Genomic DNA, 144,179 nt, shown 5'->3' on the forward strand with positions numbered 1-144,179 from the left:
CTCTGTTATGATATCAGAGCTCTTCCTTTGAAGAGCTCTGCTGCGCACTGTATTCCTCTTTCATCTTCTCTATCTTTATGAATCTTTTATGTGCTTACGACCTGTTTCTTGTTTTCTTTTAGTGAAATGGCAGGAGAGCGAACAACGAGAACAAATACACCTACGCTGGAACCCTCCACAAGCAGTTACCTTTATCTCCATCCTAGTGAGAATCCAACAACTTCATTGGTCTCGCCAGTGCTTGACTCAACGAATTACCATTCCTAGAGCAGTTCCATCATAACAGTGTTGAGTGCGCAGAATAAGGTGAAATTCGTTTTGGGTACTCACCCCTATACACCAACGAACGACTCTACACATTCAGCTTGGATCAGATGCAACAACATGGTTGTTTCATGGTTAGTGCATTCGGTATCTCTCCCAATTAGACAAAGTATTATTTGGATGGATGTAGCTGTCAATATCTAGAACGACTTGAAAACTAGATATTCGCAAGGTGATCTCTCTAGCTGATTTGCAATTTGAGGCATCTTCTTTGAGTCAAAACGACTTATCTATAACTGACTATTTTACAAAACTCAGAATTATTTGGGATGAGCTTGATAACTTCCAACCTAACCCTATATGTGTTTGTCAAATTAAGTGTACTTGCTCTGTAGCTTTTGATATCAGTAAAAGAAAACGCGAGGACCAAACTATGCAATTTCTACGTGGGCTTAATGATCAATTCAACAAAATTCGACCGCACGTACTTGATGAGCATATACTTATTCACACTCACTAGCCTTTTTCATGAATTATTGGACTATAAGAATAAATAAATCCATTGTTTTAATTTAGATTCATATAATTGAGTTTATTTGGGCCTTAACTATTATTATTGTTAATTTTGTGTTTTTAGAATAAATTATCAGGAGGAAGCATCTACCTTTTTGAATGGGCCAAATATGCAAAAGTCCAAGTTGCTTCTTGAACCAAAACAGAAAACAAATTCTGAGGAGAAGAAAGAGAAAATAAAATCTACAATATCTCCGAAACAGAATTGGAAGCAAATCTTCTGCAAAATATAAGAATTCTGGAAAGTTGGAAACTTGGAAATTGTTAACAAAATATAAACTACAATATTTTCCCAAGATCCTTGGAGAAGAAAAGCCTATAAAAGGACATAAGCATCAATGAGAAAAGAGGAAGCTTCATAGGGTTTTCTTAGTTTCTTTTCTTCTTTGTAATTCTTTAGTTTTGCCTTTGCATGGAAGGCTAAACCTTTTTGGTTGATTCTTTTGTAATCATTCTCATGGAGTATACGCATGGAACAAAGTGGGTATTGATTAAACCAGTAGACGCATATTTTACTGGTGACTTTCAGTTGAATTAGATTGGTGCATGTTAAATCTGGTTTAACTCTATTGGAGGATTGAGAAAAGATTAATCTTTAGAGAACCTGTGAAGAATTCAATGGTGGGAGAACTTGGGATCAACCGCTTTTTATTTGTTGTTTCAATTCTCTTTTATATTTCATGCATAACTATCTCAATCCCTTTTTTATTATTATTGTTATTGCTAACTTTTATTGTTTGCGGATAGGCCGTTGCCGGGGAATTCAATTTGATTTTGGTTATCAGGTTTTTCTTTTTATCTGCATAATTTTGTTTATTTTCCTAATTTTATTTTCTGCATATTTAACCTGTGTTTTCTTCCTATTAGTTTTTATTTATTTAGTATAGCAATAAAAAAAACGAAAAGAAATAAAATAATAAAAAATCTAATATTTAGGATATCTCTTATCTTTATTTTATTTTGATTTGTTTTTATTTTTTTCTTTATATCTTTTATCTTTATTTTGTTTTGATTTGTTTTATTTTCTTTCTTTATATCTTTTATCTTTATTTTGTTTTGATTTGTTTTATTTTCTTTCTTTATATCTCTTATCTTTATTTTGTTTTGATTTGTTTTTATTTTATTTTATCTCCTATATCTTTTATCTTTATTTTGTCTTGATTTGTTTTTATTTTATTTTATCACCTATATATCTTATCTTTGTTTTGTTTTGATTTATTTTTTTATTTTATTCCTTTATATCATCTTTATCTTATTTTGTTTTGTCTTTATTTTATATCTTTTTTGTTTTTAGTTATTTTTTATTTTCTTTTGTCATTCTTTATTTATTTATGTTTTTGTTTTATTGTTAATAATATTGATGTTTTTATTTTCTATATTTATTTATTTTTACATTTTTTTTTCTCATTTTTAAGCATTAAGTGTAGCAACGACGCCAAATTTGATAACTGTCGTTTTGCTGTCAAATTAATATGATTCTAGCGTAGACTTGTCTAACACTAGAGAGATGATAGTATAAGTGTGGTCAGATGACCCCAAGGTCGTCTCCCAACGAATCCAATAGTAAAATCAGTAGATCAGTGTTTATAATCTATCTGCAAACAATAAAAGTTAGCAATAACAATAATAATAAAAAGGGGTTGAAATAGTTATGCAAAAAAAAAAAAAAAAAAAACAAATAAAAAGCGGTTGACCCCAAGTTCTTCCACCATTGAATTCTTCACAGGTTCTCTAAAGATTAATCTTTTCTCAATCCTCCAACAGAGTTAAACCAAATTCAACATGCGTCAATCTAATTCAACTGAAACTCACCAGTAAAACATACGTCTACTGGTTTAATCAATACCCACTTTATTCCATGCGTATACTCCATGAGAATGTTTACCTCCTCTCTCTTGAATCATGCACCCAAGAAATTAATTAGAACAATGCGAACTAACTAAGAAACCAAAGTTTAAGACAAGGAAGACTCTCAATGATGCGTTCAAGTACAACCTCTCACAAAAACTAGTTTTCCAGAAGATTAGACAATAAAAACAACTGCTATAGAGAATTAAAAATCGAAACTTTTATTGAACAAAATCTCAGAACTCAATGGGAAATTACAAAAGAATCAACCAAAAAGGTTTAGCCTTCCATGCGGAGGCAAAACAAAAGAATTACAAAGAAGAAAAGAAACTAAGAAAACCCTATGAAGCTTCCTCTTTTCTGCTTGATGCTTATGTCCTTTTATAGGCTTTTCTGCTTCAAGGATCTTCATAGGGTTTTTTTTAGTTTATTTTCTTCTTTGTAATTCTTTTGTTTTGCCTCCCCATGGAAGGCTAAACCTTTTTGGTTGATTCTTTTGTAATTTCCCATTGAGTTATGAGGTTTTGTTCAATAAAAGTTTCGATTTTTAATTCTCTACAACAGTTGTTTTTATTGTCTAATCTCCTGGAAAACTAGTTTTTGTGAGAGGTTGTACTTGAACGCATCATTGAGAGTCTTCCTTGTCTTAAACTTTGGTTTCTTAGTTAGTTCGCATTGTTCTAATTAATTTTTTGGGCGTATGATTCAAGAGAGAGGAGGTAAAAATTCTCATGGAGTATACTCATGGAACAAAGTGGGTATTGATTAAACCAGTAGACACATGTTTTAGTGGTGAGTTTCAGTTGAATTAGATTGACGCATGTTCAATCTGGTTTAACTTTGTTGGATGATTGAGAAAATATTAATCTTTAGAGAACCTGTGAAGAATTCAATAGTGGAAGAACTTGGGGATCAACCGCTTTTTATTTGTTATTTTAATTTCTTTTATATTTACTGCACAACTATTTCAACCCCTTTTTATTATTATTGTTATTGCTAACTTTTATTGCTTGCAGATAGATTCTAAACATTGATCTACTGATTTTACTATTGGATTCGTTGGGAGACGACCTTGGGGTCATCTGACCACAATTATACTATCATCTCGCTAGTGTTAGACAAGTCTACGCTAGAATCATATTAATTTGATAGCAAAACGACAACTATCAAATTCTACGTGGGCTTAATGATCAATTCAACAATATTCGATCGCACGTACTCCTTATGGAACCGGTACCACCTATTTCTAAAAAAAAAATTCTTTAGTGGCTTAGCAAGAACGCCAATTAGCAAGTAACTTTCTGATTCTGAATATTAACCATACTAGTGCGAGTCATAATTATGCTCCTACTTGCTCTTTCTGTGGAAAATTTGGTGACACTGAGAATATTTGTTTCAAAAGGGTGGGGTTCCCCAATTAGGAAAATAAAAATTTTAGGTTTAGTGGCAAAAGGAAGATTTGTACCCATTGCGGAAAGAATGGTCATACCATTAATACTTGTTACCAGAAACATGGTTTCCCTCCAGGTTATAACCCACCTAATAGCAGGACCAGTCCTTTACTCAATGTTAATGTAACTGATGATGTTTCTTCTGAGTTTTTTCAACAAGAACAAGTAAATGGGGACATGCCCTCTGTATTCACAGCCCAACAATATCAAGTTTTATTAGCACTGATCAAGCAAAATTCCATCAATAGTGTTGCGAACCAGCCCCCTGTACAGTTGAATCAAGTGGGCTCTTTCGCTGTCAATAAAGATCAAAAGGATTCTTCAACGGGTAATGCCATCTTCTCTAATCTCTATTCTACTGTTAAAGGTTCTTAGATACTAGATTCAGGAGCAACTGATCATGTTTGCACTTGTTTATCTGACTTTACATCATATAAAATTATAAAACTTGTTCTTGTTAGTTTGTCGAATGGTCATCGGTTTTATACTAGTTGTTCTGGAACTGTGGCTTTTAGTAATAAACTTTACCTTACTGATGTTCTATATGTGCCTGAGTTTACCTTCAATCTTGTTTCTGCATCTAAACTTGCTTTAAATTGGAACTGTCATTTGATTTTCTCATCTAAGGATTGTGTGATACAAGACAATTTAACGAAAGAGAAGATCGGTATAGTTGAGGCCAAAAATGGCTTGTATATTTTTCATTCTTCTATCTTTCAAAGAAATGTCACAAACAAATACATTCCTTCTATCCATTGTGTTTATAAGGATGTTAATGTGTGGCACAACAGACTGGGACATCTTTCTAATGAAAGACTGCATGTTTTGAGATCTATATACCCCTGTATTTCTGTTCAAAAACCTTATCTGTGTGATACTTGCTATAGAGCAAAGCAAAGAAAACTCTCTTTCCCTTTAAGTCATTCCAATACTTCTAATATCTTTGATCTTTTACATATGGATATTTGGGGCCTTGTTCTATTATTTCTATGCATGGTTTTCGATATTTTTTAACTATTGTGGACGATTTTTCACGTTATACTTGTTGAAGATGGTTGATGCCCCTTCAAGATTGTGTTTGATGAAGACTTCTATGTACATTTCATTTGTATTTTGCTTTGCTTTAAGTGTGTCCTAGGTAGTGCTTAGAGGTTGTTTTAGAGTGGGCTTTTTGTTGAATAACTCACCTCATAACCACTGGCCATGTGATAAGAACAAGCATAAGTTTTCTTAAACTGTTTTTCACATGTTTTACAAAAAACACGTTTACTGCATAAAAATAAATCTGTTCTTTTCTAAATAAACAAATTCATTTTTACACTGATGCCTTGGCTAAGTCTTGTAAAAATTAGATTTTGTGCATCATGTATTTTGACTAAGTCTTCTATCTTTCAAAACGAATGAGTTTTAAATAGTTAAACTTTCTCTGTTTTCGTTTTGAAAAATAAATCTGTTCATCTGTAAATGAATAGATTCTTTTTGTCTCTGGTGCCATGTCAAGCTTAAACGATTTTCAGTTTTATCTCAGCACCAGAATGGTTGACTAAGTCTCCTCACTTAACAAACTCTCTAACTGCTTTTGAAAATAAATCTGTTCATTTTATTTTCAATCTGTTCATTTTATAACAGCTTTAACTGTTTTTCAAAAATCTGTTATAAGTTGGTTTTCTATAAAATGAAAACTTGTTTTCTGAGTTTAATAATCGTTCATACATTTGCAAAAACAAGTTTTGACAGCAGAGAATTAAGAGTTTACAAAGGATTAGCATTTGTTCTTCAAAGATTTAAAAAATCACAAAGTGCTTGTTCTTGGTTTGGTTCCAAAAGCTTGGTGTGAGGTGTAGCTACTGTTCTAGCAATCTTGCCTACTGTTTTAAGGCAGATCTTTGTATCCTCAATCAGGTGTAGTCGTTTCACTTCTCATTTCTTGTTATAGTTTGGTTGAACACTCTTCTTGATAGGTTTTCTTGAAGAGTGGGTGTGTGCTGAAATAGGTTTTTTCAGCAAGAGTACCTAAGTTCTTGTAGGGTTCAAGAACAGTGGGAATTGTACTTGGTTGTACTGTGTTTTAGTGATTTCCACCTGGTTTTGGTGAAGACTGGATGTAGCTCAGTTGAGTGAACCAGTATAACTGCTTGTGTTCATTCTCTCTCACTCTCTGCAATTTCGTTTCTGCATAATTGATAAAACAGCAAAGAAATAAATCTGTTCAATTGAAAATAAATCTGTTCTTTCTGGGCGCTGTGCATACTGTTCTTAATTTCTGGAAAACTGTCTGGCTTCAATAAGAACATTAATAATCTGTTAAAGGCTTATAAAACAGGTTGAGTGTGATAGATTGTCTCATTAATTGTCAAGCCCTTAACTGAACCTAAATCACATTAATTGGAATTAAGGTTTGTTGTTTTCTGTGTTTCACTGTTTTTCAGTCTGATATTTCTGTGTGTGCATCTGGAAAATCTATCTGCATAAATCTTGTGATTAACCTTGCTGTATAAACGCTTTTCAAACAAAAACAGTGCTGAAATAAATCTGTTCATTTTCACATAAATCGATTTATTTTCTGTAAAACTGTGTTAAACACGGTTTCTGCGAGAAAGTTTTAAAAGGTCAAATTCACCCCCCCTTTTGAACTTTGGCACTATTAAACCCAACAATACTTGGGTAATCCCTATGTGTACGAAATCGGAAGTTACAACCCACATAGTTAGTTTTTTTATCTTATGTTGAAAACCATTTTCACACCACTGTCAAAACTATATGTTCTGATAATGGTGCTGAGTTTGCCATGACTAATTTGGTTTCTTCTAAAGGCATCATTCATCAAAAAACCTGTGTTGAAACACCGGAACAAAACGGTATTGCATAACGTAAACACCAGCATATTCTTAATGTTACACGTGTTTTGCTTTTTCAAGCTAATCTACCCCCCATCTTTTGGCAATTTGCTGTTTTGCATGTTGTTTTACTCATTAATTGTATTCCAACCCCTTTATTGCAAAACATGACTCCTTATGAAAAGTTACATGGCTCTCTTTATGATATTTCTTCTTTGCGTGTTTTCGGTTGTCTTTGTTACTCTAGCATTATTACTTCTCACAGAAAGAAACTTGATGACATATCTGTATCTGGTATTTTTTTAGGTTTTCAACCTCATACTAAAGGTTACCTTTTTCTTAATCTTAGAAATCATAAAATTGAGATCTCAAGACATGGTGTCTTTTATGAAAATCTCTTTCCATATAATTTGAAAGTTGATAAAAATTATAGTCCCAACAACTTGTCTTTGCGTATTCCACAGTCTTATAATTCAAATTATGATCTTTTTTTCTGACAATTGCAATACTGCTACTGAGCTCATTATACCCACTGGAAATATGAATACTACTCCACCAAGGAGATCAACTAGGGCCAAGAGACCTCCAGCTTACCTTCAAAATTTTCTTACTGATTTGCCATCTACACACATTGTAAGTTCTAAGTATCCCATTAACAATTTTGTATCATATTCGGCTTTATCTTCTAATTTTAAAAGTCTTATTGCTTCCTTTTCTTCTTCTATTGAACCCAAAAACTATGAGGATGCTTCCAAACATGACTGCTGGAAAAAGGCTATGGTAGACGAACTGGAAGCTCTCTCGACTAATCATACATGGATTCTTGTGCCTCTGCCATCGGGAAAGAAAGCCATTGGATGTCGATGGATTTACAAACTCAAACACAAATCTGATGGCACGATTGATCGTTACAAAGCACGCCTCGTGGCCAAGGGTTACACACAACTTGAAGGACTCGACTTCCTTGACACGTTTGCCCATGTTGCAAAGCTGACCACCCTGCGCCTTTTACTTGCGCTAACTGCATCTCATAACTGGAATCTGAAACAGCTAGACGTTAACAACGCTTTTCTTCATGAAGATTTGCTTGAAGAGGTCTACATGAAGCCACCACCTGGAGTTGTTGTTCCTAATTCAAATTTTGTCTGCAAACTGCAACGCTCCCTCTATGGTCTCCGTCAGGCTGGCAGACAATGGTACGCCAAATTATCCAACTTTTTACTTAATAATGGTTATATTCTATTTGTTGCTGATCACTCATTATTTTTAAAAACTACAGATACTCACATAACTTCTCTTCTTGTGTATGTTGATGACATCGTTCTCACCGGGAATAATACTGAGGAAATCACCCACATCACCAATCAGTGTGAACAAGCTCAGTCAATTTGTTTATGCACCCACCATAGTTCATCATCAGGCTGTTTTTCGTATTCTTTGATACCTCAAGAATGCACCTGGTAGTGGTATTTTTCTTTTAGCAACAAGCACAACCCAACTCAAGGCATATAGTGATTCAGATTGGGCAGCTTGTACCGAGACAAGAAAATCAGTTATTGGTTTCTCTATTTATCTTGGTGACTCTCTCATTTTCTGGAAATCGAAAAAGCAACAGACTATATCCAGAAGTTCATCTGAAGTTGAGTATAGAGCTCTCACAACCACCACTTGCGAGATACAATGGTTATCCTATCTGCTCCATGATCTCCACATTCCTTTCATTCAACCAGCCACACTTTATTGTGATAATCAGTCAGCAATACAAATTGCTTCCAATCAAGTATTCCACAAACGAACCAAACATATAGAAATCGACTGTCATCTTGTTAGGGAAAAACTAAATGCTGGACTGATCAAACTACTCTCCATCCCTTCCTCCATGCAAACAACAAATATCTTCACCAAGCCTCTACCTCCTTCCATCTTCAATGTGCTTCAATCCTAGATGGGAATGAAGAACTTATACTCCCAGTTTGAAGGGGGGTGATAAAGTATATATGTTCTATTTTTATTGGGCCCCTGTATCTTTGGGCTTTTTCTGTTTTAAGGCTTTCTTTTTCTTTTTACTTTCTAGCACCATATATTCCCTCTTGTCCTGTTTTGAGATACATTAAATAATAATAGAATTGATATTCTTTCCTTTTCTTCCTCTATTGTTTTTCGTCGCTGCCTTTCCCTGTCTCTGTTCTTTTCAGTGCTACATTAGGGTTTTCTCTATCTCTGGCTTCTTGATTCTCTCTTGCTAAGCAAGGCTTCTTTCTTCGACTCCTTTCTAGCTTCCGCAGGTTTGCTCTACCAATCCCAAAGACTAGCGTCAACTCTGTTATCCACAATAGTGTGAGATTAGAAATCTTAATGATAGATTAAAGAAACATTGTATTACATTCTTGTTGGGTGAGATTAATTGTTATCCTCATCGAGTGAAAGAAACAAATATCGTAATCCTACTTTCATAGTAAAAATATTTTCTAGACTAGGTTTCGTGAATTTTTATTTCTCAAATTAAAATTATCAGTGTCATCATTTTTTTTATTTTATCTGCTTATTGTTTTTCTGCATTACCCATTTTATATCCACACAAAGATAAGTTAGTTCTGATTTTCTCCACTGTATGGATGAAGTGGAGGAGATCTCAACCTAAAAAATGAAAAAAAAAAAATCTTCCACCTTAACAAACTCTATTATGCAAAACCTTCTCAAACCTAAGGAATCAATATATAGATGAAGTTAGGAAGTCTTGGCTAAAAAAGAAAATTTTCTTTCATAAACGACTTTTAGTTTGTAAGAACCTTTCGAGCCTAAAAGACGATGTACTACTTCAATTTGAAATAATGTTACTATTATATTTAACATCACCTTGGATAACATAATCAATTCGTATTATGCAACTGATATCCTAAGTGCGAATTCAATATTAAGAGAAATTGAGTAGTTAATCTCGATTCATTAAGATAAAAAAGCTTGTTAAAGTAGTTTAAATATTGGAAGACCTAAGAAAATGATGAACACAAAACATCTGGGATAAAGAAAAATGAGTATGTGGGGGGTTTGCAGACTTGGGTGAAGTGTCTTGATCTCTATTTTAGCATTGGTTTAGATTAGAGTAAGTGAGAATTAGATTAGGTAAAGTGTCTTGAATGAATTAATCTTCAATACTTAGGGTAATCTATTCATGATTAATTAATTTTACAAGCCTTTAGTCTTTTTCTTTGTCTCAAATTCAACACTGTTTCGGAGGTTGGTCTTCTTTGTTTGTCAGCCAACTGAAATTCAGCAAATTCTTTCTTTTGTGAATTTGAAGCTTTGACCATTAAAAAGGAAACCAAATGAACTACAAACAAAGTTTGAGAGTGGACTGTGGCTAGAACATCAATCTCCAAAAATCAAATCAATAAGCTGAAATTGCATTTAGAAAAATAGTTGTTGTTGGAGGAGAACTAGTGGAGTTTTCTTGTAATATTCTTAGAAAAGCAAAATTAATAATGGAACACTCTCATTCACTCAATCATATAACTTGGTTTATGCCAAAAATGAAATGAAAATAAAAGAGCAGGAATAAAAGAATTAAGAGAATGGGAGTAAAAAATGTGGTGTTTGGTGAGATAAGAATGTGAAGAAAAAAAGTAAAACGATCATTTCCTTACTTATTTAGATGAATGAAAGGAAATATAGAAATAAATTGTATAAAAGTTTATCCAAATTAAAAAAAAAAAAAATATATATATATATATATTTAACTTAGAAAATGTTATTTTCAGATCCAATATTTTTTTAATATCAATTTATCATTATATTTTTTATGTTAAAAATTACTGTTTATTTTTTAAAACTTTGGGAGAAAAATTGTATCCCCTGTTTATATGCACTAGATGGGGAAATTGTTGAAATAATAAACACACCAAAGTTCATTCTTATTTTTGTCTCTTCTTTCATTTTCGCTTCCATTATCTTCCTAAGTTGGTCAGTGTCTGCTTTGAAAGATACCAAACCCTAAATTATTTTCTCCCGATTAAATGATACCCTTCAGGAAAATAAAATCCTCTAACTAGGAGATTTCATGTGAAACTAAAATTAAAAAGCATTGATAATAACATGAACTTGAAATTGAGCATTTTCCAACGTACCACATTTCATTTCATATATTTTTTTTCCTTTATTTGATTATTCTGTGAAAAAGACATACTCAAAATCTTACACTAATTAACTGAACTCTATATTGAAGGAATAAATATTACATGTTCTCGAACGGATGTTGGGACCTAGAGAACGATTGCTATGCTCCTCTTTCGGTCAGTCATTGTCACTTTTAGCGTTCTGTATCATCCCAGTCTGTGTAACCAGACAACCGAAAAGAGGAAGACGAAGCAATAAGTTAAGAGTGACAACAACCAAACAAAGGGAGGAGTAAAACAATCGTTCTCTAAACCAAAACACTCACTAGTTCCTAAACAATTCACAGTAAATTTTAACCAAACAACATATAAATATGCCAATTTGCATTACAAAGTTGTATTGTACTTTTTGTTTTGTTTTTATTAAGTAATAGCTTTATATGAATAGGAACACACATCATTCTTGCAAATTATAGGCACTTAGAGAACACTCCGCAGTCTACTCCTAAATTTTCGAGTAATAATATTCAAGCTCCATTTTCAAAGGAAAAGTATCAATTTCCACCTCATTTAAAAGAGAATAAATTTTTTTTTGAAAGGAAAATAGCAAATATGTCAAGTAATCTAATTAACAATTTTTTTCACGTGGAAAAGTCTAATTAACAAATTTTAGGTCTTGAACTTAAGGAAAGATTTAAAATTTAATCCTAGAATTTAAAATGCATTGATTTTATAAAAATAATAATAAATCAAATTTCAGAAATAAATCACTAAAATAAGTCTATTTTTAAAAAAAAAAATACTAAAATAAATTTAAGCAGTGAACAATTGACCGAAATAAGGTTTTAACTCATATTTACTTTCTAAACTTTAATGTATTGTTTAAATGATGTGATAGAAAGTAAAATATGAAATATAAAATAAATATACTGAAAAAAAATAGATTATTTGATAATTTAATCTATTATTAATAATTTTATTAATTATTATTAATACTTTTTATTTTTTTTATTATTATAATTTTAGTTATTACATAGCTGGTACCACCCAAAGGGCAATGACCACAACGTTTAACATGTGACTTGATGTTGAATGAAGATATTTCACATTTCAAAGCTTTCCACTTTTGACTGAAATTTAGTTTAATTGATAAATTTATTTTGAAAATAATTTACAACATCTAGTTTTACTATGCTAACAAATAAAAAAAGTACGTATATATATTAAAATATCTGTAAAAAAATGTACAAGTTTCTTTTGTTTGTATAATCAATTGAAAAGGTAACAAAAAGTAAAAAAGACGCACATTGCACACTAGTGGTGCGAGAAGGAATACTTATAAAAATTATCTTAAGTTTTAGAAAAAGATTCGAATTTATAAAACAGAAATAACCGTCAATCATTGTATTATAAGTTTGAAAAACCCCGAATATATAGAGAAATTTAATTTAATGTCAAATTATTTTTATGGTAGAATTCAATATTTTATTTTCATGGTTAGAAGAGGAGATCTTTCATATTTTTGTGTAGTTTACACAGTCTAGTTGAATAAGCATTTATGAAGGAAGATTTTAGAGACTTTCAATTCAACTAAAGAAAATCGAAATTATAGTTATAGTATCATACTCTTTTATTTATCTACAAATCACATTAATTATTATTTGTACTGTATGTTAAATAGACATCTTTTTTTTTTATTTGACCAAAAGACAAGGTTCCTTATAGATTGATAAAATTGTAAATATTTTATTTTTTATTAGGTATATTTTTTATTTATTTTAACAATTGTTTATTTGAACAATGTATTCATTGAGACTAATATGTAATCGAAAATTTTAAGAGAGACATTTTACCCGCTAATTTAGAATTTGTTTCCAACTAAATTGTGGGAATAATTCTTTTATTTCTTGTTGAGGGAGTTTTTCAACCAATGCTAAAAGGTTGTTAATGTTCATGCACTCGCCATAAGTGGAACTTTTGAAATTATGTTAAATTACTAATCAAGCACAAAAAGTGCACGAACCATATCAACAGACAAAATGGAAGGTTGGTTCCATATGAATATGATTAATCTATCTCAAGAAAATATATAAGAAAAACTTGAATCATTATTCTGTTGATCAATACAAAATTATTTCTAAGTCTATTTGTCTTGTTGAAAGAAAAGACACTAATCAATTCAATGCAACATCATTTTTGTTTATGATGCATAAGTGGAACCCCACATTCAACCTCAAACTGAAAATACCCTAAATATATAATAAATTGTACCTAAACAAGTGACCCATTGAGAATGATCCTTGACTTCTCATTTTATTTTCCTTGTTCTTTATTTATTTTTGAAAAGGTAGGAACTTAACCATAGGGTCTGTTTGATAATACCATAGGATAATAAAACACTAATATAATAGTATAAAATCTACCAAAATATTTTTATAGTGTTCTAATGTTCTTATCAAATTGATGAGGGTAGGATGTTAATTAATTTATGTTTCAGTTATTTTTCTTTTTCATTCTTTTTCTTTATATTTTCTTTAAGTTTGACTTCTTAATTAAGTTCACTATTCATTATTTTTATAAAAATTGAAATGATTTTTATGATTTCGGATTTAGGGTTTGGGTTGCATATTTTAATTGAGAAATATCCTTTACTATAGTGTCTTCTTCCTTTTAAAGTGGAATATAGGGGTATTTTTGAAGTTGTGTTGACATTCAAGTTAAATGAATGTACAATCTCCCAAGTCATTCTCCGAAATGTGATTTTCCATTAAAGTAGTATTTTTTTTTTAAATTATGATTTTAAGTAATTTTTTTTACAAAAATACCATAAATATAATTTTAGAGTAAAAGTCATATTTTATAAATACGATATCACACTCAAAAAGTTATATGCATTGTAACACCCCATAATTTACATATAACTATTACAATAAAAGTTCTATCAGTTTCTATACAAATTTGGAGTTTTTCAAAACATTCTTAATACATTATTAGGATTTATAGAAATACAAATATTTACATATTCATAACTCAAAATAAAACTCTGAAACCTCTAAGGCTCTCCAGTACTTGTATGGTCATCTGCTCATGTATATAATATAGTCATCGCAGTTCAAACACAGTAAGAAAAAGTAAGGGTAAGCTAGTGAAAATAGAATTTTATAATATACACGCTTAAATCCAAAGGGAAAACCAAATTACATGATCAATTTCTCAAATTATTCAATTTTCTTCAAATCTCAACAATAAAACGATCACATAGATCTCACATGGATCTACACATCCAAAATATTCAACAAACAACGTCTTCCGGAAGACCCGTATTAAGCAAGTCCTACCAGAGACTAACACTTGATCCAAAGATTACCAGCGAATCCAATAGAAAGGATCAAGGTAAGTTCAATACAACCCAAGTCGTGCATCTCATATGTCACGGTGTGCATGAACTTCCCCATCAGCTTCTCACCACTTGATATCTTACTCTATGTGACTTAGATCATCAGTGAAGCTCGAAGATCTCTGTTACCACATAGACATCAATACTTAATACATAGCAAACATCAGTCTATACATTATCCCAAATGTATGAATTCAATTTCATACCATTCCGCCATACAATATCATTCAAAAAGTGATCCACAATATTCAAAAGCTTAATTAACATAAAAAAAACAACACTTAAATATTAAACCATCAAAATCTAATATTTTATAAATTTTAAATAATATATAAACAAACAACACAATATATAAACACACAACATCCCTGCAAGAGAAATTGAATATTGGGATCACGTCCCTTCCGCATTCAAATCTTCTAGCCTAGGGTGCTATAAAAAATTAAATTTAGCTTCTCTTACATCAATTGTTTGCTTTCCAAACAACTTCTAGAATTTTATTTCCCACAGTCTCGATAAGCTTCAAGATTTACGGGCCTAATGCAAGTTATCCAAACATAACAAAAATTCAGTATATAATAGAATAAGTTGAGAGGATTAAACTTCTCAACTGATCCCACCAAGATTGATGACTAAATCCTAAGGAAAAACAAAGAGAAAAAATGATATTTAGAGTAAAAATGAACTTACTCTGTTTAAAAATCTGATCGGGTAGAAATGTTTCTTAACTTCTCAGCTACAGCGTTATATGATCATATTCTAAAATAGACGAGGTATGGAGTGAGAAATTAAAAGAAAAAATAGAATGAAGAGATAAAGAAATGGAAGAAAGAAAAGAAAGAAACCGTACCCGGGTCTCTGTGTTTTTTTTAAAACGCTCTTACATGCCTAAAGTATAATATTTATTTTAAAATTGTATTTATAAAGTACGGTTAACCATTTTCATAAAAAAAACTTTTTTTTTTCTAAAAACATAATTTTTGAAAAAAAACACTAGTTTAGTGAAAAATATCCAAATAACTCGGACTCTTTTCTTATATAAGAGGAATTTTTTTTTTCTTATATAAGAGGAATCTTTTGTTTAAATTTCTTTAACATTAACCTAAGATGCACCTAAGTTAAAAAAACAAGAGACGTTTTATCCATACTTATGATAGCTCTTTTCAGAACCTAATTAAATTTAATTATTTCTAATTATTAGAATCTAATCATGATTGCTAAAGGATTAAAAGGAAGATTGATTTTTGGGTCATATCATTTATACTCAGACTATTTATTTATTTATTTATTTCTTCATCATGCTAGTTACTAACTTATTTTGATAATTAATTATTACATCTTTATTAGTTTGGTACATGCTAATTTGAAGAAATTAGTCCAAATCAATAATCAATAAGTTAATGATACGAATCAATTGGGTTTTGTACAGTTAATTGAATTTGTATGCACTAATTTCTTTTGATAAATTGTTATAAAACCCAATCTATTTTTAAGTTAAAATATGTTTTCTAATTATCCTTTTTATATAATATTTTTTATAACGCTTTTTGTAATATCAATTTCTATTTCATGTTTTTTCCCTTCTCTCTTGAATTTACGGATACATAACACAAATACAATTTTTTTCTTGTTTATTTCATCAAAGAAAACAGATTGACCAAGATTTAAAGGCAAAGTTGTTCCTTCCAATTTACAGAAGTTTCATACATTATATGAAAGTTTGGTGTTATAGAAGCTAGTTAAGTAGCTTATTTAATAAGAATATTAAGCTACCTTGAGTTTGAATTGATTTTTTTTCTTTTAAAAAAATATTAGTTTACGAGTTTTTATTTAATAAGTTATTAGAAGTAAAATATGACTTATAAGTTGGAATTTTTAATTTATTCTATTATTTTTTAGAAATAACAATTTACCTTCGGATGATTATAATATCTTTATTTTCAACAAATTGCATGTGCATATTTTTTTTTTATGAAATATACTTTACATGATAATAATAATAAATTTTTTTTTTTTTTTTGACGGAAAGACGTATTTTTCAGTTTAGGTACACAATCATAGTTTGTAGCACAAAACTCAACAAATATTTAAATAAGTGGTTCAAAAACATTTCAGCATTAGCATATACTCCAAAACTTTGAACCAATTATTCATATGAAAAGCATTTTGGTCACACTTTACTTGTCATTCCAAAAAGAAAAATTGCAGAAAATTCGTCATATGAATCATGTACTTTCAAAATAAGTATGAATTTGATATGATGATCTCATCAGCATCCCAAAAGCTCAACCATTGTTGATTTCAAATTAGCAATTGAGTTTTTCTATTACAAATTAATTATACCTTTAGAATACTTTCAATCTGTGAAATAAGTCTTAAAATAATCTATATCTATGATACATGAAAAAAAAATACTAAAGCAATTTTAAATTTTGTCCAAAAATAAGCAAAGGTAAATTTAAAAGCAGAATGCATTTTTTTTTGTTCTACATATATTTTCTCTAATCATTGAGTTAAAAGACTAATTTTGCTTACCATATTATGATTATCATTGATGTGATAAGTTTTCATATAGGATTACACACAAATTCAATTACATGAACCATCTCGTTCCCCAACATGAGTGTAACATTCTACTACTTCATCGAGTTAAAAGAAAAGTATATAAATATACATATTGGAATATTAACAAAAATAGCATTTTACAGTTAAAAAGTATCATAAAATAAATTCCATTATATTTTTATGTGCAAAAATGTTATACTACTATTATATAAAAAATAATTTTTTAAAGAAAAATAAATAAGAAAAATATGATCGTAAAAATTATTTTAATTAGTCTTATTACTAAATTATGTAAGAAAATATTTTAAGGTTGTATAATTAAATTAGTCTTATTACTAAAAAATTTATACTACTATTACATAAAATTAATTTTTTAAAGAAAAATAAAATAAGAAAAAAAATATGATGGTGAAAATGATTTTAATTAGTCTTATTATTAAATTATGTAAGAAAATATTTTAAGGTTGTATAATTAAAATGGACTAACTCACTCCACTTGAGTTTACGTGAATTAATATTAAAAAGTACATGTTTTCGCTTGTTGACCTTGGTCGAACTTAGAAGTGGGCTCCGAGTTGAAGCAACTTTCTTTGGTGTTAATGAACCGAAATGAAGGTGCTTTGTGATAAAGGGGGCTCCATTTATTGGTCACACTCCGACGATCAAGTCAGTAAGAGCATTCAAACTATAAAATCATATCAGTGTAAAATTCTAAAAAAAAACTTACCTTTACTCAAGGTCTTAAACCCTTTTATAGACATTCCTTCGACAATTTTATCAACAAGAATATAATTTCAACAAGAATATAATCTCAACAAGAATATAATCTCAACGACAAGAATATTTCGTTAATGTGTATCTTTATTTTTCGGGTACAATGCAACATTATTCCTAACAACTTTTATTTACATCGAAAATATATATTCGCTTAGCTACTTCAGTTATTCATCATATGGTTTTGCTTTTAATTATCTTTTCAATATAGATCGTCAATTATCTAGGCCGACCTCATGATATGTCATTGGGCTCATATTCATCCATGCCGAACTAGGTATTTCCCAAATGGACCTGTCTAACTGAGCTACTACATTTGAGTGTTTGGGACGTCTGACCAGTATAGTACATAAGATCAAAAGATCCATATAAATATTCTATAAGATCTTTTAGGACAAAATTAAGTTTTGAATTTAAAAAGTTGACTTAGGTTAAAATTAAAGAAAGTGATTAGTTTAAGGATGTGATATAATTGTTCTAAATGAAATAAAAGTGATTTTTTTTTTTACTTAAAGTCAAGGTGGAATTAGTTTAACTAAGTTCAAGTTAAAATTATTATGATGAAAATTACTTCTTTGGATTTCAAATAAAAAAGGATATTTTATTCTAGATTAAGTTTAAAATATGATAATAGAGACTAAAGCAAAGATGTTCTAAATGAGTGACTAGAAGATGTCTTAATTAAGATTAATTTGAAAATTTATTAGTTGAAACTAAGGTAAAGATTTGTTTAACAATGATAAATCAAATTATGTTTATTCAAACAAGTTGATGATGTTTTAGGCAAGGTTGAATCAAAGATATCTTTGATAAGATTGGTTCAAAGATGATCTAGACGAGATTAAGTAAACGAGAATAAGATAAAGAAGTTTTAACCAAGATCAAGATAAGATTGAACTAAAAATGTGTTAAACAAAATGTTATTTCACTAAAGTTAGATAAAAATATGTTTGTTAAAAAATTGAGCTAAAAATATCCTAACAAAAACTTAAGTCAATGTAGAGTAAAAAATTATTTTTAACAAATATCACTTTGTCATTACTTGTTTAGATCAAGTTGAATATACTCTATTGAAACTACTCAACTAAGACTAAGTTAAATATTTGTAAAAAACTAAAATATACTTTTGAAAAAATTAACACTAATAAATTGTCCACGTAAATTCTAAATTATCCCTATATTAAATAGATTAAAAGATTTTAGATCAGCATAAAATGAGTAAAAAAATTATGATGATCAATTAGTTTTACTTTGAAGAACCTAAAATCAAAGAATTTACAAACTATTTTCCAAAATATTGAAATGATTTGTGTTGGATAAGAGATTTTGTTCATCACCTAATGAGATCTTAAACTACTCTAAATATACTAACTACTTAGTTTTGTTGAATATAAATGAGAATAAGATTTTTAGTTGAAAGTAAAATGGAAGGTGATAAATGTGACGAAAGTTTTGAAGAAAAGTTATAAATGCAAATATAACATATATGTTGGATTTGTGTTATTGTCCTTTAAAATTGTACAAGACCTATTTATTATGGTTGAAACTTAAACACTCTAATCTACTATGATTTTTCTTCCAAATAACAAACCCAAAATTTAGGATCTTTGCCAATTAATTTACACCAATTCAACGGATCCTTATACTTACATTCAACAAACTTATCCATTAATTAACCATATTCATTACTTTAATATCGAACCAGCCAAAAATTATTATGTCAACCAAATTAAGATTTAAATGATTTTTGTTGTTGTTTCATTCATTTGTGTACTTCGCATATACGATTCTCTGTAAAAAAAATATTTTAGTTTTCAATAACAATTTTAGTTTTACTTTGCATACAATTTGTTTAGACTTGACACATATTTTTTTATGTAAAGAAAAAATAATAATCAATATAATATAAGCAGTGTTTTTCTCTTCCATTAAGGTTTATATCCTTATTTTCTTTTGGCATTCTTTATTCTCTGTGAAATCTAAAGAAGATGAAAATTTTAACTTTTTGTATACACATTATCATTTTTAGGTTTCATTGTTGAAAACAACATTCATTAATTATATATTGATTAATTTTTTTTAAAACAAATTATTTTAAAAAAATACACATCCCATCCTACTCAACTATTAATATGATAATTTAATGCTCAACTTATCGTTTGAATCGTGTAAATAAACCAGAGAGACCAAAGCAGTTTTTTTTTTTATATATAAGAAACCAAAGGGTTTTTTTAAAAGTATGAAAATATAAAAATTATTAGAACCTAGAAATAAAAAAAAATTGATACATATTTTTGTCACACTCATTTGCTAACATATCACTTACACTTAACAAGTATAAATAGAGATTAGGAATTAAAACAGAAATAATATTTTATCTATATTTTTTTATTAAAAGGTATACAAAATCCATAAATTTACTTGGGAGAAAAAAGTTATGCAAGTCTTCCACTATTTTTTTTTCTTTTTTAATAAATTGACTTGTTTTTACTGTCTGTATTCATTTTTTAAAATCTTATTATAAATATAAAATATTTATCACTTATGATGACTAATTTCTACTTAAAAATTCAATAGGTAATTTTTCAAGGTTTTTAATTACGATTTTTATCAACAAAATTTAAACTTGAAGTCTTATGTAAGAAATTCAAATCTAATCGGATTTGCATTAACATAATATCAGAAGAAAAAAATGCTTTACTTTATGAAGTAAAAAAAATAATGAATAGACTTAATTATCATTCTTAGCTTATATAAAATTAAGTAATTTTTGTTATAATAGTACTCAACCTTAAAGGCTGTCAAAAAAACAAAGTTCAAACAAATTGGAAGCAAGAAGATAAAGAAACTTACAGACATCTCATGAATGCAGAATTAAAAGGGGTTTAAGGATTAAAACAAAAGAGATTAAAACAAAACTGTGATAAACACAATGGAACAAACAAAGACAAGGTGAGATTTTTATTTGTAGTTTTTTACTGTGCTGAGTTGATTCTATGGACTGCATTGATTAACATGGTAAGTGCTTGAGCCATAGGTGACAATGAATGGAGCTTCTCCTTAATTAGGATGTAACTGATACCGAATAAAGGTTGGGTCAAGAGCAGTGGGGCATAACATAGTGTCATTAGGTTCCTTCCCTCTGTGCAAAACATTTCACCACACACACTCTCACCGTCATTCACACTCTAGTTTATTTTCAACCCAAATCATCGCTGTTAACTAGGACTATATTTCAAAGAAGATAAACATGTGATTATCTTTCAAGTTCCTTGCCTTCTATGGGGTTGAACTGGGAGCACAGACATAACCATAACATTTCATCATTTCATGCGCAGCTGTTATTATCCTCTGCTCACCAGACCCTATATAAATCCCCAAATTACGGCAACTTAAAAACCCACCAAAGTTTCCTACCGCATTCCCATTGGGTTCAGTTTTGTTTTGCAACTCATTAAAGTTAAGGCCTTTCAAGCCATTCACACTGTTGTCAGTTAATAGAGAGATCTAGACATTTTAACCATTTGGGGTGTCAAGAACAACCAAAATAACTTGTGGGGTGTGAGGTTCAGCAATCTTCATCAAGTGTCACTGAATTGGTGACCCTTTGATCAAAGGGCCAAAAGGGTACCCGGGAACCTCCCCAATCGGTTGAATTTCGCCACCAAATAATGGTGTTTGGAAATAGCCTGTTTTATCCCATCCTGGGTTTTGCGTCGTTTGTGGTTTTTGTTTACATGTCTTTTGGGGGCATAAGGTTCAGCGTTTTGGAGGAAGGGCCAGAATTGAGCTTTGTGGAGAGAAACGGGACGCAGTTTGTGTTGGATGGAAAAGCGTTTTACGTAAACGGGTGGAACTCTTACTGGTTAATGGTTCAGTCGGTGGATGTTTATTCGAGATCCAAGGTTCGAGAAATGATGAAAACCGGTGCCAAGATGGGTCTCACTGTGTGTCGAACTTGGGCGTTCAACGATGGAGACTACAATGCCCTTCAAACTTCTCCTGGTCATTTCGATGAACAAGCTTTCCAGGTAATTTTTTTATGTTCCTCGTTGTTTTTCTAATTATGCAACTTATTGCTAAGACAATTTGGTAATTGTGTTTTAGTGTGCCTTTTTTAAGCTTCACTTCGGATACCGACACAATTTTTGTTTAGTTTTTGGGTGTGCGTGTGTAGAGTGTTGTTGGAAATTGCGTTTATGGTTTTCGGGGTTTTGTTTTCCCTTTTTCTTTGCGCCCTTCTATTTTTTGTTCTCTTTTCCTGAAAATTGGATTGAATGTTTATGGTTGTCTGTGTCGGTGTTTGCAAAACTGGGGATTGGCTTTGGTTCAAATTGTATCGTGGGAATTATCTTGGGTTGCGATAGTTCTAAAATATGAAACGAATCATGACATAGTTTTGTCTTTAGAGCTGAATATTATAGTTGTGCTAATGGAGATACCATTTTTATCCTTCTGCGTAGTGTTTCTGTGGTTAGTATCTAAAGCAGAATCAAATTAAATATGGTCTTTTTCGTTTATGCTGCTAAGATTGTGTTCATTGCGAAGACGACTCAATGTGAAATACGTGTTATTTTTCTTTGCCCTTTTGCCATCCTTAATCAACCAATCACATATGAAATTGTACCAAAAATGGTGTCCGTGGTGTTTCTGACTTTTGACATAAAATAATTTATTGGGACATGGCACAATTAAAAGGTTTCTGAAAGAAGCAATGCATGCTTATTTTTCAAATAGGCACAGTTCATACATCAAAACAGTCTCTTAAAGGGTTATGATGGTTGAATCTACCCTTTCTTTATGCCTGATGAAATAATACAAATGCTTTATGTTGCATCACTGATTGCAGTTCCTTATGCTCATGTGATGATAAGTAAGTTGTTTCTAATGTAGCTTTATTTGTGAATGAAAATCACGGTGACAGGCCTTGGATTATGTGATAGCAGAAGCAAGGCAACATGGAATTAGGCTCCTTCTTAGCTTAGTGAATAATTTGCAAGCATATGGTGGGAAGAGTCAGTATGTGAAATGGGCATGGCAAGAAGGGGTAGGCTTAAGCTCCTCCAATGATTCTTTCTTCTTTGATCCATCTATCCGTACTTATTTCAAGAATTACATCAAGGTATGACATGCCTATCTTTCTTTTCTTTTCCCCCTGCATCCTGCATTTTTAGAATAAACAAAGGAGAGTGACTATTGCCACTGTTTTTAAATTAAAATTTATAGAATTTCTCTAAGTCAGAAGTTTGATAAACAAAGAAGAAAAATAGTATTTTACTTGAAAATTATTAGAATAGCAGTTGCATTGTACAAGGCACTCCCTTAGACAAGTAATTCTTGTTAGAAACATAAATATAAACTTTGAAGTAATAAAATATGTCCTCATCTAATAGTTTAAGCTTTTGACTTGTTGCTTTATGACACGGCATCAAATCAACAGAGAGAAACAGAGTTTGCACGAGGGGGAGGAGATATAATATAAATAAAGTAATGAAACATTCACGTGTGCTCATATCATAGCTTAAGCTTTGGAATAATTGGTTTGTGACAAGATTGTTCTACCATTTTACTAATTAACTGTCTGATTTTTCCACCCTACAAAGGTTCTCCTTGGTAGAATTGGATTAAGATTCCCCTCAGTTCTGAAAAATAAAACTGCATGAGATCTGAACTCAACCATTTCTTTCTTTTAATATCCGATCTTTTTAATGTATTAAGTAAAGGAAAAGTAGCATGAATTGTGAGATTGTGCAGTTCTTTCTCAAATTGTTGGAGATCCATTTCCCACCAATACAGGGGTGCAGCCTTATTGGGAAGCAAGGAACAAAATTGCCAATCCATAAGTTTTATTTTGTAATATAAATAACACATAAATAATCTCATTTCTGAGGCTTCATCTATAGCCATGATTCATGACTTTATATGAAGCTTGTATCTCCTGCTTCCCTGGATGAAAATTATCTCCTCCTTTACCTTCTAAATTGTACAAGTAACATTTGTTTTTGTGCAATGGACATTATTTTCTGGTTGTCTGCAACTCTTGAACCTGTCTTAAATCAATTAATCGTTTCCTTTGATTTTTTTTGCAGACTGTCTTGACAAGGAAGAATAGCATCACCGGCATTGAATATAGAAATGACCCCACCATTTTTGGTTGGGAATTGATTAATGAACCTCGTTGCATGTCTGATCCTTCTGGTGACACTCTACAAGTAAGTTCTAACCTGTGCTTAAGCCCCTTGAAATACTTATTAAAAACTATTCTTGCACTATCCAATTTTTAGCCCTTTTTCTCTGTGGAGGGTTAGACCAATTATGGATCTATCATAAGAAGGCCTTACCTTCCTTTGCAAGAGGTTGATTCCACAACCTGAACCTGCAGTGACCCCTAGTCACATTGCAGCAACTCCAAATTATGGTAGAATTTATAGAAAAGGACAGTTTTATTTTGATTTTTAAGTATACACTTAACTGTGGTAGAATTGCAGGGATGGATAGACGAAATGTCAAGTTTTGTCAAATTGATAGACAAGAACCATCTGTTGACTGTGGGGCTGGAAGGTTTTTATGGTCCAAATGATCCAAAAAGTTCAACTGTCAACCCTGAGCTTTGGGCATCCAGACTTGGGTCTGATTTTATTCGGAACTCCAAAATATCAAATATTGATTTCGCCTCTGTTCATATCTATCCTGATCATTGGTAAGCATTTCCTGAAAACTATGTTCTTTAGTTTTGAGCTTGCATAATGTTCTAAGAAAAAGAAACTATCACAGATCACAACCTGCAGAAGGAAGGTTTCAAGGTGATCTAATGCGATTGTCATATATGGGTGATCAACTGTTGCAGCAAGTTCTATTCAAATTTTTAGTTACACCCTCTAAAAATACATATATCCAAACCTCAATTGTGGTGATTTCATGTTTTAATATAGATTGCCTTTATTCATTCATTTTTTTCACAGGTTTCATGAGCAAGTATTCGAAGACCAACTTAAATTTGTTTCCAAGTGGATGCTTTCCCACATTGAAGATGGTGACAAAGTTTTGAAAAAGCCAGTCTTATTCTCTGAATTTGGATTATCAGAAACAAATCAGAACTTCTCATTGTCAGACAGGGAAAAAATGCACAGAACTGTTCTAGACATAATTTATAAATCTGCCAAGAGAAACAGATCTGGAGGGGGGGCTTTGGTTTGGCAATTCCTAGTCGGTGGAATGAAGGAATTTTCTGATGAATATGGGATGGTGCCATGGGAAAGTTCGTCAACCCCTTCTATATTTATTGAACAGTCTTGCAGATTGGCCAATGCAAAGGGATCAACTCAACTGGATGTAAGTTTCAAAGAATATTGTTAACAAGAACAGAGGAAAACAATGTTCCCATTATGGAAACAGAAATTGGTACAAGATATTGTTATTTTCTTGGGTCATAGGTGGGTGAGGTCTTGTACAATATCATTCTGGTTTCAACTTTTCATCACCAAATACTGTAGAGGAGTGACTAGTTGAATACATGTTATAGCTTGAACAAAGTATCATTCAAATTGTGTCATACCAAAAAACCAAAATCTACAAGAAGATCCATGTAGATATCAAGGGAAAAAAAAGCTTTTTATGTAATTAAATCAAATTAAATTATCAAAATATCCGTGGATTGTATGCGGAGATTAGTGAAACCATTGCATCTAATTTCATTTTGTTTATGCTGCAAAACACCATTGTTGAACAAACCCTACACTTAGAAATTGCACAAAACCCATTCTTTTTTCTCGCAGAAAGAGACAGCATCATCCACAAAATATAATACGAAAGAGAAAAAAAAATAAAAAGCAATGTTCTTCTAATTACAACATGTATCTAACTAGAAACGCGCTTAGCCAATCTTGGTGAAGTTCTAACCCTAGGGCTCTTCTCAGCTTCACTGGCACTCTGCTTTCCATTAGGCTTTGATTTCTGCGCCGTTTCAACCACCGTCTTCTTTTCAGCACTCTTGACCAATCTCCTAGAACGAGTCAGAGTCTTCAAGGGCATTGTTTCGGGTTCATCCTTCTCCTGAGCAACCCTATCGAAATCATCGCCGAGCTTTTTGACTAAGCGGCTCTTCCGGACACGGGTTCTGGGAGGCTCAACCTCTTCTGGTTCTTCTTCTTCTTCTTCGTCCACAATGAGATCCATGTACCTTCGGCGTTTGGTCACCACCGGAGCCGGTGGAGGGGAAGGTGAGGAAGCTCTTTCGGATGGGGCAAGGACGGAATGGGCCGGGGCTGGGCTTAGGGACTGGGCCTTCTCGCGCTGGGAGCGGAGCTTATGGACGTTTCCTTCGATTTTACCCTGGAGGCGGAGGCGCTTGAAGCTAAGGCCGCCCATGGACCAGTGGGCCTCTTGGGCCCAAGACATGAATGGGTCGGTGACGGGGAGTGGGGGGTCAACGCGGTGGTCGTTGAACTTGACGTCGGTGTAGATGCGAGGACGAGGGAGGCTGGTGCCGTAGAACTTGCCGGGGCCGAGAGAAACAACCATTGTAGTCGGAGATAGAGGAAGATGAAGACGGTGGTGATGGCGCGAAAATGAGTGTAGGGTTAGGTTTGTTAAATAGGGAAGGCGAGAAGGAGGTGTTCATGGCGGGAACACAACCCTTGGCGGGACAAATTCGCGCTCCCAACGTTGAAATCTTTGGGCCTTTTCGATAGATGGGCTTGGGCTTTCTCCGAAGTAACAGTTTGGTTCGTTGCCGTTAAAACATATTTAAACAGATATTATTAATAATAATTTTTTACTTATTGAATACTGTTAATAACATATTATATTTATATCAATATTATTATTATTTAAATATATATATATATATATTATTACTAAGTGTATCTTATTACATCACATTCATTTTAGAAATAAATAATCCTGTTAAGATGTTTATTAACATAAAGATAAATTCAAAAAAAATCAAATGGATGCTGATAAAAATAATAATAATCAAGTAGATGTGTGAATTCACCATTTATTCTTTTCAAAACATTTATTTTATAATATTAATAAATATATTAGGAAAATTTCCTTTTAGATTATGCATGCTAATTCAATTGTTAAGTAAGCTAAGTAAGCTTTGATAACATTAGCAATTATATCTAGGGACTTCAACGAAGATAAAAAATGTTTCTCATCGTCCTTTTCTGTTTCATTGCCTCTTTCAACTATCTACTTTGAACACATCCCGAATAATAATTACAGAGTTGGATCAAGATATAATAGAATATTACAATGTTGGGTGAGATATTGAGGTAATTTTTAAAATTTAGGGTTGAAAGAGTAAGTTTTGCGAAGTGAAAATGAGCCAGAGATTTCTCAGTGCGATTTGGAGTTGCAGTCACATTTTGGTGACCACTGCAACCAGTGCTATTTGGATTGGGAGTGCGAGTGTGATTTGAATTTTCGGTCTGATTTTTTTAGGTTGTTTTGTTTGGATATTGTTTTTTTTTTTGACTTGGTATCTATTTCGTATCATTTTTCGTCAAGTTTTCATTGGTTTCGTTTTGCTTTTTAGGATTTATAGTTTTTTTTTTGTTGGATGTTGGGCTTTTTGAGTGTTGGACATTGAGGTTTGTTGGTGTTTTTGTTTACTATATGTTTATGGCTGCTTCTTCCTGCACTTCCATACCTTCTTGTGCCACCCCATATATTTTTTATATTCCAAAAATACCCTTTATTAATATTCTGGATTACATAATCCGGAAGTCTTTTTCTAGATCCAGAATTAGCTTCTGGATTATGTAATCCGAAAGCCTTTTGTGATTAGCTTCCGGATTACATAATCCGGAAGTTTTTTCTATACATAAAATTAGCTTCCGAATTATGTAATCCGGAAGCCTTTTTTTCAAAGGAGTGATTAGCTTCCGGATTACATAATCCGGAAGTCTTTTCTAAATAATGAGATTGACTTCCGAATTATGTAATCCAAAATATATCCGGATTACATAATCCATAGACTTATTTCAAATGCAAAAAAGAGTTCCGGATTTTATAAATTTCAATAACACTTCCGGATTCAAAAACAGCTTCCGGATTATGTATGAAAGTGGCACAAAAAAGGAGAAAACGGTATTTTTACATTTAGTATGGGGTGGCAAAAGAAGGTATGGAGGTGTAGGAAGAAAGAGTCTATGTTTATTGAAGTTTGTATTGGTTTGGATTTGGTTTTTTAGGGTTTAGTGTTTTTGATTTCGTTTGTTCTATTTAGGGGTTTACGAGGTTTGCATAGGTTTGCATTTATTTTTGTTTGCAGTTTTTGGGTTTTATGACTTGCGTGTTTTACTAACTGGGTTCTGATTTGCCTTTTCATTTACTGGTCATATATTAGAATTTGTTCCATAATGTCCAATTAAACACGAATGGTGATGTTAATTTGAGTAGCTTATCATTTCTTATTAAAATATGGTTTTGTCATTGCTTATTAAGATGGTAGTGTAAAAAATGTGCTTGGACCCAGATATAAGTTGTGATGCAGATTCATTAGCATATGGCCATGCAGTGGATTGACTAGTTTATATATGTAGTTTTTTTATTATTAAATTTTACTTTGTTTGTTTAGTCTCTTCAATGGTTTTCCGTAACTATTTTAAAGTGGCAATTCAAAGTTCATATAGATCTAAATTATTATAATTATGACTTTATAGGTTTGATGTGCGACCTGGAAAAAAACCTAAACATGGTGCTGGAGATAAAAAAGAGGCAGTAGTTGGTTTGTTGTCAAATCTTTCATTGGAAGCATTAAATCCTCATTGGATCATACCACTTCCACCAAGGCTGCCTATACTTGAAGGAGAGGTACTGCATATTTGTATCTTCTATATTTGATTCTTGAGTCTTAATGATTAAAACTATTTATACTTGGAACCTTTTTCAGCTAGTTTGGCTCAACCCTGATGACAATCATGAACTTATGTGGGACTATGGTATGTGTTGATATCAGCAGAGGGGTTGCAGTAAGGGACTTAATTGCAAAAGCTCTGAAGGGAGTTCTTGCACCGGCATAGCATGAGGCTATTATTATTATTTGCATAAACGAAATTTAAAGTATTTTCTTAAGGTGTTGGACGATCTGAATGAGTTGTTAGGTAAGATTGTGTTGAAAAAATTCTTAGACTTTTGTGATAGGTTGTTGGCCTGATTAGAACACTGATAAGGTCTAAATCCCTGTCTTTGGATGAGAATATTTGGTTGGCTTTAACTTAGTCATGTGTGGATCTTTGATAGTACATCAAAGTTGTCGAGTTCAATGCATGAAACTTAAAGTTTTAATATTGGGACCATTAGGTAATTGTAACTCCCTAGCAAGAGATGAAGTAAATATTCATAGTGATTGAACTAATTTTTAATGTACTGCATCATCTCAATTTTCTACATTGAACTTCTGCAAACTGCAGTAGATGAGATTGCATAGAAGATGGGTAGGAAACATTTGAGCATTTAGTGGTCGTTACACTGAAATTCTAACTAGTAGACATATGAAAGAAGGCTTTAAGACGAAGTGAAAGAATGGGCAATCCACACTTATTGACAATCATCACTTCATAGAACCACTTTCTTGAGATATATTTTGTTCACTTGAATATTTTATAGTTTGTGTCCTTGTGGCTATGCATTCTCCCTTGGCTAATCTGATATGTGATTGGCATGTTCTGGCAATGACTTGGACTACTAATGTGCCTCAGTGATAATGATTCATGAACTGACTTATGTTGGAGAACTATAGTCTAATTAATGCAGATATTGTTTTAAAAGAGTATAATATATTTTAATAATTTATGATTATCAACTACAAACTATTTTAGTACTAGAAAATCTTGATTTTTTTATTATTAAATACAAAAAGGGATTGATTAAATAACGAGGATATTATGTTTCAAATTAAATTGAGTTGTTTCTTAATTGTTGCATATTAGAATTTGTGATTAAAGTTGGAACAAGTGAGAACGGATTTTGGATGGTTTTGTTTTTGTCTCTTGGTCTTGGAGAACTGAGCACACAGTGCCAAAAGTGGAAATCAAGTCTCCACTAATTGCAAGTGTATATATTATTTCACAAATTTAAAATAAGTTTTATTAATCATTTTTTATTTTGATAATTGTTATAATAATTACCTTTTAATTATATTTTTAATTATCATAAAAATGTAGATGTTTTTGTTTCAACTAGTTATATACAAAGAAGATATTATGTTCATATCTCTATTGGTTGCTTCTCTTATTTTGTGTCTTAAAGTTTTGTGTTTTCTTTTCTAAAGTGTGTTATATGAATTTTTGATACTCTCCATGGTTTTCACCATTTTATGAATTTAGTTGTTGACAATAATGTAGAAGTGAATGACAATGAGAAAACTAACATAGGGATGATGATGAGTTTTTTTTTCATTTTCTTTTAAACATAAGTGGTCATGGTATTGCAGTTAGTAGATTATGATCTTTTATTTTAAATTAATAATTTTACTTCATTTATGCAAGTAATTAGAGGAAATAGTGTGGTCACTGTTGAGGCGTTTGAACCTATCAAGAGAATCTGATATATGTTTCTTGTGAACACTTATAAGTACATTTTTTAGTTTTAACAACTATGTATTTGAACAATATAGTTGTTGAGAGTAACTTGTAATTTGGGATGTTAAGATAATCATTTTAGTCACTAATTCAAAGTTTGTTTCTGGATAATTTGTGGCAGTGAGTGAACTCTATTGAATAAGTTCTATAACAACAATATCAACTTTTTTTTGGATGCTTCTATTACTTATTTTTTTTTATGTAAAATTAGTTTTCATATATATATATATATATTAAAATATGTTGATGTAAAATTGGTTATATATATATAACATCTATCAAATTTATATTTTTTTGGAAAAAAGAAATTTAAATTTGAAAAAAAAACATATTAGTGACCACTTAATGCGACTATAACTAACTACATTAATAGTCAGATTAGAGAACTTGACCTTTGTGTCATCCCCTATGATCACTTTACGCATATCTTATGCACTACCTCACACAAAAACAACATAGCTCAAAATTTCTAAAATTATTTAACTGTGTAGAAAATTGGTAGCAAACCATTATTTATTCTTACAAAGGTCACCACTTAAAGCGTTTGCGACTAACTAATTACATAAATAGCGAGATTATAAAACTTGACATTCATGTCCTTCATTGGAATGACTTTACACACACCTCGTGCATTGCACCACCCCACCCAAGAATAACACAAAGTTCAAAAGTTCTAAAATTACTTTATTGTAAAGAAAGTTGATATTAGGTCACCATTTATTTTTACATAGGTCACCACTTAGTCTAACTTACTACATTGAGATTAGATCATTGTACCATGGTGTCCTCCACTAAAGTCACTTTGCACGCACCTCATGCACCACCCCACACAAGAACAACACAAAACTTAAATTTTCTAAAATTACTTAATTGTGCATAAACTTGGTAGCAGGTCACCACTTGTTCCTACACAACTCACACTTAATGGGACTGCGACTAACTAACTACGTTAACAGTGAGATTATAGAACTTAACCATTATTTCCTCCATTGGGATGACTTTACACACACATCATGCATTGTACCACCCCACACAAGGACAACACATCTCAAAAATTCTAAAATTACTTAATTGTGCAGAAAGTTGGTAGCAGGTCACCACTTATTCCTACATAGGTCACCACTTAGTTTGACTAAACACATTGATACTGAGATTAGATAATTGTACCTTGTTGTCATCCACTGAGGTCACTTTACACACACCTCATGCACCACCCCACACAAGAACAACACAACTCCAAATTTCTAAAATTACTTAATTATGCATAAAGTTGGTAGCAAGTTGCCACTTATTTGTGCATAGGTCACCACTTATTCGTGCATAGGTCACCACTTATTGTGACTAACTATATTAACACTGAGATTAGAGAACTTTTCCTTAGTGTCGTCCACTAAAGGCACTTTACGGACACCTCATGCACCACCCCACCCAAGAATAACACTAAACTCAAAAATTCTAAAATTACTTAATTGTGAAGAAAGTTGGTAGCAGGTTGCCACTTATTCTTACACAGATCACCACTTAGTATGACATACTACATTGACATTGAGATTAGATAATTGGGCCTTGGTGTCCTCCACTAAAGTCAATTTGCACATACCTCATGTGATACAAACCATCTCGACAAGCATATGACTAAGGACACAACAAATACTTCATAATTAAGTCAGTCATCTCAGCATCCAAGACAAGGCCCTACGAAACTTCAGAAGAACCTCAATAGAAAAAGAACTGAACATAGGCCAGAGCATCATATTTTCTTTCTTATGTTCTTTTTAAAAGAGAAGTTTATGTAAATAAATTGGACTCACTTTAAGGGTCCAAATAGAAGAATAAGTTAGAGTAGGGTGTGCTTAGTAATTTGAGTAGGGTGCTTAGTAATTTGGGTTTGTGTCAAGCACACCTTTCATGACATGTGCACCTAGGTTTAGGGTTTCTTTGACCTACCTTCTAGAAGGTTTCTCACAAATGACACCCTTACCCCTCTATCTTGCTCTCCAAGACACTCTCCTATAAATAGAGTGTTTTGCCTCATGTATTACACATTGACTTTTAAATAGAAAAGAAACTTTGTCAGAGTGTTGAGTGGGTCTTGAGTGCTTTCTTTTTGTGGGTCTTATCTTGGGTGTTTGTGCACTTCAAGTGAAGGCTCTTCACCACTCATCTTGGAGTCTTCCACCACTCCAAGTGGCGTGACCACCATCATCATCCATAAGCTTCCTCTATCACTTCCTTCCTTGCACCATTTTCATTCCTCTTGTCCATCTTATTGCTTTCCATTATATGCTTTAATTATGAACCTCTTCATCATCATCACCTTATATTGTGTTTTTCTATTTGCCCTCTAGAAGTGAACCTTCACACTTACTTAACCACTTGGTTAAGTTCGTGTCCAGTGGGAATCTTCTTTGGGTTTCTCACCATATTCTGCTTAAAAATAAAAAAACCATAAACAAAGTGCAACCCATAAGATGTACAATCTTAAAGTCACAGTTAATGTAATTAGTTAGTCGCAGTCACATCATCATGATGTGTTGGTAGCAAATCACCACTTATTCCTATAAAGTTTACCACTTATTGTGACTAAGTATATTGACGCTAAGATTAGAAAACTTGACCTTGGTTTCCTCCATTGAGGTTACTTTACAAACACGTCATGCACCACCCAAGAACAAAACAAATCTCAATTCCTAGAATTACTTCATGGTGTTAAAACTTGGTAGAAGATCACCACTTATGCCTATATAGGTCACCACTTAATGTGATTGTGACTAAGTACATTAAGAATGACATTAAAGAACTTGACCATCATGTCCTCTACTTGGGTGACTATACGCACACCTCATGCACTGCACCACCCCCACCTAAGAACAAGACAACTCAAAATTTCTAAAATCAATTCAGTCTGCAGAAAGTTGGTAATAGATCACCAGTTATTCCTATACATGTCACCAATTATTCTGAGTAACTACATTGAAACTGAGATTAGATAATCTACCCTGGTATCCTCCATTGAAGTCACTTTACACACACCTCATGCACTACTCCACACAAGAACAACACAACTTGAAATTTCTAAAATTAATCAACTATGCAAAAACATGGTAGCAGGTCACCACCTATTCCCACAAAGGTCATCATTTAATGTGATTGTGACTAACTAGCTACATTGACATTAAGATTAGAAAACTTGACCTTTATGTCTTCCACTGGGGTAACTTTACACACACCTCATGCACTACACCACCCCGCACAAGAACAACACAACTCAATATTTCTAAAATTACTTAACTGTGCAGAAGGTTGGTTGGTAGTTGGTCAACATTTATGAACTGAGGAGGTGCACAACCATTATTCATAGAAGAATAAATCTTCCCACCAATTGAAGTAAAGGAAAACATACTGTTGTAAGTTCTAATATTATCTAAGAAATGCTTGCATCTAGGATCTTCATTGTTTAATAAATTGTTTAGCACTTCTGGAGGTCTTTGTAGGAAAGGTAGTTGTATTTTTCCCTTTTGGCAACATATAGAAAATTGAACTTGTGGTGGACGTTTTGATTTATCAGCTCATTCTTCATACCACAGAACAACTCCACAATGAACATATTCAATCGAAGGTTGACCAACATGAAGAACTTCTAAAAATTAAAAAAAAAAAATCATATAATTTTGGTTTCTATAATACACCTGCTAAAATGTTATACTGTAATCATGAGTTATATTATGATGTACTATGAATAAATTAATAATGTGTGTATCTTCATATTCTTCTGTAACTAAAATCAATTATTACAAATACTTTATTTTCTCACATAATTGCTAATATGCTCACTGTAATTATACAATATGAACAAATTGATAACGTGTTAACCTTGAAATTCAGATTTTGAATATAGTTCACTTCTAAAATTGTTGTATGCATCATCGGAGATAAATAATAATAATTATAGTTATACGTGGGAACAATTATGTATACAATATCATGAAGCACGTTAAAGATACTTGTCTGATTTATGATGTGAGTTGATTTTAGGATTGCACATTTTATTAGCTGCTCTTTGTTTATGATTTTTGATTTAGAAATTATGGTGAGAACCCTAAGAAGATTCTCACTGGACATGAACTTAACCAAGTGGACATGTATTATTTTTCTTCTTTTCTTGCTTTCCATTTTTGTAATGGCCAACATGAGTGGTTACTTTTTCCATTTAGAATTGGGAGTAATTTGTTCAAACTCTTATGTATTGAGCTAATATTTATTTATAATATTTTTTTCTTGATTGACGATTGATATTGTCATTTTATTATTAAAGTTTGAATATTTATTCATGATTTTGATCCTTAGATTTGATTGGAAATTACTTTTAAGCATCTGACCTAAATGATAATGCTTAACATATTTGAATGCTAGGAATAGTGTTGAAATGCTAATTGTTTTATAACATTTGTCCATAATGATAAGGAGTTTTTATAAATATGTGAGGAATCAATATTTAGGAGACTATCTTAATAATTTAGTATGTGAGGAATCCATATGAATGATATTTATATGTGCATCAATGTCAATTAAGATGAAATGTTATATGTTTTTGTTCATTGAAAATACAAACGAGTGAGAGTGAGAAGGATGAATCTCAATCACAATTTTCCCAATTGACTCATCCAAATCATTTACTTTGATTTTATTTAATTTCTTACAAATTCATTATACACACAACCTTTCAACAAAATTTTACATATTGTCTTATATTTAGTGAATGTTATACCCGATATTTTAGAATTGTTCCTTGTGGGTTCGATATTCGTCCTTAGGGACAATTTATTACTTCTGACTCGGTACACTTACCGTAAAAGAGTAATCAAAATGTAATTGAGAGGACTTTTGGTGTCATGAAAAAGTGTTTCTCGATTATAGCTAGTGAGACTTGTTGAATCAAGAGTGATCAAAGCTTTGAAGAATCCAAATCCTAACGTTTGATGGAAGGCTGGAGTTGCTTGAAGTTGCTGATGTGTTTTAGAGTAGGATTTGGGGTAGTTTATCTTTGTAATCCACTCTTTGTTGAATCTAAAGCTTAAGTGTTTTCAAATCTTTTAAGTTTAAAGTGTTTTTCAAACTAAGTGTAATTCTTGCTGTTGTTTTGTCGAAACAACCTGTTGTTTTGTCGAAACAACCTGTTGTTTTGTCGAAACAACCTGTTGTTTTGTCGAAACAACCGATTGTTTTATACTTAGGTGTTTTTGAGAAAGTTTGAAAACTGTTTTGGTTGGTTGACTTGCTGTCAAACCAAAACAACCGATTGATTCGCTCTTTCAATCGATTGTTTGTTTGAAATCTCTAACAGAAACAGTTTTGTTAGTTAAGTGAGCTTTAAATGATTTTATAACTGAATACGCTCCTGCTTTAAATGCTTTGACCAAGATTTGAATGCTATAAATAGTTTGTTAATGTTTTATAACAAACAACAAGAAAGAAAAACAGATTTGAGTTTTTCAAAGATTTGAGTTTTCACTTTGAGCTTTGGTTTACCAAGAGAGAAGTGGAATAGGATTACATTTGTATTGATTTCAGTTGATTCTGTAACAAGTGTAATTCATTCAGAAAACTTTGTACATTCTGGTGTTGTAAAGCCAAGAAGGGTTGTGTTCTCTTAAGGTTGTCAAGATCAACATTCTTGGTGTGTGTGCTGAGCCAAAGGAAGTGTGTTTATTAAGGGGATCAAGGTCACTTCTTTGGTGGTGTTTGTATGAAATCTGGTTTTGATTACCTAGTGGATTCCCCAGTGGTTTCTGGGAAACTGAATGTAGCTCTTGGTTTAAGAGTGAACCAGTATAAATTGTTTGTGCATCTCTTTCTTCCTTAAACTCTTTAAATTCAGTTGTTGTTATTTTTACTGGTATAAACAATCGATTTTTCTACGAAACAACTGATTGTTTTTTAGTTCTTTACTATTTTGAGCTTTGTTTCTTGGCTAACTGAATTCCTAATCTGGTTTCTTGCAAAGAATTTCATTCTAGCTTAAAAAGTTTGAGAAAACTCTCTTTAAACAATTCACCCCCCTCTAGTTTAAATCCATACATTCTAACAAGATTGAGCCACATTACGATGTCGATACTATAACAAACATCATTTTAGCTTGTTGTATACTCTACAACTTTCTTCGTGAGGTAGACACGAATCTAGACGAAGCCTTTTGTGAAACATGGGAGAGATTCAAAGTGATGCTGAGAAAATGCCAAAATCATGGGTTTGAAGATATTGCACAATTGAATATCTTTCATAATGGCCTCAAATCTGATACCAAAATGCTTATAGATGTTGCAACTGGTGGTACGATGATGGTTGTTGATGTAGAATAGGAAACATATATTATTGATGCATTGGCATCAACAAATTATCAAGTCCAACATGATAGATGTTCAGAAGAAAGGGTTGCTAGAGTTGAGTACTTCAAATGCAATTCTGCCTCATAATAAAGTTCTAACACAACTGCTTGAGGCAGTAACTGCACAAATATCTAAATTGCCACAGCAATTACAAGGTGTGCAATTTTTTCAGAGTCAGACTCAACCAATAAAGTGTGATTTTTGCAAAGGTGATTATCCTAATTCATCTGAAGCAGAAGTCAATTATATGAGTAATCAGGAAAGTAAAGGTGTTTTTTTCTAAAAACAATAATTATCAGAATAATATGTCTTAAGGTTGGATAAGCAACCATAACGAAGGTTTTGGGCGGAAACAAGATGTTGGTTCATCCAACAGGAAAGCCTATTTTCAACAACAATCATTTTATCCTTTAATTCATGAAAGACTATGCAAATTTGAGGACTCCTTGGAGAATCTCATGTAAGCTTCAAAATGAATAATGAAGCAATAATGAGAAATTTAGAAACTCAAGTGGGACAAATTACTAAAAAGTTGGTAGAGAGACAAAGTGGTCAGTTTTCAGTTAACACACAAACCAACCCTAAGGAGCATTGCAATTCAATTACTACTAGAAGTGGTATATTAGTTGGAGAGGGTATTTGTGATAATTTAGTTGTTGAGGAAGTGAGAAAAAATGAGATTGAGGAAGAGAATAATAAGAGTGGGGGGAAAAAGAAAAAGAAAAAAAAAAGAGTGAAAACAAATAGAGAGGTGTTCCTTTAAGAGATTTACCACATCCTCGTACTCCTTCAAGAAAAGATAAAGAGAGGCAATTTGCTAGAATTAAACAGATTTTTGAAATTTACATATTAATATTTCATTTACTGAAGCTTTAGAGCAAATGCCAACATATGCAAAATTCATCAAGGAGTTGCCGACAAAGAATAGAAGCTTCATAGATGAAAAGACAATAGAGCTGGAAGCCGGTTGTAGTGCTATCTTGCCTTCAAAATCCAAGGATCCAGGAAGTTTTAATATTCTAATAGCCATGGGTGCTTTATCTGTGGACAAAGCTTTACTGGATTTGGGGCAAGTATACATTTAATGTATTTTGGCTATGATTTGAAAAGAATAGGTAATTTGGAGGTTAAATCAATCAAGATGACACTACAATTAGCTGATATCGATCAAGTATCAGTATGGTGAGGTTGAAAATGTTCTTGTTTAGGTGGACAATCATATTTCCTGTGGATTTTATTGTGATGGACATAGAAAAAGACAAGGAGGTTCCCTTGATACTTGACAAACCCTTCATGAAAACCGCTAGTATTATTGATGTTGATGAGAGAAAGCTTAAAGTGAGAGCTCAAGATGGTGAGGTAACTTCTAATGTTTATGATGGTTTGAAACATTCTAATGTAGGGAAAGATTGCTTAAAAACAAATGCAGCAAAGGAAGCCTTTCCTGAAACCAAAGAGCAGTTGAACCTTTCAAATATTTTAGAGAAAGTTATACATCATTGTACTTCACAAGCATTTGAAACACAAGAAATAGTTTGTACCAGACTCTGTGGAAAAGCAACTCACAAATAAAGAGCCATCTACATCAGGTATAAAGGAGGAAACAAGGTTCAACAGGATGCAAGTGCAAGATGAATTTAATCCTAGTCAACCAATTATAATTAGTAGCTTTAAGCTAAAATTCCAACCTAGATGGTTGAAGACAAAAGGGTCAAGTTTGTGGGTTTGTCAAAGAACTCAGGACTGATGGAACTTGAAAGTCCATATTCTAGAAGAACTAAAGTTGTAACCAGTAAATTGTTGCAATAAAGGGGTTATCCCCCTTGATTGAAACAAGCGTCAAGTTATATGACGTTAAATAAGTACTTTTTGGGACTTAGGATATATTTTTTATTTTACTATTGATTGTTTATTTTTTATTTTTCGGTTTGATACTAATTGATAAACTCCATGTTGTTTTTCAAAAATTGGAATTGTTGTGCAGAGAACCTCGCATGAGCATCTCGCCCAAGTGAGTTGAGCATTTCAAAATTGTGTGCTCACAAAATCCAATCCATGTATGCCTTCGTATCAGTTTGAAGCTTATGTTGCATGGCCTGGGGGAAAAGTATTATTTTTCCAGAGGCCAGGTTCAACAGCAAATGAAGCAGGGCCATCTACATTTATAGATGAGGAGTTCAATATAGAGTTGGATGAATTGATAAGAAGAGAGGATTGATCACAAAGCAGAACAAAAACATGGGTTTAGCTTTCTAACTATTTCCTTTTAGTTTGTTTAATTTGATTATTATTTTTAGTTTTTTAATTTGCTTATATTTTTAGTTTTATTTTTGTTCAGTTATTTCTAGATTTATTTTATTTTTTGAGTTTTTTTCTAGTTTTATTTTATTCTTAAATGTTATTATAAGAACTGGAATATTAATTTGAACTGTGAGAAAAGTATTAATTAGACTTTATGTTTAAAGATTAGAACGATGAAATGATATAGACGTGGGTTGGAAAAGAAAATGTGTTGAATTCATATTCAAATGTGGTTTAGATTGTGAAACATGAAAATTTAATAGAATGATTAGTTGGAACAAAGAATGACAAACAATAAGAAATTAGACTAATGAAGCCAAGTAAGTGTGTGAATCCTAAACAATTTGAGAGTTTCACTGATGAATTGACAGTGATTGCTTAATTTTTATTTTGTTACATCGTAAAAGAGTAGGAAAATGATTAAGGCATTTGTGTTAATTAGAAACTTAGGGCCAAATAGCCAACATTTATGTAATTTGAGTATTTTTTTTTTAGATAACCCTTTTGAGCCAATAATTTTTTTTATTATTATTGCACCCTAAACCTTAACTGATATATTTTCCTACCTACAAGCATGTTTAATGAAGGAGAACATAAATGCAATTTATATATAAAAAAGGGAATAGTTGGTTTTAGTTATTTTAAAGTTTAAATAATTCAGTTGGTTGGAAATATGAATAGTCTATTTCTATTATCTTTGATGGAAAAGAAAATACAAGAAAAGAAAATTTTCATGTTGAAATCATGAATAAGAAAATGAGGAAAAATATTAAAGTCAAAGAAATTGATGATTAGATAGCACATATGTACTGTATTTAGATTGTATTTATGTTCTTCTCCTTTTAAGTGTGCATTTTGTTATTTGAAAAAACAATATTTTTTGGAAGCCTGCATAAGACCTTAAGATTCATGTTTCTAATGGAGTGTGATATGAAGATGAAATGAAAAACAACTATGATTTGTTAGGATTCGGTGGAAATGGATAAAAACACTTACCTGTGAGAATATGAGAATAAATTCCTTGATAAGTTGTCATTTCATTGTTTCAATTGTTATCTTGGAAGTTGATTGTATATATATCTTGCTATAGTTGAAGTTGGAAGTACCATAAATTTCTAATTTAATATGTTGTTTAGTAAATAAAGTTGTTTTGATATTTGAACTCAAATATGATTTATTTATATTTATTTACTTTGTTTGAGGACAAGCAAGATTCTTTATTGGGGGGAGTTGATAAGTGTCATAATTTAATAATATTTCATACAAAAAATGGGCACTTATCGATTTTAATTGATAAAATAGTTACAATTCAACCCCTAATTTAGGAATTTTAACCTTTTTACATATTTTTGGATTATAAGATGAATGTGAACAATTTATTTCCAAATTTGTGTTAATTTCAGGATTTTAGGAGAAAATTGAGATAAAATGGCTAAAGGAAAATGGACAAGTTAAAGCCAAAAAAAAGAGAGACAAAGTTAGAATATTGAAAACTTGCCCAAGCAAGATCACTTGTCCAAGACTCACTTAAGCGAGTTTCAACAAACTTTTACATATTGTCTTTATTTTGTGAATGTTATACTTGAGATTTTAAAACTCTTCCTTATGGGTTCGGATGTGAGTTGATTTTAGATTGTTCCATTTTAGAGGTGACATTTTACTTATGATTGAGATTTTTAACAAGTATATGGTGAGACCTAGGGAAGATCCCCACTAGACACGAACTTAACCAAGTGGTTAAGTAAGTGTGAATGTTCACTTCAAAAGGCAAAGAGGAAAATCACATAATAAGGTGAACATGATGTATGGTGCGGAATGTAAAAGACATGAAAGGAAACACAAGATATGGAAGGAAACCGAAATGGAAATGAAACAAAACAAGAATACCAACACAAAGATAAAAGTGTAATGGAAAATGGAAGAAAGGATGCAGAGAAGAAAGCTTATGGTGATGAAATGAGAGTGGACACGCCACTTGGAGTGTGGTTTCCTCCAAGATGAGTGTAGAGGGCCGCCACTTGAAAGCTCTCAACTCACTCAAGATAAGACCTAATGCTTAGAGCTAACAAGCCTCACACAATTTGTGCAGAGTTTTCTTTCTTCTATAAAATTCAACATGAAAATACATGGAGTAAGGCATCCTATTTATAGGAATGGATGCCTTGGAAAACAAGATGAGCAAGGGTATGATTGTAAATGTGTGAGACACTACCTTTAGGGTTTGACTAAGTCAAAAGCGCACCCTAAGCTTAATGTTCTAGAAGCTAGGTCAATTTTCCTTCCTAAAGGGCTAGAAACAAGCTAAAATGATAACTAAACCCTCATATTATGCTATAGGATCCTATTCTATCCTATCTTGTTATTTTGGACCTCCGAAGTGAGTCCAATTTCTTTACATAACTTTTCTCTTGTGGAAAAGACCAGAAGGAAGAACTTTTGATATTCTGATTTATAGTTTCTTCTTCTTTTGTTGATGCTTTCTCAAGGTTTGGTGGGGCCCGACTTTGTATACTGAAATGACTGACATTTTTGTGAAGTGCTTGATGTGTCCTTAGTCATCTGTTGGTTGCTTTGGTTTGTATCAGTTCGATATCGTCCTTAGGAACAATTTATTACTTTTAATTGGGGTACACTTGTTGTAAAAGAGTCATCAAAATGTAATTGAGAAGACTTTTGGTGTCATGAAAAAGCATTTCCCAATTAATGCTAGTGTGACCGAGCCACATTACGATGTTGATACTATGCCAAACATCGTTTTACCTTTTGTATACTCTACAACTTTCTAGCGAGGTGGACAACAATGAGTTAAGAGGTAGATCATGAATAACTATAACAAGATTTACAAATTTAAGCTTCTTAAGCTTGCAAGGATGATTATAAACTAGGTTCACACATTAAGAACACTATAGCGAACAAAATGTGACAACGTTATGTAACGAATTAATTTCATGTAATAAATTGTGTATTTTTATTTGATATTGTTTTTTGTTCCTAACTTGAAATAGTTTGTTTAGATGAATCGCAGTAAAAGTGTTGTTTTAAATTGATGTGCCGATTTTGGAGAGTTTATAAAGTGGACGACGAATATGAATTTAACTCTTCTTAATACAATGATGTAGGAGACATGACGAGATTCAAGAATTGATGATAGTTGGACGAGTAAAGACTATAACAATATTGTTATGACATTACAACATACTATTCTTATGAGATTAAGAATACCAAGTATTCTTTGTCACTTTTAACTACAATGAAAAGAATAATAAAATGAAACTACATAAATAACTCTCTTGAGGATGATAAGAGATATGCAATAAAAGACTTTTAAATGTGATTCTAATTTCACGTGAAAAAGATTAGAAGCTTTTCTTTCAACATTTCTGTTAGCTAAGCATAAACTTAAAGCTTGAGAGTTAGTGTGTTGTTGTGTCTTTTGCATTGTCACCTTCTATCTTTTATAGGCTCTGTAAAGATAAGAGAATGAGTGCTCATACAGAGAAGATTTAAGAAGATTATTATTGAAGAAAAGTATTTACAAAGAGGAGATAAAACCTAATATATACAAGAGAGAAAGACCCACTAAAACAACTAATAACTCTATTAACAAACTAACAGCTCTATTGCTTAATATCCCCCCTTAAACTTATGGTGGAAATAGGTTTTCGAGACAACCACGAAACCAGATTGCGACCAATATAAATACAGTAACCTGATGTTGACTTCCTGTCATCGAGATCAGAGCCCCAATCAGAGTCACTAAAGGCGATGATGGAGAAGTCAGTGATGGAACGAAGGAGAAGACCATGATGTAAGGTGCCCGCAAGATAGCGAAGAATCCTCTTGACAGCTTTCCAATGGTGGAGGCGAGGAGAGTGCATAAATTGACAGACTTTGTTAACTGAAAAAGAAAGTTCAGGACGAGTTAGAGTGATATACTGAAGAGCTCCGACAATGGAACGATACAGAGTTGGATTTTCAACCGCTACAGAGCCATCAATGGTTAACCGTGAAGTGGACACCATTGGTGTAGGTTGTGGGTTGGCGTCCAGCATTGCAGCACGTTGGAGAAGATCTCGTATGTATTTTGTTTGAGACAAATGGAGAGATCCATCAGCAAGCCAAGCTACCTCAATACCCAGAAAATAGTGAAGTTTGCCTAGATCTTTCAAAGCAAAGTTGTCACTTAACTGTGCAATGAAACAATCAATTAAATTAGATGAGGTGCCAGTAACTATGATATCATCAACATAAATAAGAATAATGAGAGTTCCATTAGGTGTAAAACGAAGAAAAAGAGAAGAATCACTTTTAGAGGAATGAAAACCCAAACTAATAAGAGTGTGTGAGAGTTTAAGAAACCAAGACCGTGGGGCTTGTTTTAAGCCATAAATCGCCTTATGAAGCTTGCAAACAAGAGTGGAGTCAGGGGAGGAGAAACCGGGAGGTTGTTGCATGTAGACATCTTCAGCAAGATCTCCATTCAAGAAAGCATTGTTTATATCAAGTTGATGTATAGGCCAGCGTGCAGACAAAGCCATAGTGAGAACAACTCTTATAGTAGTTGGCTTGACAACAGGACTGAATGTTTCAGTGAAATCAAAACCTTCAGTTTGATGAAAACCCTTGGCAACCAGTCTTGCTTTATGCCTTTGTAGGGTACCATCAGCATTAAACTTACGTTTAAAAACCCACTTACAACCAATAAGATTTGCTCCAGCAGGTAAGGGAGTAAGCGTCCAGGTTTTGTTGTCAAGAAGGGCTGCATACTCTACTTTCATGGCATGTAACCATGGAGGTTGTTGCATTGCTTGTTTGTATGTGGTTGGTTCTAGATCCGATTGAGTAGTTGAGGTGGAAAGAACTTTGGGTTTGTAGATGCCAGCCTTAGCACGAGTTGTCATCGGATGCATATTAGTACTAGTAGGAGGTGGTGTAGATGAAGAAGGGACAGTGCCTGCAGAAAAAGGTGAAGAACTAGCAGAAACAGGTGAAGTACTAGCAGAAACAGGTGAAGTACTAGCAGAAAGATTATCAAAAGTAGTACTAGTAACATTATCATGAGCAACAGATGAAATGTCAGTTACAAAAGGAGAAAGGGAAACAACAGTTAAAGGATTAGTGAAGGAAACATGAGGAGAAGAAGCAGGAGGAGAAATAGGAGGAAGAAACGGATTATCAGATAAAGAATAAGGAAACAAGTACTCATTAAAAAGCACATGACGAGATAAAATAAGTTTTCCAAAAGGTTGTAAACAAATATAGCCTTTGTTACGAGTACTATAACCTAAGAACAAACACAAAGAAGAGCGAAAATCAAACTTATGCTGATTATATGGTCTTAAAAGCGGATAGCAAGCACAACCAAAAACCTTTAAAAAAGTGTAATCTGGTTTATGTAAAAACGGCGTTTCATAAGGGCTTTTATTGAGTAAAACAGGTGTAGGTAAATTGTTAATAATGTGACCAGCAGAAGATAAAGATTCTCCCCAAAATTTGAGTGGCAAAGATGCACCAACAAGTAAAGAAAGACCCATGTCAACAATATGTCTGTGTTTGCGCTCAATTGAGCCATTCTGTTCATGTGTGTGTGGACAAATGAGACGATGATGAATACCATGAGATGCAAGGTAAGTTTTAAGAGATAAGAATTCTTTTGCATTATCAGTCTGAATTGATTTTAAAATGTGACCAATTTGAGTTTCAACATACAACTTAAATTGAATAAAGACATTCATAACTTGGGATTTTGAGTGCAAAAGATAAAGCCATGTATAACGTGAAAAAGCATCAAGAAAGGCAATATAATATTTGGATCCATTAGAAGAGGAAACAGGAGAAGGTCCCCAAATGTCAATAAAAACCAATTGAAGCGGTATAGTGTAAACAGTAAGAGAATCAGTAAAAGGAAGCTGATGAGATTTAGCTATAGCACATGTTTGACAAAAGAAATCACGTTTGTGGCCAGTAACATTACATAGTTTCATCACATTATGAACAATTCTAGAGGAAGCATGTCCTAGCCTAGAGTGCCACAACTGAAAAGTAGAAGATGCAGGATTGAAAGTGGTACTGGAAACAGAGGGTTTGAGAGAACATTGCATTGTGGGAAACACATATAAGCCATCTTTCACTTTTCCTTGGAGGATTATTTCCTTGGTGTCCTGATTTTTAACAAAACAGTGGTTAGGATAAAACTCAAAATAGACATTATTATCTTTTGCAAATTGAGAGACACTCATGAGATTCTTATTTATATAAGGTACATGCAGCAAATTATGTAAGCGTAATGTGGTCATAGTGGTAGGATTAGTAAATTTTGCAGAGCCAATGTGATTTATATGCATACCTGTGCCATTACCCAGTTGAACCATTTCAGATCCAGTGTAAGGAGTTTTGGAAGAGAAAATATTACTGTCATGGGTTATATGATGTGTAGCACCACTGTCCGGGTACCAAAGAGGGTCACTAAGGGTAGAGGGAGTACCCAACAAAGATGGCTCACCAGAGTCATTATCTGAAGAATAAAATTGAGAAGAATTAGCACTAATATGGGAAGAAAGATTAGTGTCAAACCGATGCCAACACTCCATAGCCGTATGGCCAAACTTCTGACATAGTTGGCACTGAACGCGAGCAGAGGAAGATGAATTGGGCACGGAAGTAGCCGTCCAAGAATTCTTGAGAGGAGGACGAGGGCCATTAAAACGTTTATTGTTGTTGTGTCTGAACGGTGGACGTGAACCACGATTCTGAGAAAAATGGAACCCATTCATGGGTCTAGAAATAGGGTTGGATGAAGACCGAGTAGTCACAAGATGAGCTTGAGGCAAAATGTGATCTTGAGTTTTATACCGTTCAAGGCGTTCTTCATGAGCCATCAACAAAGCTTCAATATCTTCCACCGTGTAGGGATCAAGACAAGAAGTGACCGCGGTGATGAAGGATTCATACTCCTCGGATAAACCGTAAAAAATGGCTTCAAGATGTTCTTCATTAGTGAGAGAGGAGCCAGTAGCAGCAAGGGTATCTACAATCTTCTTGATGTCAAGAAGATATGTAGAGATGGATCGGTCACGCTTGGGAGCCTTCAATTGCGTCTTTAATTTGACAATTTTAGCACGGGTCTAAGATGCATAATAAACCTGTAACTTCCCCCAAATTTCTGATGCGGAGCATAACCCTACCATTTTGGTCAGGATCGGTGTGGTCATGGAGCCAAGAAGCCACGCAACCAGAAGATGGTATTGTTGTTGATGAACCAGAAACGCGGGATTAACCTTTTTGGCGGTAGCATCGTCGGTGGTGAGAAAACGCGGTGGAGGAGGAGCAGATCCGTCAAGAAAATGAAAAAGCTGAAGACCACTTACATGAGCAAGAATTTGTTGTTTCCATATGAGATAGTTATCATCGTCGAGTTTTAAGAAGAGAGGAACCGGAAAGGTATGCAATTGTGTGGAGGAAGAAGAAGGAGACATGGTGGTTTGAGAAGAGGCAGCGGAAGGAGATGTTACGGACATGGTGATGAGGACAAAAACAGATGAAGTAAAAGAGGGGTAGAAGAAAAAAAAATCAATGCTCTTGATACCATGTAAAGATAAGAAAATGAGTGCTCATACCGAGAAGATTTAAGAAGATTATTATTGAAGAAAAGTATTTACTAAGAGGAGATAAAACCTAATATATACAAGAGAGAAAGACCCACTAAAACAACTAACAGTTCTATTAACAAAGTAACAGCTCTATTGCTTAATAAGCTCTTAAAATTTGGATGATTATAAAGTAATCTTTGACTTTAATATTATTTAGAAAATTTGTTCATAATCTTCTAACAGGATATCTATTACCTGGGCATGAGCTTTAGTTTGGAGCTTGTGATAATTAGTGTTATTGAGAAAATTTCATCTTATTCGTGATACAGTAGGAATGATTTTTTATCTTTCAAAATTAATGACCTTTAAATGGGTTAAATTTTTAAAGTAGATATACTTTTTTATATACTAATGAATCGACTCATTTAAAACTTTTAAAAAATAGGTAAGGAAAGAAAACCAACACCAGACTAAATAATAGAATTATGGAGTCACTAAATCATAATCGAAGCATTAATAAAATTATTAAATTATGTTTCTTGATTTATAAGTTATAAAGGAGTTAAAGGGTTATATTAACATTTCGATTTTACAAATATATATAAAACTATAAAACAATGGACTATTGAATTTTACAATAATTAGAGTAAAATTTTCTAAATAAGTACACGATGGATTATAATTTCTTCTGCATCTTCGTCCTCACAAAATACCTAATTAAAAACACGCTAATTGGACACGCGCTTAGTGAATCTGGGTGAAGTTCTAACCCTTCGAACCTTCTCACCTTCACTGCTACTCTTCTTTGCTTTGGGATTTGGTTTCTCCGCCGCTACAGCCACCGTCCTCTTTACAGTTTCACCACCATTAACCAATTTCCGATTCGGAGTCTTCAACAAGATCGTATCAGATCGCTCGTTCTCCAAAGACGCCACCCTATCAAAATCATCACCAAGCTTCTTCACCAACCGACTCTTCCGACCTTCACAGACTTCCACCTCGATCAGATCCACGCACCTTCGACGTTTCGTCGCAAACGGAGCCGGTGGTGGCGTAGGAGAAGCGTCCCTTTTTGATCCAGAGTGGGCCGAGGGAATTGGACTTGAGCTTGGGCTTTGCGATTGGGCCTTCTCGCGCTGGGAGCGGAGTTTTTGGACGTTGCCCTCGATTTTGCCCTGGAGGCGGAGGCGCTTGTAGTTGAGGCCCCCCATGGACCAGTGGGCTTCTTCGGCCCAAGACATTAACGGATCGCTGACGGGAGCGGGTGGATCGACACGGTGGTCGTTAAACATAAAGTCGGTGTAAATGCGGGGACGGGGGAGGCTGGTGCCGTAGAACTTGCTAGGGCCAAGAGATATCATTTTCTAAATGGGTTGAGAAATCGGAGATTGAGTTAACCTAATAGAACTAAAGAAAATTGAAATAGGAAAAAGGAGAAGATAGTGACTGTGAAATGCATCGAAATGGGTGTGTTTGTTAAATAGGGAATGAGAAAGAGAAGGTTGCGATGGCGGGAACACTCCTTCGCGGGAAAATTTTGGGGTAAAAATTTGTACACTTTTTTGTTACGGGCTACCCAAAAATGCTTTGACAATTGCTTTCTGCACCACTGCACCCAATTTCAATAAAAAGACGAAAATGTCCTTGATGTATTATTTTTTATATTATGGATTTTTTTATCCAGAATGGGTTTTCATTGTTATTTTCCGTCGGATTTTTATATCCTGAATACAAAAAAACTCTTCTGCATATATTTTTCTGGAATGTATTATTTTCTATTTTGGATTTTCATTTTTGGAATAGAGGTTATTTTTGAAATTTTTTAAATTGTGTTGGGTGCAGGTTGAAAAATGTTTGGTGTAGGAAGAATTTGGCAAATGCTTTTACTTCGTGGTCCGTTAGTTTTGGTAACTTTTTTTTTTTAATTTCATACCTTTCTTCTACATTCCATAAATATTAAAATCTCATTTGGTCATTAATCCACAACTTAAAAGATATACCAAATTATTCAATCCAGCGATTTGGAACTTCATATGAATTACACAATTTGAGAGTTCTTTTTTATTTAATGAAAAAGCAATTTTCAGATTATTTCATCTCTTACATAAATAAAGATTCTGAATTTCGAGATTGTACATTAAAAAAAATCGTTTGCATCAATAAATATTCTGAATTATGAATATAAGTGACACTTCGAATTGCACAATCAGAAAATTATTTTTTATGGTAAATTCCTAATTATGCAATCAGAACACTTCTTCCATAACTCTATGACACAACATATAGATAAGAAAGTGATGGACAACAAGGGAGTGATAGTGATAAGGGTGGCAGCAAAAAGAGTAATTTTGTCTTTTACATACTCCGTGGAGTTGGGAGGAAATTATGAGGTGCAAAATTAAATAGTCTTAATTTTGAGGCTATTTCTTCTTCTACTGCAGGTTTTATCATATTTTTAAATTACAAAATTTAGAAACATCTTCTAAATCAATTTAAAATATATTTTTTATACTTATAAATTTATAATCTAAAAATATATTTTAAATAATATAATATAAAATATATTTCCAAATTCAAAAATATATTTTAAAATTTTAATTACGATGTAAAATATATTTATGAATATATACACAATTTAAAATATATTTGTTTGTATTACACAGTCCAAAAACGAATTTCATATTATATCATCTATATCATTTTCAAATTGTATAATCTATAATATATTTAAGATTTAAAAATATATAATATAAAATATATTTTTAAATGGTATAATTTAAAATATATTTATGAATTACACAATTCAAAAATAAATTTTGATATCTGAAAATGGATTATGCATTATACGATTTGAAATATCTCTTTGAATTGTTAAACCAAAATATATTTATTTATTATGAATTGCATAGCCGAAAATGCATTTTTAAATTATGAGATGCTTTCAACCAATTAATAAAATAATTTGACTTTTTTTTTGCATTGTGAAGATATAAAGTTGTTGTGTGTTTTTAAAATATTTAGTTGTATCTAATTGGGCCAGTAATTTATACTTTCAAAATCATAACTTTTGAAATAATTATGCACTAAGCACAATTTTTTTATTTAATAAGAAGTCTTTAATATGATATTATTTAGCTTGAAATATTTTATAAAATATATCTTAATTGTAGTTTTATACTTCTTAGTTTAGTATAATTTATACATAATATTAAAGTTAATGGTTGCAAAGATGTAATTGAAATCAGTTTTTTATGTGCGAAAGAGGTAAGATCGAAGGATTGATTAGTATAAAAGTGAAATTTAAAGTATTCATTTATAAATGAAATAAAGTTTAAAATATGTTGAAATAAAATTGAAGTTTAAAACGTTCCTTTAAAAAAATAAATTTAAGGAATTAATTAATTTTCAACTTACAAATATGACTAAATTAAGAGTATTTATCAAGTAAATAAAATAATAAAATAGAGTAAAATGTAAATTTAAAATACTGGTTAAAACGTTAGAGGATTTTATTTTATGTATTTTGGGTTTTTATGTTATATCAAATTTAACCCCTCAATTTGGTTCATTAATTAAAGACAGACAATTGATTTCTGCACTCAATATATTTGAACCTACACTCATTATGTTATGTGAAATGATAAAAATGTATTTTTTTATTATTTTTAAATAAAAAGGACTGCAAATCAAAATATATTTTAAATTTAATATTCTGAAATATAGTTTTTAACTTGAATTTCTAGAATATTCCATTAAATATTATAGAAAAACTTAAACATTTCATTTTAATTTATTACAAATACATTTTTATTACATGAAACTTGAGATGAGGTTTGGCATGTAGCTCCATTCCAAATTGTCAGATTCCTAAGGTAAAGGAGTTTTAATTCCCAAACAACCATTTGAAGGCTCAAATCCTATGCTGCTTTTGTGTCGAGAGAACAAAGGGATTAACTTTTTCAAGTGCGAAAAAGCATGAAGTGATGAAAAAGGTAAAGAATGTCTGCAATTAATTTAATTAAAGTATTTTAAATTTCAACGAACATTTAAATCAACAAGCACTTTTTTCTTTCTCACTCTAAAAAGGTGAAATCCAATGCAAGCACACGCTGTTCTGTTTCCATGAACAGTTAAATACAAGTTTGCGATCCTACTAAACCTATTAATATTACAAATACAAAAATCACATTATGATTTAGTTCTATTCAGCACACAACACACTTCAGCAAACGCTTATCAACACCAAACAGGGAAAATTAAGTTCTACCTTACCTACAAATTACTGCACGTTTGCAATTCTTTCCATCTTGTTCCGCGCTTTCGGGTTCTATCGTACAGTATAGCAACACGTGATATAAAACACATGAAAGATCAGAAAGAGGTGCGCTTCTTCGTATATTCTGTATCAATAAATATCACATGAGTCCAAAGACCAAATTCACTTAAATATTTTAGTACCTAAAGTAAGAAAATAAAGATTACAGATTCACAAGCTACTGCTTAGGCACTGATCAACAAATTGAATTGATAGCAGGAGTCTGAAACAAAATCATAGGATTCTCCCCTTAAGATGAGAAACTATATGGACGTATAACTTGAGAGTAGTGTGTTGATTTTCATGTTATCACAACATTTTCCATGACCATGGTAGATGTTGTACATGCAGGACTAATTACTATATTTCATCAATAACCAAGGCGTGTTGTCTTGCAATCTTAAAGACATGTTTTTTCGATCTTTTTCTTTCCTTTATTTTACTCTGTCGTTTTATCCAACAATGAAGGACACCGTCAACATAAAAATCCGTAAACATAATCACACTCACAAACAGAACGCATGCAAGCCTTCTTGCTTCACCTAAAATCACACGTTTTGTAAACTCCATGCATGTTACAGTATAGTACTCCAGCAGTTCAGCTAGGAAAACATTTTAAAAGTATATTTTAATAAAAAAGAGAAACCAAGAGAGAAGTTACTATTACAGGGAGACAAAGTACAATATGAATGTGCATAGAAGAACCAGAACACATGAACTGAGATTGAGGAATCCTCCATAAAGAAACAAAATACGCACTGATCGCACTCTATTGCAGGATAATCTACCAGAGGCTAAGAATGAATTATATTCCTAGCAAATAAAATACTGAAATCTCAGAGTATTTTGTGAAGTTTAACTGTTTTACCAGTAAATGATTCTATCAAGTTTCTGTATTGGAAGGCTGATTTTGACACAACTCGGCACTCAACATATGATGAAGAAGAGTATCAACCCTCTGGCTTCGTGTTTTAGTGCTGCAGCAATAATGTTAAGAGTATAAGATCACCATCAACATGCCTTCAACTAACATCTGCTTCTAAGTTCAATTAGTCTTTCACAAGGTATTATAAGTGGCAAGAAATTCAATCATTATCATTCCATTCCTCAAAATTAATTAAATTTAAGCATAGGTATAATGAGCCTGTGCATTATATACACTTCAAACCAAAGGGATTTGTTTCAGGAAGCATCTTAGGGATATAGAACTATTCTCGTGCCTTCATCTTACAACTAAAAGCGTTTAGGATGAGTTGGTCTTTGTTCAATACATGTAAAGATCTAATTTAAAGGTCTAGGATTCCCACATTGGAACTATGGAATTCAAGGCAATGAGGTCTCAAACTACTGTAGGTAGCTTGTGTTGTAGTTCTCCCAAGGTTTTTATCAATTGGTATCAAAATCTTCCATCAAGTCTCTTAGCTAAAAACAAGTGGCACAGGTGGTGACATAGGCATTGCAAGGTTCACTCAGGACTAGTCAAAGGGCAAGTGCACAACTAACCTGCGTGGGCATCAGGGATGTGCAGTGTGGTGAGAAGTTAGGATCCAATTACAAGGTATGGGACTCAGAGTTCCATGGAATTATGGGATTCTAGTGTGGGGCTTTTATAAGACCTTGGACTCTCCAACTACAATAACTAGCTTTAGTGGTGTCGTTCTCCCAAAATTCTTATTAATATAAAAGAGTAGCTTATTTTGTGCTTTGAATCCTTAACAAATATTGAAAGCTATACATACCCAATAGACCGTTTTCGATACTTATCTCCTCCAACATCCTGTATATAGATGGAAAATATAGTACAATCAATAACTGATGAAACACCAATTAATAATTTGATAAAATATAATACTAAACACAGAAATCACACAATATAATAGTAGATTTGCTGTCTTAAAGACAAAAGTCTTCCGCCATGAGTGCTCTCCACCCACAAACAGAAAATAACAACATACTTTTATTAAAGATATAATCCTACTGAATAACTACCATCATTTAGTTTCTAAGAGAATACAGAATCACCAACACAAAATAAGTTATTTCATGTCATACTCAAAATAATAATTATATCAATCAATCAGTGGATCCTTCCAAAAGTACTTGGATCTCAGGCTACCGTCAGAAAGAGAACAAAATCATGTAAAAATCGAAAAGTTATTTTTACATTCAATAAGAGACTGTACAAAGTTGTCTATGGAGCAGTACAAATTTGTAATGTGGACATTTATTTCAGAATCAAGTAATAAGCAGCTTCCAGAATGAGGGTAAATAAAAATAAGAAAAAGATAGATAGATACCCAACATAGTTTCAACACCCATCTAACACTCCAATTTTATTATTTTTAAGTGACTATAAAAGCAAACAAAACAAAAAAACTGAAAAATAATAAATAAAAACACTTAAGTGAGTATTGTCGGGGTATTATCACTCATATTCAAGGATACCCATTACTCACTAAAATTAGTAAAACAGCTCCTACACACACCCATTGATAATATTAGGACAATGATTGCTGCATACAGTAGGGCGTGTGGATAATTACGGCTATTCAAAAAAAGTTGCAGTGAGACTAGGTTTGTTTTCATGTAGCTGACAGAGGAGTCTGTGAAGGAATACCATTACTCATAAGCATTGGATTTATTTATGGCCACAACTAACAATGTCAAATAAGTTTCTTAGCTATTTTCCAGGAGTAGTAACCAACCATTGATTTAAAATAACAGACTTGCAAATGTTGCATTATTTGTTTGCGTTATCATATTTAGTTTTTCTGTTTTAAGTTATTGGGCTTTTGACCCAACTTTCCTTTTCTGTTTCAGCTAGGTCTTAGTCTTTTTCTTATATATATACCATGTATTTTACTCTCCAATACACAAGTAGGTAAGTAAGAATTTCTTTTATATTTTTTTTCTCTGTTTTTCTCTTTTTTATACTTAAGTCATTGTCTCTTTTTCATTTGCAATTAAGGTTCATCAGAACCTCCCTTTTTCCATTGTGATTACGTGCGCTCCATTTGATGCACCACATCAAACAAGAAATATTCATCTTCATTAACTGTAATAGTTTGCAATCATTGCATTTGATATGAATCACTCCATAAAATTTGGTGCAGCTGTTTTCAATTATATTGTTTAATTGAAATACTTATCATTTATTAGTTAATACTTAAACACAGCTGCTTGAAAGGCTAAGCAATTTATAATTCCTTATTGGTAAGAGTTCACAGTTAAATACAAACCTTGTTCGTTCCTTCAGAACTTTCTGATGACTCAAGATCCATTTCAGCAAAGAATGCCTCCAAGACAAAAGCAATAATCTGAAAAGCAGGGAAGACAAAATCATTTCTAACTTATTAAGCATAAGCAATGTGTTAAGATGGTATAATTTGGGCAATGGTATTCCCTTTGATTAATCATAAAAATATTAACATTTTTTTTATTTAGACGTATACGATGCACATATCATGTGCACTTATTTTTAAAATAAGTGGATAAGATCGGTGACAGATACATATTTAAAAATCTATAAAATCTTCAAACATGAAGTATATAATTTCAATTGTGCAGATCCCATTTAAAATCACAATTCTTAGATATTGCCATAATAAAAAATTATAAATCTTTGTTAGAACAAAAATATTTGAGCTTCATAAGTATGGATACTTCATAAATACGTATCATTGAAGTATCCAGGAGTATCATCACATATATATCGGATTAGGATATGGATACACGACACAAATTGAAGTATCGGTGCATAAGTGCTTAAACCTTACTCAACTCTAAAAGTAAACTCTTGAGGTGAGGAGTGCCTAAATCAATATCAGGAAAGTCATGATTGATTTTTGTACTGGCCTAATGTAAGATCTATGATATGTCATCCTCAGCTAAATCAATTCTAAAGTCTAGCTCATACAATAAGGGTTGTCTAAAGTCTCTTTGGTCATATTTATAGTTGATATGTGATCCCAGCAAAAATGAGTCCTTGTTACTGCTTTCTGTTAAATAAACAATTGTAAAGAATTTCCATTGTGCATGTCCATATGAGAAACATTGTAACTTCTCAATGTTCTCATTCCTGAGATATAATTCGTATTCCACAAAATTGACAAGGTATCAGATAAGGACAAAGTAAACCATACCAAGTTCAGAAGCAGCAAAACAGTAATTAAGTAGAAGCTAATGAAGTACAAATAGGTCCAAGAAGTCCCAGTTAATTCCTTGTAACTCTGAAACAGAAAACCACAGAACCTATGCTGTAAGTGCATGTTAAAGTCATAATTTCACAATATCAAAGATGATGATATCATACAATAATTGATTACTAACAGATATGACATTACTCATGCTGCAAGTAATCTGTGCATATTTTAGATTACTGTTAATTTCAATAAGTGTTTTACAAACAACCCAGCATCGAACAACTATGCACAAAATGCTTGTTAGTTATAATATTATTCAATTTATCTTTACTTGATCATTAGGTTTCTTCAACAGAGATGGGATATGGCCATTGACTGAACTCTACAGAGAGACTTACCCTCTAACAAAAGGACAAGTCTAGAATTCCTAGACAACACTTTTCAATCCCATGTTAGCATGAAAGATAAATGAAAATCCATAAATTTGTAAAACAATCACAACTTCAAATACATCCAAGAGGGAACTGACACCATATACTCCGATACCAGATCATACTCTTTAGGAGTGGAAAAATGGATAAATCGGATAAATTTTAGTTCAGATTATAACAAATTGAATTTAAATAATCTATTTATCCATTTTGAAATATTAAAAATTCAATTGAAAAATTGAATCTATCCATAATCCATCTGATATAAATCTATACATTTAGAATTTGTTCATGGATGATATCCAATCAATCCACAAAAATAATACCATCTTAGGTTATATATAAGAAACAAATACCTAATTCATCATAATTAAAAAAGTAGTTAAATTAGTTGGTTTTATTTATAATTTCATAAATTTAAATTTTATTTCAAAATACACGTAGAATTAAATGGCTTAAGGGATGGTCTTATCTTATTTAATGATAATTCAATTAATTATTTTTCAATCAATAAGAATGACTTATTTCTTTAATGAAAAATAAATGCATCCACTTTAAAGATTAATGAATAGATATCTCATTCATATACTTCAATATAAGGTTAGGGTATAAAATGAAATTAACAAGTAATGCATTTGAAATTAGTCATGTTTTTTTAAATATATTTTGTAAAATATTTTTAAAAAAATAAAATATATTTCTTGGACATTTTACAAATAAATTAAGAAAGATTTAAATAAGAAAAAATTAGATTGAATTTATTTGATCCATAAACTATCTCAAATAATCAATTAGATTTTTGAAAATTAATGAATGAATCATTAACTATTCATAAACTTGAATAGATAGATTGGATTCAATCCATTTCTTTTATGGTAATGAATGAATTAAACGTATTTACCTATGGGTGAATTGGACAATTTATTTGGTCGAGTCACCCCTAATTCTCTCTCAAGTTATAAAGAGGTCTAAGACATGTCTATAAAGTGGTTTAAAGGATTAAAGGATAATACATTTCTGACTCAGCACAATACATTTAACCCGATAATGAGTAACTAATGCTCTTTACACAACCAAACAATCACATTATAGTCCTAACAACCCTTTTAATGTATATTCAACTGTCTAATAAGCAAAAGCCTATAGAAATAAATATTCTTCTAAAAGTACTTATTAAACTCTACATACTCATACAAATCTTTGGTATGTTCCTGACTTGGCCGATTTCTTGGTTGAATTACCAAAACTCAGTGAAAAACGTGATTGATGGTCACTTAGTGTTGATAGCTTGTTGAAAAAAAAGGTAGCCGGGATGGAATCATCTTGGAAGGACCCAATGACATAATTCTCAAGCAAGCTATTCATTTCACTTTCAAAACATCCAACAAGTGTTGATTGTTAGGCTTAAGCTTGCTAGAGAACTCAAGAAAAAACTCGACGATGCCAAAGGTCTATGGGCCAAAGAGATACTTGCATATTCTGGGGGCCTCATTGTACCCTTCAATCATCCACGGGAGAGACAGCTTTCTAACTAACATATGGGGCTAACACCATGATCCCTATAGAGCTCAGTGAATTGTCATGGGAAGACAAAATTTTGATGAAATGAAAGCCATAATAATGACAACCTTATAGTCGACTTAGACCTTGTCCATGAGATAAGAGAAGAAGCTCTGGTCAAAGAATAGGCCGCAAAGGGAAGAGTTGCATGACATTACAACACGTGTATCCTAGAACGTCTTTTCCATAAGGGTGACCTAATTTGTCACAAACTTGGAGAAGCTGAGAAGGACAAAATTGTTAATTTAGCACCCAACTGAGACGGTCCATACGGAGTACTTGATTCATTGCAAAATGGGACATATAAACTCGAGGAATTAAATGGAAAACTCATCGAGGACTTGGAATGCAAACCGCCTAAAAGTGTATTATGTTATGCTGAGTCAGAGATGTATCATCCTTTAATCCTAGGTAGGTACATGTCATAAACAAGAAACTTGTATTTATATATATATATATACATACATATATATATATATATACATATATATATATTATTATTATTTTTTTCTAATTCAGCTTATATCAGTTTAATTTGGTCATAAGAGAACAACCTTAGAACCATAGTACAAAACTCAATATGCCTTGTTTCCAAAGAGGGAGAGGTAGGTCACTTCAAACTTCCTCAAAAACATACTAGGACACTGAACAATCCCTTTACTTTGTCTTTATGCAAATAATTAATCCACTAAACATCAAATTATAACGTCCATTCATTATTAACTTTCAGTACAACTAGTCAAATATATTTTACCGAAACCACTTATTGGTCATGAATGTCAACCTAAATTAAAAGATAGATTGAAGACAACTTGAATGACGGATTCATATGGACTATTCTAAACTTGACCGAGTAGACAACCAAATGTAACTGGTTGATAACATAGGAAGATTGTATGTTGACTGAGTCTCAAAACACAATCAAAACATGCCAGTAGGCATCATGCTTCACAAGTACTTTTTAGTAAGCATATCAAGTTTTCCATATAGCCAGCTCACATTGGATAATACTATATTGATTTCCAATTGCTATCATTATAAACGCAATGCTGACTATAGGATTGCTTGAGTGACTTTTATCTATTACAAAAACACAAGTATTAAATTCAAATATTTGGCATAGATCTAAAACATGATTATCTTGTAGTATTTTCAATAAAATGCTTTACTGAGAAAAGAAAATAAAATTAGTTTTAATCCTATGAGGAGGAGAGTGAGGCCAAGAAGAGGATGTGGTCAAACAGGATCTCATTGTAAATAACATTGTTAAAACTTTGGTCTTCAACCGAACCAAATGACATGATGCGATCCATGTAACTAACCTCACCTAGTTGTAAGACTTAGTTCTTGTATTTTTAGTAAAATACTACTGGGACCAGAAATTTAATCAAGACAAATTGTTATGAAAACAAAGAAATATATGTCACATACCAATGGTGGCTAGCCTGCAACAACTATTAGCCTAATTACATTATCAAAAATCAACAGATCACAGTGTAAGTAAAAAAGAAAACGGGACAGCACACATACCGTCATCACTTCATCCCAGGTTGCCGTGACAAGAAAATTGAAAAGTGTCACTATTCCATTCGGGTAATCATTGAAATTGAAAACCAAATAGCTATTTTCTGTCAAGAATGACACTCCAAATAACATTTACCCCAATTATTCCATTTTCTTTACAGTAAGCAATTGTTCCGTTTAAGAAGCAACATAAATACCAGTATTAAATTCAGACCTAGATTGTTGACCAAATCCCACCTTCACCCCCAAGAAATGTCATGTTTAGTGAGAATAATGAAATTACACGAGCTTGAAATTTATGTTGGCGTGAAGGAAGATATAATTATTACCCGATCAGACAAACCATTACAAGCTAAAGGAGACAATTTTATAGATGATCAAAGGATACTCATTTTCGGCAAGAGCTGTTGATTCCAATTCAGGGTTTCCAGCATTAACAATTCCACCAAAAATCTGCAGATACAAAGATAGAACAGGAGTAATTTTATTAGAAAAAGAAATGGATCATTAGTATGAAAAGGTGAAATAAATCCTCAATTTAACTTGTAAATCTATTCAGAAAATGATCAACCACTACTAGCATTTCACTCACCTGTACACCAAGCGAACAATAAATGCATAAGACAGAAAATATGATCCCTAGGTATGGCATCAAACTTGGTATGAGAGTCAAGAAAGTTGCCACAAAGGCTCGGTATCGCTTGACATGCATTAGGATTCTTATTAATCTCAACATTCTTGCAAGAAGAAGGTAACGAATCCTGTAAGGAATCAGGCAAAGCAATGTGTAATAGCACCTTCAAATAAATGTTACAAAACCAAAGGACAAACAACTTCCCATCTTCAAATGAATATACTATTTTTCAGACACACTAGTAATGAAAATGGGTCCTGAAAATACACTCTACTGGGACTGAAGGGATGTTCGGTGAAATAAATCCCGAAATGTGCAACATTAAGCATTATGTTTCATGCAGTAATTAGGAATTATGAACCAGAAACAGAAATTTAAAACATTGGAATATTCATAGTAAAAGTTCATACCATTCTCCATTTGTGATAAAAGGAAGAGCGTCATCAGGTACAGCAAAAGTTACAGTTTCTCCAATGGCTGCAAAATTTAGAATTATCAGCCAGTGCAGCATAGCAAGGCCTTAAAAACTAGATTTCCCATAAAAAATACAAATCCAGAGCCTAAAATGAATGCAACGTATTATGAACTAGAATAGCAGATTCTAGACACCTAATATTACAACAACAACCAAACCTTTTCTCATTAGGTGAGGTCAGCTACATAGATCAAGTAACATCATAAATCATGTCTATAAAGAAACTATTGACCATAAATTCCTTCTATGTGGTTTTGCCCTATTTCTTTTTCCTCTCTCTTATCTACGACTTCCAATGTGTGTTCTCCCCACACACTCAAACCATCTAAGGCAAGTTTTACAGTTTTATTCTAAACTAGGTGCTACCCCAACTTACTCTAATGCATTCATTCCTAATATTTTATTTTTGTCTATCTTTTCTAATAACTCAACAAAGATTCTCATTTGTTTATTCGTCTGTTGACTTTTTCTTGCCCAACACAAAATATCATACAATATTAGAGGTCTTAAAATTCACCAAAAAGAATCAGAGGTCTTATAATTGAGTAATAAAACTTTCCCGTAAGCTTGTACATTACTTTTCTGTCACATATAACACTCAAACTACTATATTATTTATTAAGCCCGACTAAATCCTACTGTGTACATTTTCCTCTATTTTCATACACCCGAGACTACCACTACTATTTCAATGATCAGGCTTTCAAATCCAACTCAGACTATTCTAGAATGCTAAACCCAATCGAAGAATTACTAAACCAATTAAAGTGTTAACTAAAAAAATCTAAAACTAAAAACCTGCTTGTTTTTATTTGGTTTGGATCAGATTTTAAACACTATTTTTATAACCAAACCCAATAAAACGACCTCCCTTTTAATATTATTATACATTTCCTTTTTCACTAACACCCTAAACCAAGTAAACATCCCTTTTAGTTATTGAAAGTGACCATATGAATCACTATCATTACAATAATGCTAAGGATGCTAGAAACCTTTTAAGTTGTTTAGGTTCTAAAAGATCATTATCTCATTGTTACTCACAATAAGCAAACTCAAGTCCTTCAATTACTTTCATACATTTAAGTGGTATAGAAAACAAACTAGTCAATGAAGTAGCCAGTTCTTTGAGAAAAACATGCAAAAATAATTATACTAAAGGGAAAGGGAAAAAATACATGTAAAATGGTGCTATTCAGAAAGTGTTGATATAATAGTGTAGTATTTGAAATAACAATAAAATAATGAAAATAAATTCATAATTTTAAGAAACCAAATCATCTTATGGTTTGTTTGAACAAGTTTCTCTATAAGCCCTTCTAGGAGAGAAAAATAAGAAGAAAAAATATTAATTGACTACTCAAGAAGCTAAAATTAGTTTATGCATAAGTTAAAAATAAAAAAATACTAGAGAAGTTGTATGAGAGAGTTTCTACAAATTATTAACATTTTGCTCCACAAATAATATTATTATTAACATTTTTCTCTAGGAGGGAGTTTGAATACAAGTACATGAGCACACATAAAACTTTTAACCACTACACCAACTAAGTTGATTTTTATTTGTTGTTTAATCATAGACCCCTTAGACACCTAATTTTTTCTTTTAGAAGGAGCTTATGGATAAATTTGTTCAAACAGACCTTAATCTAATCCAAACTACTTCTAATCAGATTGGATTGGATTGAATTTGGTTTTGTATTCCAACTGACCTAAACTAAACTGTGAATATCCCCTTTTCATGGAAAAGCAAAAGAACAGATTCTATGCATTCAACCACATGTTGTTTAAAGAGAAAAAAGTATCAAGCAGCATAATGAGTTACCAATTATCACCGTGATAATAAAATCAAAGCGATTTTGACCATCCCGCCAATAGTTCTCAAATCCATATGCATAAATCCTTAAAAGCATTTCTACTACATATATCCACCCTGAAAAAAAGCAAGGAATGATCATATGAGAGAGTAAAAGCATAAGGTCTTGTGTATTAAAATAAAATAAAATGCACCAAAGCAAAATAAAGAATCCCCCAAGTACTCAACAGTATTTTAGAAACTAACAACAATAAAAGGGATAGCATATTTCCATCACTGATTTTATTTCTTGTGCGCTAAGAACGGATAAATATATAAAATCAACCTATAGCCTAAAATTCTGAGCTACAATTATTTGTTCATGCAAGCACAAAAACATGTCATGTAAAAATGAATAAAATAGAATATAAAAAAATCTCAGTGAAAGCTATGCATTCTCGTAGAAAGTATCTGACAAAATAAAATAAGTGAGATTCATTTAGTTTAGCCAATCCTTTTTTTCTTAAAAATGCGCTGCCTGAATTAAAAGTTTTAGTTTGGTTATAACCGAAAGATACAATACAAGAATTCTTAGTATATATTGTCAATTTGTCATAGAAAACAACTATAAAAAAGCTTATAACTTTACTTGATAAACAAAATAGAGATAAACTCATTTAGTTTTGCCGATTCTTTTCTCTCAAAAATATGCTGCCCGACTAAAAAGTTTTTAGTTTAGTCAGAACCCAAAGACACAAGAATTCTCAGTATTTAATGTCATAGAAAACAACCATTAAAAACTTATAACTTTAATTGATAAACAAAATAGAGACGAAGAGATTATGTACTCATGGTTTACTTTCATATCCAATATTTTTGTTGGTTAATCTCTTTAGATTATACTTGAAATATTGTCGTGATTTAGGTTAAATTAAGAAATTATTTTAATTTAGTTAGAGACATTTACTCTATGTAGTTTTCAGGGTAATTTTACCTTGGAATTCTCATTCTTCCGTTGAAGGATGTTTCACCTCTATATACATACAGAATTAATTAAATGGGGTTTAAAATAGTCTAAATTCTCAACCCTTCACACCACTTTACTTTTAACAGTTATTTCAACATACTGGTTACCCTTTTTTCAACCAGAACCTCAGAGACCCATATCTCCTTCAACCACCTTGACCTACTAATCCTAACTTTTTCTCTCACATTGTCTCATATTTAATTTAAATAAATAATATCAAAATGAATCATTCTATATCAGAAAACAGAATTGTTTGGCATGTCAAACCAATAAAAATTAGTCCACTGCTATCAGTCAAAGAAATTTGGAATTCTTTATTTTCTCTAGTCTGTTTTTAACTCTGCAATATCAAAAAAATTAATGTAAACTATACTGAATATCCTGGCTCTAAAACATCTCCTGGCCCTAATATATCAATCTTACTTAAATATTCAAAATAATATATTCTTTTACATTTAAAATTAAACCACCACTGCATATGAAAATAGTGAAGCAGAGGAAATTAGTCAGGGGAACTTAACTACTCAATTCAAGCTTTAGATATTTTACTTTAAAGAATCAGAAGCATTTTGTACAGTACAGAAAAGGACTTCACACTGCAAGGTCAAAGAAATGACAAGTAAAAACACAATCTAGATGTCCTTACCAAAAACGAACTCAACCATTTGCCACAGCTTTTGACCAGAATTGTTTTCTATATCAAGCTGCGATTGCGAATTAATACAAAATAATCAACATGAAGATACTTATATGCCTCCAAAAATTTGAATCAGTAACAGCACAATAAGCTAGGAATAACAAGATGAGGCCTTTACAGGCATGGCACATGTTCACATACACATCACAGAAGAAAACTCTGGAATAGAATATAGTATCATGGTTCAAAAACACAAAGAACATGGTGCATTTTTGTACACCTGTTATGATTGTAATTATCTTTGATAAACATACCCAGACAATATTTGCTAAGCTTACGGAAATCATCAATTATTTAGGTTGCAGAGTCCATATCAGCTACCACCACTAAATTTATCAAAAATAATCTACCTGGATGTCACAGTTAAATAATGGTGTAATCAGAAAAGAAGCAAGAGATAAAAAGTTGCAAAATATTATGTTAAAATTACAGATACAGTAGTGGTACACGAAAATGTTTTCTGAGACTAACTTTCCTCTCTTAAATGAATTACTTCTTTTATCCCGATTAAACTTTGTCTTGAATAAACACAACAGCTTGAACTTCTCATTCAAGATCTTGTTTTGTGGATGCTTACATTTGTGTGAGGAAGATTATCTAATAATATAGAATGGATACGATCAGCTCACTTTATACATTTTACTTTTACCAAAAGGATTGAGACTCATTTATTAAAAAATCATATGGCCTCCCCTTTTTGTGCTTGAAAGTACAGGGGAACCATGTTTTTGTCCTTCCAATATGACAACATTAACATTTAAATCACACATTTAATATGATGGTGTAGGATAATTTATAAAAGAACATAACATTCAGCCTGTTTTAGTATGAAAAGTTCGTGGAACTGTCTTATTGATCTTTGTAGAACCTCGAGTTCTTAATAATAATATAGCAAAATATCTAGTAACATCTTGATTATATCTAATAAAGTAACTTAGAATATCTTAAACTGTTGCTTATAATTTAGTTTTCATATTACCTAATATTAATTATGTATTTCCTTAATTAGTTAGGATTATGATCTAATATAAATAAAATAAGACTTAGTACTTTGCAACACATGTACCACATCAAGTTTTGATCAATTGCGGAGTATTTAATCTTTATTCTATCCTCTTCTGTATCTATAACTACTCTGAAGTCAAATTGAGTGTATTTTTTGAAATGTGGATGGCCTAAATTTTAGAAACTAACATCTCAAACTCCAAAACCCAAAATCCAGAGGAATGTAGTATTCTTTGTGAGTTGTTGCCAGATCACATATAAATAAAAAAATTATCTGACTTGTAGATACAAGTGCTCGACAGAAAAAATGAAAAATATGTTAATGTAAGTAGAGAACACAAAGTTCTTAATATTCTTATGACCACTAAAGCTGGAAAAGATGGGACCGATATCAGGCTGCCAGTAGAACAATCAGACATTTGAACTGTGGCTATATTTAAAGCATCAGTACATAATGAATTCATTAGACCTCATTCTTACATGATTTTTAATAAAAATAGCACCTATATACAACATTATTGAAAAATGCAAGTATATCCAGCATATAGTCACATCACAACAAATGATATTACAGATTGTGGTTAGCATGAATTAATAAATTACTTAGCATGGAAAACTGTTAATAAATATTTTCATTGAAAAACACGTCGTACCGTTGTCTCAATAATAACTGCAACCAGGTTTACTATGAGAATGAAGGACACTAAGTATCCAAACATAGGACTCTTTACAAATTCTTTTAATCTCTTTGAGCTGGGCCACTGGTAGAACGCTAAATACTCAAAGTAAGACATCTGCAACCAAATTGCAAAGTATTTCATGCGCTACAAATGTTTACCTTCCTAGTTACAGTTCACTTAAACTTCAAGATGTTTTAAATTTGGAGTCTTGGAACTTACAACATCTTCCTTTTGAAATTTTAAAGCAATTGCATTGCAAATATCAGCAAATTCATCCTTGTTGATCTGAAAGTACAAAATGCATTTACATTAAAGCATGCATCTACACACATAGGCATCAGTATGTGCATAGAAGATAACCAAACACAAAAGAACAGATTTTACCTTTATATCATGACTATCATCCAGCTCATCAAATATCAGCTCAAACTCTTCACTGGAGATTTTTGGCAAAGTCCTAAAGAAAACAAAATTTATGCTTCAACCTTCATAAAGCGAAAGGAAGACAATGGAAAACTTAGAATTTAACGAGTACTTCTTGTGTCAAAAAAATGTAGTGCCAGTTTACCGAGAAAACAAAACAGAAACAGTAGAGAAAATCTATGAGCAACAATAATATGAACAGTGGCTTACTTGGTAACTCCTAAAATTTCATGAGAAATATGTGAAGCTTCAAATGGAAGCAAACCAAGCAATACATCATTTAGGGAGAGCAGCCTCTTCTCTTAATCCTTAAAAACAATTTCTGTCTTCCAACATTTTTCTTTGATTGATATGAAGTGTTGTGTGTGCATGTTTCATTCAAGAGAAAGAAGAATGGGGGTAAAGGGAAATAAATACCACTATTAGGCAATAGGATTGGGTAAAACATAGGGAAGATCTCTATGAATGAGTCAATCTAGAAAAGTTAACTACATCCAACCCAAAACCTTAAAATATTAGGTATATGAATCTTCGCCACTAATGTGTTACTAAACATAATTCAATTAACCTTGTAGTTTATCCAGCCTTGGTCAATGTAAGATTTTCTTAATGCTTTGTTTGATAAAGATGAAAGAAATTGGTTGGATGGAAACAAGTGGGTAGAGTGTAAATAGTTGGGGAATCAAGTGGAGATTAAAGGTGTTTCATTGAAGAGAAATGGAGAAGAGATGAGGAGAGTGATGAGTAAAAATAGTACAATGGGTCCCATTATTTCTAACATTATTTCTCTCTTCCTTCTCTTCCACTGAAACCCCATACTAATTCTATCTCCACTCATCCTCTCCCATCTTCTCTACCAAACTCACCTTAAAACAAGGGTTCCATGTGCTATCTGACATCCTATTAATTTGCACGGGAAGCTAACAAAAATACTTAATGTTCCTTATTTCCTTCAAAGCCTTGATGTCCAATTTCCCCATCTTGGCAAACTTAGATGAACATATGCTAAATTCCGTTGACCTACGTATATCAACTACAGCTGTGTTATTATAGAAAACCCTCTATGCGTGTGCTTTCCAAGTTTAGAAGAAAGATGAACAGAGCTAATATATACGGATGAGACATGAAAGTCAGGCATCAGTCTCGTCAAGAAATACGTAATACATACAAATTTTCAAAAATATAAAAAACAACCTGATTTTTTCAATATCACTGAGTAAGCCGAGAACAAAGAATATGATAAATTGAAAGCATAATTAACACTGGGGAATAAAATAATACCTGTACTTGTTGAGCTCCTCAAAGAGCCTAATGCATTGATTTTTGTTGAGAGCTCCAATATTCTGCAACCACAAAACAATCTCAAATACCGTTAGAATCAATAAAAATAAGTAGCAAAGTCACAAAAGAAACCTATATCAAAGAACAAGAATCAATATAAAGACAACTTTATAATAAAAAAACAGCAGAACAAGGACAATTACACTACACACTTACACGGCACTAACACAGCAGAATGAATTGTTTACTCAAAACTCTTAGAAACTGAGTTTTATTCCTAACTCAACCTCACAAAACTAACTTGTAAGATAAAGATTCTATAAGTTATAATTTAATCATATATTTAATTGATGTGGGATCTCAAATACACTCTTTCACGATGTGAAAAAGAACTATGTCTGGTAGGTCATAGGGATTCGTCATAGGGATTCACCCTGTCACATGAATGGATACATTCTTATTATATAACTTTACTGTGTAATACAACTTAGTGAAGGTAGTGTGAAAGGTGCAGAGATCTTTGAGTCTAATTTAATATATGTGTCTTCCGAAAATAGAATCAAGTGTTTGCGATGTTAATGTCAGTGATTAATGACATGAGATGTAGCCAGTGGGTTGAGACTTAGATACTTGATTCTAATACATGTATATTGAACGAATTGAATATGTACCCATGAAAAGATATGAATTGATTGTGTGAATTGTGAAAATATGAGTTGAAAGAAATAAATGGAATGTATTTTTTATTTTATTTACAAATGTGATTATTGTCTCAATTTATAGACGGTTTACAACCTAATTAAGGAAGAAAATAATAGCTAATGAAAGCAAGAAATAATGGGTGATTAAAGTTGTACAAGTCAAATCACTAACAAATTTGTCCTAATAAATAGAGAATAAAATTTGCACTTAATTACAAAATAATTTTCCTGATTATGCAACACTCCCCCTCAAGTTGGTGAATGTATATCTATCATTCCTAACATGCAAGTAAGATCTTTGAACTGTTTTACGGAAAGTCCCTTAGTAAACATATCTATCTGCCAATTGGAGTCTTGAAGGGATGTACTCGGTGGCTATAAGACCATTATCCAACTTCTCCTTAATAAAATATCGGTCTATCTCTACATGCTTTGTTCGATCATGTTGAACTGGATTGTGTGCAATACTGATAGCGAACTTATTATCACACGCCAAACCCATAGGAGCTTCATATTTTATTTTGAGGTCATCAAGTATGATCTTCATCCATAATAGTTCACAAACCCCTTGAGCCATGACTCTAAATTATGCCTCTGCACTTGATCTTGAACTACATTTTGTTTCTTGCTTCTCCATGTCACCAGATTTCCACCCAAGAACATGCAATAGCCTGCGGTGGATCTCCTATCAACAATTGATCCTGCATAATCAGCATCAGTATATACTTTCATGGATAAGTTTTCTCCCTTTTTTAATAGCAATCCCTTCCCTGGAGAGGCTTTTAAGTACTGAATAATTCTATTTACTACCTACAAGTGTCTTTCTCTTGGATCATGTATAAATTAGCTAACCACACTAACTGCATAGGCTATGTCTGGCCTAGTGTGTGATAGATAAATGAGTTTTCCCACAAGTCTTTGATATTGTGTCTTCTCCACTTTTGGGTTTTCCTCATCATTTCCAATCCTATGATTTTGTTATTTTAGTACTCCAGTGATCTTACAACCCAACTTACCAGTCTCTTTGAAAAGATCAAGGATATATTTCCTTTGAAAAATGCCCTGTCTCGAGTAAGCAACCTCTAGGCCAGAGATGAACTATCAACGGAGTTGCCCCCCATCCAACATTACTGAGAAAGGAGTTTTTCCTTACCCAAGATTTGAATCCTAATTGGATCAAATTCAGAGTTCAATCCAGAAAGAAATATAAATATTTGCATCCTTTCAAGGAATTGTGCTAGTGCGATAGAGTCATGTGTGCACTTCATTTTCAATTTGATATTGATCTAATTCGACCCATAAACCATTCAACATACCATAGTAGCTTGTTATTGACAGGCTCCCTTGGCTGGTATGGAAGATCTTGTTTTCTATCTCATAACATGCTGCAGTATCTTTCTTCATAGAGTATGTTTGACAAAGGTTTTTCCAAATCTCCTTAGCAGCGGAGAAGAGCATACAATTTCGGCTAATCTCTAGTGTCATAGAATTCCATAACCAAGTCATGATAAGAGAGTCTTCATCGTCCCAATCTTCATATTTAGAATCGGTTTTGGCTGGAGGGTTCCCTTCTAGGTGATTCAATTTTTTCTTTCCTTTGAGAGTAGCACGAACCAACTGGGCCCATTGCAGGTAGTTGTTTCCATCGATACGGTAGTTGCTTTGCAACACCTACAAATCATTGGAGCTAAAGGGGTTGTATTTTTAGCCGACATTGGTAAGAGTTGACAGCAATAAGACAAAACCGATGGGCTTTGCAGGAAAAAAAAAAACTGGTGGTGGTTATGTTTGGAAAAAAAATGCCGGAAAATTTTTCTGACGGCTGCGGTCAGCGGCAGTCAGCAGTGGTCGGTGGCAGTCGACGGTGGTCGGCGGCTGGCAGTGGTAGTGACGATCAACAGCACAAAGTGGTAGTGGTCAACGGAGGAGAAAAAAAATTACAACAATGAAGGTTGTTTAGAAAAGTAATTGCAGCAATGAAGGCTACCCAGAAAAGTAATTGTAGCAATGAAGGCTGCCCAGAAAAGTAATTGCAGCAATGAAGACTGCTAAACAAAGATTGCAAAAGTAGAGTCTACCAGATCAGGAGTTATGATACCAAGTTGAAAGAAATGGATGGAATGTATTTCTGATGTTATTTACAAATGTGATTATAGTCTCAATTTATAGACTATTTACAACCTAATTAAGGAAAGAAATAATAGGTAATGAAAGCAAGAAATAATGGGTGATTAAAGCAGTACAAATCAAATCAAATCACTAACAAATTTGTCCTAATAATTAGATAATAAAATTTGCACTTAATTACATAATCATTCTCCTAATTATGCAACAATATGTAAATGGTTTTAATATATGCATGTGTGCAAAATTTTAAACACTAGCTTACCCTATCTTGTATGCTTGTGTGTTGTTTTCTTTCTAAACTGTGATGATCGTGTGTTACACTGGAGTAGATGTTATTTCGGGAGGAAAATGTATGGAGGGATAAGCTAAGGAAAGGGAAACAAAATTTATTTTGTTTTGTTAAATTTCATTTTTTGGGATATGTATATACGATAATTCCCTATGAGAAGGAAAGTTTATTTTGAAAAGACTTTAAACTGTAATGTGAATATTAGATATATATGTTTATTTTATCTTGTGATGATTACTAGCAATGAAACTATTAGTGGGATGTTACATTCCTTGTAACTATCAAAGATTAGAACATTATGTTGTTCTAAATAAAGATAAAGGTCAATCTTAATTTCTTAATAATTCTCTTTTAACATAAAGGAGTAAAAACAAATTTTATATTGAATATCAAAGGATATGAAAAGATAACCCACCAGAAATAAAAGAAGGGAAAGTATAGAATCTTTCATGAAGGGAAAGTAGAGAATCTTTCATGTTCATATAGCTAACCACATATCAAAATCGTTGTAAAATAAAACATAGTTATTTTGATATTAGCAGGCTAGCCTTGTTTGATAATGAAAAATTAAACAGAAACATGAAAATTACACTTACATGTGTATCTAAGAGATCAAAAGCTTTCTCCAGCATAGTTCTTCTCAGGAGATCCTTTTCAAAAACTTGTTTCACAAGCTACAACAAAAGAATATTTGATTATTGTTATTATTTGTATGAATATCCATCCTAGAGTACGTGATGAACATCAAAATTCTTATAATATACTCCAAGGTTGGGTAGCTAATAGGAACAGGGTCAACAGAGCTCCAATCCTTTCAAGTAACTTTATCGTTAAATCTACACAGAGAGAATAATTGTATGAACACATTTACCTCACTCTTGAAACTATCATAGACAACGGCAAGGATAAGGTTTGTAACAAAGTAAACCCCCACCAGCACAAACAGTACAAAGAACAGGGCATACCAACGAGAAGACCTTTAAAGCAAAAAATAAAAATTATGAGTGTTGATGATATCTCAAATTGAAAGGATAAAAGTCATCTAGCCAGACAAATTAAAACTATAAAATTCAAAACTCTTACTTGTATGCAGGAACCCAAACATCTGGATTATTGGAAGTGGTAAATAAAAGAAACATTTGATACAACGTAGTACCATAGGAAGTGAATACTGTTTTCCCCTGTATTGTATCCTCAAAAAACACATATGCCACCCAACTAGCAAAAAGAAGAAACAAAAGTCCCAATGCCTGCAATGCACGCAATTTGACAAAGCACTATCTGAGTAAGAGTGATGATTATAACAAATTGAAATAATCCAAAAGTAGCATTCATGCGAAATTGTTGTAAGAATTGCAACAGGAACATCAAAGAACAAGGCAAGGAGAAACATGAAAGTGAACTAACCAAGACATTTAAGTATGTGTCTAGCATCCCAACCAAGATAACGACGGTTTCTCGTAGCTCCCTAACATCAAATTCAAATGTAGAATTTGACTGTCAAAAATAGGTTATAAAGGATTTTGCCTTTTTACTGAATAATGAACAAACAAGAATTCACATTGTGAGGCATGTGAACTATGGCAAGTAACCTCGTGTCATAAATTACTAAATAACCTAAAGCTTAACTTGCCACCACACATGAAATAAAGAAACCCCCCTTAAAGACTGAAGCACGTACAGAGCACAAGACAAGCACAATTGGTCATAAAAGTGTAGTTTAAATGAAAGTGCTAACGATCAAACTGTTCTTGGCCTCCATAAAACAGAGATATCAGCTCCCGACTAAGTCTCTACGAAACAGCTTAAGTTTTTGTGTTGTTCATGTCAAAAATGTCCCTCCATTTAAGAAAATAAACTTTCAGGCACAGGAATCCTTTAAACATTGATATCAGAAAAAAAAAAAAAAAAAGGATGAGAGTACATGAGAGATGTTATATCCTACTCAGTTCTACTCTGTCCCTTCAATTATCTTCCCTTCCATTCTTGCGCATATAATAATAACCTTAGTTTCTAAATTTGAAATAGTAAAACAATGACTATTAAAAAATTCAAAGACGGGCCCAAAGTTATAATCTGCTGCAGTATATTTACTCCGAATGGAAACAAACAAGTTGAGATAGGTCAGGCAATACCTAATGTTCAGAACAAAAAGAACAACTCTGATATAAGGTGCAATTCTGAAAGGTAGAAAATCAAAAGCCAGGGGAGACAAGTAAAAGGCATAGAGCAGCGTATCAGCAACAAGAACTAATAGACAGAAAACCTGGAAATACCAACAAAAAATTTATCAGTAAACTAAAGAACCAGGTGCTTTAGATTAGATTTTATGAAGAAATTAGAGAGAGGGATATCAACCTTTTCAAAGGCCTACACCCATATCATCTATCTTCTTTTAACCAACCCCAATACATATTTCAACAGTACTCAAGGTTTTAAAGTTGTCTGAAACTTCCACCTAGGAACCTTAATGATAGAAAAAACTCTCAACTAAAATCTCTTTTATTTACGTTTGATTCAACTAGTTTGTCTTCCAAATCCAAACCAAATTTAGTTGGTGGATCAGGATTCCTTGACTCCGCTGGAATGCATCTGGTAAATTTAACACCAGCAATAGCCAACCCAGTCTTTAATTTGAGAAATAGAAATCTTCTTAAGAAAGAATTTGAGTTTTGGAGTCTGGACAATCAACTACAGTGTCATTGGCTGGGTTTGCACCAGGTTAATATTGGCCCAAAACAACTAGTGATCTGGTCAGGATAGGGCTGACCCAAGATATAAAATGTACAAATTTAGAAATTATGCATAGCTGTGTCAGAAAAATTTAGAAGGGAAACAAAGCTTGAGATGCTTTAAAATGTTTTTGTGTATGTAAACAAACAAACAAACATATACATAAAATATATGTACACGTATATACATATACATATCATATGTAAAAACACTATCATGTTATGCATAAAGTATTAATTTAAGGTAAGTTTTATAATTTATCCTTAATTTACAAAAGATATTATCTCAGGAAATAATATGTAACATTTGGTCGTGCCAAGTCAACCCAAAGTGTGACTTGATCCCGACAGAAAACTACATTAGGTCTAATTTTCAGATGGCAAAACTCGCCCTGATAGGTTTTGACTGGAACTGGTTAGGTCTTGAGCAACTCTACCTCCCAAAGGTGGAGTCCTTTGTTCAAAAGTTGGTCCTCTAAAGCAACATTAGAGCTGATAAAACTTTGTTGTCTCTTACCATATTATATTCTTTAATAGGATCTTGAAGCAACATACCTTCAATTGATTAATAGTACTTTTCCAATATATACGAAATCCTTCGTATGACAATGGGAAGAAAGTATGTATGATTAGCAAAAGAAGAGTTATTCCCTGCATTACACAAGAAAAGGCCATCGTAAGAAAAAAAACTGTACAGATAGTTGACAAATAAATACAAGGACACTTCAACAACTCCACAAATCAACCAATATCTCCATACCATTCCTTACGGTGAAAAACACTCCGTTTTTTAAAATAAAAGAAGAAAAAATTATTAGAAAGTAAAGATAGAATGTACTCCTGGAGGATAAGAAACTTTAAAAGGAAGGGAAAAATACTTATCAACCCAAATTGGATAAAAGATGTGAAAAAGCTTTTGCAAGTCACTGATACAAATCTTATTGAAATAAGCACTACCAAAGGAAAAGGAGACTCTCAGCAGATATGCATAAATAACAAAAGAAAAAAATAAAAGCAATAAAGTGATGTAGGTATGCAGTGGAAGGATAGTTAGGAGCCTGCACTTGCTTTATCACTCTAGAATGCCAGCTTAACAATAACACATTCCTAAAGATCTAAAATGAGACATTAAGGAAACAATATCACATATACAGGTAGTAGTAGCTGTTTCATTTTAATTTCAAAGTGTAGCTGAATAAATAACTTAACTTCAGCGTGGGATGACAAATATTACCTAAGGTACTCACCATTTTTAAAGTGACAACAACTAAAAGGTTCGCTGATAATTTACCGAATAAAAGTAACGGAGTCTGAAGTACTGAACTCTTACCTCATAAGTAAGACATTCTGCATCAGTTAGATACGGCAATTGACCCAAATAAAAATACTCTCTCTCATTGCAGGAATGTGTGACGAGTTTTTTACACCACAGAGGTTTCTGTACCAAGTAAAATACATTAGCAATATATTCTTTCTATCATATTTTCTTTAGCATGAAAGCCTCAAATACATAAAACTGGAACAAAAGTTCATAAGGAGCTTGCCACTACTTACCTCCAGGAAATTTAGGACTATCAAAGCAAAATAACCAAGAGACCATATGAGATTGAATTTAGTAAATATAAAATAAAATCTGGCATAATTTTGGAAGTTTGATGAATCAAGAATTTGCACAGGGAGACCAACACCATCTTCAGCCTGCATAAAGCATTTCCAACCAGAATAACAAGCAATTAAATGACCAGAAAGAAAGTCCATGAATAAATACATATCAATGTAAAGGGGAAGTTATTAGAATATATGTATATAAGTTAAATACTTCAGTAAATTTGTCCCAATCCACCAAAAAAAAGTCTACATTGTTTAAGAATTGATTAAAATGTAATTCATAATAACATTATCTTCCCTTAGATGCAACACCTTTTAAGAAAAAAAAAATTATTGGTCGTAGAAGGAGAGTCAAGGTCCTTCAGGTTAGAAAACTGGTCCTAGAAAGTCAAGGCTATCACACACATGGGTAGTAAGGCCCTTTTAGCCTTGACAGAAGACCACCGTTCTGGTATAGTAAAAAAATCTCAGTTCTTGTAGAAGATCAAGACAGAGTAGTTTATAAACATTTTCCTCCTTTAATTTATTAACATGAAACACCTAGCAGCCTTAACCTACTGACTGGACACACCGAGCAAACTTGAGTTTAGAGACCTAGAAAGAGAATTGGTGGTCCTGATTGTTTTATACTGAAATATATAATCAAAATCTGAATATAAGCACAAAAGAAAAGTCTAATCCAAAAGATTAGTCCGTTAGGTAAAAGAGTTTCAAGGTTTAAGTACCATATCAAGTAGCTCGTACTCATCGTGGGACTCTTAACATTACCTCTTTTAAGAGCCAACTCTCACAATGACTTTCACTCTATCGATATTGACCCTGTAGTAGTTCTTTTCTCTTTACGACAGTTCACTCATTTTTCAATATTCAATTTGCACCATAATCCATCTTATAGATAATCTTTTCCATAGCTCAACTCTTAATGAAAGAATCAATTAATAGAACTTAAACACAACAAAAGAGTTCAACCCAAAAGACAATTCTATTAGGAGGGAGAACTTCAAGGCTTAAGTACCACACAAAAACACTCTCTTTTTTTTAACTTTATCTGCTTTGCAATTTTTCATCATCCTCTCCATGTTTTTTGACATCTACAATTATTTATCTCTGCACTTTGCAATTTTGTAATTCTCGCTTTACCAAAACCGCAATATAAGTGACAACTTTCCCTACAACATACAGAACCACTTCCCTTACAATTGAAGACTTTCCAAATTTGAACGACGCTGACCAACTTAAGAGACGATGCAACTCAACTTCAAATATAATAATAAAATTCACATTGCCGCCAGAACAGATTCAATTGACTATTCTTAAGAAGCCTTCAATAACGAGTCCGTAACAAGCCATTGATGACAAGATCTACCTAAATATGATCAATACTTAACTCCAACACAATGCACGATAGAAACTCGCAGGCAATCACAAAGCACAAAAGTTAACGGCTGAATCAACGCATAAAAGTCAACAGTTCGCAATAAACGGAAAATAGAACCGAAAACGCGCAGCACTATGAGTTCACTGAAACAGATTCCAAACAACACATAAACGAAAGAAGAAAGAGTTAAACGAACCAGATCGATAAGCGCAGCGGCTTTCTCGTAGTTGGAACCGTAGGTTAAAGCATCCGAACGCCGGAACGGTCCTCGCCGCCGGTAGCTGAGGCCACTGCTTTCGCCTCTCAGCAGAGACTGTTCCATCTTCTGGAGAGAAGAGAACAACGAAGCGAGAGAAGAGAGAATAGAGAAGAGTGAAAGGATGAGTGATGCGCGCTGAAAATACTATTACAACTGTTTCATTTTTTATTACATATACAGTTGAAGAATGCTTTATGGATCACACATTTGGCACACGGAAAGTATGGCCCCAACAAAATAACGACCGAATTCAAGAGTAGACTTCGTTCTTATTGAGATAAGAAGTTTTATAAACTCTGTATCAATCTTATAAAATTGGTTTAAAATGAATATATTACTATATATTTATAAATAAATAACAAATAATTGATATGTCGAACAAACTTTTATTAAATAAACTCGAAATGGTTTATTAGAGTTAGCTTAACTGAATCAACCTTTAATAGAAGGAAGTAGTATCCATGTCCTTTGATAATTGTTTTTGAATAAGAAGATGTGATTGGGATGTTGATTCAGATCCAGGCTATTCTGTACGAATGAATCGCGTGTCCGCATCAACACTGGATAAGGTATCATTCAAAGTCAAAGAACTTCAATTTTTCACACCTTCCCTGTGTCCTTTTGTTTCTCCCATTTACTAGCATTTTGAATCTTTGTTATTTCTCATTCTTTTTTTATCATACAAATATAATTAAATTTCTGTAGTTGAATTTCGGATATTCCTTTTTTACTATTTAAGATCATTCTCTAATTTTAAAATAAATTTGTCACTGTCTTTCGCTATCATAATGTCGGAAGTCACTGCCATGGTGCTTTGTTGGGTGTATTTGCCGAATGGAGACACGTGTCCAAACTTTACACTTGGAAAATTAATTTACGAGTTCACCGACGATGAAATTCTTTGAACTAGAAATTGATTTAGTTAATGAATATCGGAATTGTAATTCAATATAAATAAAATTTATAATTAAAATTAATTTCACAAAATAGAGATTTTTAGATGCTGTATTAAAATTGTAGATTAGGATGAGATACATCATATATTATTAACTGTGACCACGATTTAAAGATGATATTATTTTATTTATTTATTTGAGAGAAAGACAAATTAAAATAAAATAAAAAATAGGTGCCACGACCTACATGCAGTCTCAACTTGTCTGCACCTGGCATGAGGTTTGTTGAAAGTGAAACCTTCCATTATTAAAGGAGAACTTTCTGCTTCCATTATATATATATATATATATATATATATATATATATATATAACAATTTTTTATTATCACTTAAAACTTTATTACTGACTATAAATAAAATCTGTTAAATAAATAATAGAACTCTCAAATTTTATTATTTTTAATATATTTATTTCACCTTTTTTATTTCATAAATAACTCTTAAAAATTAGCAACCTGCTATTGTCGGCAACTCATTTGGTCAGAAATTGCCGCTGCTATGATTAGATCTATTAAAGACAGTCTTCACAGAAAAATCAAACTTTTCAGAAAACATTTATTACGTCGTGCTAATTCTATTTGATGTCATTATACCTATTCAGGTTTGTTTATTTATTTATTTTCTCTTTATTCTGTATTTTTTTCCTATCTTTCTTCTTCGGACTTGTAGTTCAGACAAAATTTATATATGATTCTATACATAAAAGATTATTTGAGTTTTACCGATTAAAATTAAAGTTTTATTTCGGTAACTCGTATTGTATTAAAATATTATACACATTAATTCTGTCTGTATATATATACACATTTAAATTGTCAACAAAAATTATTAAAAAAAGTCAAATACTCAATTATAATTACTCTATGGTTGTATTCAATTTGCAATTCTTTTATAACTTAATCAAATTACATTTTGTGTATTAGTGTAAATTTTATTTTAGGGCACCCAACTACAATTGGGTTAGATAACTTCTTTATGGATTTTAAACTCTATAATCCTGCCAAACTATATAATAAAAATATAATATATGTATATATATATATAATAATTTTAATATAAATCATGTATTTTCTCATGTAAATAATATTTATATATATTTTAAATAATGTGTTACTTTATAATTATTAAAAAATATTGTAAATATTTATTTTGAAATATAAATAATTATTTTTAAAATTATTCAATTTAATGACTTAAATTAAGTTAAATCAATTATTAGATTAAATTGACTTAAATTAATGGGATTATATTAAATTGTTATATAAAAATATAAATCTAACCATTAAATTAAATTAGATAAAAAAATTAAATTAAGTGTAACCCACATTTAATAATGAAAAAAAATGCAAAACCAACAACGTGTAGTTAGGGACCTAAATTTCTTATCGGTTCACGTTGTGTTTGGACTAACCAATTTATTGTGTTTAAAAACGGATATGGAGGATGTGTTATGTTGGATCCATTTGCATTGATGTGTGGATGTGAAAAGGGGAAAATCTTTTGAGACGAATTGATTATACTTGAATTACGATTATACTTGAATTATAACTAGTTAATAATTCATTATGTTTATAAAAAAATAGAGATAATCGATTATACCTTTTGGTAATCGATTATGTGTTTTAATTTTTGTCTTTATGGTGGTATGCTTAGTTACTGTTGGGGTGTGGTTGGTAGTTACATGTGATGTACTTAATAGCTGTAGGATGTGATTAGTAGTTGTTGAGTGTGTTTACAAATAATAATATTATTTAAATTCAATACAAATTAATTTAATAATTATATTTTATAAAATTATGAATATTCAATTTATTTATTTAAATTTCATAATTTAAAATGTTTACGTATGTTGATAATTTTCCACCTAAGAATTTTTACAATTAAGAAAAGTTCAAATTTTATTTTTAATGCAAACACAATTATTTTCTGAGAAATTTCTATTTTTTGATAAATTGACATAATTTGGATTTTGTTCCAAAGTGAGTTCCAACATAGTTTTGAAAATAATATTTGAATTACAAACAACTAAATAAATAAATCATATTTTAAAAAAAATTATGTCTATGAAAAAGATGTGTATTATTTTTATGACAAGTTTTCATGTTCTAACAAGGTTAACTGATTCATATCTTTTTCGAAAATATTAATTTTATGGTACTTGAAATAATTTAGAAATTTTAATTAATTAAAATATACACAAAAATCATTTCATGTTTTATTATTTATAAATTTTTAATTACAATGATAAATTTGTAATCTTACATTTAAAACCATAAAAAAAATCTTACAATTATTATATCACTTACAAACTCTATTAAATTTTCCTCACATATTCACTCTAACATAACTCAATTCAAACACACTCAATTCCTTCACAATTTCCTTTCAAAATCCTCACACATTCACTTCTTCAAGTCTTTACACATTCTCTTCCCAATCCAAACACACCCTATACCAAAAACAACACCATCACAAAATGTGAAAAACAAAGTTCCTATCAATTTATTAAGGTGGTTTGACCTTAACAAAAAATTTGATAAGATGGTATGCACAATATTATTTATACAAGTTTGATAGTTTGTATAAACAATATTATTATTTATTTTTCATATTTAAAATACATATTAATAATAAAAATACTTTAAACATTAATATATATATATATATATGAAAGAGATAAACTAAATACTTATTTTGATAATCGTAGAATCATAATAATTTAAAAATAAAACCGAATTAAACAAACTATATATTATAAAACAATCTCAAGTTATCAACAAGTTAAAGCAACGATAAGTTGAATTAAAATAAACAATCGATTTAAACAACTATATATTATAAAACAATTTCAAGTTATCAACAAGTTTAAGTCACGATAAGTTGAATTGTCCATAAAAATAGGGACAAATTGAGCTTAAAAAATGGTAATCAACTCATGGTTCATTGTCATAATGTGAATAGAACACCTTTTGCACCCTTTCATTCAAGAGTTGAAAAAAAGAAAGTTTATAATTTTCTTGTTAAACTTGTTTATCAGTAAAAGATTGGCATACATGAAAACCATTGAAATGTGCTTTTACATGGTAAATTCGATATCATTATAGATAATTATATTTTCATTATTTCTTCTTCCTCATTTATTTATTTCGAAGTTTAAAATTTACATTTTTTTAAGATGAAAAATTATTTATTAATGTTATCATAGAATTCAATATTTGTTTTTACATTTGTACTAAAATTCGTAGTATACTATACTAATCTATTAATGTTTGGAATTGTTAAAATATTTTGTACTTTTAGTTAACATTTATCATAATCAACAAAATAATGAGCTGATTCGTTCAAATTTATTGATATAAGAAATGTTTACTTTAAATTAATAAAATATGGTTAAAAATATGAACAAGATATTTTCTTGAAGCAGATAGAAGTGATAGTGGCGCTTCCTGTGTTATGAACCAAGGATGATGTGCAACAAAGCTTTTGCTTGAAGGTAGAATCTCAGTCCAGTGAAGAGAGAACAAAACCACAACAGAAAACTACATAAACACAAAAAGGGGAATTGGCTAGAATCAAAATGTGAAAAAGGGGCAAAGACGGAGAATAAGGAAAAGAGAGAATGTATTATTCATATTGTGTTTTGAAGATACAAGAAAGAGTCTATATATAGGATAGGTGCAAAAAGAAAAATGGGCCGAAAGCTACATGCAGTCCAAAAACAAAAAAAAACAAAAAAAAGGATATTATCGGCTTCCCTCAAGTTGAGAATAGATGTTCTTCATTCCTTGGAAATGATTAAGGTGAAGGTGTTGAGAGGCATGAGTTTGGTGAAGATGTAAGCAACTTGCATGGAGGAAGAAATAGGAAGAAGTTTGAGAAGTCCAGCGACAATCTTTTCACGAACAATGTGACAATCAATTTCAATATATTTGGTGCGTTCGTGGAAGATAGGATTGTTGACTATTAGAATGGTAGATTAATTGTCGCAATAGAGGATGGTAAGTTGAACATAGGGAACCCGAAAATCTTGGAAAATATATATTAACCATTGTATCTCACATGTAGTTGTAGCCATTGCTATGTACTCTGCTTCCGAGGAGCTTCTTGAGATGGTCTACTGCTTTTTGGATTTCCATGTGATGAGAGAATTGTCTAAAAATATGGAAAATCCAGTAATGCATTTTCTTGTAGTAGGACAAGTTGCTCACTCATAATCACTAAAACATCTTAATTGAATGAAGCTAAAAGAGTGGAAGAAGATACTCGATCCAAGTGATTTTTGCATTATTACTAACTTATTATATTAATAAACATAATAAATAGTATAATTATAATATTTAAAATTTATAAAAAAAAAATTACTACATCAATTTAATCATCTATTTCAAAGTTTACATTTGTAGTTAGACAAATATACATTTTTATTTGAAAGTAAAATATACAAATTGTTAAAAATATTATCTATATCATAAAAAATTTATTCACTATATATGATAACGCAAATAAACAACTGAAGAGTTGTATAGAGATACATGAACTCAAATCTCAAAATTAAAAGTTTCCTATCAATTTTTTTAATAAATCTACTAAATTTTTTTAATATTCAATTCATGATTTTTATAATAACACGAAAAATTATTTAAATCAAAACTAAACATTCGAGTGAAAATAAAAACTTATTAATATTAAAATTTTCATCATTATAATTAATTTAATTATTATGTTTTTCTAATTTAATCTAAACTTTATCATCTTCTACTTTACACCAATTCAAATAGAAAAACATAAATAATTATCTATAGAGGATTTTGAAATAAAAATTTAAAATAATACAATTTTACAAAGAATATGATTTATAATAAATAAATAATAAAATGTTTTCATTTATATATAACCCTTAATTTATAATAACAATGAATTCTGTGAGTTTACCTATAATTTTTTATATTCACAATAATTCATTACTTACATTTTCCGTTTTTCAAATTTTTAGTTTCTAAACATATTGAATTATAATCTGAGTATATTTTTAACAACCACAAAGTGGCAGTTTCTTCCTGCATCTCTACATTTTTCTTCTTGCACCCCCACAATGTTATGCAAAAACCAAATTGTCTCTATTATTTTTTAAAACCCTACAATGCACTTGAACTATATTTATTTTTTGCATTTTCGGAAATATTTTGGATTGGCACTTCCGGAAAAATTTCAGATCAACCAATTCGTAATTCAAAATATACATTTCACATTAAAAAATCCATCATTCAAAAAAAGCATTTTGGATCTACCAATCTGTAACAGAAATATGCATTCCAGATTCAAAAATCCATAATTAAAAAAAAAAAAACATTCCAGATCCACCAATTCGTAACAGAATTAGGCTTCCGGATTCAACAATTCAGAAATTAATAATTTATGCAAAATTTACTTTTGGAATACCCCTTATCCGGAACAAAAATGATTTAGTTATGGATTGATGAATCCGTAGCACACTCCCAGATTCTAATTTCCAGTAACCATGGTGCCCTTTTTCAAATAAAAGGTTAAAGTCAGTTTCGGGATTTAGAAAATTGTAGGGGTGCAGGAAGAAAAACGTAGGGGTGTAGGAAGAAGAAGCCCCACAAAGTTTATATATGTACTACCCACTTTAACATTATTTCTTCTTGCACCTTTATAACTTTTTTGAACATCCCATAAGTCAGATGAAAATATCATTTTATCCTTAGAAAAATATATTTTGTAAGAAAGACCATTTTTTCTATTTACACATCTTGGAATACGTTTTTTTCCTTTAAAAAAATCATTTTGGATTATAAAATCTGGAAAGTATTTCCAAATCCGGTAATATCTTCTGGATTGTATAATCAATAACACTCATTACTATAATATGTATTTTGTATTATACAGTCCATTCAAAAATACCTTATGGATGATATAATTCGAAATATAATTTTAAAATGTATTATGGATTGTAGAATCCTATACAAAAATACCTTCCAGATTGTATAATCCGAAATACATATTATAGTAGGGGTATTACGAATTTTACAATTTAAAATACACAACAAAAAAATGAAAAAAAAAAGCAAATGAAAAATCTTAACATATACTTAAAAGGATATAATTGTAATTAAAAAATATATATGATTGTGTAGGAAGAATGTATGAAGGTGCAAGGAGAATTTGTCCCCCACTTTAATTATGTACAAATGTTTTTCATTTCTCGATTTTAACTTTATGTGTCATTGCTAAAATAACAAAAAAATATCAGCATAATTTTTCAAAATTTAATAAAGTTACAATACACATTTTAGTATAATAACCTTATATAAAATCAACTTATTAGTTATCAATATAATTATTTAAAAAAATATATAAATTGATCTTATTACTTATAATAATATTCAATATTAGATTTATTGTTGTGAACTGTAAAATTTAATACATTCACACCAACAACAATGAATAGTTCAAGTTGTGAAATATAACAAACAAACAATTATTTGCCCAAAATTAAGGGTGCACACATCAATAAAAGCCTCAAAATAAAATTTCTATTTTTATAAACCATTTTTTAATTAAATAATTGGTAAATTTAATATGCCAATGCTTGCGGGGATAAATTTATCTTTAATGAAAGGTTTTTTACATAGTAAATTGAGATAAAACCATTCATTAATAAACACAAGCAACATAAAGTGAGGCATGTGACAAAGACAATCTATGAACTTCATATTTATAATGATAATATACAACAATATTAACTATAAAAAAAATTAAATTAGTAATGTTCTCAACTTTTCAAAATATGTTCCAACAAAACAGTAAGTAAGGTGTTTTTAGATTTATAACATGCAAATTTAAATATTTATGTTAAGAAATTGTAAAACAACTAACTATTTTATAACAAAATTATACAAATTAACTTAACAAATTTTAACAGTTTATAATAATATGATAAATTTATATGTTACTTTTTTAAATAAAAACTTTCATCTTATACATCACCATCCAACTTGAAAATTTACATGTTACTTATACTTTTGTATTTCAATTTTAATTTAATTATTATCTTCATATTAAAAATCATTATCAAAACAAGATTTTACCTGTTTTTTTTTTAAAAAATTATTTTTTTCACTAATTTCTACTTACTTTTAAATGCATATTATTTTCTTTACTCAATTATTATTTTTCTATTTATTTATTTTTTTCTTAACCTTTTCAAAATTTTCCTTTAAATAATTTTAATATTAATACTTCTTATTTAATTATATTATAAATTAATCCTACATCAATTCACTTTTAACACTTTCACCAACTAAATAATTAAATGATTTTAACTACATTTCATTAACTAACCATATCATCATTAAAAATTTAAATTTCATCTCCTAAAAAAAGTATTAAAAAATTAAATTAATTTTGAATAAAAAATTACAAATACAATAAACTGAAAACAATTTCAAAGAAACATATAAGATATTTATATCTATGCCACAAAAAATTTAAACATAGAAATCACACTTATGTGTCGGTTTAGTTGACACAAATCTTCAAAATTATATAATTTTATAAATTTAATACTCGTCAACACCATTATTTTTTTTAAAAAATCTAACCATTGTGTTGGTCTTATCAACGATAGGCGTTCCAGAAAAATAAATATTATTTTCATTTGTGTTGCATTAGCCGACATACAATATTTTTTTCGTTTTCTTTTATTGTTTAGGGTTTAGTCAACGCAATTTGTGTTTTTTTTTTGGATGACGAGACTCTCTCATAGCAAATTCGTTATTTTCTTGTAGTGTATACTATCCACTTTAAAGGTATAAAGAGTGTGTTGACATATAAACTTTTTTGAAAGAGAATGAATTATTCAATCTAGAAATTTTGTACCTTTTGAAATATGCAAAATCTACAACAATTAAATAGTTATTAATTGTCCTTTTCTTGTTTTGTTTCCTTTTTTTTTTTTTTTATGGATTACATACCATATTTTTGTCTAACAACCCAAACATCTAGATGTCTTATATTAGGTGTCCTGTCAGATCATTGACCATACGTGTTTTATTATATGATAAGTGCCTAATTTTCGTAATATTTCATATTAAAATATAGGCACTTATGAGTATTAATCGTTAAAATACATATAAAATAATCCCTAATTTATAAATTTATATTTTTTTACATTTTTTTTTATCTTGATTTGAATAAGAGCATTTTATTCCCATATTTGGTGTTAATTGCAGGTTTCTAGGGAGGAATGGAGATTTGGATTAAAGAAGAATAATATAAGCTAAAAGGAGAAAGCTGGAAAGCCCGGAACGCAAAAAAAAAGAGAAAGAAAGTCCAACTCAGTAGCGAAGTTTCTCGCTCAAGCGAGATATTCTCCCTTGAGTGAGAATGCTCAGTGAAGTTTTTCGAAAAATAACGTTTTTCTCGCTTAAGCGAGAATGCGTCAGATAAATTGGGTTTTTTTTTTATGTTTTATCACTTAGCTCATCAGCACGACATACGAAGTCACCTAAACCTAGTAAATTAGGTTAAATAGGGGGCTATAGGCACAATCCTAGTGTGCCAGATTGAGAGGAAAACACCATTGAGTGAATTGTAACCAATTGGAAGAATGGAAGGTGATAGAAGTATGTGTGGCTAATTCTATCATTTGGGATTGAGAGTAATCTGTTCGAACTCTTATGTATCAAGGTGATATTTTATATATTATAATATTAAGTTCTTGATTGATCATTCGTATTGTTGTTTTATTTATAAATAGTCATGACAAGTTTGAGAATCTTAAATCTGACTGAGAGATATTTTTAGGGTTCTGACCTAAACAACAATACTTAACATATTTGAGTGCTAGAGATAGACTTGAAATGTTATTTGCCATTAACGCATGATTGTGATTCCTAAGTTGTTTTTATAAGTATGCGAGGGATCGATATTTAGGAAACATTCTTAAGAATTTTATATGCGAGATATCAATATAAATGATTTTTCTACGGGCATCAATTTCAATCCAAGAACTTAATATATTGACATGCTAATCTAAATACATGAGAGTGAGAGAGATGAAACCTAATCCCTATTTTTCCAACTTGAAGCAACTAATTCTTTGTTTGTTTTCTTATTGATCATTGCCAACACAATCAATTCAACACTCTTTTTATTGTTATGTTCTATATTTAGTGATTATTGTACTTGATAATTCACTATTTTTGGTAGGATCGATATTCGTCCTTAGGGACAATTATTACTTTTGACAACACGGTGTACTTGCTGTAAGTTTTTTGCGCCATTGTCTGGAACAAGTTTGATTTGTTAAGTATAGTTTCCTACATATTGTGAATATTTTAACTATTTTTATTTTTTTGTTAATAGTTCTTCCTTTTTGTTTATATTTTTTATGGTGTTTATATTTGTTATTGTTTTTATGTTGCTTTATTTACATAATTGTTTTATTTTGTTTATTTTATTTTATTACAGATTTAGTTTTTTTTTTCTATTAATTTGCAGATTTGCTTTTATTATTTTAATCTTTATCTTGAAATTATTTGCTTTTAATTGTTTTTAATTTATTTTCAGATTTTTGAATTTATTTGTTTCTTATATTTAGATTTATTTTGAATTGATATTTTTAATTTGTTTGTAATTTACTTTTTTGTTTTTTTAAAGAAAAAAAATACTCTGGTTTTTTTGTGCTAATATTTGTCAGGAAGATAGCAACATGGCAGAAGAACTAGCATCACTCCCTAGGAGGACACTTGGAAATTATGTCATGTATTAATGGCCAAGACATTTTTCTAGTATTGCAATACATGCTACCGCCAAGGCCTTGGAAATAAATCCTGATTTTCTCACTCTCATCAGTGTCTATCAATTTACAGAAATGGAACATGAGGATCCATATTCACATTTGGATACATTTTATGAATTGGTGAGAACAATGAGCTTTAAATTAGGTGAAGTTGAAAATTTATGCACTTGTTTCCTTTTCATAGGCAGGTAAAGCTAAAGAGTGGCTAAAATAACTTCCAAATCAGAGCGTCATTAGCTCGAAAGAGGTAGAGGAAAAATTTCTACAAAGATTTTTTCCAATCTCTTGCTACATCAAAGCAAAGTTTGAAATCTCTATGTTCAGAAAAAGAGCAATTGAAGTCTTTTGTGAGACACAGGAAAGATTCAAGATGATATTGAGAAAACACCAAAATCATGGGTTTGAAAATATTACTCAACTGAGCATATTCCTGAATGGTCTCAGATTTGACATAAAGATGCTCCTAGATGCCGCAGCAAGTGGCACAATGATGGTTCTTGATGTAGAACAAGTGACAAGGATTATTGATGCATTGGCGTCAATTGATTATCAAGCCCAACATGATAGACAAGGTATTCAGAATAAAGGGTTGTTTGCACTTTTGGCTCAAAATAAAATTCTAACACAACAAATTGAGCAATTAACCGCACAAATGGATAACTTGCCCCAACAATTACATGTTGTTCATTCATCTCAAAGTCAGAGTCAATCAATCAGGTGTGATTTTTGTGGAGGTGATCATCCTAATGGTCACTGTTTTTATTAGAACAATTCACCTGAAGCTGAGTATCCATCCGTCCTTGAAAGAATGAGTAAAGTTGAAGACGCTCTGGAAAAGATTGTGATCGTGTAGGAAAATAGCATGGCCACGATTAGGAGTATAGAGATCCAGATGGGACAGATGACCAAACAAATTGCACAAATTGTAGAGGAACAAATTAGCCAATTCTCAGGCAACACAACAACCAACCCAAAAGAGCATTGCAATAATATAGTGGTTGAAAAAGAAGATGGGTCTAAGGGGAAGAGATAGGAGAAAGAAAGAGAGAGAAAAGAAAAGCAATGAGAAAGAAAGGATTAAAAATAAGGAGAGAAGTGTTCTTGAAAAAGATTTATCATATCCTCATCCTCCTTCAATAAAAGAGAAGGAAATAATTTTTTTTTGATAAATTGCTCCCTAAAAATTATTTTGTAGGAAATCTGAAGCAAGATTCAACACTTGAGAGATTTATATAAACCATCACAAAGAATATCAGTACCAATGAGATGATTATTCTTAACTAAACTGAAACATCAATTACCAAAATTAAAAGAATATCCAATAACATAAAGTTTACATAACAAAACCAAATTTCTGAATAAATTTGGTACAAAAGAGTTTTCGATAAATCTATATGTTTCCCAATGTTAAGGATTAAACAATAAATCTTAACTGATTCTAATGTACCTTTCATTTTATTTCCTATGAAGATAAAAAAAATTAATGACCTTATGGTTTGGATTGCCAAGAATCCATTTCTTTTGTAACAAAGCCTTACGTTTTGGACATTCCTTCTATGAATGTCTAGATTTCTCATATAAATGGTAATTATTGTCCTTTGATGCTTTCTTCTAAGTTTGTATAAATGTCTCATTAACCTTTCATTTCTCTTTACTGTTGAATAAGGTATTTTGTTGTCTCCAAATTCAAGTGGAATGCATGAAGATCCTTGTTGTTGGTTGTGTGTGTGTGTCTAGAGTAGTTGAATTTGTTAATCCACTCTAATTGATGATCCAAGGTTGTTTGATTTTAATCCTTTTGAAAAAGATGTGTTTTCAAAGGAAAGTGAAAAACCAATATGTTCAAATTTCTATTCAACCGGTTATTTTACACTTAATGTATTTTGAAAAGGATTTGTAAAAGCTTAAATTTGTTTGACTTTGCTGTCAAACCAATTCAATCGATTGTTTCGTGTTTTCAATCAATTGTTTTTTTGAAAACCTTAACGGAATTTTGTTAAGTGGCTTTAATATGTTTTAAATGATTTAAAATGTTTTGGCTCTTTCATTAAATGCTTTGACCAACTGATTGAAGTTTAAATAAGTTGTTTTACGCTCCTAATCTTAATTGATTCAAGAGAAATTATTCAAATCAGTTTTCCAAGATTGCTAAAAGCTTTGGATCTTTTCTAAGAGTAGAATAGGACTGTGTTGTATCAATTGTACTTTAATATGTGATTGTACCCATGTGTACTCCATTCCTTCTCTCTTAACTACTTTATTTCTTTGAGAATTGTTGTTAGGCAGATTCAAATGTTGTTATGAAATCTGTGGTGTATTTGCCAAAGGTGGTGTGTGTTCTTGAAGGGTTCCAGATCACCACTTTGGTGTGTTGTATGTGTAATCAAGGTTTCTGATTGCTTAGTGATTTCTCAGTGGTTGCTGAGGACTGGATGTAGCTATTGGTAAAAATTGAACCAGTATAAAACTCTGTTAATTTCTCTATCCTTTCTCTCTTTTAAAACTGTTTTTGCTTTGTTTTTAACACTGTTGGTATAAGCAACCGATTGTTTCGCAAAAACAACCGGTTGATTTTCTGCAATCACATTAAAATCAATTTTGAAATTGGCTGAACTGATTTCTAATTCATTGATTCCTCATTGGCTTTTATCTACCTTCAATATTTGCAAAAATATTTCATAAACAATTCACCCCTCCTATTGTTTAAGGCCTACATTTCTAACATTTACCCTATTAAGTTTCTTCACAAATTTTTTCCTAACTCCTTGATTCCCTTTGTTGCTTTACAGATCTACACAAATTGTTAGGTTCTTAACAAAAATAAGCAAGAAAACACAATAATTTTTTTGAAAGAAAATACTTTATTGAAATTGGATGGTTTTATACACAAAGTATAACATCTTCAAAGTGTATAGTCTATACTCATAATGGTCTGTATATATGAAACATAAACTAAGGAAATAACATAAAATCATTAAGATAACAAAGCCTAATAAATGCATGCACTAGATGAGTTGTCACACCAGTACTAGATAGTTTTATTGTCCTTCCATTAGATGGTCTAACTATTTTATTGAGCTCTTCAATAGGTAGTCTGTTGCCCTCAATTTAAAGCCAATCATCACAACTTTCATATTAAAACTTGTAATGACATTAGATTTTGAACAAATCACCCCGATTCGTTAACAATCTTGTTCATAGAACACATGTTGAATAACATTATTTAAACCAAATTTGGTGCACACCATTTTTCAAACGATAAATGTAGTACAAGTACTATACCCTGATCATTCCCTTTAAGTATTATGGACGTTTAATCAGTCAAGTAGAGAGTTAAAATCTTTAGGGTGCTCAATTTCTTGCATACTCTGGACCGTGCTTACCACATGATCACCTTTAAATCCCATGCTCCCAAATTTCTCAATCATTTCATTGTAGGCATGCATATGAATAAAATGTGGGTTGGCTAGAGCTCTTAGCCATAACATTATGTGGTGCAGGGTTGTGAAGGGAAGCACTAGCTCAAGGATATACCTTGAGTAGTATGAGAAGGTTGTTATGATGGAGAATGTGTTCTTGCACTCTCACCATCATACACCATGCAAGAATTGGTAGAAGGATGCATGGTGTAGGTCCCGCTAGTTCCAAACATATCACTTGGTTGTGCTAAAAAGAGCTCTTCATGTGTTATATACATTTTTGTGGAACTATTACCATCTGGATTCGTAAACTCGTAAGATTTACTTCATATAAAAAAAATTCATTATCAATTCTTCTTGGATCCATGGAAGAAGGTGAATATCTCTTCTCATTAGACTGTGAATGGCATGAGGAAGATGTTTTTTTACGAACAAGTTGAAGCTTGGTTAATTCTTTTTTAGTCTCAATCAATTCTTGTTTGTCTTTCAAATTTGCACAAATCTGTGTACCTACATCAACAACACAAGAAAATAAATTAATGTAAAATTATGTATACTCTCAAAGAATATGCAGTCAACAAAAAATTGAATAGCTTCATGCAATGCAACATGTTAGTGATGTTAATAAAGGACTACTTTGCTCGATTTTTATAACTTAGTATACTTCCAGCTACCCAAACAACATAAATTTCATGATGGTAGGAATATCAACAAGTAAAAACATTATTCTAGCAATAAATGATTCTTAATTTAGTAACAACAACGTATTTGTTTTGTAATTAACAACCTAGGAAAATAAAGTATATTAACAATATAATATTATAATGATTTCCAAAACCAAGCAAGTTGAAAGCTTTGGTGTGCAGATACAAAGAAGATATTTTCCATCTAGACGGAAAAAGAGTTTTTACTACTATATAAAAAAAACCCAAGAGATTAGGACTTCATTCTAATTTTTATTGTACAATATGAGAACACCATATTCCAAGTATTCATCCATCAGAGAGATATTTTGTCACTTTAAGACAAAACTATTCATCAAGCAAGACAGAAAAGGAGAAATCAAAGCTAACTTAAAGGACATTGTAGATTCTATCAATTAAAAATAAAACTTACTTCTTGAAGGTGTTTGTTAAGATATTTTAGTTTTGAATCTGCCTCTTTATGGTCACTATTTAAATCAAATCGAATTGTTCATTGATTTGTCAAGATTGTAGTAGCATAATTCCAACTTAGACATGCTTGAACTGATTCCCTCAAGAAACCACATAAGGTTGTCAGTATATGTTTTCATTATGTTCTCAACCGTGATAATCACATCCTGACTCAAAGAATATTCATGCGAACAATAAGAAGTAACATGAACTATAAATGTTATTGCCATTCTTGATGCATGAAAATCTTGTTAAAAGGTTGAATTTGCATATTTGAGATCTAGAATCACTTTATAAGCATAAAAATTACATGAAGTCCATTTTGATTACAAGTACAAAAACCCATCTAAGAAATGTTCAACTTGAGAATGATCAAAACAATTTAGAACAAAGCAAGCAAAACAACTTTATGTTAATAGAAATTCAAAATACATAGAATAACAACTTAAACACAATGAACCTACTCCATGCCTTTCTTTTTCCTCTTAAACTTAATATGTCTTTCTTTTTTCCCACCTCGATCATTGCCTATAAATTTGCTAGATATAATTAAGTTGCATTGACATACTATTAATATGCAAACAAGGCAGAACCCAACTACATTTCATATTGGCCATTGATCAATCAACACATTAACAAAAGTTTTATCCCAGCAAGTAATGTCAACTATATCAATATTAAGTTAAAATAAAACACGATAAAAAAGTCCAATGCACATATCAAACATGCAACAAGTTATTTTTCATCCGCTAGTGTACCAACCCTTGGATAGGAACTTCACAACACAATTTGCACAAAGCTACCCTTTCTACACTTTAACACAAATTCATCTTTCATTTTTTTTACTACCAACCAATTAGCCTCATCATTCTCGCATCAATGCCTAAAAAATTGCGAAACACCTTTCCCAAACTTAAGTCATATTAGCAACACATTCTTCATTTTATTCACGACAAACCAGTTGATATATTACTTATTTTCATCTTGCTGTTAATTAACCATCTTGTGTATCCATGCATGTAGTCATAAAAAAAAAAGACTTTCATTGTACTATATCAAAGGATACGGATGCAAGGGTTCTAGAAGGAAGCTAATATTAATTTTGTTACTTTGTCTTTTCTGATTCTTAGTTGTTTCTCTTTGTATATGTGTTTAGCCTTTATTTTTTTCTTTTTTTATTCTTAGTTATTTCTCTTTGTATAAGTGTCTAGCATTTACTGGTTATTTTTTTTACATTCTCTCTTTAGCTAGATCTAAAATGAGTGTACCGCTTGTATATATTCAGACCCTTTACTTTGTCTTGAATAAAAAAAGTAGAAGAGATATTCTTTCTCACATCCTTTGCCTTCATTTTTCTCTTTTGTTCATTTATGCTCTTTTTTATAATATGGTATCAGAGCTCTAACCAAAATTCTAGTTGCTACATTTATCCATGGGTGAAGTTGTTGATCCCTCATAAGATTTTTGTTCACCTTACCATGTTAGTTCATAAGATAATCCTTCCTTTCTCTTTGTCCCTATTATTCTTAAGGGACCAAACTATCATCATTTGTCTCATTTATTTCAAATGAGCCTCATTTCAAAGAATAAGATTGTTTTCAGCATGACAAAGAGCCAATATGTTGGTTGTTCCCTGGATGCTCAAGGTTGTTTCTCCATACTTTGCACATAACATCATTTGTATGGACAATGCCTTTGACATATGGAATGATTTAAAGGAGAGATTCACACAAAAAGACATGATTCGTATTTTTGATCTTTAGGAGATGATTTCTTCTTTCAAACAATATTTTAAGACAAAGGATATGAGAAATAATATCTCTTATGTTTTTCTAATGAAAACAAAGTAGATGGTCTGAATATATACAAACAATGCACTCATTCTAAGTATAGCTAAAGAGATAGAATGTAAAACAAAGAAGTAATAATGGATAGACACTTGTACATAAAGATGGAAATGTGGGATGGGCCATGCGGGTCGGTCCGCAGTTCGCTACTGAAAAGCGTGGGGCAGACTCACTAGTCTAGCCCGCTGACCCGCTTAGACCTGTCCCACATAACCCACAACCTGCACGGGCTAACAGCGGGGCGGGGTAGGTTGGCCTGTTGTCCTGCATAAATAGATAAAAAAATCATACATCACTCACCTTTATTGTAGTGTGACATTTATTTTATTTTATTTTAAAAATTGAATTTAATGTACTAAAAAATGAATGTTTTATTTTAATTATCTAAATGAGTTAATATTAAGAGTGACAGTGGATTTAGTTTTAAATAAAGTTTGGTTAATAAAAAAACAATATAAAGAAGAGATTTCAATAAGATACTTGTTAAAAAATGAGTCATCTTCATTAAAATATTTTGTAACAAAACTTTGATAAGATACTCTGATACATTTACATACATATATAGAAAAAATAAATGCAAAAAAAAACTTTAATTATTTTTAATCAAGTCTTCTAGCAACCTTCATACTTGAATTGAAACAATAAAATTTTAATTTTTCAACAGCAGAAATAGTTTTTTATAATTAATAAAATTTTAATTTTTTTTCTTAAAAAATATTTTTCTTATGCGGGCAAGCCTGCGGGCTACCTCTTATGCGGGACGGGCCAATGAAATGAATTCGCACTCCTTGCACGGGGCAGACCAGCTCACATTTCCACCCCTATTATACAAAGAGGAACAACTAAGAATAAAAAAAGACAAAAAAAAAAACTATACACCTATACAAATAGAAACAACTAATAATAAGAAAAGATAAAATAAATAAAAAACTAATATTAGCTTCCTTGTAAAATTCTTGTATCCATATCCTTTGATACTCCACCCAAGCTGATGATAAAATATTGATGAGACCTAGCTTAAAACAAATACTTTTGCAAGATTAAGGACTTAAGGCTCTATGATGGAGAGTTAAAAGAAGATGTATGCATGGTTTCTCCTCCTAGATTGATTTATTTTCAAGTAGGACAAGTTTGTAAATTAAAAAAAGGCTTTATATGGCCTTAAGCAAGCCATCAAATAATGATTTGCCGAACTGACATCCTTTTTGCTTTTTGCGGGATATACTCAATATATGAATGGTCATTCCTTGTTCATTAATTATTCTGAATAATCTTTTACAAAATTATTGGTGTATATGGATGATATAATATTGGGGAAAAAATGATAAAGAGGAGATTGATCAAATCAAACAAGCCTTGAATTAGACATTCAAGATTAAAGATCTTGGAGATTTAAGATATTTTCTTGGTCTTAAACTAACAAGAAGTAAGAAAGTAATAATAATGAATAAAGGAAATATGCAATTAAATTGTTAACAAATGCAGGTCTTTTAGCCTGCAAACATGCACTCACTCCTATTGATAATAATACAAAATTGTCTTTTATTAGAAGTGTTCCTTTCACATATGTTCAAGCCTATAGAAATAGAAGATTTGATTGGAAGACTTATGTATCTCTCTAATACCCAACTTGACATAATTTTTTTATGTGCAAAACCTTTCTAAATTTCTTTCTAAGCCTGTAATTGCTCACTATTTTGCCACAATTATAATTTTCATATATATTAAAGGAGCTTCAAGTCTTGGTTTATTTTTCTCTTCAAACACTTGTGCTCATAAAAACCTTTTCTGATAGTGATTGGGGCACCAACAGTGATTCAAGACAATCAGTGACTGATTTTAGTGTGTATCTTGGGAATTCCCTCATATCTTGGAAATCAAAGAAGTAAGGAACAATATCAAAGAGTTATTATGAAGCTGAATACATGATAATGACCTTTGTTACAAGTGAAATTCAATGGCTAACTTATCTTCTTCAAGATTTCAAAGTTCCTTTTGAGCAGCCATCTCTTTTATATTGTGACAATGACAAATCCAGTGTTTCACGAGCGTATGAAACACACAGAAATAGATTGTCACATTGTTAGGAAAAGATTGAAGAATGATCTCATCCATTTGTTTCTCATTTCCACCACAGAACAACTGACAGACATTTATACCAAAGTCTGAAGTCCTCAATCTTTATTTGTTTTAAGTTAGGTCTCATCAATATTTTCTCCCTAGCTTTCGGGGTAACAGAAGGATATGGATACAAGGCTTATAGAAGGAAACTAATATTAATGATTACTTTGTCTATTTTGATTCTTAGTTGTTTCTCTTTATACATATGTCTAGCCTTTACTTTTGTCTCTTCTAAGTTTTAGGGTTTTTTTTACAAGTGTCTAGTCTTTATTGGTTCTTTATTTTACATTCTCTCTTTTTAACTAGACATGGAGTCAGTGTACTCTTTGTATATATAATGACCATCTACTTTATTTTCAATAAGAAATAGAAACTATATTCCTTCTCATATTCTTTATCTTCTTTTTCTCTTTTGTTCATCTCTATTTTTTTTCTAACAAATTAAAAATAAAACAATCGAATTTAACCTTGAAGCAGTTAGTTTATTACAAAAAAAAACCCCAAACAAAATTAAATAAAGGAACGAAAAAAATTTGCCCACTTGTAATCTCAATATATTGCCGAAAATGAAAACTTTCCCAAAACACCGGACATTTGTTCATAGCTAATATTGGGTTGGACATGTTTGGGAGAGTTGATAAGAGATGGAAGATTTAAATCCGAATAACTAGGAACCATGACTTAAAGAGACCTCATTCCATCTCCAACTTAAAATATTTAAACAATGATTTTCTAATTTCCTTTTAATTGCATGGTATCTCCACAACAACATGTTAAGAGTATTTTTTTTTAAATGAGTACTATAAGTATGAATTATTTATCCATAAAATTGATGGTTGGAGAAAACAATATTGTCATGTAATTAAAAATATTGTCACATTATTACCTAGTTATTTTCCATTGAAAAAATATGAATTAGCAACTTGAATCATATGGCTATTTGAGAGAATTTTTTAGGAGAATGAGCAGTGTTAGTAATAAATTCTCCCTAAACCAAAATCACTTAAAAAGTGTTTATATATATATATATATATATATAACTCTATAAATGTTTTTGTTGCAACCTTTTAAGTTGTATTATTTTTAACTTGATATCAAGCATAACCATCCCAGTTATAGCATAAATAAATCATTTATTATTTTAAATATAAAGACATGAAATATATAAAAATAAATTTTACAATTAAATCCTAAACCCTAAAAATAAATTACATAATTTATTTATTATATAATGTATATGCCACTTGGAAACCGATTGATATTAAATCAAAGTGGCTGCTTTTGTAGGTAGAACCTGTAACAATAAATACCCGTTCATGTTATGATAAGAAAAAGATACTAATTTTATCGAGAAAAGTTTCTTCATATATTTAACATTGATTATAATAATATTTTTAATTAGTTTTTTTTTATTAAAGTGTGAAGTGTATATTTTTACTGTTTTTACCGTATTAATATATCACCCCCCAATTTTACGCAGAAAAACGCAGAAATTTCTTTTTCGCATGTTATAATAAATCTAATAATCCAATTCCAACCCATCCAAAAATTTTAAACTTTAATATAATTGAATAAAAAATTTATATTCTCACCCCTAATACATACTTTTCAACTATTTAACAATGTAAAATTCTTTGTGTATAAAAATTAAAGATGCATATCTCTTAAAAGAGTGACGTAAATAATAAGCATAACACAAATATTAGTTAAACAACACAAATCACCTTTTAGCGAGCATAAAACTTCAATTATTTTATTTTTAATCATCAATTAAGTAAAGGTTTAAAAATATTAAAAAGCGATTAGAACAAACAAACAGCCATAACAAAGGTAAAATAGCGTACAAGACAAAAGCAAATGTGAAACCCGAGTTTTCCAAATGAACACTTGTAACCAAAGGAATACGGAAGAGACACAATATGGAGGAAGAAGAAGGGCAAATACGTAAGTTCAGAGGAAAAAAATCAGAAAAAGATTTGCCCTATTTTAATATTGTATATAAAGGTTTATAATATTTTAGGTGTATGTTATATTTTATTATCCAGTTATTACATAATTTAGTTCTCATTTATTTATTAATTGCACTATTTTATTAGTTTTCAATAATTGAGTATGATTGATTACCACCACAACCACCTCCGAGACTTTCCATATATATATATATATATACGTATGTAATGCCGTCAAACCCTCTCCCTGAGAGACCAAAACTCCATTTTTTTTCTCTTTCTCCGATCACATTTTCCCTAAATTTTCATCTTCATTCTTCCCCTTCCATACCTAACAGTCTGCATGAAGAAATCAGGCCTCCTGGCCGCCGCCGCCGCATCCGCCACCGCCGTCTCCCTTTCCTCCTCTTCCCATCAGGTTCCGAAAACGTTTCGCCATTTTCAATGCCCAAAATAGAAGAAAAATTATTATTTTGTGAATAAGGTTAATTTTCTGAGTTTGGCGGGTTTTATTTTTTGCAGGATGAGAGTAGAATCCGAGAGAACACTTCGTCGCAGAAATCTACTTTAATGGAGAAGTTCGCTCCAAAATTTGATGGCTTGCGTTTTATTGAAACCCTAGTCACTGCGCATAGATGAGTCGTGGTTTAGAATTTCTCATTCAATTGCGCTTTCGTGCTTCGTGCTTGTTACTCATTCGTTTCCATCGTCTTTTTTAGAGAACAATTTATCTGAGGGAATATATCAATTTTTTTTCTTATTTATTCTATTAGGAAAATTAGAGAGAGTTTTTTCAAATATTACGGGACTATTATTATATGGTTTTCAGACTTTCTGGAAATAAAATATATATAGCTCTTGTGTAGGCCACCAGATAGTAGTAGGTATAAATATTTTTTTATGCTATTTTGTTTAGCTTCATACTTTGGAGTTTACAGAATGGAATACATATTCGAATATTGGTATTGGCAAAGCAACGAATCGGACATACTCGTGTGTGGTTAATTGGATTTGTATGAGTTAGTTTTATCATGAAAAACAAATTCAAGTTTGTCCTGAAGTTAATATATAAGATTTGGTAGGAAAATGGTGTGATTTGAAAATTTCCAGAGCATGGAGTCTTCTCTCTTTGATGTGATTGCTGCGTTGTGTTATCTTTGTTGGGTATATGATATTTGCAACTTGTGAGGTGAGGATATTAAATAATGGTGTTTTAATAATTACCAGTAATATAGAATCAGATATTACTTTCTTAATAAAAAATAAGAATAAGAATGAAATATAAATTTTATATTCATCAAACATAAATACAGAAATAAATATAATTTTTTTCTTCTAAAATAGAAACAAGTTATAGTCAAACCTGCATCACCCGTTTCACCTGAATCTGGAATATTGTGTATCATATTGTCATAAGAAACTTAATATGAAGGTGCCATGTATTTGAGCTTCTATAAATGTTGTTAGGTTGCGGTTGCTTAAGTGGATGAAAAATGAAAAGAGAAGAAAAGAGAAGAAAAGAAAAGAAAAGGTGCTTTGTAAGGGGGAAGGTGGAAGCAAAGTAAGTGGAATGTTATGCTCCACTGTTGTTACTTGTATTGTAGAGAATGAAGTCACATCCAACTTTTATAATTTGAATTGTCTCAAAATATTATCTTATAAATTCCAATGCAACTTTCAAAATGCGAATTCTCCACTACCAAAAAGCATGGTTTGAATTTACAACCTTAAGGACGATGATACTAGGCCCATGTTTCCACCATTCTCAATTGAATCACTCAGTTTTCAAATAGATTGGTTTTGAAGCTTCCTTACAAAATCAACTAAATAATATTTAATTACATTAAAATATATCTAATTTTATTACTCCTTATTTTACTCACATTTTTAATTTTGCTGCAATTTTAGTTATATTATTTCTTATTTCCTTATATTTTCTTATTTAGATACACTGAAAATTATAATCATGAAAATTAACAAAATAATTCTTGCAAACAAACGATTATTATTGGTACTAACAAAATAAAAAATATATAACTTTATTATTTATATAAATAATTAATTAAAAATAAAAATAATATAATTTAACAAAAGTATAATTATATATTATTTAATTATATTTATTTTATTATTAATAAATACAGTATTTTTTATTTTTTAAAAGATAAAATTATTCCAGTAAAAGATGATGGTAAATAAAGAAAAAAAATATCAAATAATATATTCTCTTCAAATATTATTAAATAGAAAGGTATAGATTATTCTTATATATAAATAAAGTTATGCGAATACACATGTCAATATTTTGTGCAATAGAGACCCATTTTTTCTGTTTCCAATCTGTTCTCTTTGGTTCTCTTTGTACTGTTTACAGAGTTTTTTACAGAGGGAGAGAGAGAGAAAATCTAGAGCGAGAGAGAGAAAACGATGAAGATCACAGCGTTGTTGGTGCTTAAATGCACAGGCGAAGGTTCCGATCCCGTGATTCTCGTGAACGCTTCCGACGTTAGCCACTTCGGCTACTTCCAACGCCACAGCGTCAAGGAATTCATCATCTTTGTCGGTCGTACCGTCGCCAAACGCACCCCTCAAGGCCAACGCCAATCCGTACAACACGAAGGTTCTTCTCCCTTAGATTCCGTTTCTTAGGGTTTCTTTCTTTTCCAACCTTGTTGTTTACCGACACCGCGTTTCGGTTATTGCGCTGTCGTTTTCGTTGATCCTGATTCGGTCTAACATCATTTGCCCTCTTTGCTCCCCTTGAGAATAATAGAAATCGTAATTCTTTTTATAGAATATAACCGTGTTCTGTGATCTGCGGTGTTTTCTTTGATTTTCTTTAGGGTTGATTTTTATTTTCTGCCGAATTGTAAATGATTGAAATCGTGTTTCTTTTATTTTATTTTTATTGCAGAGTATAAGGTGCACACCTACAACAGAAATGGTCTTTGTGCGTTGGGATTTATGGATGATCATTACCCGATTCGAAGTGCCTTTTCTCTTCTAAACCAGGTGAGAGTCAGAGCACCGTGTGTGGGTTCAGTGTTATGTTGTATTTACGGGTTGTTGCTGCTTCCTTTGTTAGGATGAGACATGATAACTATGCTGAGGATGTTATAATTGTGTAAGGGATTTTGTGTTTTATTTATTTAATTTGTGGAGATTCTCCAGGAAGAGCTGACTGTAACTGATGCAGGTGATAGATGAATATCAAAAAGCTTTTGGTGAATCTTGGAGAACTGTACAGGAAGACAGTACTCAACCATGGCCCTATTTGAATGAAGCTCTGCAAAAATTCCAGGCGTGTAAATTCCTCCTATATATTTTATTACCTGCAACTAAAGGAGTTGTTCTTTTTTGTATAATTTTTTATTCAGTGTAATAGGGGTTACATTTTGCTAACCTTTATACATAATTACTTATGCCTCAAACCCCCTTTTATCTGTTCCTGTCAAAATCATCAGGATCCTGCAGAGGCTGACAAGTTGTTGAAAATCCAGAGAGAGTTAGATGAAACAAAAATCATTCTTGTAAGCACACATTGTTTTATATTTGCAAAACAGTATGCTGATTCCCTGCATCTTTTGTCATGAGGTTGTTCAATTTTAAACATGATAGCTATATGTTTGTAATTTTTGTTAGAAATTCGTTTGAGAATTTGGCATTGGTTCCCAAATACATTTAGCTTTAGATTACAGTACCAGCAGCATGCGAGTTAAGCATCATTTTAATGAACCCAAATTCAACGAAGTAATGTGAATTTGTCCCTTCCTGGCATTGTTTTGTGATACCCTCGATTTTGCATTATGTCTGTCTGTGGGTCATCAATAATTTAGTTGCTATTAGTTTATTTCTTCAAGATCTGTTGCTGTTTCTAATTATGTGCATTTACTTGGTTATGTTACAATAAATGGGTAGTTGTGAATTGGGCATTCTAGGTGTGGGTTGAGGGGGGGTCCTACCCAATAGGCTTGCTTAGACTCTGTGGTTTTCTGGTGTGAGGGTTTCTTTCACCATATGATTTCTTTCTGTTTATGAACAGCATAAGACTATTGATAGTGTGCTGGCTAGAGGGGAGAAGCTGGACAGTTTAGTTGAGAAGAGTTCTGATCTGAGTGCCGCATCCCAGGTACATCTAAACAACTCCTTTTATACAACTTTGCATTTGGGACTAGTACAGCAATGCTACATACAGTCAGGCATACATTTTTTTTTCTCTGGTCTATGTGTTTATGGTCATCATTGAGCATGCGTGCATGATGAATGTACTGTGTAGCTTTGTGATTAATCTCTTTTAATTGCTTCAAAACTTTTAGATATGCTTTTTCATTGGGTGATCATACAAAGTGCATTAACATGGATCATGTGTGATAGATAACATGTCAATTTGGGACTTTGTTTTATACAATACACTGTACACATCTGCGCTTTTGGCTTTGAGTCTATGTATGAAAGTGCTATCGTGGGGGTGAGAATGCAGGCCAACCTAGTTTGTTTTGGCCTGCCAAAAAATGGGCCGATCCACATAAGACTTGCGAACTACTTTGCCGGGGCCATCCCACATAACATCATGCTGGCATGGGTTTTTGAAAAAACAATTATAAAAAAACTTCAACAAGGTCATTTTCAACTTTTTCATCCCAAATCCAAATCTTTAGGAGGGCTTACTGCAACTGAAATGATGTTAAAACAGTCAAAGGAAAAATTTAAAAATTAAGGATTTTATATTTATTGCAAGTAAATAAAAGTATATATTGTACAAAAAAAATTAAAGTAATAATACAAAATAATTGATTACAGTACAACTTTATCATTAAACTCACCCATGAATTGATAAATTTTTCATGTAACAATTATCAACCATCAACAAAAGATGTACTAATAGTGTATGAAATAGTGAATGTAAATATTTAGTCATATTCTAGCTACAAGCAATTTTATTCATCTATGGATAATTAGAAAACCTATTGAGTTATGCAGGACATGCCTATTGAGTTAGTGGGTTGACATGTCCAGCCCACTGCATTTTTTTGTTGAAAACTGACATTTAGTGCTAATATGATTATTGACAAGGTTATGGTGTTCTAAATATTTCTTATGATGTGCATTTTCATCTTAAAACACTGTTGTCACGCCTGCCTAGTGATGATTTGAGTAGCGTGTTTTTACCATTATATAGAGGGGATAGGTTTTATTTAATTGTTTTAGGTGTTATTTTTAATTAGGCTATTTTATCGTTTATATAAAAAAATTCATTATTTGATAAAAAATACAAATGGCTAACTGTACAACCTCTACCAAAAAATAATTGTATAACCTCTTCACACAAAAGCAACTACTACAAACATTCAATGATTTTGAAGTGAACATGATTCTTTCACACTATCAAATCCTTTAATTTCACCACACATTCCTTTTGAAACCAGTCTTATGAAATTATCCCTTTTTTGTTTTTTTAATTGTATTATTTTAGTATAATAAAATTGTGGGTTTAGGGTTTCTGGTAGTGTGTATTAGAAGGAAGAATAGGCTCTTGGTGAGGGTATATTTTTTATTTATTTTATAATCAATATCTTTTTATTGTAACTAAGGTTCTGCTAGGATAAATTTTTCGTAAGTGCTGGTTGGACAAGTAAATAAGAAAAATAAAATAAGGTTCTTCATAAACTAAAATTTAGCTCATGCAAAAGTTAAAAAAAGTTAGATTTTGGGAAAGCTAATACCGAAGAGTTTGTGCATCTTAATTTATGAATAAATTAATTTATTTAATTGAGAATCTTATTTCATTTTTCATTTTTGTCTTTTTTTCTCTCTTGAAAAGCACTTATGAAGATGTTCATCCAGACCCTAAGTTAGCACAATAGCTAGATGAGATTTTATTTCTTCACTTGATCTTTTGTCGTCTATTTTAGATGATATATTTTTTTCTCATTCTTTTGGCTCTAGCGCAAAATTGAAATACAAAAGGTTCTTTAATTGTTTTTTCCTTTTTTGCCTTTGTTTCAATCATTTCTTGCAAAGACTATATATACTCTTTAAAGTAGTAAACTTATAAGGCTGGGATTATTTATGCTTGTAATTATTTCAATCTCTTCTTTTTGGTTATTTATTTGATGTTTAATTATTGAATGAAACTCCATTTTGGTGCCTAAAGATTTGAGATGTCACATTGGTTTCTGAAAGAGAGAAAAATGATCATTTTCATTCTTTGAATATTAAGATATCGATTAATTTAATCTCAGAATCTTAGTTGATGCAAAGGTGGTGTTTTTTAGACTTAATATGAATATGTTAGCTTTGTGGTTGTTTCCTTTATATGGAATGTGATTTGTTTATGCTTTTAATGCACTAATGTTTGGTTGGAATTAACTTTGTGTTAATCATGAATGCATTATTTGTTACTCTAGTTAGTTTTACGGACTCAAAATCTGACGTTGGCGTTTGAAACAGATGTTCTACAAACAAGCCAAGAAAACCAATCAGTGTTGTACTATATTGTAGGCTTTGACCATCAGTATGCAGCGAGCTCACTTAAATCCTGTTCCGGTATGGAGACTGTTGGATGGGAGAAAATAGCTTCATGTGTCTATCACTTTACATTGTTTGGTTGTTGAAATTATGATGTGATTTACCTGATATATGTATTGTCTTACCGTGTGACAAATTCAAATACCCATTTACCTTGTTGTGATGTTTACTATGATAATTTATAGTATGCATAAGTTATTGTTTTGGTGGAGTCATTCCATGTTAATTTGACATTATCATGTACCCTCTTTCATGTTCTTTATTTTCTTGACCTTGGAGTGGTTTTTCCCATCCTATGCGAACAACAAAATGCTTCATGTAATTAATTGGAATTTACATTTAGTGATGTCACACTCTCGACATTACATTTCCAACATACGACTGTATCTTTAATATATTGCAATTAAAATAGCTGCGATGAGATGTTATTGCGTGAGATATGGTTTCTTGTGGAATAAATATTCCATCTGGTTCATGAAAGATGTAAAAGATGGAAATTGAGATGTTGATTGGTGAACTAGAGAATACATTTTTATATACAGATTTTTAAATTTTGTAGAGAAACGGAAACAATTTAGACGTGGAAAATATATTATTTATGAATTATTTGCATGTAAATTTTATTTTAGAAATTTATCTATCCATCGGTATCTCAATCCTTCGGAGGTCAATTGAGTATTGATTGGTTTTTTAATGGTTTCTTTTTAATTGCTTTAGCATATAAAATTATCTTACCTTTGTTAAGAGAGAAATGGATATTAACTTCACACTCATCTTCATAATCTCCATATATTATTTAAATATTACCTTGTACTAAACTTTATTAATCTCTTAGTAAGTAACTCAATCTTGACTTGTTCATGAAGCAACCAGTGCCACGTCACTTTGTTTGGCGATAAAGATTATAGAAACAACAGTTGTGCCTACAAGGAACGCATCATTTTGGTTTAGGAAATATAGAAACTAATAAATAGTGATCAATATTTAATAAATAATGTTGACAAGATAATTATTTTAATGATATATTGCTACAATCCAAAGTTTAGAATTTGGTAGGAAAACATCAAACAGCCTCAAATTGTCTTTAAAGGTACATGTAAATTTAGAAAGACACTTCGTTTTATTTAGTAAATTTTGTTTGTTTTCGTGTACACTCCTCGTTTTGTTATACCATTTCGATATTTAATAAAATAAGATTTTTTATTAGTAATTATTGACTTATCTGCATTACTTCTTTTTATTGTGTGTGTAAATGAATTTTTTTATAAAACAGAAACGGAAAAAAACAAAAGAGAAACAAACATCAATAGATAAGAATATAGAAGAAGAGAAACACGAAAAGGGACCATTTCTTTTTACATCTACACATCTATACTTGTTTAGAATATTATTGTAAAGATGAAAGAGTGAAATTATATATAATTTTTTCAATTCTTCTCAAAATATTTCCATTGATTTACAAGAATATGTATTTGAAATTAGTAGCAATCTAAATATAGTTTTTACATTGTTTCTATGATAGATTCCTAACATATCATGAATGATAAATAATTTTTGCACATAAAACTATGTCGCAGTATACATTAGTTGTCTTATGATATAGGTTGGTGAGTTATCGTGCTTAAGTTGTTATGTTATTTTGTTATTTTATTAAGTAAAAAGAGTTGTGTCGTGACTAATTTTTGATCTAGTGGTAAATATTCAATCCGACAGTAAATATTCAATCCGACAATTGGTATCAAATTCAATGTCATGAATTCAATTCCCATTAAAGCAATTATTTAGGGGGAATTGTTGCAAGTTGCACAATTAAGCGAGTTGAGTCATAATCAAAGATTTTGATTTTAACTGTTATAAGGTACATCAATTGTCTAATAGCATAAGCTAGACATGTAAAGGGTAAAAGTCAACTTTAAACAAAAATCTAATTGGTAATTATTGTTCTCTTCTTTACTAACTTCACCATGATGAACTCAAGGTTAGACATAAAGGAAAGAAAACGTGTTTTAGGTTTTATGAAATGAAGTTTGAATATTTAAGTTTTTTCATTTATAAAGTGTTTTAACTTAAACAATAATTTTTTTTTATATTTTATCTCATTTAAATCACTTCTACGCTAAAATAACCTTAGCTCGGTTCTTAATTAGAGGTTAACACCTATTATAATAGATAGTTTTATAATAACAATAATAACTTCCTATAAGATAGTTTCTTATATATAATCGAGTATCAATTCTTCACCTTTGACTTTATGTAAGAAATTTTCATCAACTTTCATAACCGAAATTTTTAATTTTTTGTTTATGTGATTCAATGTATTAGTAGAAACTAAAATATTATTGAATATCTTAATTAATTACACAACACGACATCAATTTCATACATTATTCATCAATCACACTCTATAATTTCACACCAACATTATTAAACGAACTTACATCAATAAAGTAAATAAGTATTAAAATTAGATCAACCAATTAAGGATAATTTAATTTCAAATTATGTATATAAGAGGAAATAAAGCAATGTCACTTGAGTTGTGAATATGTCACTTGAATGACACAACTCTCGCTTAAGCAAATATGATATGTCATTTGAATGTCTTCAACTCTTGAGTGGTGTATTTATGAAATAGAGTTGATTTGAAATCTTCTTTGGTCAAACCAAGAGTTGTTGTTTAAGTGTCAATTTGTATCACTCATGTAATATCCCACACTATTATATAAATACTTGTTATTTAATTAGAAAATGAGAGTATATTTTTTAATAAAATTTTCTTAAATAGAACATAGTGATTACATGACTTCAAATAAATGTATGTCAACACTTTGCATCCTTACAATTATTCATAATTATTATAAAAATATATAACTTATACAATAATAAGAATTTTACATTAGAATAAATGACTATCTATGTATACTTTATATACCCTAAAGATATTAAAACCAAGTTTTCCATGAGTCAGCATTTTTGGAAAAGATCTTTCAAAATTTTCTTAAACAAATTTTATTGAACAAATTTTGCTTCTACTCGTACTGCAAGTACATATGAAAGAAAAACACAAAAAAGAGTGAGGTTTTTGTAAATCTTAAATATCAATCATAATAAACTTAATATACAATATGTACAATGAGAGCCTAGGATTTGACCAACAACTATAAGACTCAATGTCACTCTATCAAACATGTGGATCCATATTTCACTTTTGATAATTTGGGAAGTGATTAGATAATTGAGTATTTCTCTTTAAAAACATTAGTACAATCATAATTACTTTGCTTGAGAATATTGGTCATTTATCAGTCCACAAAAGAGATATATATTCACTATCTTATCTTAACGATGTTGAGCTTGTGTCAGATAGTATCAAGTTCTACCTATGAGTATCCTAGTCTAAGACACTATTCTGAATTATCTATATATTCACTCATTTGGTAAATATTTTCTTAGACCTTATCATTATTCCTATCTTTCATCCCCCAATGTATCAAATTGTGACTTCATAAACATAAAAACTCCATACATTAGCTTGATTTAAATCCAATGTAACGAATTTTATGACTCTTTCTCAACTAACATACTTTTTGACATTATCAAGTATCACAAAATATGGTAACTATGAAGATGTTATATTTGTCTTAACTAATAATCTATGTACACCATTCAAATAGATAAAAAAAAGGGGTATAAAAACAATAGTAAAAGTTTATTAAATAAAAAAATATTTACTTTTACTTTATATTTAGAATTACTTTATATGTATTTCTTTGTATTATAAAAAAATTGTTTAAAATAATACAAAATAAAATAAGAATCAAAGCAAGAACTTTAAATAAATAATCAAATATGAATAAGTATATCACAAATAAATAAATAAACAAAAATATAAATGAATAAAGAGGACAACGACACGACAGAGTAAACAAGATAAATATAAATGAATACACATGATTACAAATTAATATATAGATTAATGTGTAAGTAAAAATAAATTAAATAACATAAATATAAAAAAAATATAAATAGTGAATAAAGAGAAAAATGTCTAACTAGAGATTAAATTATATAATTATAAACAAATAAATAAGTAAAAGTGTTAGAGATTAAATCACATAATTATAAATAATAAATAAATAGAATCATCATTAGAGATTAAATGGTATAATCATTGTCATCACTTAATTTTGAGTAAAATAATTTTTTTTAAAGAAAATAAAATAAAATAAACAATAATAAAATTTTAAAATAAAAAATAATAATAAATAAAAACTGTTCCTGCTAGGGAGATGAGACCTAAAGAACTGTTGAAGTCTTTTTCTCCTTCCTTCGGTTGGGCAGATGACTGGGTGATGAACTGTGATTCTTCTCGTCCTCCTACTTATCCTTCGGTACTCAGCACTCGGTCTTCGGGCAAATCACCGGATGGTGGGGGTACCTGCGAAGGCACTTTGACGCTCAAGTCAGTAAAGCGGGTGGTCAGCTCTCAGGTAGGTGAACAGTAATAAATGACATACCTTACTCCTTGGGATGCGTGCTATTTATATTATTCTAATGGGCCTACCTTGTTGGGCCCGTTTATCGAGGTGTATACCGCTTAAGGTCGCATTACCTAATTCCTAATGATAGATTAACTTCACTGATATTGCTTTGAGCGTTAACTGTAATGGGGGTCGGCCGTTGGCCAAATCATCATGACATGGGTCGGCCATCGGCCATATTCCAGTGGTCTTGATTGTCTCGGCCAAGCCTTCTAAGGTCTCGGCCTCTCGGCCAAGTCTTATGAGGTCTCGGCCAGGTTCCCTTGGTCTCGGTCAAGTGGACCCGGCCTTGTCCATACCGATACACTTGCCCCCCAGGCTCAAGGGCAGATGTGTCAGATATGTCCGATGAGTCTTTAATAATGGGAGTCGGTCTGCCTCCCTTGGGCGTGCAGTCGTTTCATTTCTCGAGGTGTGACTTAACTAGGCGGCGTGACATGACTTCAGACGGCGCGATGTGATGTGCATTGATGAGGGGTTTTTTGGGCGGGGGAATTTGTGGACTGTTAGATCTAAGAGATCCAACGGTTGGGATTAATATGATGTTTCGAATTTCGAGGCCCATGGGCCCTATAAGTAGTGGTCCACCACAGTGTCGCACCCTTGTGTTTCCTATTTGAGCGAACTGATAGCCGAGTGACCTCTCGCCCTTAGCTCTGATAACCGAGTGAACTCTCGCCCACACTCCCTTTCCTAGAAAAAAGGTTAGTTATGTCGAGCCGGTCTCGGCCTACATCATCTTCGTCCGATCGAACATCTTCTCCTTCCGCCCATCCTATGTGTCCTGTTAGTCGTCCGATTTCCCCTATCGGACGGTCGTCCTCTTCATCTTCTTCCTCTTGTTCTTCTTCTTGTTCTTTTACCACCGGCTCCCAGTCGGTTGGGTTGGCCGAGGGGTCGTCCCCGGTAGAAGTTGTGAGGGAGGATGACCCAGCGGTTGCATGCGACCGGTCGGACTCTCCTCCCTCGGCCATACCTCTTATGGACTTTAGCTGGGTGGATTCCAACGTGATTGAGAAGTCCTCCAGCTATAGCACTGCGGAGTGCGTGGCCGAGTTCTTCGTCAAGAACCCAACATTAAAGCCGTGAGGTCGCTCTAGTTATTTCGACGTTGTGCCTTGTGGGCCAACCGAGAGAGTGTGCATGGGGCGACAGTCCCCCTTTCTTTTCTATGTATACTTGCTTTTTTTCTGACCTCCACGTGTCTTTGCCTTTTGAAACGTTCACGATGGGCGTTCTTCGGGCGCTCAACGTGGCGCCCACCCAGGTTCATCCGAACACCTGGGCGTCCCTTCAGGCCTTTCGCTTGTTGTGTGACGTGATGCGCCTCCATCCTTCTCCCTCTTGCTTTCTTTGTTATTATGCCTCTCACCCCTCTAAGAAGGCCTTGTGGCACTCGTTGGTTGGGCGGACGGGTAGTGTGTTGTTCGACCTCTTTGCCGGTTCTTACAAAAGGTTTAAAGAGCGATTTGTTAAAGTCATCATTCGGCCGGAGGCGACGACCATTTTTTTTGACGAGTCCGGTGGATCGAGGTTCCCCCTCTACTGGACTCGCAAGCCTTGTGGCTTCAAAGAATGGCCGAGGCCGACAGAGGGTGCCGATGAGCTGGAAATTCTCTCGCTCTTTGACGCCCTCCCGAGGAGGCTTCCATGTCGGACGTTGATCGGGGCTTACGCTAAGCCTGGGCGTTGGGCGGCCGTTCGGGGTATGGGTTTTTACTTTGCGTTTAGTCGGTCGGTCGGTCGTCGTCTTCTTTGCTTCGCCTTTTCTAACTTGTGTTTTCTGTTGCAGAGACCATGGTGAACGAGCGACCAAGTGCTGTTGGCGTGCTTGATAAGCACCGACAGAAAGCGGCCGAGCGCAAGGGTCGCCGCAACTTGGAGGTGATGCCTTCGGCCGACGAGGTGGCGGCCAAGTCCAGGGAGCAGGTCGGTCCTTCCCAGAAGTCCAAGCAACGGCCGCGGGAGGGTAGCAATATTGCCACTACCACCCGGTCGCCCGGATCGATGCCGACACCTCCTCCTCCTCGTCGAGAGGTGGCCGAGGTGGCGTAGCCCTCTCCCCGCTCCCGCCCGGGTTCATCTGATGCCGTGGCGAGATCTGCGTTGACTCCCTTCGATCTCTTGGGGCGTGGCCATCAATTCACACGAAGAGTTCGTGTGGCGCTCCCCGACGAGTCTCGGGAGTCGCTTCGAGATGTTTCCCCTACGGACTTCCTCAGGAGCGGCCTCGAGCTCATGTGCCACTCGGTTGTCCTCGTACAGCACGGTCTTCAGGGGCAGGACCGACACGTGGAGACCGTGTCTCATTTGAAGCATCAGCTCTCGGAGGCCACCCAGTCCTTGAAGCAGTCTTTGGCCGCTAATGTTGACCTAACTACCAAGATTGCCAAGGAGTCGGCCGAGAGGGAGTTGGCCCAAAATGAAGTCGTCGAGGCGAGGCGGCAGCTTGAGGCTGAGAAGAGGAGGGCGGCCGCTGAGATCGCCCAGCTGAAGAAGTGGGCCGACGAGAAGCTCGCTGAGTCGGCCGCTGAGGTGCTTGCCTTGCAAACTGCCAAGGCCCAAGTCGAAGCTGAACTCGACGAGAATTATGACGAGGCCGAGGAGTTATTGAAGCAGTGTTTTGAACGAGCCGTGCGTCAAGCGCACGTACTATATGGAGGGCCGCCGGCTACTGGGGAGTTCGACCTTGACTTTGAGGTCTATCAGGGTCGGATAATGCCGAGTGCCGAGGTGGCGGCCTTGACTACTCTGGGGACTGAACCGGCCAGGACCGAAGGAGGGGAGGCCGAGGTTCAGGGTAAGGAGGCCAAGGCCGAGGAGGGTGAGTGTGTTGAAGTGCAGGATTAGGCTTATACCTTTGGTCGGGTTGTGGCTTTTTCCTTCTTTTGGCATCCTCCGAGGCTGGGGCGTGACCTTCTTATCTAGTTTTTTGATGTATCGCCCAGTCTTTATGTTTATTAATATATCGTCCAGCTTTCCTTTTATCAGTTTGGCATAAAATTTGACAAGTTAAACAATCGGTCTCCCATTGATTCGGGCAGTCGGCCATAACTGCGAACGTTAGATTCGAGCGAGTAAAACGTGGGCGATCGGCCATTAACTACGAACGTTAGATTTGAGCAAGTAAAATATGGGCGATCGGCCATTAACTGCGAGCGTTAAATTCGAGCAAGTAAAATACGGGCGATCGGCCATTATCTGCGAGCGTTTAAATTCGAGCAAGTGAGATATGGGTGATCGGCCATTTAATTGCGAACGTTTAAATTCGAGCAAGTAAAATATGGGCGATCGGCCATTAACTGCGAGCGTTAAATTCGAGCAAGCTAAATGTGGGCGATCGGCCATTTAATTGCGAACGTTTAAATTCGAGCAAGTAAAATACGGGCGATCGGCCATTATTTACGAACGTTAAATTCGAGCAAGCTAAATATGGGCGATCGGCAATTTAATTGTGAACGTTAAATTTGAGCAAGTGAGATATGGGCGATCGGCCATTTAATTGCGAACGTTTAAATTCGAGCAAGTGAGATATGGGCGATCGTCCATTTAATTGCGAACGTTTAATTTTGAGCAAGTAAAATATGGGCGAACGACCATTATCTGCGAGCGTTAAATTCGAGCAAACTAAATATGGGCGATCGGCCATTTAATTGCGAATGTTAAATTTGAGCAAGTGAGATATGGGCAATCAGCCATTTAATTGCGAACGTTTAAATTCGAGCTAGTGAGATATGGGCGATCAGCCATTTAATTGCGAACGTTAAATTCGAGCAAGCTAAATATGGGCGATCGGCCATTTAATTGCGAACGTTAAATTCGAGCAAGCGAAATATGGGCGATCGACCATTATCTGCGAGCGTTAAATTCGAGCAAGTGAGATATGGGCGATCGGCCGTTAATTGTGATAAATATAATTCGAACGTTCGGCCTTAATTTGCGATTGTTAAATCGAGCAAGTTTGGTGATGTTAATCGAGCGAGTATGGCGGGTGATTGGCTGACACTTGCGATGTTAATCAAGCAAGTGGGCGGTCGGCCAATACTTGCGATGTCAATCGAGTGAGTATGGCGAGTGATTGGCCGACACTTGCGATTTTAATAGAGCAAGTGGACGGTCGGCCAATACTTGCGATGTCAATCGAGCAAGTTTGGTGAGCGGTTGGTCGACACTTGCGATGTTAATCGAGCAAGTGGGCGGTCGGCTAATACTTGCGATGTCAATCGAGCAAGTTTGGTGAGCGGTTGGTCGGCACTTGCGATGTTAATCGAGCAAGTGGGCGGTCGGCCATTACTTGTTTGGCAGAATGTTTCCGAGAGGTGGTGGCAGAATCTTTCCAACATTTTGATGAAAACGCCTCGTTAAAACCTCCCTGGTTGGGTGAGGAAAGAGTGCATGATTTTATTGGCTTTAGCTATAATAGAACTTGAGGTGTGTGGCATTCCACGTCCTCGGTACAATTTTTCCTGAAAGCCATTTTAGATGATTAGCTCCTCCTTGTGCAACTTCCCGGACTCGAAAAGGCCCCTCCCAGTTGGATGAGAACTTCCCTTCACTTTTTCTTGCGTCGCTGCGCATCCTCCAGACGAGATCGCCCTTCTGGAAACCTCTTGGCCGGACTTTGGTGTTGTATCGTCTGGACGCCCGGGCTTTGCAGGCGGCCTCCCGAATCCTACTTTTGTCACGAAGCTCACTTACCAGGTCAAGGTTGATTGGAAGTGAGGGGCGATGTGGATGAGGACACGTGGAAGGCCAATATGATCGCCAGTCGATAAAGCGGCGATCTCTGTGTGTATGTAGTCGGTTGTCGCCGAAGTTTCGATGAAGCAGAGATCTCCGTTCGTACGTAGTCGGTGGTCGCCGAAGTTGTGCATCATCGCCGTCCTTGAAGAACAAAAGGTCATTGGAAGTGAGGGGCGATGTGGATGAGGACACGTGGAAGGCCAATATGATCTCCAGTCGATAAAGCGGCGATCTCTGTGCGTACATAGTCGGTGGTCGCCGAAGTTGTGCATCATCGCCGTCCTTGAAGAACAGAAGGTCATTGGAAGTGAGGGGCGATGTGGATGAGGACACGTGGAATGCCAATATGATCGCCAGTCGATAAAGCGGCAGCCTCCATGCGTGCGTAGTCAGTGGTCGCCCAAGGTATGCATCATCACCGTGACCAACATGATCGCCGGTCGATGAAGAGGTGGTCTCTGTGCGTGTGTAGTCGGGGATCGCCGAAGTTGTGCATCATTGTCGTCTTAGAAATGAAGTGGTGATCTCTGAGCGTGCGTAGAAAATAGGGTTGGGTTTTGTAAAGGGTTTGAGCAGTCTATGTCGACCGCTATCACCATCGAGTTGTCTTGCTGGCGGTAGTCTACGCCTTTGAAGTCCTCGTCCGTGAAAGTGATGGGTGACATCCTCGGCCAGAATGCCACCGCGTTCACCTGATGTACCGCCCGGAGATGTTTCTTCCGAGCGTTGTTCGTGTTTCCTCCCCCGGCGAAGCCGCCGGCTATAGTGTTGATAACCTCTCGATTACCTCTCCTATCGGCCTCCCTGGGGGGGTCGTCCCTCGCGGGTTGTCGATCGCCTCTGTTGTCTCGATCATTTCAGCCGCGTTGGGGTGACCTCATCCGCCTGGGTGGATCCGCCCAGCGAGGTTGGTCTCGGCCATTTCTGACGAAGCGGCGGAGATGCCCAGCCTGGATAAGTTCCTCGATCTTATCCTTTAGGGCTTGACACTCCTCGGTCGAGTGTCTGGCGTTCTGGTGGTACCGACACTGCTTCCTCCGGTCGGCATTATTTGGGTTGGCCACCTTCCTTGGAAGAGGGATCAACTCGGTGTTGAGGGTCTCGTCCAGAATCCTCCCCCTCTGGGTTGTCAGGGGTGTGTATCTTGAGAATCGGATTGGCTGATCTCGATTCTCCCGTCGTCGGTCATTTTTTTGCATCGGTCGCCCTTGGTGGTCCTTTTCTTCCTTCCTTTCTCCGCCGGCCTCGGCACGGGCCTGGTTGCGGAATTCTCTTAGCTCTTCCAGCTGCATGTATTTGGCAGCTCTCTTCCTCAGCTCGTCCAAGCTGTCGATCGGCTGCATGCACAGGTTGTCGGCAAAGGGTCCTGGGCGCAGGGCCGTTAGCATGTGGTGCATGGCCACGCCCGGGCTCAGATTCTGGATGCTCATTGCCACTTTGCTGAACCTATCCACAAAGGTTCTCAGCGACTCTCCCTTCTCCTGGCGGATGCCTACCAGAGCGATGGAGGTCAGATGGTGCGACCGGCTGGTCGCGAACTGAGTTTCAAACTTTGCGACGAGTGTGGCGAAGCTATCGATGGAATTGGGTGAGAGCTTGGTGAACCAACTAAGGGTTGCACCCTTCAAGGATGTGGGGAACACTCGGCACAGGACGACGTCGTCCGAGGTGTAGAGACTCATATGGGAGGTGTAGGCGTGCATATGCGCGTCCGGGTCGGTCGACCTGTCATACCGGTCTCGGTTGAAACCCTTCCACTTCTCAGGCAGTGGGACTTCGATGATGGTGTTGGTAAAGGGGTGTCGGCGGTTCGGGTCGTCCGGGTGGACCTCATCAGGCACGACTCGTCGCCCATCTCGGTTTCCCGGGGAGGGGGTCGGCCTCTCGGCCACATCCGGGTCGGGGGGAGAGGTGTATGACCTGTTGACAACATTCGTCGGTATGACGGAGGGTCCTCCCTCCCCCAGCTTCTTCTTCATCTCTTCGTTCTCCCTACGGAGAACTTGCAGCTCTTGCTCGTTTTTCTGAGCAGCCTCCTCTGTCTTCCTTCTCATCTTGGCCATCTCTCTCTGGAGAGACAACAATAGCATCGTCTGGTCGGCTTTGGTCATTCTCTCCATGCTTCTGGTTGAGACCATCTACTTTTTTCCTTCAACTAGTTTCCCTCGGCCCTACGGTGGGCGCCAATTGTTCCTGCTAAGGAGATGGGACCTAGAGAACTGTTGAAGTCTTCTTCTCCTTCCTTCGGTCGGGCAGATGACTAGGTGATGAACTGTGATTCTTCTCGTCCTCCTGCTTATCCTTCGGTACTCGGCACTCGGTCTTCGGGCAAATCATCGGATGGTGGGGATACCTGTGAAGGCACTCCGACGCTCAAGTCAGTAAAGCGGGTGGTCAGCTCTCAGGCAGGTGAGCAGTAATAAATGACATACCTTACTCCTTGGGATGCGTGCTATTTATATTATTCTAATGGGCCTACCTTGTTGGGCCCGTTTATCGAGATATATACCGCTTAGGGTCGCATTACCTAATTCCTAATGATAGATTAACTTCACTGATAATGCTTTGAGCGTTAACTGTAATGGGGGTCGGCCGTTGGCCAAATCATCATGACATGGGTCGGCCATCGGCCATATTCCAGTGGTCTTGATTGTCTCAGCCAAGCCTTCTAAGGTCTCGGCCTCTCGGCCAAGTCTTCTGAGGTCTCGGTCAAGTGGACCTGACCTCGCCCATACTGGTACAAAAACATTAAAATTCAGAAAAAATATGAATATTTAAAATTGTTTATTTATTTTTATTATTTATGATAAAATTTTAAAGTATAATTTTTTTAATTTTTATTTGTATTTTAGTTTTTTTTAAAAGAAAAGAGAAAAAAAAATGTTAGACCCAACCCAATTTTGTTTCTTTAAAAGAAAATAATAAGATAATAATATATAATAAATTAAAAACTAAAAATGGAAAGAGAAAAAACGATTCTCTCTTGTAACCCATCCCTTCATTCATGATTCACACGGTTTTGTTTTTCACTCTCATATTTCATACCAAATACTCTCTCATGTCTCACTCATTACATATTTCATACCATTTTTTTGTGCGCTATTTTGAAGAAATGGGAGTGCACTAGTATATGAAGACAGCTTCTTCCTACACCTCCATGACTTCTTCTGCCACCCTATACTAAAAGCGCAATTATTATTATGCTCTTTAGTAAAATAAATAAAAAAAAAAGTTATTTTAACCTAATTCCAGTTGTGTTTCACTATGCCTCTTTTACTCTCCAGCTTTCACTCTCCACGCCGCAGCCACCCCTCCCACCTCCTTCCAAGCTTACTTCTTCTCTCCACTCCTTCTCTCAAAATTCTCATCCTTTCTAAACCTCTCATTCTCTCCATCATTCACCAGTGCCCTTTTCATTCATAGGTTAGTAAGTTTAATTTTACTAGTTTTGTGCATATTAGAAAGCGTTTGTGGTTTGTGCGTTTGTGCTCCTTCACAAAAATAGGCACCAGATTATGTATTTCGGTACATTTTAACAACAAATGTATTCCTGATTATGGAATCCGTAAGTCAAATTTTGACAGTGAAACGAGTTCTGCATTGTGTACTCCGTAAGTCATATTTGAAGTTTCAAAATGACTTTCGGATTGTGTAATCCGTAAGCCAAATTCAAATTTCAACATGAGTTCTGGATTTTGTAATCCATAAGGCATATATCAAGTTCAAAATTGACTTTCGGATTGCGTAGTCCATAGTTCATTTAGTATCGGATTACACAATCTGGAAGTGTGATTTTGCTACGTTCTAGATCCAGTACGGATTATCTAATCCAGAACTCTCTTGTTTTATGCGTAAAGAATCGGATTGTGTAATTCGGTGATCTAACGACTTAGTAGAATGAGAAACACTGCCGCCTGCACCAGCACGTTACCACCACCGACCACTAGCTCAAACAACACCTCAAGGAGCATGCACCACCACCACCACACCAAGCACCTTCTCTTTCACTCTGTACCACCACCACACCATGCACCTTCTTTTTCACTCGCGGACAATGTGAAACAACTTTAATTTTTATCTTTTTACTGAAGGACAATTTTGATATTTTAAAAGTTTATGGAGGTGCCCGAAGAAGTCATGGAGGTGCAGGAAGAAACTGTTGTATATGAAATGTTGTTTCACCTAGTTGGCACTTAAAATTGTGTTTGTTTCTTTGCAATGTATTGTTTAGGAGCATGGAACTGGACAGATGATACATGTTTTGATTAGTGTATCTAAGTGCAAGTATGAAGGCGAAAAAATTAGTGAGTGGGTATTTTTTTCTCCTCTCAATCAATCGTAAAGAAACTCGAGTAAAGTGTTGTGAACACAAATCATTTTATTTCATTGCTCTCAATTCATAATCGATTATTCATGAATGATAAATAATGTTATAAATGAAACATAATCGATTATTCATTTATTTTAAAGACATAATAATTATGTAATGTGTTAGAAATAATCGATTATTCATAATCGATTATGTATTATGTTTAGGGTTTAGGGTTTCGGTTATCAACGAGCAAAAAAATAAAGATGGGGACGACAAGAGATCGTGGGAGAGGTAAGGAGGCAAGGTGGAAGGGGAAGAGGGAAGAAGTATGGAGAAGAGAGGCAGACCTCAAGATAACATCGTCGGTGAATAACTCCGGGGAAGGGAGCTCAACAACCTTATTTTTCTCGAACTTCCCTGACAGCCATGGACAGTACGACATGTTTAGGATTTTCAGAAAATGGGCCAGAGTGAAAGAGGTGTTTATTTCCAGGCGGCTGAATAGGTGGGGAAGAAGATATGGCTTTGTGAGATTCTACCCAGTCCCAGATGAGGCTAAACTGGAAAAGAAACTGGACCAGATTTTTATTAGCAACTTGAAACTACACGTTAACTTCCCAAAATATAGGAGAGCAGAGGTTGAAGTTCAGAAAGGAAAACCAAGTTCATCAGGACATGGTATCTCTCGAGCTAGGAGCACTAAAGGTAAGATAAAGGAGAAGGAGTTCTGGCAGGGTTACAGAACAGTTCGGAAGAATGAGACCCAAAAACCTAAACAATCATATGCTGAGATTGCGCGTAAGCATTCAAAAAGTATATGGACTGGACCCGCTTTTGAAACAAGGCCTAATGCACCGCCATGGCTGGTTTCGAGTGCAGTTGGATGGATGTCCCCTAACATGTCCTTTGATACCTTGAATGAAGAGTTTGTTAAGGGGGGTATGAGCATAATCAAGCTTAGATTTATGGGTGATAATTTAGTGCTTTTAACACCCAAAGAAGGTGATAGAATGGAGGATATCATTAAGCTTAATAATGAATGGTTCGTCTCCCTTTTTGATGATATTGAACCCTGGTCCGAATATCATGTAGCAGAGCATAAAATAGTCTGGGTGAGGTGTTATGAAATCCCTTTAACCTTGTGGAACAAACAGTGTTTTACGAAGGTGGTTGGAGAAGTAGCATCTCTGGTAAAGATAGATGAGTCTACTAGACTGTGGGAGAATCTGGAGTTCGCTCGTTTGCAGGTTAGGTTACGTAAAGCTTGCAAAGTGGATATGGTGAAGGAGTTCAGGATTAATGGGAAGGTTTGTAACATTGTCATTATCGAGGAGATATCAAGTAGAGAAAGAGGGGAATGCTCATGTCACGATGATCACTATGCATCTTCCGATAGTATCTCGTCGTCAGATACTGTGGTGGAGGAAACGTACCATTCTAGAAGGTCGTCCGATGAAGGGGATGAGTACGGAGGCGTCGGTCTGCGGCGGGATGAGGATTCCGAGGTGGTGGGGCTGACCCAAACCTCGATACCGGCTAATCGGAAATTTTTAGAGAATAAGGTTGTGAACGATACTGGGTGTCAGTCTAAAGGTGGGTTTTCTTTCCTTAAAATGGCAAAACGTGTGAAGGGAGGGTCTGAAGGAGGAGCAGCTTTAGCTGCAGTTAGCCAAGTCAACGAAGCATGTAAGATACTTCAGGATTCACTGGCCAACCTAGTTGAAGGGGCCCATGGATGCAATCTCTTAGCTATTAGGCCTAAGCAAGGTGAGGCCCAATCTACAATGAGAGGTATGGTTAGTAAAGAAGGAATTTCAAGGGGCCCAACGTCAAGTAGCAAAGGGGAAAAAACAGTTATGCGCTGTGAGGAGGAAGGGCTCGTTACCATGGCTGCATCATTTCATCTTTGTACAAAGGAAGATGGGGAGCACCGTGTCGTGTTGCAAATGCAGGTGAGCAATTCTGATGTTAATCCATGCCATGCAGTTCACCGTAGCAGTGAGAGAGAGAGCTCATCTACGGGGAGCTCGGATCCACAATCAAACGGAAGTGTTAAGTGGTGCAAGACGACCAACGATGTAGAATCAATTGCGGAACACGATGTTGTTTCTAATGGAGAAGTGGGCCGCAAGTCGTCACTGGAATTCCATAGACTTAGGTCTATGCGAGGGCTGGGTACACAAACTGCTCAAACGAAGGGGAGGTCGAACGGGGGAGTCAGAACACTCCAGCATGGGGAAAATTCTTCGTCTAGGCTTAGCCACTGTGCCTTGGCGGAGTCGAGTATAGACATTTGCCTTTGCAATGATCGGTTGAAGCTAGAAGTCAAGGATGCGGAATCAGTTCGAATTTGGGAATTGGAACGCAATCTCGGACTGGAGTGCCCAGGGGGTGAGGGGAATCTGGTTGGAGAGCTGGATCGACTAGAGGAAAGGGATAAGGATGATAAAGAGGCATCTCGGGTGGGAAGTGGGAAGGAGTTACCATGATTATAATCAGCCTCAATATTAGAGGGTTGGGAGGGGGGACAAAAGCAAGGTATTTGAGTCACCTTGTGTCTAAGGAGGGTGCTGATTTTCTATGTTTGCAAGAAACGAAAACTTCTTCTTTCTCAGATGCCAGATGCTTTCCTTTGTGGAGAAGTTGTAACATTGGTTGGGTCCATCATGAAGGGATTAACGGGGCAGGAAGTATGCTAACAATGTGGAATAAGGAAGCATTCGAGTACGGAAGTCACGCTGTTGGGGTTGGCTTTATTGCTATAGTGGGCTATCACCTTGAAGCAAAATGTCATTGTGTGGTGGTAAATGTTTATGCAGCGTGTAACTTACAGGATAAAATTCTTTTGTGGGAAGCTTTAACGTCATTCAAGCAATCCTATCAGAATTTGGCTTGGTGTTTATGCAGTGATTTCAATGCTGTAAGGAGGCCCGAGGAGAGGAAAGGGATCAGAGGTCATTCAAGCCAAAAGAAGGAGATTGCAGGGTTCAATAACTTTATTGAGACAAATGGTTGGATGGACATTCCTGGTGTAGGGAAGAAGTTTACTTGGTTCAAAGCGAACGGAGCAGCAAAGAGCAGACTAGATAGATTTCTGGTCTCTGAAGAGTGGCTTCATTTTTGGCCGGCATCCAAACAATATGTGCAACAGAGAGTCGTCTCGGATCATTGTGCTCTAGTCCTAAAATCTTGCGCCAAAGATTGGGGGCCCAAACCTTTTAGAACCCTGGATGTATGGCTGAAGGAACCGGGGTTTACTGCAATGATAAAGGATAAATGGGAATCTTATCAGGTGGAAGGTAATCGCATTTCCGTTCTTAAAGAAAAGCTGAAACTCTTAAAGGTTGATCTTAAGGAGTGGAACAAAAGTGTGTTTGGTTGTGTGGAATCTGATAAAAGGCGCATTGAGATGGAAATTGAGAAATTAGACGGGGAGGATGACATTGATGCTTTAGAGGACGAGGGGAGGTTGAGAAGAATAGATCTGCTCAGTCAATTGGGGTTGGTCAATAGAAAGTTATAATCCATCTACAGGCAAAAAGCTAGAGTGAATTGGCTTAAACATGGGGACTTTAACTCCAAATTCTTCCATTCTGCGATTCGATGGAGAAGGCTAAGAAATAAGGTCAAAGGAGTTGAGGTTAACTCGCAATGGTGTGAGGAACCGGAAGTTGTAAGGAGGGAAGCAAAGCTACTCTTTGAGAAGAGATTCATGGCTATGCATGATTTTGGTGTACATTTGGGTTCGGTGGAATTCAGGTCGTTGCCTTTGGAGGTAAGCAGAAAAATGATTGTCAGCTTCACCGAGGAAGAAGTGAAAACTGCTGTAAGGGAATGTGGAGGATCAAAAAGCCCGGGCCCGGATGGTTTCAATTTCAATTTTATTAAGAGTTGTTGGGAAGTGCTTAAGGCAGATATTATGGCTGTAGTGCAACTTTTTCATATCACTGGTTCTCTTCCGAAGGGTTGTAATGCTTCCTTCATTGCGCTCATTCCCAAAGTAAGAGATCCGTCTTCGCTCGATCAATCCAGACCCATTTTTCTTGTAGGAGTAATCTACAAGATTATTACTAAAGTTTTGTCAAGCCGTGTGAAGATTATAATGCCTTTAATCATTGATGAATGCTAGTCAGCCTTTATTTGTGGTAGAGGATTATTGGACAGCGTTGTCATGGCTAATGAGGTCCTCGGGGATGTAAAGAGAAATGGGAAAAAAGGGGTGTGCTTCAAGGTGGATTTTGAAAAGGCATACGACTCAATGAGATGGATTTTTTTGTTTGATATGCTTCACAGGCTAGGCTTCCATGACAAGTGGATCTCGTGGGTTAAAGGGTGTTTGGTTTCATCGTCAGTATCTGTGTTGGTGAATGGGAGCCCTACGGAGGAATTCAAACCTTTCAGGGGGTTGAGACATGGTGATCCAATGGCCCCATTCCTTTTCTTAGTGGTTGCTGAAGGGTTAGCAGGTTTGGTCAGACAAGCGTTGAGAATGAATGTTCTTAGGGGTCTGAAGGTGGGAAGAAACAATGTCGATTGTTGTTTGCTACAGTTTGCTGATGACACATTTTTTATGTGTGAGGATAACTTTGATAACATTTTTGCAATTAAGGTTATCCTTCGTTGCTATGAGATTGTATCGGGCTTGAAAGTTGATTTTCACAAGTCTAAATTGTCCGGTATTAAGGTGGATGGCTTTGCTTTGAGCACATATGCTAAAACTCTGAATTGCAAAATGATGAAGCTTCCTTTCCAATATCTGGGGGTTGAGGTGGGTGGTAATCCGAGGAAGATACAGTTTTGGGATCCGGTAGTTAAAAAGGTCGAAGCTAAACTTAGCTCTTGGAAAGGGAGATTTCTATCAATGGCAGGACGAATCTGTTTGTTGAAATCGGTGTTCACTGCCATTCCTTTGTTTTACCTCTCGATATTCAAAGCTCCCGTAGCAGGGTACAATAAAATCAGTAGTATTCAGAGGAAGTTCTTATGGGCTTGGGGAAAACAGAGCAAGTCGATTTCTTGGGTTAGCTGGGATAATGTGTGTAAGCCTCTAGAGTTAGGAGGTTTGGAGGTGAAGGAAATGAAGAACTTTAATGTGGCCCTCCTGGAAAAATGGAGATGGAGGCTCATGAGTAGTGAAAGAGGCAAATGGAAAGAGATTATCTCATCTAAATATGGCAATGTAGCAAAAAATATATAACTTAGGTCGAAATACCAATCTTGGTGGTGGAAGGATCTCACTAAAATCTGCGGTGAAGGTGTGGAAGATGGTTGATTCCAAAAGGTAATTGGGTGGAAAGTAGGAAATGGAGCCATAGTGAGATTGTGGAAGGATCTGTGGCTTGGGAATGATTGTCTTAGATCGGTGTATCCTAGACTATTTTCCTTGTCACTTGACCAAGGTAAAAGGGTGGGGGAGGTAGGAGTATGGGAAGAGAATAACTGGCGGTGGAATCTGAATTGGAGGAGGGACAGGTTTCAATGGGAGATGGATATGGAGGCAGACATGTTATCCAGACTAAGTACGGGTGTTTTGTGTAAGGATTCCTTTGATCAACTTGTATGGAATGGGGACCATAAGGGTACGTAAAGTCAGCATATTCTATGTTGGCTAATCACCAATGCTCAGCTGCAAAGGAAAGTGTGTTTAGTCTCCTATGGCAAGCTAAAGCCATGCCCATAGTTCTGACTACAGCTTGGAGAATCCTCATTGATAGAATTCCTAATAGAGTTAATTTGTTGAGTAGAGGTGTGCCTGTGACCTCAACCCGTTGTGCTCTTTGCAATCTGTCGAAGGAATCCTCTCAACACCTTTTTTTAGAATGCGATTTTGCACAACAAGTATGGTCCCGGTGTTATAGGTGGATTGGTACTCTAGGTGTCCAAAATAAGGATTTCATGAACCACCTTATGAATTTTCTTCTAATACATCTTTCCAGCAAACAAAACCAGGTTTGGTTAGGTTTTTGGGCGGCTATCGTTAGCTGTATTTGGGAGCATAGGAACATAGTGGTCTTCAGACAAGGGGTGCCTGATTTTGATGAGATTTTCCAGAACGCTCAGCTGCAGTCATGGTTATGGTTATTGCATAAAACATCAGATTTTTCGTACGCCTTCTTTGACTAGCTTTTGTATCCAAACCAGTGCCTTCTCTTTGTTCGCTGATCAATTGGAGTTCGAGCCGGATCAGGTATGGTGCAATAAGGTTGTGAGGTTGGTTATTAGCAGGTATAAGGTGATCTTTGTTCTGTCTATGAGAGTAGACGTGTTTTGGGAGTTTATCCATGAAAGTGGACATGGTTCCCCCCTGGGTCAGGCACTGTGGCGTTTCTGTAGAAGCAAAGGAATCATGGTGCTTTTTTTTATCACAAGACAGACTTTATCTGTTGTGACCTTGTTGCCTTGGCAATGTATGTTTTGTGGGATTGGTAGGGGTGTGGTAGGAGTGTGATGTGGGCAAACCCTTTCGGCAGGCTTAATCATCTAGAAGTAAGGTCCAGGTTCGGTCTTTTAGTGGGAAAGACTGTATCATGCAACAGAGAGGAAGCGATTCTTTGTGTTAAATGTCTCTTTGACATGGGCCTGGAAAAGTAGAGAACCTTTCACATTACAACGGTCTCCCGTAGGGGAGGGGCTGCGTTTTTTCTTTGCACTTGTATGTTTGGTGAACGTAAGTTTGTACGGGGACAGGCTTTGTCTAAGGTGGAAGTATTGTAAACCAATTTCTATCTTTTTTGGGGGGTGTAAACTCTGGCAAAGGGGTGGTCCTCTATTTCTTAGTTGGTGGTGCTGCTGCAAAGGCACATATTGTGTGTTTGGGGCTGTCTTGTTTGATTTGTGCAGGTTTTCCAGTGGTTGATGCTAGTGTGTCGCCAATCCTGGGAATTCGCGTTCGGGAACATTTGTGTGCTACAGAGTGCTGTAATACCAATAGTGGAATAACTGAATCAAGGGAATGGTTGGTAGGGACTGCTCAAAACGCTGATTTCTACAGCCTCTAGTGGGGTTCCATTTTTTTTCGGTGCTCGTTTGGAAGAAACTTGACTAGTAGTGCTATGTCTCGCAACTTGTGGTGGACTATATCCAATTGTGTGCTGCCAAGTCATTAGTTACTAACAGCGGAATAGCAGAAGCAGGGGATTGTAGAGGTGAATGAGCAAAATGCTACTAAACTCTTTTTTCTGCAGTTTTCAGGTTCATTCATGTGTTTAAGGCTTTATAGAGTGTAAGGATGAAGGAGGTCCTGTGGTTTGTGGGGATGCTCGATGGTGTTGTTGCTGTGTTTGTTTTAGTGTGTTTAGCGTTATAGAGGTAGGATGTTTTTTAATGCTAGTTTTTTGTAGCATTTTATAGCAAACAGGTCGTTCTCCCCTCCCTTGAGGGTGTTTCGTGTAAAAGGGTTGAGATACCCCTTTGTATTCCTTTTAAATTAATTACATTCTTTGCTGATAAAAAAAAAATATGTATTATGTTATAAATTAAACATAATTGATTATTCATTGATTTTGAAGATATAATTGATCATCAATGTTATAAATAAAACATAATTGATTATTATATTATGTTGTTGCATTTGTGTTTTTGTTTGGTTATGAAAATGACAAAAAAAATTAGTAGTATGTGTAAATATTGAATTAATTATTATTATAAAAAATTATTATAAATTAATACTATTATTTAAATTTAATATAAAATTATTTTATAATTATATTTTATGAAATTAGGAATATTTAAATTATTTATTTCGCGACAATATTAAATAATTTTTTTCAAAAAAATAACTATTATACTGTAGCAGAAATATAACTGTAAATAGTCGTTTTTGTTTAACCATGCATTGACGTGCTAATATTAATTTACGTGAGAGAATTGGTAAATAGGGTCATTTGGGGCCATTGGCTTTTCCGCTCAATGCTTCTATTAATACACGTTTGAAGCTTGCTCATTCACAGGTGGGCTCTTTCTTTTCTTCCACCATTCATACGTTTTTCTGTTATCTTTATGTGTATTTTTTTAACCCTTATTTGCTTGATTTTGGCTCATGAAATTGTACGCAATTGCAATTGGAGTGTCCACATAATAAAAGAGAGAGCAAAAAAAGGGGTCTCCGGCTTTTATGGTTTGTTTTGTTCCTTCACGTATTAATTGCATTCACGATGACCCTTTTTTTACTTTTACCATGCATGTGATGCAATTGGCCAGTTTGCTCCCATCTTTTCTTTGCAATTTACGGGGTGTTTCTTTCTTCAAAATATCTAAATTATTTTGAACAATTTTGGATAATTTCATAATAGAGAGTGTTATAGAAGTAAAATATATTTTTAGAATAGAAAATTCAAAAGATAAAAAAATCATTTCAGAATATCTTTTTTAGAACATATTTTTTAACTTCTAAAATGATAATTCTAGAATTCAAAAAATATGTTAAAAAAATATATTCTAAAAGTATTCTGGAAAAAGTAATTTGGAAGTCAATTTTTTTTTTTAAAAAAAAGGGGTGCAAGGAGAAATTTACTGGAGTGAAAGAAGAAACACTTCAATTCACATAGGGTACATGGGTCCCCAATTTTACGTTCTCTTTATTTGTGTAGGGCACCCATAATTTTCTGGGGTGTTTCTTCCTGCACCCCTACATTTTTCTTCTTGCACCTATACTTTCTTTGAAATATCGAAATTATCTTTGATAATTTTGGATGATTCTAAAATGGGAGTTTTGTAAGTAACTAGTGTTTTCAGAATAGGAATTCCATAATCAACCTTGTTTTTGTCTTATTTTCTCGTTCAAGCAAATAGAATTATAAGTCTCTCCACCATTTGGCTCAAGAAAATAAATTTCTGCTCAATCTAAAAGAAGTTCTTCTATGTGACACTTATATTGTAATAAAGATCACTTGCTCCATTAATAATCTAAGTCACATAAATTAAGACATCAAGTAGTGACAAACTAAATGAAAAATTCTTTCATCGTGACATATGTAGATGTGCAACTTGAACTCTAATCTAATGAACTTATTATTTGAGTTTGATTCTTAATCTTAGTCTTAGATTAGATAAGTGTTATGAATTGCTAATTAAATTATTATTTTTATATATAATTTTTTCATGTTAAAAAATTTATTTAAATAACTTAAATCTGATGTGACTATATTATGTACGTGAATATATATATTACATTGAAAATATATACAAAAGTCACGTTATATATATGTAGAAGTAAAAAAGATTATCACCTCGGAAACTGGAGATTTAAATCACAAACATTTCTATTTATTGTCAAAATTTGTGTATGATTATTTATTTTTCTTGATAAAATTTATTTGCATGATTATTGTGTTGTAAATATTTGCCGTAGAAGAGACGTAACATAGATGCATGTGATAATGCAAAAACACATGCCTAGAAGAACGAGACAAAGGAAGAGAGAGAGAGATGCATGGAAAAGAAAACGAAAAAGATGGAACAGTGGGAGCGTTGAATGCAATAAATCCTGCTTCTGGACATGCATCATCATCATAACCTTTTACATGGTTATTTCAATTACAAGAAGTTGATTTTTATTTTTTTTCTTCTTTTGATTATTTGTGTTAGAACTATTGATAACTCGATGACTTTCTCTTTAAATAAAGAGAATTTAGCACACATTTTACATTATAGTTATGAAAGAAATAACTCATCAAATAAAATTAGTGATAAATCACACAAGTAAAATTTATTTTTATTATTTTTATTTTAAAAAGTTAACAATTGAAATGCTCAAAACTAAATCTAACACTTGTTACATTTTAAGCTTTTCTTTCACTCTCTTACTATTGGTATCATTGAATGTGTTATTATAATTATTACAAAGAAAATGTTACTTTGAAAACTCTTACACTTCTATATAATTTTTAATTTGATAAATTTAAAAATAAATATATATAATAAATAGTGAGTTTAAGATTAAATAATATGAAAAAGTATTAAAATAATAGTATTAAAAGTTATAATATAGTTATATAGAAAATGTGAATCGTTAATTATCCAATAATTATTAAAACAATGATATCGTTTCAGCTATCATTGATATCGTTTCAAGTATCATTATTACACACTTAAAAAAAAAATACCATAATCATGTAAAATATGAATGGATAAAAACACAACAAGGGGTGAATTGATTTTATAATAAAATTAATTAAAAATATTACTAAATTTATATTACAGTGATAAAAATTTGTATACATAAAAATTAATTATTTAATTTTATAATTATATAGAAGAAACACTTGTAAATTTCTGTAAAATTAATATATATAATTATAAATATTTAATTTTTATTTGAAAAAATATTATTATAATTATACCAGCATTCTAAATTTTAAATAATACAAAGAAGAAGTTTAATTAATGAATATAAATATACCAACTCACCCTTCACGTGTATAACATTGGCACCTAATCTGCGTAACTCTTTAAATGTGTTTCTGACTCTCACTCAGACTCACTCTTACAATTTCCATGGCTGCTTCTCTCCTTCTCTCCGTCATCGTTCTCTTTGTCCTTTCGTCGAACAGTTGCTGCGCGTTGGAACATGAAATTTCCTATGCCAATTTCACCATCGTCAACGTCTTCCCTCACGATCCACAAGCCTTCACCCAGGTCATCAAATTTCTTTTCCAAAGTGTTCATCACTTCTGTAGTTATTATAATACTAACATTAATCGAATGGTTTATGTTAACAAAAATATAAAGTTTTTGTGTTCCATATATTGATCAGTATTTTCATCCAGCTTTTAGCTTTTTCTTAAAGAAAACAAAATGTATAATTTTATTAATATTTTCCCCTCTAAACTAGTTTTAAAAAGTAATCTATTTTTTAAACTGAAATACTGTAAAGAGAGAGGAAAATAAGAGCACAGAACTCAGAAAAAGACAAAATATTAAAAAAAAGTAAATTCTACTTAGAAGAAGTTTCTCTGTTAAATGAGATAAAATAAGAATTCTATTTTAACTTTTTTTATCTTAGAAATCTATGTAGGACACATAGATACGTAAAATCTATGTAGGACACTGATACGACATAGACATAAAGATACTTAAAATCTCTAAAATGTAGGACACAGGAACATGAATCTATATATTATATAATTATAAATTATATAAATTGACAATAAAGATTTATGTGTACAAATATGTTCCAAATTATGTTTTGGAGCAGAAAGATGTTTTTCATGACTAGTTCACAATGATTTGTTTCTTATTTTTATGATCATAGTAATTTATATAATAAAGTTTGAATTTTTTGAAAATTAATGTTTTTTTTAAATTGTGTTAGAACCGTAATAGAATAGTCATAAATCTAACAAATACTTTTTGAATTGAACACTTCACCGATACTTGTCCTACAGGTGTCATACAAGTGACTGACACGCCATTTAAGAAGAGTGTCCGGACTTCATAGTTAAAAATCCATTTATTTTCAAATTAAACATTTTTTATATTGTATTTTCATTTCATTTGATTTTATTTATTTAAAATTACACAATGTGAATTAAGAATGAGTTTGTAGGAGTATTTATTATTGAGTCAGATAATTCAAAAAAGTAATCATATCTAAATAAATTAAAGAATTTTCTTCGTGTTTTTCAGTCACAATTAACTCAATTCAATTTGTAACGGTGACTCAGTCCAATCAAAATTAATAAATGATAATAATAACAATGCCATTTTCGATTCAATATTATTTTATTTTATTTATCTTCTATTTTTCTTAAACCAAACCTAGACGAGATCAATGAGTGGTGTTAATTAATATTTTTTTTTTTCATTTTGTATGTTTCATGATTATTTTCATCAAGTTTGTAGCATTTTTAAAGCGAAAACTTTATTTAATCTTATCCAAAAAAAATATTTCAAAACTAGTTTTTATAACTTGTATGTTTAGATAAGGAAAAAATAAGGATAAGAAAATTAAGAGGAGGAAAGTGCCTAAAAAAGGAAAAGAAAATGTGTTTTTTCACAATTTTCTTGGATAGAACTAATTGACACCCTTTCATGTAACTGTGTGAATATTTGGCTTTATGTTTGAGGAGAGAGTTTAGGTTATTATTAATTATGAAATGCCAAAAAATGTTGATTTGGACATTGTTTGAGTTGTCACTTATGAAAGACAAAAATGACTTTTTATTTTATTTTATTTCAGGGCCTTCTTTACTATGGAAATGACACCTTATTTGAGTCAACTGGCCTTTATGGGCAGGTAAACATTATTCATCTATTTTTCTTTCTCTTTGTTCTTTTAATTGATTCTTATCTTATCTTCATTTAATTATTTTTAGTTCTTAAATTAGTTCAGTCCTTTTTAATATTTACAATCAAGATTTAAACATGTTTAATATAATATGTTAAAAAATTATTAAGTAAATATTTTTAAGTATAAAATTTAAAAGAGAGTTTTTCAACCACTACAATATTTTTTAGCAATTTGTTTTCATTTTAATTTTTTATTTTAAAAATTGATTTCAATTCGTAAACTAAAAGAAATCATCGAATAGAAACCAATTTTAGATACTAAAAAAGTTTTTGAATTTTAAATTAGTTTATATTATTGTTAAATAGTTTTTAAATTGTTATCTAATTAGTTACCAAATTTAGAATCTAAATAATTGGTAGTTAAAACTTTGGTAGCTAATTAGATACCAATTTAGAAATTATTTAATAATAATAGAAACTAATTTAGAAACAATAAATTATTTCAGTATCTAAAATTACTTCTAATTTAGTCATTATAACACTTAATTATTTTTAATTTTTTAAAATTAGTTTATATTCAATTATTTTCTTCCGGTAGTGTTATCAACTAAATTTAGATTGAATTAAAGAAAGAAGGTCCGAGTCTTTTAAAAAAGATTTATGATGGAAGATGGTATAATTAATGATCAAAAATATAAATTTTAAAATTGATGTTGTAATTAGTAGAAGCTGATGGTTAAACATATAATAATCTAATTAGAAATATACTGAGATAGCATAAAATTTAAGATAATATTTTTATATAAAATATGATTCATAACAATATATATTAAAACTATCTCTTTGTCACTAATCAAGTAAAAATTTAACTGTATAGTGTGTTATAAACTACGTTAAAATAAAAGTGGAAAGAAGAGGTTGAAAGTGATGTGGCATATTCAAATTTAAAAAAATAAATTAAAATATCATCCATTGATTTTTATGAGAGAGATGACCTAATAAATTAAAAAAAATGAAATAAAATAAAACATTTCAAATGTGAATGTAAAAAGAAAAATACATAGATCAAGAAAGGATTTAATTACGGTTCAATGATTAAACATTAAATCATCATCTTTATCAGTTTAATAATAATAAACCCTAATAGTTTTCACATAAATAAATATGATGAAACAAATTTTATACATTAAAAAAAGTTAAAATTAGGTCTAAAGTCACGTTTTAAAATTGAAAACGGTAATTATTTTAAACTTAAAGTATACTTTGTTGAAAGATAAATAATTAAAGTGAATCTTAAAATTAAGATAAAAGAGAAAACGGTTAGTTTTTTTCCTAATTAATTATAATTAATACTTGTGTGTTCCTACAAGTGTAATTAATATTGCATTTAACCTTTCAATTATTTGTTGGTTCAGTCATCTGTTCGTAAAGTTGCTCTTCTAACTGGGAAGGTACAAATATACTCATTTCTTGAGCTCTTCTATACACTTGTTTTGATTCTTATTTCATTTGGATTTCCAATAACTCTATATTTGTAAGTTATGTTCACTCCATTTTCTAATTATTTGTGCCACAAGCAGGTTCAAAATATTTATAAGATGGATGATTCCTTATTTGGGGAAGGTTTAACTCTCCTAAACAATAGGTGTTCAAGATAATATGTTGCATTTTGTTTTTGATTTATGTTGCTTACTTATATTGAACAAACTAAGCATAAATATAATAGAAACCAATTTTAGAAACTCAAAATAATTAGTTGTTATCATAACTAAATTAGAGACTATTATAGAGATTAAAAAAACTTTTGGTTTCTAAATTGGTATTAATTAGCTATCAAGGTTTTTGTTACAAAATTTAGAATCTAAATAATTGGTAGTTAAAACCTTGGTAGCTAATTAGATACCAATTTAAAAATTATTTAACAATAAAAATTAATTTAATTTTTTTTTTAATTTATAAAATAATCTCTAATTTAGTCTAAATATCAACTAATTGTTTTGTCTCTAAAATTAGTTTGTATTCCATAATTTTTTTTAAGTGTATTTTCACTCTAACATTTGATATTTGGATTTATTCTAATACACTTTATGTAGGTTGTATCAAGTAACTTGGTTGCAGACAGATGGTTTCATACATGACACTGAAAATTTAAACCAAGTTTGTTGCTTTACCTTCATCTCATAATCTTTTGTCTTGTTCATTGCTTAAGAAATTGGGTTTAGGGTTTGTTGCAGTTTTCATTTCAGTTTTTTATTCTATTGATATCAATTATCTTCTTGGCAGCTACAATTTGAAGATTTTTAAACATGCATGCTATATAAAATCAATTGCATGGTCATATAAATGTGATTTCAAATTTAATATTAAAAAAAAATTATTAAATAAAAATTAATTTTAAAAATAAAAAATAATTAATTACTATATTAGCTAAATTAGATATTATTTTATAAATTAAAAAATTATTAATATCTAAAATAGTTTTTATTATTAATAAAAATTTATAAAATAATTTCCAAAATTCATATTTAATATTAGGTATCAACTACTTTAGATTGTAAGTTAATCTTTATAGTAATTAATGTAGAATATAAAGTACTTGCACTACAAGATAAAATCATAAACTAGAAACCAAAATATTGAGTTATAATAGTAACTAAATTAGAGATCATTTTAGAAACTAAAAAAAAAATTGGTTTCTAAATTAGTTTTTATTATTGTTAAATAGTTTTTAAATTGATATCTAATTAGCTACCAAGATTTTAACTACCAATTATTTAGTTTCTAAATTTGGTAGCAAAAATATTGGTTGCTAATTAGATACCAATTTAGAAACCATTTAACAATAATAGAAACTAATTTAGAAACCAAAAATTTATTTAGTCCCTAAAATAATATCTAATTTAGTCACTATAACAACTAATTATGTTTGGTCTTTAAAATTAGTTTTTATTTCATGATTTTCTTGTAAAGTAAATTCACCGAAAGAGTTCATAACAGGTTGCATGTAATCTCATGAACAAATGTTTTTTTTACTATAAGTAGATGATCCTCATGGTGTTTCACATGCAATGTTTTTTCATATTTGAGATGCTAACATGGCTAACCAAATCTATAACACCTTACTTTTACAATTTATATAGATTGGAACATTTAATCATGATATGAATGATGGTTGGGGTCTGGCAACTGATGGAAAAGTGTTTTTTGGAAGTGATGGCAGTTCAACCTTGTATCAAATTGATCCTCAAACATTCAAAGGTTTCTCTATCCAAATGAACTTCCATTCTTTTTCTTTCACTATTTATGTGTATCCAAAAACCTCTTACCCAAAAATGTTGTGTTCATAATTTATCTTGTATTTCATGGTATTTACATTGTCTTATTGTTGTAGCTGTAACAAAACATGTTATCTACTATAAGGGTCATCAAGTATACAATCTCAATGAATTGGAATACATAAATGGTGAAGTTTGGGCAAATGTTTTACCGGTAATATTTTAATTACACAAATATATTTCTTTTCAAAGATTAAGATTTTTATGTGTACATGGCTTAGTTAGTTTTGTTTGAGATTGATATTTTTTTTTGTCTAGACTGATTGCATTGTAAGAATATCTCCAAGTGATGGCAGTATTCTTGGATGGATTCTCCTCCGAAATTTAAGGTACTACTTTTTTCAGCATTTATACATAAAATAAATATTTTAGAAATGAATAATTTTTAAAAAAATATACAGAAATTGTTTATAAAAAATAAAAAATAATTGAGTTTCATAGAAATTTTACATTGATTAAAAATAAAGTCAATTTATATTATATAAATAATGTAATCATCCTATTATAAGTTATTATAAGTCAGTTTGAAGATGAATTAAATTTAAATTTATTTTTTTAATATAAAATTATTTTTAACTATCAATTATTATATTTTAATTTTAAAAACTAAAATATTAATAATTAATTATCAATTTAAAAATTATTTATTAATAATATAAAAATTAATTTAGATATCAATAATTTTTTTTCTCTAAAATAATATCTAATTTAATCAATATAGTATTTAATTATTTTTAGTCTATGAAATTAATTTCTATTTTATATTTTTTTATAAAAAAATAGAAAATTTCTTTATTTATTAGTTGCTTAAAGTTTCATTTGGTCTATAATATGCAGGAAAGAACTTGTAAAAGCTGGGGAGATCAATGTAAGAACTTCTATTTTTATATTAAGGATAAGAAATTAGTTTATTACTAAAATCATAAAATAGAAATAATTTTTAGATAGCAAAATATTGGTAGAAAAACATTGGTTGCTAATTAGATACTAATTTAAAAATTATTTAATAATAATAGAAACTAATTTAGAAACTAATTTTTTTTTTAGTTTTTTAAATGTTCTCTAATTTAGTTACTATTACAACTAATTATTTTGGTATCTAAAATTTGGTTTCTATTTTATGATTTTATTGTAGTGTATTTATTATTCAATGTATATATATATATGTTGCACTTCTATAATGTTGTTATAATATAAAAACTTCTTTATGAAAACAAAATGTTACTCTAACTTTTAAAAAAAAAAAAAAATTAAAGTTGGTATTGCACTTATATGTATATCTTTTATATTTAAGGAGAGTGATGTTTTGAATGGGATAGCATGGGATGGTGAGCAGAAGCGTATTTTTGGTAAGTTCTAATCTTCTAATTATTAAATTACAAATTTAAAATTTATTATTAAACATATTCATAATATAATAACATAGAATTGTATAAATATGTTGGATTGTGAAATGAAAATTATACTTGCATTACTTAGATTGAAATTCATGAATAAATTATTACATTATAAAAGAGAATTGTATAAATATGTCAAATGGGTTTGTGAAATAAAAATTATACTTGTATTACTCAAATTAAAATTCATGGATAAATTATTACATAATAAAAATAAATTAGTCAGAAGAATCTATTAGAAAAATTAAGTTCATTTATACATATTAAATATTAAAAATAACTTATTACATGAAAATGAAAAGTTATTAAAATGGATAAAATCTAACTATTTGATTTAATACATTCATTTATTTAGTGCACAAAAATCAGAACGGATTAAGCACAAACTCTAAAATAGTTTTACTTACCTTAAAGTAAATATTTTTAGTTATAATAAATGTTTTATTTGTCACTAAATATGCATTTTTATTTACTTGACTTGTACTATATGTACAAATTTTTATCTTTGAAAAAAAAAGGTGGAAATTGCTTGAGTTTTATTTGTAACAAGGGTTTAAATATTTTATTATATATTTTTATGTTAAAATTATTAATAGTCTTATACTGTACCACACCATTTTATATTTATATTTAGATAAGTTCTTGTTTTCCTATACATGTTTTATATTATAATTGGTTAATTTTTTATGATAATATTATCTTCATCAAATTTAAAGAATGCACATAATACATTTTTATGTTTTTTATTATTAAGTTTCTTTTCATCTAAAAATTCTCTAATAAACATCAATAATTAAAAGTTAATGTTCTTAGTTTTTTCTCCTATTAATTTTTTAAACCTTAAATAAGTGTAACATATGTTTTGCTTGCAGTAACTGGAAAATTGTGGCCGAAGCTATACGAAATCAAGGTTTCTCCTATAAAGACACCAATTGAAGATGGAACCATTGAGAAATTTTGTTTGCCTGAGCCTTATTATCCACCAGAAGAAACTGAAGCCCAATAGAAAAATATGGGCTTAAGTAAACCCAAAAAGAAATCTTATTATCTTAAGATTGGGTTTAGAATAAATGTAATTAGGACTTTTTCTTGTTTTTCTAAAATTGTAGTGTTCATGTGTGCCACTAAGTCATTTACTAAAGCCTTTATGGATGTTTAATTATTTTGTCTTCTGAATTTAATAATGAAGAGCTTTGAATTGTTGTTGTGTTTATTTTATTTATTCTATTTTTTCTTGCTCTTAACCTTTCTTATCATTTTTGTATCATTAATAATTAGTTGTAGTTACTGAACTACTAGAGAAATGTTAAATTTTGAATATATCTCTTATTATTTTGATTATTAAAGCATTATTAACTTTTTATATTTTAAAAATGGTTTTTTTTTTGTTTATTATTTTTAATGTGCATGTAGAACTTAGATCCAAATATTCATATTTTGCTAGTGAATCAATGAACTATTATCAAAATAGTCTTTGTACTTTATTATATATCATATAGAGATGTATAACATTAATACTATTTCATGGTACAATTTTGTTGGATGATGAAAACGCTAGCAAAGTTGTCATGAAATATTTGTGATAAGAATTATAATAATTAAATTATATATTTAAAATTTGTTATTAAAACATATTCATAATATAATAATAACACAGAATTGTATAAATATGTCAAATGGATTGTAAAATGAAAAATATACTTATATTATTCAAATTAAAAAGCATGAGTAAATTATTATATTATAAAAATTAGTGAGAATTAAAAAACATCTCAAGTGGTTATTGTTTTATGATCGGAAAAACTGTTTATTTTTGGTCATCAAAGAAACAGTCAATTGTTGCATTATCTACTTGTAAAGCTGAGTATGTAGCAGCAACAACAAATGCTTGTCAATTAGTTTGGCTCAGCAATATCATGACTCAAAATTTGTTTTAATCTAGATGTTCCAATCAAGATATATGTTGACAATGTCTCTGCAATTAATCTTGCAAAGAATCTAGTTTTTCATCAAAGAAGTAAACACATTGATATTTGATTATCACTTCCTACGAGAACATGATCAGATTGCAGATATTCTCACTAAGACATTAAAGATTGATGCTTTCATCAAGTTAAGAGATCTGTTGGGCATGAAGGTTAGCTTCCAATAATTGTAATTTTATTATATTTATTATTGAAGTAAATCAAAATGAATGTATCAGTTCAACAGTTTTACAATTTTGTGCAATTACGTTCAATCAGTTTCTTCAACTTTTTGCCTTTTGCTATTTCCTTCCATTAGTTTCTACAGATTGGGCTTATCATATAAGATCTATATACTAATACTATCTCATCGTGTGCTCAAAAGTTCAGTTTGTTGGATCATAAAAATTGTAGGAAAGTAGTCATGGAATGTTTCTGATAAGCATTCTAATTATTAAACGACATAGTTGAATTTTTTTTATTAAAGAATATTCATAATATAATAATATCATATAATTGTATAAATATACCAAATGGGTTGTGAAATGAAAATTATAATTGTATTATTCAAAATAAAAGAGACATCTCAAACGGAATAAAATAAGATTGAATGAAAAAGTTATTATATAATTATCGTAATGTATTCAATAGTAATATGATTTGTTTCTTTTCATTTCCTATTGTACCCTCTATCATTTAATTTAATTGATTAATTTTAAATTTCATGGTCATATTTAAAATATGATTTATCTTCGTATCACAACAAGAAAGAAATAAAAGATTTGAATGTACAACAACACACATCATACAAATTTTACTATCAATAATTCTTACATTATCATACAATAAATAAATAAATAATTATTATAGAAATATGCACAATAACGTACAATAATGCACATCATAAGGATCTTCTTCTATGTGGGATGTTTTCTTTTGTGTCATTTCTTTCCATCCTATTACAACAATAACTCTTGTGAATTGTGCTTATCGTATTTGGATTTATACCGTTAATACTATCTCATTTGTATGATTAGAAGTTTAGTTTGTTAAATGATAAGCTTGCGAAGCGTTTGTGACGTAAGAGTCCATTTCTAAGATTTATCTAAACCTTATAAATTTGGGGGAATGTTGTGGGGGAATGCTGCAGATATGAAGAAAGCTTAATGGTTCTTATATAGAGAAAACTTCTCAAATAAGAAGAAGTAGGACGAAGCACATCACAGGCCTTTGGGGCGTTTGTATTTTAGTAGCTGAACTATTTTTTATTGTCTAAATTAAAAGATTATATAAAATAGTTTTATTATTTATAAAAAATTATAAAATCATTTTTAAATTGATATCTATCATTAGGTATCAACTACTCTATATTGTAAATTAATCTTTATACTAATTAATATAAGATATAAAGTAATTAGTAGTTAAAACCTTGGTAGTTAATGTTAGATCTCAAATTAAAAATTAGTTTATAAATTTTCATACAATCAAATTAGTTAATGTTAAATTCTCAAATTAATGTTAATGTCATACAATCAATAATTATTATAGAAATATGCACAATAAAGTACAATAATGCACATCATAAGGATCTTCCTTTATGTGGAATATTTTCTTTTTGTGTTCTTTCTTTCCATCCTATTGTAACAATAACTCTTGTGAATTGTGCTTATCATATTGGGATCTATACCACTAATACTATCTCATTTGTATGATTAGAAGTTTAGTTTGTTAAATATAATAGCAAAGTTGTCATAAAATGTTTGTGATAAAAATTCTAATTATTAAGTTACATATTTGAATTTGTTATTATAAAGCATATTCATAATATGATAATAACATATAATTGTATAAATATGTTAAATGAGTTGTGAAACAAAAATTATACTTATATTATTCAAATTGAAAATCATGAGTAATTTACTACATTAGAAAAATTAGTCAGAATTAAAAACATACATCTAAAGCTTAAAATAAGATTGAAGTGAACACTTTAAAAAAAAAGTTGTTTTTCTCATGAATTCACAAACCTTTTTTTTTTTATGTAATATTGTTTTATCTACTAAAAATTCAGTTAATAATGTTATTTGTACTGACCAGTCTTCGGACATCGACGTTAGGGATTGACATCAGACCTCGCTAGTAGAGGGAGAGATCGGACGTCGGTGGTCTGAGCGGTTATGATTGGGCCACGTAAGGTGGGCCCCAAAATTATACTAGTTACCAGTTAAAACATCAGATATGAGAGACCCATGCAGGTGGTGTGTATAGCGCATTAAGGCGCGACACGAGTAAATAGTCCTTGGAGGTGCTAAGGCCCGTTAGAGTTAGGGTTTCCAAGGGAAACTGTATGCATGACACGTGAACACTTAGGGCACCCATAGAACAGATGGCCCCGTAGTGTTGGTGCATGAGTTGGTACGTAGGCGGCCATTCTGTTAGTCGTTGCACTCCAGTTAAGGGAAGTCCCATACGCCAGATTATGCTAAGATTGTGTAATAGCGGCGTAGGGACATTGCCCAAAGAACCCTAGATATGGGTTATAGAACAGAGGTAAACCCTAGTTTCAACCGATATAAAGGGTGCTAAGAGCCCTAACAAGGTACACAGTTTCTAAAACTGAAGCTACTTGATACACTTACTGTTTCTTTGCCCTAATACTGACTTGAGCGTCGGAGTGCAAACGACCGTTAAGGCGCCCTTTGTCTTTGTAGGTGAGATATTCTTTAACTAAGGAAGTTCGATTCTCAGGCGGAGATAGGTGGGCCAGTGACTGCGGTTCGAGTCAACCGGCAAGCGAGTCAACCGGCGAGAACATTTGGCGCCCACCGTGGGGACCGATAAAACAAGATCCCACTCGCAATCGTGTTAAGAGTTTGCCAACAACATGAGGAGTACGAGGCAAGGATCTGCTGCGCCCCCGGGTGCTGCGCCCTCTGGAGGGGAGAACGTCACCATGCAACAACTCATGGAGACCATGTGCGCCCTCCAGGATGCGGTAGTAACATCGAGGGTTGAGATAGCTGCGTCACAGGCAGACAACGAAGAGTTGCGCAAAACCAATGAGGAATTGTGCAGGAATTTACAACAGGCAGGGGAGCTCGTGGTGGATGAGCGTGCCCCACCCATACCACCTAGGGCACGCCCCATGCCGTTCTCTCAGGCGATTATGGACACTGTGCTGCCAACCACGTCTTTGGGCCCGAAAGTCACCTTCACAGGTGTAGAGGACCTCACCTCACAACATTTCACACCCAGATGATGCTTACAGGAGGATATGATGTTGTGTACTGTAAGCTACTAATGAGCACGTTGGCAGGTGCAACGTTGAAATGGTTTGTCAATCTCCCTGATGGACACATTACCACCTTTGATCAATTCGCAACGCTGTTCAGAGAACAATACCTTATCAACAGGGCTCTCCCTCGAATTTCTTACGATGTCTTCGACATCAATCAGTACCAGGGAGAGTTTTTGAATAGGTTTGGAGTCCAGGTGGTAAGGCGAAAACTCATAGATGAGGCCATGACGGTGCACGCCTTCACCAAAGGGATGTTGTCAGGGCCCTTCAGTGAATCGCTGCTTAGATTCTACCCGAAGACTTTTTGCGAGATCAAGCGTCGAGCTATTGTGCACATCGTCGTGGAAGATCGAGTCACAGAGAAACGTGGCTTCGTTGGTCCTATCCGACCTCAAGTAGCAGGTCGACCTCAACCAATGAGGGAGCACGAGGCGACGACAAAAAAGAAAGGTTCGGGAAAGCAGCAATCTTACGAGAAACCCCAGACTAGAGCACGCACACGGGGAGACTCGCCCTCCAAGCACAATTTCCGTGTAGAGCTCAAGGAGTTGATCGCTATTCCTAACATAGCAGCAAGACTGAAGGTGCCCCCAAAGACTGACAAGAAGTCAGGGCCCAACAAGAACGCTTGGTGCGAGTACCACCAAGCATTTGGCCACTCCAAACGCAACTGCTTGTCACTGGGGCACCAGTTGGACAAGCTAGTGAAAAGCGGCTTCTTGAAGGACTACCTCCTAGAACCGCAGGAGGATCAGGCGTTAGTAGCCACATGAATGGACCAGGGGCATGAGGTGCCCATTCATGGGGAGATCAACACCATCTCTAGAGGGTTCTCAGGAGGAGGATGCACCGCCTCCCAGCAGAAGACGTTCGCGCGAGAGGTGATGGAAGTAGAGGTGCAGGAGGCAGATCATACTCCTGATGTCGACCTCGTCTTCACCAAGGCCGACCGTCAGGATGTCATTCCGCATGACAATGACCCGGTGGTGATTTCGGTAGTGACGACAGGGAGAAGGGTGCATCACGTCCTCGTGGACCAGAGAAGTTCGGCCGATGTGATGTTCTGGTTGACCTTCAACAAATTACAGTTGTCTCCAGACCAGTTGAGGCCCTATACCGGTTGCTTGTATGGTTTCACTGGAGACCAGGTGGAGGTTCGTGGACACATTGAGCTGAGGACGACCTTCATAGATGGCATTGCTTCACGTACTGAAAACATCAGGTACCTCGTTGTTAACACCCCGTCAGCCTATAATATACTTTTGGGCAAACTTGCTTTGAACAGGATTGGAGCGGTGGCCTCTACGAGGCACATGAAGATGAAGCTACCTTCCCTCGAGGGTACGATGATCACCATCAAGTCTGATCAGAAAGAGGCTAAAAAGTGTTACGAGAATAACCTCAAGACGAAGAGAGGAGTGTTCGCTGTTACCACTTAGCCTCCAAGGGAAGAAAGGGTCACCCGCGCAGAGATCGCCCGGGAGAGAAGGCTCAAACTTGCTGAAGACGTGTTAGAGAGGGAGATCGGCGGGAAAAAGTTCAAGCTTGGCAAATCTTTAGGACAAGAGACACAAGACCAGATCACCGAAGTCATAGCTCAACACCTTGATGCTTTTGCATGGTCTTCCTCAGACATGCCTGACATTGATCTTGACTTCCTGTGTCATCGTCTCACTATGGACCCCCAGGTCCGACTTGTTCTCCAGAGAAGGCGAAAGTTCAATGACGAAAGGCTTCAGATCGTTAGAGAAGAGACAGAGAAGCTGCTCAAGGCTGACCATATCAGGGAGATCCAGTACCCTGAGTGGCTGACGAACGTGGTGCTGGTAAAGAAGGCTAGCGGGAAGTGGAGGATGTGCGTCGACTTCATAGACCTCAACAAGGCTTGTTCGAAGGATTCCTACCCGTTGCCCAGTATTGACACTCTGGTGGACAGTGCGTCTGGTTGTAGATTACTCAGCTTCCTGGATGTCTTTTCTGGTTACAACCAGATCAGAATGCACCCCAGGGACGAGTGCAAGACAACGTTCATGACAGAGTTGTCTTGCTATTGTTATAAGGTGATGTCTTTTGAGCTCAAGAATGCATGGGCGACTTACCAAAGGCTAATGGACAGAGTGCTAGCGCCCATGATAGGGTAGAATGTCCAAGCCTATGTGGATGATATGGTGGTCACCTCCCAGCAGAAGGAGCAACATGTAGCAGACCTAGAAGAGCTATTCACCACAATAGCTAAGTACAGATTAAAGCTGAACCCAGAAAAGTGCGTGTTTGGGGTAGAAGCAGACAAATTCTTGGGGTTCCTACTCACTGAATGTGGGATAAAGGCGAATCCTGAGAAATGCACTGCGATTATAGCAATGAGGAGGCCGATCTCAGTGAAGGAGGTGCAACAATTAACAAGGCGCATGGTCGCTCTGTCCAGATTTGTATCGGCAGGAGGAGATAAGGGGCATCCCTATTTCCAATGCCTGAAGAGGAACAACAGGTTCATATGGAACAGGGAGTGCGAAGAGACGTTCCTAAAACTGAAGGAGTACCTAGCCAATCCACGAGTGTTGTGCAAGCCACAACTGAGTATTCCACTTCGCCTGTACTTTGCGGTAACAAAAAAGGCAACAAGTTCGGTTCTGGTGCAAGACTAAGACCAGATACAGAAAACAATATACTTTGTCAGCAAAGTATTACAGGGGTCAGAGGTGAGACACCAGGCCATAGAAAAAGCAGCCCTGACAATAGTGTTCTTAGCGCGAAGGCTTCGCCACTACTTCTAGAGCTTCATCGTAATAGTAATGACAGACCTTCCAATTCGCAAGGTCTTATAGAAGCCAAATGTGACAGGCAGGATGGTGCGATGGGCAGTAGAGCTATCAGAGTTCGATGTGCAGTATGAGCCCAGAGGCCCTATTAAAGGCCAGGTTTATGCTGACTTCGTGGTAGAGCTCTCCTCGGCAGCCACGCATCAAGAAGGAGCAGGTTTCAGATGAGTACTCTATGTAGACGGTTCCTCCAACCAACAAGGTAGTGGGGCTGGTGTCATCATGGAAGGGCCAAATGGGCTGCTAATTGAGCAGGCCCTACAGTTCGCTTTCAAAGCCAGTAACAACCAGGTAGAGTATGAGGCCCTGATCGCCGAAATGATGCTAGCCAAGGAGATGAGTGCGAGAGGTTTGCTGGCAAAGAGTGACTTTTTGTTAGTCACAGGTCAAGTCACGGGAGAATACCAGGCTAAAGACCCTCAGATGGCCGCATATCTGGAGTACGTCCAGGTTCTGAGGGAGACGTTTGAGGTGTTGAACCAAGTTGTGTTCAAGCTTTGAAGAATCCAAACCCTTTGAAGGATGTTGAAGGCTTGACTGTGCTTGCTGTTGCTGAGCTGTCTTAGTTAGGATCTGGGGTAGTTTGAGTTTTTTAATCCACTCTAGATTGAATCCAAAGCATAAGCATTCTCAATCTTTTAAAAGAAAAGTGTTTTTCAAACTAAGTGAAAAACAACCGATTGTTTTGTCGAAACCACCGATTGTTTTATACTTAGATGTGTTTAGAAAAGATTGAAAACTGTTTTTAAAATGGTTGAACTGTTAAAACCAAAACAACCGATTGATTCGAGGAAACAACTGATTGTTTGTTTTGGTACCATAATAGAAAAACTGTTTTAGCTTTGACTGAGCATTAAATGTTTTAACTGTTTGCGCTCCAGTCTTTAATGCTTTGACCAATCTTTAAATGCAATAAATAAGTTTGTTAAGATTTGATAACAAACATCTTTGAATAAATTCAGAAAAACAGATTTGAGATTTAAGAAGAACAACAATCTTTTGAGAAAAAAAAGTTTTCTTTTTTCAAAGAATTGAGATTGCTTAGAGATTGAGATTGATCAAAGAGTGTGAGATAGGATTTCTACTTGTATTGATTTCAGATTTTCTTCTATAACAAGTGTAATCCTTGAATTCTATTGAACAAGTTTGTTTGTGTGTCTGCTGAGAAGTGTTGTGTGTTCTTGAGGGGATCAAGATCAGCATTCTTAGTGTTGGTGTGTTGGCCAAGAGAAGTGTGTGTCTTGAGGGGATCAAGGTCACTTTCTTGGTTGTGGTGTAAGTCATCTAGGTTTGATTGCTTAGTGGAATTCCTCAGTGGTTTCTGAGAAGACTGGATGTAGCACTAGGTTTAGAGTGAACCAGTATAAACATCTTTGTGCATTCTCTCTATCCTTAATCTCTTTAAATTCAGTTTTGTTTTTGGTTTACTGGTATAAACAACCGATTGTTTCTGCGAAACAACCGTTTGTTTTTCTAGTGTTGTTGTTTTTTGCTTATTGTTTTGGCAAACTGGATTCCTTATCAATTGTTTCTTGAGATAATTTCATTCTTGGCTTAAAAGTTTTTGAAAACCCTCTTTAAATAATTCACCCCCCTCTAGTTTAAAGCCATCCATTCTAACATGAGGTATTCGAGTTAGTCCATGTACCCAGAGAACAAAATGCCCGAGCTGACTTGCTAGCAAAGCTCGCCTGTTCGGGCAAGGGGGGGGGGGGGGCAGACAAAGGACCGTCATTTAGGAGACCCTGAGGACACCTCGAACTACGACAAATAATACGACAGAAGTCCAGCAGATCGACACTTTGGAAGGGGTGAAAATGAATCATCGGTCGTTGACTCAGGAGACGATAAAAACATCCATAGTAAGCGTGTACCCAATTGCTGGGGAAAGGTCGTTGCAGGTTTGCCTAGTTGAAGCAGGAGAAACTTGGATTACACCCTACCAAAGCTATTTGGCTGATGGGGTACTCCCGC

The 144,179-nt window shown here is 32.9% G+C and overlaps 7 protein-coding genes across 8 annotated transcripts; 4 read left to right on the plus strand and 3 right to left on the minus strand.

Annotated features, from left to right (window-relative positions):
• The first annotated feature begins 20,689 nt into the window (after positions 1-20,689).
• On the plus strand, positions 20,690-25,650 carry LOC137837579 (mannan endo-1,4-beta-mannosidase 2). 2 transcript variants are annotated; one of them, XR_016520539.1, is made up of 6 exons: positions 20,690-21,852; positions 22,746-22,943; positions 23,911-24,033; positions 24,310-24,521; positions 24,596-24,651; positions 24,784-25,497. XR_016520539.1 is itself a non-coding variant. In XM_068646604.2 (5 exons), the coding sequence occupies exons 1-5, from the start codon at positions 21,493-21,495 to the stop codon at positions 25,175-25,177; spliced, it is 1,287 nt and encodes a 428-aa protein (XP_068502705.1). In that variant the 5' UTR covers positions 20,690-21,492; the 3' UTR covers positions 25,178-25,650. The 2 variants fall into 2 exon arrangements, 1 of the variants encoding a protein (XP_068502705.1); XM_068646604.2 differs by lacking the exon at positions 24,596-24,651 and having other exon boundaries at positions 24,784-25,650.
• Positions 25,489-26,436, minus strand: LOC137837580 (microtubule-associated protein). Its single transcript, XM_068646605.2, has one exon. It carries the CDS (start codon positions 26,339-26,341, stop codon positions 25,679-25,681), a length of 663 nt encoding a protein of 220 aa, XP_068502706.2. The 5' UTR covers positions 26,342-26,436; the 3' UTR covers positions 25,489-25,678.
• A 20,853-nt stretch (positions 26,437-47,289) lies between these two features.
• LOC137838761 (uncharacterized) lies at positions 47,290-48,343 on the minus strand. Its single transcript, XM_068647987.2, has one exon. The coding sequence runs from the start codon at positions 48,046-48,048 to the stop codon at positions 47,416-47,418; it is 633 nt and encodes a 210-aa protein (XP_068504088.1). The 5' UTR covers positions 48,049-48,343; the 3' UTR covers positions 47,290-47,415.
• A 2,389-nt stretch (positions 48,344-50,732) lies between these two features.
• TPC1 (two-pore channel 1) lies at positions 50,733-76,214 on the minus strand. The gene is made up of 24 exons (XM_068646606.2): positions 75,708-76,214; positions 74,080-74,223; positions 73,856-73,963; positions 73,081-73,176; positions 71,929-72,059; positions 71,201-71,261; positions 70,877-71,043; positions 70,665-70,770; positions 70,390-70,467; positions 66,677-66,738; positions 65,357-65,429; positions 65,192-65,257; positions 64,946-65,086; positions 63,237-63,294; positions 61,594-61,701; positions 59,704-59,770; positions 59,252-59,420; positions 59,048-59,112; positions 58,666-58,756; positions 55,145-55,231; positions 54,242-54,319; positions 52,742-52,779; positions 51,871-51,979; positions 50,733-51,087 (listed from the first exon to the last, which is right to left on the minus strand). Exons 1-23 carry the CDS (start codon positions 75,831-75,833, stop codon positions 51,886-51,888), a joined length of 2,214 nt encoding a protein of 737 aa, XP_068502707.1. The 5' UTR covers positions 75,834-76,214; the 3' UTR covers positions 50,733-51,087; positions 51,871-51,885.
• A 21,039-nt stretch (positions 76,215-97,253) lies between these two features.
• On the plus strand, positions 97,254-98,143 carry LOC150028058 (uncharacterized). The gene is made up of 2 exons (XM_090301601.1): positions 97,254-97,458; positions 97,563-98,143. The coding sequence occupies exons 1-2, from the start codon at positions 97,384-97,386 to the stop codon at positions 97,677-97,679; spliced, it is 192 nt and encodes a 63-aa protein (XP_090157727.1). The 5' UTR covers positions 97,254-97,383; the 3' UTR covers positions 97,680-98,143.
• A 1,191-nt stretch (positions 98,144-99,334) lies between these two features.
• On the plus strand, positions 99,335-103,783 carry LOC137837582 (VAMP-like protein YKT61). The gene is made up of 6 exons (XM_068646607.2): positions 99,335-99,660; positions 99,955-100,052; positions 100,237-100,341; positions 100,505-100,570; positions 101,083-101,169; positions 103,491-103,783. The coding sequence occupies exons 1-6, from the start codon at positions 99,468-99,470 to the stop codon at positions 103,539-103,541; spliced, it is 600 nt and encodes a 199-aa protein (XP_068502708.1). The 5' UTR covers positions 99,335-99,467; the 3' UTR covers positions 103,542-103,783.
• A 23,799-nt stretch (positions 103,784-127,582) lies between these two features.
• On the plus strand, positions 127,583-135,337 carry LOC137837583 (glutaminyl-peptide cyclotransferase). The gene is made up of 11 exons (XM_068646608.2): positions 127,583-127,799; positions 129,343-129,399; positions 130,808-130,843; positions 130,973-131,037; positions 131,486-131,549; positions 132,533-132,650; positions 132,784-132,881; positions 132,986-133,056; positions 133,565-133,595; positions 134,022-134,076; positions 134,997-135,337. Exons 1-11 carry the CDS (start codon positions 127,659-127,661, stop codon positions 135,128-135,130), a joined length of 870 nt encoding a protein of 289 aa, XP_068502709.2. The 5' UTR covers positions 127,583-127,658; the 3' UTR covers positions 135,131-135,337.
• Positions 135,338-144,179: the final 8,842 nt, after the last annotated feature.

The sequence above is a fragment of the Phaseolus vulgaris genome, chromosome 4 (genome assembly GCF_051622355.1).
Source record: "Phaseolus vulgaris cultivar YP4 chromosome 4, ASM5162235v1, whole genome shotgun sequence".
Lineage (NCBI taxonomy): Eukaryota > Viridiplantae > Streptophyta > Magnoliopsida > Fabales > Fabaceae > Phaseolus > Phaseolus vulgaris.

Coding starts and splice junctions, on each gene's coding strand:
- TPC1 (XM_068646606.2), bottom strand. CDS start 75,833: ATGGAACAGTCTCTGCTGAGAGGCGAAAGCAGTGGCCTCAGCTACCGG. Junction 72,060..73,080: donor GTACTATTAATCAATTGAAG/GTATGTTGCTTC, acceptor TGGTATTTCCAG/GTTTTCTGTCTATTAGTTCT. Junction 66,739..70,389: donor TTGATCTCTTAGATACACAT/GTAAGTGTAATT, acceptor TTGTGGTTGCAG/AATATTGGAGCTCTCAACAA.
- LOC150028058 (XM_090301601.1), top strand. CDS start 97,384: ATGAAGAAATCAGGCCTCCTGGCCGCCGCCGCCGCATCCGCCACCGCC. Junction 97,459..97,562: donor TTTCCTCCTCTTCCCATCAG/GTTCCGAAAACG, acceptor TATTTTTTGCAG/GATGAGAGTAGAATCCGAGA.
- LOC137838761 (XM_068647987.2), bottom strand. CDS start 48,048: ATGATATCTCTTGGCCCTAGCAAGTTCTACGGCACCAGCCTCCCCCGT.
- LOC137837582 (XM_068646607.2), top strand. CDS start 99,468: ATGAAGATCACAGCGTTGTTGGTGCTTAAATGCACAGGCGAAGGTTCC. Junction 100,342..100,504: donor AAGCTCTGCAAAAATTCCAG/GCGTGTAAATTC, acceptor CAAAATCATCAG/GATCCTGCAGAGGCTGACAA. Junction 100,571..101,082: donor ATGAAACAAAAATCATTCTT/GTAAGCACACAT, acceptor GTTTATGAACAG/CATAAGACTATTGATAGTGT.
- LOC137837583 (XM_068646608.2), top strand. CDS start 127,659: ATGGCTGCTTCTCTCCTTCTCTCCGTCATCGTTCTCTTTGTCCTTTCG. Junction 131,550..132,532: donor ACACTGAAAATTTAAACCAA/GTTTGTTGCTTT, acceptor CAATTTATATAG/ATTGGAACATTTAATCATGA. Junction 133,057..133,564: donor ATTCTCCTCCGAAATTTAAG/GTACTACTTTTT, acceptor TATAATATGCAG/GAAAGAACTTGTAAAAGCTG.
- LOC137837580 (XM_068646605.2), bottom strand. CDS start 26,341: ATGGTTGTTTCTCTCGGCCCCGGCAAGTTCTACGGCACCAGCCTCCCT.
- LOC137837579 (XM_068646604.2), top strand. CDS start 21,493: ATGGTGTTTGGAAATAGCCTGTTTTATCCCATCCTGGGTTTTGCGTCG. Junction 24,034..24,309: donor CTTCTGGTGACACTCTACAA/GTAAGTTCTAAC, acceptor GTAGAATTGCAG/GGATGGATAGACGAAATGTC. Junction 24,522..24,783: donor CATATCTATCCTGATCATTG/GTAAGCATTTCC, acceptor TTTTTTTCACAG/GTTTCATGAGCAAGTATTCG.